At 33.9% G+C, this 144,179-nt stretch overlaps 13 protein-coding genes across 28 annotated transcripts; 8 read left to right on the top strand and 5 right to left on the bottom strand.

The window, feature by feature from the left end:
* Positions 1-2,799: 2,799 nt before the first annotated feature.
* On the bottom strand, positions 2,800-21,867 carry LOC119632792 (E3 ubiquitin-protein ligase Ufd4). 5 transcript variants are annotated; one of them, XM_038025889.1, is made up of 11 exons: positions 21,681-21,867; positions 19,781-19,861; positions 18,880-19,019; positions 17,095-18,814; positions 16,821-16,943; positions 14,981-15,245; positions 14,699-14,920; positions 14,125-14,160; positions 4,676-9,339; positions 3,627-4,600; positions 2,800-3,552 (listed from the first exon to the last, which is right to left on the bottom strand). In XM_038025889.1, exons 3-11 carry the CDS (start codon positions 19,017-19,019, stop codon positions 3,270-3,272), a joined length of 8,427 nt encoding a protein of 2,808 aa, XP_037881817.1. In that variant the 5' UTR covers positions 19,781-19,861; positions 21,681-21,867; the 3' UTR covers positions 2,800-3,269. The 5 variants fall into 5 exon arrangements, with proteins under 5 accessions (XP_037881817.1, XP_037881820.1, XP_037881819.1 ...); XM_038025890.1 differs by having other exon boundaries at positions 3,270-3,552; positions 21,775-21,793; XM_038025892.1 differs by lacking the exon at positions 16,821-16,943 and having other exon boundaries at positions 21,681-21,866.
* Positions 21,868-22,869: 1,002 nt separating this feature from the next.
* On the top strand, positions 22,870-24,035 carry LOC119633229 (WD repeat-containing protein 82). The gene has a single exon (XM_038026661.1). The coding sequence runs from the start codon at positions 22,983-22,985 to the stop codon at positions 23,934-23,936; it is 954 nt and encodes a 317-aa protein (XP_037882589.1). The 5' UTR covers positions 22,870-22,982; the 3' UTR covers positions 23,937-24,035.
* On the bottom strand, positions 24,003-24,809 carry LOC119632888 (mitochondrial ribosome-associated GTPase 2). Its single transcript, XM_038026042.1, has one exon. It carries the CDS (start codon positions 24,807-24,809, stop codon positions 24,003-24,005), a length of 807 nt encoding a protein of 268 aa, XP_037881970.1.
* A 751-nt stretch (positions 24,810-25,560) lies between these two features.
* Positions 25,561-26,878, top strand: LOC119633628. Of its 2 annotated transcripts, XM_038027258.1 has the most exons (2): positions 25,561-26,182; positions 26,276-26,878. In XM_038027258.1, exons 1-2 carry the CDS (start codon positions 25,795-25,797, stop codon positions 26,704-26,706), a joined length of 819 nt encoding a protein of 272 aa, XP_037883186.1. In that variant the 5' UTR covers positions 25,561-25,794; the 3' UTR covers positions 26,707-26,878. The 2 variants fall into 2 exon arrangements, with proteins under 2 accessions (XP_037883186.1, XP_037883185.1); XM_038027257.1 differs by having other exon boundaries at positions 25,561-26,876.
* A 7,695-nt stretch (positions 26,879-34,573) lies between these two features.
* LOC119633046 (mitogen-activated protein kinase ERK-A) lies at positions 34,574-41,005 on the bottom strand. Of its 4 annotated transcripts, none has more exons than XM_038026247.1 (8): positions 40,841-41,005; positions 39,102-39,370; positions 35,968-36,094; positions 35,796-35,906; positions 35,570-35,704; positions 35,222-35,506; positions 34,949-35,137; positions 34,574-34,880 (listed from the first exon to the last, which is right to left on the bottom strand). In XM_038026247.1, the coding sequence occupies exons 2-8, from the start codon at positions 39,302-39,304 to the stop codon at positions 34,755-34,757; spliced, it is 1,176 nt and encodes a 391-aa protein (XP_037882175.1). In that variant the 5' UTR covers positions 39,305-39,370; positions 40,841-41,005; the 3' UTR covers positions 34,574-34,754. The 4 variants fall into 4 exon arrangements, with proteins under 4 accessions (XP_037882175.1, XP_037882174.1, XP_037882172.1 ...); XM_038026246.1 differs by having other exon boundaries at positions 39,102-39,421; XM_038026244.1 differs by having other exon boundaries at positions 39,102-39,513.
* A 1,608-nt stretch (positions 41,006-42,613) lies between these two features.
* Positions 42,614-49,189, top strand: LOC119633045 (epidermal growth factor receptor kinase substrate 8-like protein 2). 3 transcript variants are annotated; one of them, XM_038026241.1, is made up of 6 exons: positions 42,614-42,782; positions 45,422-45,782; positions 45,843-45,986; positions 46,054-47,553; positions 48,636-48,827; positions 48,895-49,187. In XM_038026241.1, exons 2-6 carry the CDS (start codon positions 45,423-45,425, stop codon positions 49,000-49,002), a joined length of 2,304 nt encoding a protein of 767 aa, XP_037882169.1. In that variant the 5' UTR covers positions 42,614-42,782; position 45,422; the 3' UTR covers positions 49,003-49,187. The 3 variants fall into 3 exon arrangements, with proteins under 3 accessions (XP_037882169.1, XP_037882168.1, XP_037882171.1); XM_038026240.1 differs by lacking the exon at positions 42,614-42,782 and adding an exon at positions 43,014-43,154 and having other exon boundaries at positions 48,895-49,189; XM_038026243.1 differs by lacking the exon at positions 42,614-42,782 and adding an exon at positions 43,259-43,462.
* Positions 49,190-52,582: 3,393 nt separating this feature from the next.
* On the top strand, positions 52,583-53,252 carry LOC119632889 (augmin complex subunit dgt4). The gene has a single exon (XM_038026044.1). It carries the CDS (start codon positions 52,641-52,643, stop codon positions 53,250-53,252), a length of 612 nt encoding a protein of 203 aa, XP_037881972.1. The 5' UTR covers positions 52,583-52,640.
* Positions 53,253-54,272: 1,020 nt separating this feature from the next.
* LOC119633835 (ubiquitin carboxyl-terminal hydrolase CYLD) lies at positions 54,273-62,199 on the top strand. Of its 3 annotated transcripts, none has more exons than XM_038027611.1 (11): positions 54,273-54,430; positions 55,545-56,038; positions 56,278-57,070; positions 58,831-59,062; positions 59,133-59,344; positions 60,037-60,191; positions 60,651-60,869; positions 61,039-61,273; positions 61,357-61,498; positions 61,576-61,772; positions 61,857-62,050. In XM_038027611.1, the coding sequence occupies exons 2-11, from the start codon at positions 55,547-55,549 to the stop codon at positions 62,048-62,050; spliced, it is 2,871 nt and encodes a 956-aa protein (XP_037883539.1). In that variant the 5' UTR covers positions 54,273-54,430; positions 55,545-55,546. The 3 variants fall into 3 exon arrangements, with proteins under 3 accessions (XP_037883539.1, XP_037883538.1, XP_037883541.1); XM_038027610.1 differs by lacking the exon at positions 54,273-54,430 and adding an exon at positions 54,686-54,733 and having other exon boundaries at positions 61,857-62,199; XM_038027613.1 differs by lacking the exon at positions 54,273-54,430 and adding an exon at positions 54,686-54,733 and having other exon boundaries at positions 58,855-59,062.
* A 7,579-nt stretch (positions 62,200-69,778) lies between these two features.
* Positions 69,779-116,346, top strand: LOC119634256 (inactive dipeptidyl peptidase 10). Of its 3 annotated transcripts, none has more exons than XM_038028330.1 (13): positions 69,779-70,059; positions 105,203-106,090; positions 106,168-106,441; positions 106,527-106,794; positions 106,868-107,162; positions 107,252-107,384; positions 107,449-107,637; positions 107,699-107,823; positions 107,902-108,288; positions 108,354-108,539; positions 108,607-108,764; positions 110,099-110,304; positions 111,556-111,699. In XM_038028330.1, the coding sequence occupies exons 2-13, from the start codon at positions 105,882-105,884 to the stop codon at positions 111,697-111,699; spliced, it is 2,574 nt and encodes an 857-aa protein (XP_037884258.1). In that variant the 5' UTR covers positions 69,779-70,059; positions 105,203-105,881. The 3 variants fall into 3 exon arrangements, with proteins under 3 accessions (XP_037884258.1, XP_037884259.1, XP_037884260.1); XM_038028331.1 differs by lacking the exon at positions 69,779-70,059 and adding an exon at positions 94,289-94,441; XM_038028332.1 differs by lacking the exon at positions 69,779-70,059 and having other exon boundaries at positions 105,882-106,090; positions 111,556-116,346.
* A 7,922-nt stretch (positions 116,347-124,268) lies between these two features.
* On the bottom strand, positions 124,269-125,483 carry LOC119633253 (phenoloxidase-activating factor 2-like). The gene has a single exon (XM_038026700.1). It carries the CDS (start codon positions 125,447-125,449, stop codon positions 124,460-124,462), a length of 990 nt encoding a protein of 329 aa, XP_037882628.1. The 5' UTR covers positions 125,450-125,483; the 3' UTR covers positions 124,269-124,459.
* Positions 125,484-128,763: 3,280 nt separating this feature from the next.
* LOC119633705 (phenoloxidase-activating factor 2-like) lies at positions 128,764-134,428 on the bottom strand. Of its 2 annotated transcripts, none has more exons than XM_038027391.1 (3): positions 131,670-131,747; positions 129,970-130,386; positions 128,764-129,903 (listed from the first exon to the last, which is right to left on the bottom strand). In XM_038027391.1, exons 1-3 carry the CDS (start codon positions 131,730-131,732, stop codon positions 129,025-129,027), a joined length of 1,359 nt encoding a protein of 452 aa, XP_037883319.1. In that variant the 5' UTR covers positions 131,733-131,747; the 3' UTR covers positions 128,764-129,024. The 2 variants fall into 2 exon arrangements, with proteins under 2 accessions (XP_037883319.1, XP_037883323.1); XM_038027395.1 differs by lacking the exon at positions 131,670-131,747 and adding an exon at positions 134,349-134,428 and having other exon boundaries at positions 128,779-129,903; positions 129,970-130,369.
* A 3,610-nt stretch (positions 134,429-138,038) lies between these two features.
* LOC119633238 (neutral and basic amino acid transport protein rBAT-like) lies at positions 138,039-140,798 on the top strand. Its single transcript, XM_038026678.1, has 3 exons — positions 138,039-139,017; positions 139,078-139,259; positions 139,321-140,798. The coding sequence occupies exons 1-3, from the start codon at positions 138,646-138,648 to the stop codon at positions 140,678-140,680; spliced, it is 1,914 nt and encodes a 637-aa protein (XP_037882606.1). The 5' UTR covers positions 138,039-138,645; the 3' UTR covers positions 140,681-140,798.
* A 2,287-nt stretch (positions 140,799-143,085) lies between these two features.
* Positions 143,086-143,739, top strand: LOC119634088. The gene has a single exon (XM_038028026.1). The coding sequence runs from the start codon at positions 143,276-143,278 to the stop codon at positions 143,672-143,674; it is 399 nt and encodes a 132-aa protein (XP_037883954.1). The 5' UTR covers positions 143,086-143,275; the 3' UTR covers positions 143,675-143,739.
* The last annotated feature ends 440 nt before the right edge of the window (positions 143,740-144,179 follow it).

The raw sequence follows: 144,179 nt of genomic DNA on the forward strand, positions 1-144,179 counted from the left end.
ATACGTAATATAAACTTTCCTTATAAATTACATCAAATTTGCTTCTGTTGCGAAGTAAAATTTTCAAACTTTACATATGACATCGCACCATCGATAGCGTTCACGGCAAGCCTCGTCCTTCTAACACACAATAAGGTCGATTTTTAGATAATACCACTATTAAAACGAAATAAGTCAAAATTTCATGACATTTCGACCGTTCATCTGTATGTCATGCCTACGAACTTATTTGAGTTCCGCATAGAATCTTACGTATACATGTCACCTAAAAGTGCTTGTGGAATGCAAGAACATCCTTCGATGGAGTGTATAAAAAAACGTCAACTCAACTTCGTACCCTGTAACTGCTTTGTTAATATTCTTCAAAAAATATTTCTTTTAATACTTAAATGTAACTTTCCCGAATATTATTGTCCTCACACCTTCTCTCGCACCCAAAAAATTTTATTTTTTAAAGCGCCTACAATGTTTTGCCGTCCTTGAGGATGAAAATTGTGAATCGAAAAAATCTAACTTACTTTGCGCAAATATCTTATGGAGAATCAAATACCTTAAGGCCGTCTTGTACAACAAATTTTAATTAAAGATGAGAATACTGAAAAAATCTGCATTCTTAAATGTTTGAAAGCAGTCAACATATAAGTAAGACAGTATTAACCTATTTTCAGATTATTCAACTCAATTTTCGAACTTTTTTAATATCTCTATAATTACCTTACGAAAAATGTGAAAATTTCTTGGAACATTCGAATTTTGTACTAGAATTTCTAGAGCTCATTACTTGACTCCCATAAATTCAGTTGATTACTCGATGATTCTGCATTACCTGCAGTCAGTTTTGATGAAGAAATCAAAAAGTTTCATTGAAACCACCACGAAACAATAATGGGAAATTTTCCCTGAAATTGCACAACTTTGTATTACACAACCGAATATAATGTAATAGCTTTGAACTTACTTTTCAATACGTGGAAATGATTGACTAGAACAGCTTCTCCCATTTAGTTGTTTTAGATGCACAATGTCCAATATACTCCTTGCCGTTCGAAATGGGAATCTTTAAGGAATTTCTTCACCAACATGTCCATACAGATATTCTTCAGAATGGCCTTCGTAATAAAACCATACCATTCACCTTTTCCAAGTCTCGAGAAGAAAGTCCAAAGAATGTGTAGCCGAGTAAAAAGAATCAAAGGCAGGCAATAAAGATGATGAAACTTGGATATCAAGTTATCAATGAACAAGTTCAAAGGTTATTCGCTTTAAGAAAGAAAAGGCACCAAGTCTTACTTCTTGGCGGGAGTTTGAGCGCACGGTTACTAAACCGACATATCGCAATTAATCAAAGAAAGTGCTAAAGTGCTCGAACGTATTCTTAAGAAGGCGCTTGCAAGTACCACCACAAGCGGCTCTCTACGTCCGATAGCATTGTCTCTCAATTCCGGTTCGTCAAAGCTGATTTTTCAAATTATTTGCCTGCAAAATTATAAATACGATATGCCGCAATCGCATCCACATCCTATGACCGTGTTTTGATCGAAAAAAAGCGCTCAAGCCAGCCAGCCACGCATAAATGAAATCGCCTTCAATTCCATCTATGAAAACTATCTGAGCCAAGGCTTTGGCTCTATACATTAACGTAAAGGAAGATGGTAATAATCAATCGGACAGGGGATAAAATCGATATAAGAGAAATTCTTAATAAATTTTGTGATGTAAAAGAGAATTATTTGACACATTTAGCAAAAGATTATTAGATATTTGATAAGATTTATTTGATTTCATGTTGAATCAACACTTAGAAAGATAAGACTTAAAAACTAATTCATTGATTAAATATATATAACGTGATGGATAAGTTCAGGGGGAAATATAGTAGTAATTTGCAAAAATTATGTTAAAAATATCAGTATCAACTAATTTAAATTTCTGGAGTCGAGATTTAAAAACATGTCCGCCGTATTCATTTTCTTTTTTTTTTTTTTTTCTTTTTTTTTTCTCAAAATCACAATATATTTTTTATGGGATCGTATGATGAGTTTCTTTTCTTATCTAATTTAATCATAAGAAATTGGCTGCCACCGACTGTGATGAAATTCAAGCTATGATGAGATAGATATCTAATGCACTTAAAAAAGAAAACCTAAAAAAGAGGAACTAATACTACTAATAAAATATTCATGTACATATGAAAATTGTTCCTAATCATCATTTAATCAAAACATTTGATAATAAGCCTCGTCGTCCTCCTCCTCCTCCTGCTCATCTTGAGCTCTTCTATTCTCCTTAGATTCTCGAATTCTGCGAAGAAATATTGATGAAGTTCCGTTTATTTGTTTTATTAAGAAAATATTTTTTGTATATATGTATAGTACGCAATGTCTACATTTATTACGTGTTTAGTTTTCGAATTTAAGTTCTTTCCATGAAACGCAATTGACTTCTAATCAAACCGATACTAATTACATAAAAATTTCGTATTTAAGAAACATTTCAATTTTATAGAATTTCAAATTCATTAAAAAACGTTTCGTAACCTATATAAATGTCAGTGTGTTGCTAAGTATATGTAAATGATTTTAAATTGAAAATTATTCATGACAATTTGGATTTCTTTGTTCCCCTTTTTATGTTTCATATCACGAATGACGTTCACACGTAGAGAAATAAAGTTTTCGCATTAAAATCGATCCAATGCCGTTTAAATGAGCGAAAAATAGTGAAATAAGATAGTATTTAAGAAAATTGTTTTCTAAATATAATTTGTTTTTGTAAAAAAATTTTATAGTACCTAAAAAAAAAAAAAAAAAAAAAAAAGAGAAAACCCGAAATCAATAATAAAAAAAATTCAAAATGCAGAGTAGAAGTAGAATAGCGAAAAATGTGTCAATTCACACATGCACATATTCTCGCATACATAAACACACATACATATATAAAGACAATAGTATAAAGTGAAATGAATAGATAAGAAAGTGTAAAATAGAAATTCAAACTAAAATAGTTAAACGCTTTCTTTTGCGATGCTTTGATTTGAGGGCGTAAAATTTTCAAATTTCTTGCCTAATGAAAGTTCCCTAAGTAAATTTTTTCGCACTTCCTTTATCCCATACACTCTATATGATTTAAAGATTGGGTGAGAATGAATATTAGTGTCCTCTTTTTGATCTGTTGCAGCTTAAGGTGAGAGTAAAAAAAAAAAAAAAAAAAAAAAAAAGAAAGGAAAATAGAGGATGAGGAAATTAACTGAATCGAAATCTAAATTCAATTTAATTCAAATGGAATCCCTTTTCTTTAGTTGCAGTCAACAGACGTTCTTTCATAATATCTTCCGTTTGATAATCTGGCAATTTCAGATAATGGACGCATGTGTTGACCGATGGGTAACTGCCATCACCGGCATCTACTTTACGCACAACTGTTAAACGGGGATGTAGATTTGCCAAACCGCCCGGAGGCAGACTACTACAACCAGTTGTAAATTGTAGGAATGCTTTTCGTTCAGGACCCGTCATGCTCATCAGTACGTTAACGAAACGCAAGAAACCAGGACTGTGCAAAGAGAGAATATGAATTTTTTTTTGTTTGTTTAGACTTGTATCTAAATTAAAATTGATTGCAATTACCTATCCTTGGAATAACCTAACTTAGGTTCAGTATAATTAATGAGATCTTCTCGAGTCCATTGTGGATGCTGCTCACCACAAATCATCATACGAGCTTCAGTCGGGCTAAACGCAGCTAACTTTTTTAGTGGGAACACTTCACAAAAGCCCCGATGAAATGCATCCAATTGCTTTGCAAGGCCATCTTGCAGAGAGAAGTTAATTAACGCCTCACAATATTCTTCAAGATTGTCAATAGTAACGTCAATGTTTACGCCGTTCGGTATTAATTCAGCATATTCGTATCCATAAATGGATGAACTCGGCAAATAGATAAATGTTAGGGCTAGATCTTCAAGTTTAACTTCGGCTCCGTTCTTAATTTGAAGTTTAAGATCATCAATCGCAACCTGCCGTTTCTCATTCGAAATATTCATATCAGTTTCAAGAGCTTGTTTGCGGCTCAACAAGTCTTGCAATTCCTTAATGAACTCATAACGTATAGGATCAATTTCGGCTAAGTTTTCATATGACAATATACCATCGTACCACTTAATGTCAGGGCGTCCTAATAACTTTGAGCAAGAATCGGCTAATTCTGAATCTTCCGATATTATCGACGAAGCCATCAGATCATCCGAACCGACTGTTTTTGCTCGCAATTGACCGATCGATGAGGAAAGCATTTTATTGTGGCATAACAATTGCAGGAAAGAGTCCGAAAGCGGCAAGTCCACCAGACGCATATCTTGTAAAACTTTTGCGATGAAAACGCCTAAAAACCAAAAATACTTAGAAGCCCGATCGGAAACTTCCGAGTCCTGTGGCAGTGGCGCTGGGAAAAGTCCACTTTCGCGACGATTCACATAATAACCGATTGGTTTCGCATCGTCCTTATTTAATGTATGTTCCTCATTTTCGTAAAGTTCATTTTGCATGTGTTCATCATCACACAACCACATACATAAATCGGAACGTTGAAGTTCCGCTGCTACCTGTAAGGGGGAAAAGCGTAAATTTCATGCATATATAGAAATTCAGAAACAAAAAAGCTGTTATGCAATGCTTACTAGTGCGTAAAATTCTAAGGTCGGTCCCAAGCCGGTACCCTCTTCACCTAAAAATTCCACTTCGAGAACAGACTTGCGATTACAATGCACCTTCATCACCTGCATTGCCCATTCTAATAAGTTTTCATTGCGTGGAACTTTAACGCGTTCATGCTTAAGACGACCTACTCTGAATTCATGCTGATCATCGCGGCGTGGGCTCAAACCCGGCATCCGTTGACGCTCCAAAGTTACGTCTCGCTGCGACTGAAGACAAACAATACTACGAGAGGCCCCAAACGCTGTGCAATTGAAATATAGTTGTCGCGTTTCAAAAGGGAACAAGAAGGGACAAGATTGATTGAGATCCTCACACCAGGTAGGTAAAGAATTACTCGACAATACTAGAGGATCTTGAATTTGTTGCTGCAATTTATTTGTAATTTTTTTGCTCATAAAGAGTTCTGACGGAAGATAATTACTAGTGCTGTCATTAATATCAACTGCATCATAGGCAGCCTGATTAAGCGTGTTCACCTGATTCAGCAACTGTAGGACATCTTCTACGGAACAGTTGACATTCTCAGACGTAATAAAATCACCACGAATTGGCGAATTTGGTGACAAAGTCGAAGCGCCGCTCTTTGAGGAAACAACCGGCGTGTTTGGTCCCTCATCAGTTTCTATTCCTTCGTGCATGATGTTGGGTTGAATTTCTCTGTAAACAATAGTGTAGGTGGGTTCCCAAGTTTTACGAAACTTGTCTGCTTTACTAAGCTGTGAAGCTTGTAACAATTCCTGCACTGCTCTAAAGATAGTCCAATCGTTGTTAACTAATTCTATTTGGACGTCGGCAACTCCTCCTATACTCGGCCCTCGCAAGGATAAAGCTAAAACGGGTTGTTGCATGGGCTCTTGTTCATTTGATTTTACCGAATCGGAGCTAGTCCCTGGTGCGGGTATCTCCAAATCGGAGGTCTGGTTTACATTGGTTCGACCTGGTCTAGGATCGAAGGCTGGTATTAAAGCTGAAAACTGCCTCTTCAATACGAACTCATCATCCCAAGATTTACGTTTCGCGACGCCAGCTAAACGATTTTCCAAGGTTTCATCATCCATAAATGTTAACAAGTTTCTCGACACCATTACTTGCAACAACGTATTACCGACTTCCTCATACTCGTCTTCGTTCTCTTCGTCGTCATTATCTTCTTCCATTTCGTCATCATCATCCATATCTCCTAGCAAAGCGGGTGCTCGGCAACTTTCCAAAAAATCTTCCAATGACACCTGTTCACTATCACTTGAAGTCGAAGTGAGACTCATTGTTAGTGCCGGATTTATGGACGCTTGCGTCTGTTGACCATTCGATGCATTACCAGTGCCAGAACTTATGTTTGTGTTTGCGGTATTAGCTGCATTGTTTGACGATAAACTGGGATAACTTTGAGCCGTACTTAATAAACCCGAATGAAAATTTGATGAAAGGGCTAGCTTAACTAAGCTTGTAACAGAATTAGGTCCTCGCGGAAAGAACGAGTTAGCTCCACTTGAATTTTGATTATTGCGCTCGTTCGAGTTAGAATTTGATGAATTTATCATTTGATTATTTTGCAAGTTTGTGCCTTGTGAAGTTCGTCGTCTAGCCATAGCCGCGAACGTTTCTAAAAGTCCAGTATGTGCCGAAGTTTCTGACTGGGATTGAGCTTCTGACACCGATGTGGTAGTTAAGTTTGGTACACTGACACTCATTTGATTCGATACCGAAACGGAAACTACTGCTTCATTTACGTCTGCGTTTTGAACATTTTGTGATGATTGCTGACCATTAATCGATACATTAACGCTGCTAGACTGATCGCCATAAGATACAGCAAGTAATTTAGGATCGTCGCCGCAAGATTCGCTTTGCAAAACTGTGTCGACATTATTTGTCATATTTGTATTGATGTGCACATTCGGAGAGCATTCAACATTAGATGTAATCTCGCCTGCATCCACTCTTGCTGCTGACTTTATCCCGGTTTGTGACAACAAATTGGCTGCAGGTAACGACAAAATGTCAGATGATAATATATTATTCGTGTTATTTCGTAACATGTCAACGCCTTCGCGCATTTTATCAATCATTTCAAGAGCTTCGGATGAAAATTGCGATACGCGTTGACTGGCTGAGCTACTTGATCGAAGATTTACCAATAGATTCTTACTTAAACCAGGCCCCGCCGAATTATTTGCATTCATCTTATTATTGACTTCACATGATGTTCCCGAGGAGGAGCTTGAAGCAAATATAGAAGCCAAATTATTTTTATTGCCAGTATTCGTATTGTTTCCCAACTCGCCGGGCTGATTATCGTTCAATGCCAAATTCTCTGTTATTGTCGCGAGATCGGATGCTACATTCGCATTAATAGCTTGCATAGAATTGTTTATAGTTGATAAGTCGGTTATATTATCGCGCTCTCGCAGTAGTGTTGAAGTAGGAGCTGTCGATATGCCCACATTCGGTCCAGAGGCCGTACCTTTGCACGGCACCAACTGATTTTCATCTCCACCACTTCCGGCACCTGAACCCGCAGCCAGCATCTGCGATTTTGCTGAAGAGAAAACGTCTTCAGTGATAACTTCAACAGTTTGCTTCCAAGCTAAATTGTCGGCAGATGCTGCTTGGTCCGGTGGACCCTCAGAATTTCTATTAATTTCTGTGGCTTCCGGTAGAGAAGGAGTAGAGCTGGATTTTCGTGAGTTCAGTGAGATTCCTTTGTCAAATTTTTTCCCTGTATTTACAGTTGATGGCGCTACCGATGTACCACCTTCAAACATGGATAGATTTTCACTATTCGCTAGCTTTAGATCATATTTGCCCTCAGCGCCCATGCGATACGAATTTCTAACGCCATGATCCCATTTAACGTCAATCCAACCATTATGTATTTCACCAGTGACGGTGCCTTCACAGCATCCATCTTGGTCGTCCCAGCGCCAATCTACACCTCTCACTACACGAGCTCCAGTTGTAATATGTTTTAGTTGAGCTCTAATTTGACGACGTTCACGCCGCATTTTAGCTTCGGCTTCTTTAGCTCCCTTGCCGATGTCTTCGCATACACTTACTACTCGTCCATATATCTCAAAACCGCTTAAACTGAGATAATGTGTCTGACCAGAAGCATTCCGACCATTTTGTTGTACGCGAACGTGACGAAAACCTTGATTCTCATCCGGTGCGCACACTATAGGCCAAGTTGAAGTGCTGCCTGGTTCAACAAGACTTTTGTCGTCCGTATGAGTGACCAGGGTGATCCAATTCACGCCATCTTTGGACCCTTGTAACATCCAATTACGCAACGCGGAACGACCATAACCGCGAGCGTGTCGGAGAGTGTAAGCATTGGGAATTATATAAACGCCAAGATCTATAGCAAACCAAGCTTTTTTATTATCCTTCGTGTGACAATTGACAGAAATACTATCTCTCGATAGGATATCTTCCAATTTACCGTAAGGTAATGTTTTCCCTTCAGAACTTGTTACTTGCACTAACCCGTATTGAGCTGGGTTGACCCATTCGCATGTCTTCCCATTTGAACCGATGTAATAGATGAGACCTTCCTCATCGAAATCGTAATGGTGCTTGAAGACCATACCCTGTTTGTGTTCCTTTAATTTCTTCAAATATAAGAAAGTCCCTCGATCCATATCGTACCACTGCTTAGCTACCATTTTTAACAAATATTTGGCCAATTGACCCACAGTTGCTAGCGGCTCCATTTTCAAATTTCGGCCAGTGCGATCAAAAAGAGTTGTCTCACAAGCTGCTCGCTCTAAACGAAAACGTAAGCGTTTAGTGAGTATCTGCAGACCATAACCCGATCCCGGTGCATCATATAAATACACGGGCAACTTTTCAGTACTTTCAAGAACTGCTACTAATTTTTGGACTAATATGGAGGCTGTATTATTGCCTTTTGTTGAATCCTCGTTATTGAGAATGCATTGCTTGAAAATGGCAACTCGTTGCTTTTGCATTTTATTCATTTTGCTGCGCGACAAGCCGTTATCCCAGTAATTCTTTGAGAGTACCGCAACTAAAGCCTGCACCAATCCCGATGAATGCATCTCGTAAGCGCTTACAACACCATCTTCCTGCAATAATTGTGATAAATCATTCAAAGCCTCACATAGTTTATGCTGCCACTTGGTTTGACCGGGCATCCGTTGCTCCTCCAAAGCTATTTCAATTCTCTTTACAATGTTTGTCAATTTGGCTACGGCACCCCGAGGTATCGCTTGGGCAGCCTTGAAATACTTATTATAGATGTCTCGGGCCATGTTTTTAACTTGCGTTTTTTGAACTTCTGTTTTGGTTTTAATTTTCTTTTTCTTATTCGTTGACCAACCAGTAGCAAAATCGGGACCTAATGTAGTCTCCGCCGTGAAAGTATGTTTCGTGCCTCGATTGCTTTCGAATATGAAACCAGGCAAATCGTCCTGCAAAATGGTTACCTGGTGTCCTTCAGTATTGTGCACTTGCAATTGATTGGGTTTCTGTGACTGTAATACCCAATTTCCTACCACTAGGCGCAAAACACTAACAGAGGGCAAGATCGGCTGAGAAGGCATGCCAGTTCGGACGGCGGAACGTGCGCGAAGCAATTTCTCCAGAAATTCACCGCGGTTTTCTACAAATGGATTTAAATTAACTGCATATTTTGATAATTTAATTCGTGAAATCAAAAAAAAAAAAATAATAATATTTCGAAAAGAATTTATTTCTTTGCTTCTGCAGTTTTAAAAATAATCAAATGATCGATATGCAAAATCGTAACGGAATATATATAGCAATTTTTATTATATTCTAAATCATTTCTAAAAGTATGCTTGTAAAGTTCTAAATACTCAAATGCATGAATGAGAGAACAAATGCTGACAATTTTAGGCAACGATAGGATATTAAATTTTGAATTTATATATGAATTTCATTCAAGAATATATAAAACGTTACTTAATCAATTTTAGTTTGCGTTAGATTTCCCTAAGAATTTTTCGCAATTTAAAAGAAAGTCACCTGAGTGACATCCTTTTTAAACAATGCAAATAAAAATTGAAATGGAAACTTAGCACCCTAGTCACAATGCATGACAATCTTAGTTTACATGAGAAATCTTAGTTCAGCGCCATTCGTAAAGCAAGGGATGGATATCAATAACTAAAAGTTCCATTTAGAATTTCTAAAAGTAATAAAAAACTCTTTTCTTATTTATTGATTTATCTTATACTATACTTATAGGCGTATGTTAAATTTGTACGGACATATTAAATGACCAGAATAACTTGAGATAGGCAAACCTTTTGATTATACCGACGAAACAAAAACGATTCAAAATAATTTTCTGAACTTACATAAGACTGTTCCTCTATCTGTCTATCTAATCTCGGCCTATATGTTCAAGCTATAGATTGCCGCTTTCGAAATAATTTGATAGTCTAGTCAGCTGACCACGCTTTGACACGCAAGCTGAACCCAAGCAGTATATTTTGGATCGGGCCAATTCTATGAACACTTCGCATGCTGGCACATAGTCTCGCAAAAGGAAGGTTTTCTTTAGCAATATTATGCAATTTCCAGTGTATCTATTTATTTTACTACACTAATAGACAACTAGTGTCCTCTAGTGAAAGATAAGAGTGTATTATGGTCACAAGTTTTAACTTTTAAGATCAAGATAGCTGGAGAATAGTGCTAGGAGAAGTGCTACGTAGAATATTTAATGTTCGGCTTTGTCCAACGGTTTCGCTTTTCTTTTTTGGTATTTTGTGCGGAAGTTTTCAGCAAATTTCGTTGTCGATGTTCCAAGACTGAAACGTTTTAACTTCTCTTAATTAGCGTTAAGCGTTTCCATTAAACTATTTCGTACTATAGTAATTATCTCGGAAAATCTTGAGAAAGAATAGATGTGTAACCTTGAAAACGCTGCCGTGCCAAAAGTGCAACGACTGCAGACAATGCTATGACAACACTTTGGCTTTTTGATGACATTCGAAACTATGGTCGATTGTGAAGAACTGAGCATCCCGGCATTTTGTCTTTGATGCATAACAGGTACAAAAGTGCCTTAAGTCGCACGTAGGATTTCACTTTGCTACATATTTAACGGTACAAATAAGTACTTTGTTAAATTTGTTGAGGCTTCGAGCTCACGTACAAAACGATTCCGGCCAAAGCCGAATATATATATTTGGTTGCTTTTCAACGCATTCTACAAATTTTTTCTCAGTTTAACTGATCACTTTTGGAAAAAAAGCTAATGACAATAATTTGTGGATAAATCATAAACAACCAGAATCGGATGTTATCATGTACTGCTGCTACAGCGAACATCTGATATAGTTTCTAAAGAAATTTCCTTTACAACCCAAAACAAAGGAGAAAGCAGTTAGATGGAAGGAAAGTGTTAGGTCCAAAACATATATGTATGTATGTTGTGAAATCAAATGTTTATTAAAATGTTCTTCTACTCTATTAAGCGTTTAAAGTGTGACACAGAGTTGAGTGTTCTGATTACAGTCTGCTTGTTTTGCTTCTTTATTTTAAAGTTTTATTATCTGAGATTAAGATAAGTTAACGTTTTCGAGAAAGCATAGCTAAAATAAATGATTTCTCGCAAATCAAATATAGTTCGATATGAGTGTAGAGTATCTTCGTTCAAATTAATTGGATTAAGTTTGGAAAGGGATAGTTCATCGTTATCGAATTCATAAATTGTAAATGGCATCATGTTACTAGTGGATTAATATTATAAATAACAATTTGTTAGACATGCTTAGCTAATTATCTAATTAATATTATTAATAAACTTTACAAGATTTAGTTAATATATCGCAAATCATTTTGATAAATGAAATGAAAAGGATGTTTGATATAAATTTTAATATCCATCATCAAGCATAAATTATAAAACATTCATCTTTCATACGTATGAACCCATTTTAGACGTGGACTTTTGTGATCTTAATTCAATATAGTTACTTTTCTGTCAAAAATTACTCCTTCTTGCCACGTGAAGACTGACTTACTTTTCATGAGAACCCTTTTAGGAGAGGATGTCGTCCATAAATTAAGCCAATACAGTCCACACCTGGCATATTTTTTGCATTTGTATGTCAAGTGTTTTTTCTTTTTATGGAATATCAAAAATTAGACTTTGTTGTTGTTATATAAACGTTATCGATAATCGTTTCTAAGTATTTTCATTAAAAAATGCATATTAAAAAATTAGTCCCGTCCATTCCATTACACTGAAATTGTAATTTTTTACAGTTTATCGCTAAGAATTATTAAAAATGGTAATTTTTTTCATGTAACGACTTTTTTCATGGCACGGCATTACACGAAAAGTGCTCGTAAAATTTACCCGATCTAATTATTTTTCATAGCTAAACAATTCATTCTAAAACAAAAATCAATCAGCGAAACAAATTCGTTTAAAATGTCTCAAAAATTACGGTCTGCCGGTTGAATATAAAAATGCATGGGTAACAGAAGACCGAGTTAATTCTTAATCGACTGATATATAATCTGAACATGTTCTAGAACTTAATAGATAATTATTATTAAGTCGTACAAGAAGAGCAAAACAGAAGAAAGACATATGCACTTTGCATAATCTAGAAAATAAATGTCAAACAACATAATGGCCGACTGTCTACTAATTTATACGTGTGTAAACACGAAATTATATCATTATATCTTACACCACTTTTGACATATGGCATTTTGTTTGTGCAAATGCATGTAACATCCAGACGACTCACTCTCCATCATGCGGAATCAGTATGAAATGATTTCTGCGACGTCTAATATTTGTCCATATATTTAATTTAAATCGGACTATTCCTTCTCCTTACGCAATTCTTTCATTTGTAGAAGTCGTTGTAGTTATTTCCAGCCAACAGTATGATTAGATTATAGTGTAATGGCAAAGCAGCGATAGACTTATTTTGATGATTTTTTTTTTTTTAATTTTGTTTTTTTTTTTTTACTTTTTAATAAGTTTTTTATTTTTTATATTTTTCCTTTACTTTTATCTTTTTATACTTTCTTATACTTTTATCTTTCTTGTACATATTTTCTTCTTATTTTATACTTTTATTCATTTTATTTCGTAAAGAAATTTATAAATGTGTCTACGGTCGTTGATGCACTAATATCTCATGTTCATTGATAACCGACAAAGCAATAATGATTAAAACGAGTTTGGAAGGAAGGAGGAAACTATGTATTGACTTTAGATTAAGATTTATTTTTATGGAACGTACTGCGTAAGTGCTTTAATCGCTGTTGTCTGCTGCTTTACTTTAAACCCGTTCTCTAAAAAATTCCCTTTACGCTAAATAGCGATCTATCTTGTCCCTTCTAAGTCCCATTTTTCCTTGGAAGTATATGTTGACATTTAATAGTTACATATTAATTGACATAAAACCTTCCTATCCTTTTGGTTACATCTTCTCCTCTCACTTACAAGGTATTACTTACTTAGGCTGTAGAAAATGCTGGAACGATGGACTTTGGATGCACAGCAATTTCATAGCCTTAAAACAAGTAAGTACAATATAGCGGGCCGCAGCCCATCCTTAATTACCCCACTTGCCACTTCGCCTAATACGGTTATTCATATAGTGACGTTTCAAAATAAACTATTATATTGGAAGTGTTCGAAGATTCATTTTTAGTAGAATTCGCCCTTGGGGTCACAAAACAAGTGAGTGTAACAAATTTCATTAATATATATCTCGGAAATTTGCGGCCTGAAGTTTGAACCCAGGAAAACAACATAGACTGCCACAGAAGGATAGACACACTTAAATAGAATCAGAAAGTCATTCTGAATCTGTCGGTATATTAAAATTTCTCCTGGAAATTGCATGTATTGCCCTTGTACCTCAAGTAAACATTTTTAATAAAGAGGATTTTGGAAATCATTAATTGTTGCCATTCTGCACAAAGTTTATTTGAAAGAATGGTAGTAAACGCTTTCCTCGCATTTTACTACAACTACCTCTAACCGCTTTGGGTCGTGCTAATTAGTTTTGCAATGTAGTAATAATTCCAGATGAGTATTTAACTTTATATACCTGAGTAAATTTAATAATTTGCGTTTGCTTGATGATGAACTTACGCGTACATATATCGATTAACCCATCCAGATTTAGAAATAAAAAGCCTGCACAGCCTACGCTTTAGATAAATGTACAACATATAATTTAGTTTGTTTTTTAATCAAGTTCCCGAAAATTAGTAAAACGAAAATTTGGAAATGTTATTCTGTTACTTTCATTAGATATAAACGCAAACGATGGATGTTAAATAAAGTTAAAAAAAACAAAAATATATATATATAAATAAAAGACAAAAAAACACACATTACGTTACAAAGAAAAAAATTAACCAAATTTAATATTCTCACCTTCACTATTTGACGAATCCATGCCACGTCCCCTCCCTAAGACATAAAGATAGGTTTCGTAAAGTTTTTTTTTTTTGGTCAAATTAAAATCAATCAAAAAGAAATCATTAGAAAGTAACAACAAATACAGTAACAACAACAACAACGACAACGACAACAGAAAACCGAATAGAATGAAACAAAGCCCAAAATAACCCGAAACTAGAATATTAAAATAAAACGAAAAAAAAAAAAAAAAAAAAAAAAAAAAACATTACAATTTAACTTACATTACGGAAATACTAATTTAGTTATAAAAGTAAAATATAGTAAAATCCACATACACACATATTAATGAATTAATCAAAAAAAAATTAGAGTTGAGTTTTCAAAGTTCAAGGAGAAACGAGAAAGAGATCTTGTTGATCTTCGCAACAATATACAGAGAAGCCGTATTTACATTTAATATGTGGTATAATTCTAATTAAACTGAATTTTGAATGAATGTGTGAAACGTCTAAATATTATTGTAATGTTTATATAAGAAAAAGAAAAACGCATATTTTTGAAGTTAAGTATGAGTAAAACTACTTACCAGAACTGTCATTGCCATTCTCTGGGCTGCCACTTGAGTACATGGTGGCCAATTTACCGTCGAGTATGAAACGAAACCATCCATTAGATCCATTCGATAATTCCAAGGCGGCAAAATCTGACCAAACATATAAACAATCACGACCACGGCAGACACTCCACTCATGCCAATGATAGGCTTTTCCTTGAAGTATTTCTTTAGCATCTTCTATAGCATCTTCCCCTTAATATGCATTATAAGATATTTACGCAAAATAAAATAAACGCAAATTGAATCTTATACCTGGCTGTGATTGTTGCTGCTGCTGCTGCTGCTGTTGTTGTTGTTGTTGTTGTACATTAGTAGCCACCACATTCTGTTCATCAGGCGTCGCTGTTATTGTATTATTAGTGGCCGGAATTGCATCGCTCTCAATTTCGGGTTCTATTAAAGCATGCACTTTGGAGAACACTCCTAATCTAGCGAAATGATCGAGAAATTCATCTTGAGTTTTACTCATAAGCTCTTCGATTACAGTAAGTACAACTAAGTGACCATCATCGTCGTCCTGCAAAAAGTTAATGAGTTAGACAGGAAATTAAATTTTATTATATGCTCTTAGAGAATTCAAGTCAAGGGAAAATCAAAAACACATTCCATTTTTTTAATAAGAAATTAATACAACAATCAAAGCTTTAACACCCGTTTATTTCCAAGCAATAAAACTCAAAATCACAATTTTGGGAATCTAATGTTCGTCTTAACGACGAACTTATAATTTATCTACTTTGGATGGTGTCTAGTAAGCGGTCAACATACTTCTTAATCAACAAAACTATTCATTTGGATACAATTAGCTTTATTTATAGCAAGAGCTTACTGCTCTGTCTTTTCACCTATCAAAACTAATTAAGGCATTCTTTTAAGGGATTGACAATCTTATGTTGTTGTCCGCCCCTTTTCTTAATTCTTTAATAAACTAAACTAAGAGTAGCACAAACAATAAAAATACTACGTTTATGCACACAAAACCGCATTGAAAATTGAATGAATCGGGTGAATAACAAATATCCAACAGGATAAAACGTCAAAAGTCAAGCATGGCTAGTGTTTTACATACTTTTCGCCTGATGCATTTCTTCGTTCAAACTTACAACAGTCATTGTCACTGTATGTCATCGTAACTATTTTGCGCTAATAAAGGTATTTTATTATGATTCCATCTCATCGAAATTGTCCATAATCAATTGCTATGCAATGATTTTTTCGTATTTTAAAGTATGGCTGGCGGACTAGTGTAGAAACTTGTTCGTAGAATTAATTCGACATAGACTAACGCAAAAATATATGAAAGAAAACCATGATAGGAACATAGTAATAATTTTAATAAGAAATGGATCTCTCTCAATGCATGCTAGGTAGCGCACGCTCACACTCAATATATTCTTATAAGTGAGGAGAATGGTGAAACAAATAGAGATTTTTCACTGGTATCTGGTATGCAAGGTGTTGAGCACCTTGATAATTAAATGTCGCTACGGATTAGTCCATAGATACAATGCAACCTTTGGGCCATATAATGTAATAAATACTTAACTCTTCGTGTTTTAATACTGTTTCTAAGAGTTATAAGATACACCTTAACCTAAATAAATGCCTTTAATCCGTACTTTATTTCGCAAGTGTTTTGCTTGTTTTGCTAGCAGCCTTATGTTAAATTCGATGTGTTCTAAATGACTGCTTCGAGTTTGTCTGAAGATATACATGATTTGCCGTCGGGAATATTAATTATACAAATGCTCTGATTTCCATACATCAAGTCGCCTAAATTTAGATTTTGGGCAGAAATGTATATTTTTCACTAAAAACTCAAATTTACTATTATTGCAAAATTAGGATAGTCACAAAAGATAATATTAGTCACTTTTTTATACCAAACAAAATAAAATTTAAGACGCTGGACGTCTTTAAGGGAATTTTCCAATAACTTCATTCAAAAATTCATTTTTTGGAAACTCAAAAAAACTTTTTCAATTCATTGATAATGATCGAATGAAGGTGGAGTGGAAAGCGACAAAAATGAAGGTTAGAATATGATAAAAGGTGTCAGACACTCAAGCAACCCAAAGGAAAGATCGGTTACCCCATTATACGATTTTGATTCCATTGGCAGAATGAAACGAGGATCCGCTCGTGCTGGTTTTGCGCAGAAGGACATCAACAAGCCGTTATCATTCGCTCTGAAAGGTGGCCAACTATAGCTGATCTATTGTGAATGTCATCAACATTTTTTTTTTTTTAAGGATATGATTATAAAATAAATGTGAAAAAATATCGATTAATTCAATGTTTTTGATTTTCCGCCTTACATTCTTTTGCGTATATGTGAATTAAATTGGAGGGTTTGTGGTACTTACCTCATTATCAAGCACGCTAGCTACAACTTCAACCAGCAATGTTCCCAAATTGTTTGCAGTATTCCCAGTAGGGAAAGTCGAAGCGCTGCTTTCCAAGTGTTGCGGTTCACAAAGACCTCTTAGGACTGTTGGTTGAGCATATTGAACCATCTTCTTGATTAATCCCAAACTGGCTCTTCGTACACTGCTTAACATGGTGCCTTGAAAAGTGCGGCAGAACATTGGTAAACATAATTTTAAGTAGATAGGAGCCATTTCGGGGTCCCCACGTGGTTCTTTGCTCGAATTTTCGTCACTGCCATCCTTGTTACCTAATCCGTGACCGGCAGCCATCCATTCGCCCGGCGATTGTAGTATAGAAGCTACCTCACGGTGTCCATTGTCAGAACGTTCGCGAGCTTTATCCAGGGGCGTTTTACCGTCCTCATCACGCAAATCGGGGTAAGCGCCGTATTTGAGAAGAACTTTTGCAATTCCTGGCCGACCAAAACAAGCTGCATAATGAAGTGAAGAGCTTCGTTGACCCTTATTAACATCGGCACCCTTCTCGCACAAATACTCGACCATTTCCAACGTACCAAAGGCCGAAGCCCAGTTAAGCAGCGTTTGACCAACATCATCCATACAATTTACATCAATACCGCCAGATTCTATAGCCTCTTGAAGGGCTTCTGTATCTTTTGAACGTATACAGTCGATTAGCTGCCGATGAGTGCGTTCCACAGTTGAATCACTGCGACGAGTTCGTGAAACTAATTGCCCTTGCCCTCCTGCATTTCCTACCCGATTCAATGCCTGCCGACCCTCAAACAATAAAAGTAATAATAAATCTGCCAACCGCATACAATCTAGCACGCAGCGTTCATCGCCTTTAAGAGCACGTTCGATAGCGTCCGGCAATTGAGAACGCAGGACATCGTGAGTAATGGATGGTGAGCCACGACATAATGTGGACAGTAATGATATTGTCGTCGATATGGATTGTGAAGAACGATTAGGCTCTGCCGATTGATTTTTCTGAATTGTATTGGGCACGTTGGCAGTCAAGTTTTCGTTTTGCAAACCAGAAGTAGAGGGGCCACCTGCAGTTGGCGTCGTACCACCTGCTGTTGGGGCAGAGTTGGGTCCAGCAGCATTGCTCAACCGTTTCAACAACTCATTTACTAAACCATACTCAGCAAGCGGTGCTGGATCCACCCACTTACGAGTAAAACGATCGGCCACTGATGCAAAACACTTGAGAGCACCATCAGCGACCATGGGGTCTTCATGTTGTAGCAAAGTGCTTAGACTTTCTACACAATTTTGAATGCAAGGAGAATTTGGCTCAACTTTTGTACAGAGGCGAGACACTACAGACATGGCAGAATGCAAAGTGTCCTTGTGAACTTGTGATCCGCAATCTCGTATAAATGACAAAACGCAATTAAGACCACCACCTTCAAAAACAGCGCCTGCTTCGCGTGTACATATCAATTCCAATACTTTAATGCATTGTTCTGCCAGATCGCGTGAAGTACGCGAGGACAAATCGGCGACAACTAGACGATTGCAAATTGCCTTGATCGCACCGTCAATAGCAACGATGCGTCGTGTACACTCGGCCGACACGTCTAAATAATAGGTAATAGCACGGGCAGTTACTTCCAGTACATTCTCCGGTGCCAATTCATCCAAAAATATTTTGCACAAAGCCGGTAAGAAAGTGCGCGGTGGGCAACTGCGAAACGTAAAAAAATTATTCGTAAAGTGAAAAAGGCATACGAAATCCAGAATTAATATCACCTTTCAAAACATCGGTCCACATTATCTGACATCAACAAAAGCATACAGAGCTGTTCCAATGCAATCAATTGCATATCGCGCTCATCTCCCTGGCCCATAGACAGCCATTCTAAGAGTGTCTCTGGATCCACGTCCCCCATCTGCAATTGATCGGAGAACTGATAAATGTCAATTCGAAATACAATTTTGTTGAAAGTGAAAGCTTTTTTAAAAAAAAAAAATTGAAAATTTTGAATTATAAGCTAAAACTCTTTAATTTTTTATCTTTTATTATACACAAAAAATGTTCTTAATTTTTAGAGTCGGCAATGAATTTGTAAAATAAGAACACTACGCAGATGTCAATATAATTTAGTGACAAGGATAACGAAATATGTAAACAAAGCAAGACCGATTTATTGGACGCCCCGATGATAACATCTGTGCGTTGACAAATCCCATCAGTCATTTAGTGTACTATTATAACAAATACACCTCAGATTTGACATATATACCCTTATATGATTTCCATAGTTCGACAATTCGTATTGTCTATGTAAAAGCTAGTTCACAATAAATAAAAAAAAGTAAACTCAAAAATGTGAACATTATTAATTTTCTTAAACGTCCAATGAACATATCAAATAATTTTCCAATCTTTGTTGATTTTGTAGAAAAACGTGACTAATGATCAATCCATGATTAGTAAGCGCGTAATTTATGTTTAAGTGCCTTGAAGTACATCTTGAATTTCCGCCAACTTAAGTGAACATCGAACAATGTTTGTATGATGTTACGATGAAATTCCGTATAGCATGTGATATAAACATTATTTGAGCCTTAATAATAATATTTCACAGGCACACATTTATAGCAGTTGATAGGTGCGTACCAGACTTTTTTTCCATAATAGAAAACATACCTTTTTGATTAAGTTGCGCCCTTTAAGTTGACTTCAAAAAGAACTTTGTCTTCAAATTGAACTAAGAATGTATGTAAAAATCTGAAACAAATGAAGAATTATTATACATAAATGGGTATTACATCTTTTATTGTCTTATATATAAAAAATATAAAGTCTAATCAAGAAAGTGTTTGAAATGAAGGAAAAGATTATAATCGTCTTATCCCACATGTATGTATCGGGATAATCATATATGTATAGATATGTAAAACAAAGCAAATCTATTTCTTTAGGGAATTTTGTTGTGTATTTTCGCCGATTGACAAGAATGCTTTGTTCTCCTTTTCACTCTTTACAACAGAGGCAATATGAAGCAAGAGAATAAAAAATTAAAGAAATATCCCCAAAAGTAAATAATTTTTGCATTTAAAAGCAGAAAAAAAGGAATGAAAGAACGACGACGAAATGATCGAAAAAGGAGAAATTTCGAAAATAGTTTGTTTTTCCAGACAAGACCTTTATGTGTTACTTGTTAGTCACAATAACAGAAATAGAGAATGATAATAAAATAATAAATTACAAAAAGGACTTAATAGGATAGAAATAAAAATCTAATCAACGGGAATTTAGTAATAAATCCAAGGAAAATCCTTTCTATAAGTGCTTTGATCTAAGAACGATTCTAAACGATATTTTCGGGAAACTAACATCTTATAGTGAACATTACTTCTTGAACATGGGTACATTAAGTTGGTGCGGAATTAAGGATTTAAGACATACCGATCGATGCAGAATCACTTTCTGAATTGATTTAAGCGTGCCGATCAGTCTTTTTTTGTCTTCAAGTAACAGGCCGCAATTTTTGAAATGTTTCGATGAATTTCGTTTCACTGAAGCGTGCTGGCCCGAGAACGAATGCTATCATAAATAGGCCGAATCGGACCCACTCCCCATATAAAGCCTTATTTTGTTACATTAATAATTGTAGGGTGGTGGAGGATACGTAGTGTTTTTATATGTTGATAACTATTTTCCTTTCAAATATTACGACCGCATGTGCAGAGATGTTTGAAGCAAAGTTTGAAGTCCACAATCGTGACGACTCAAGAAAATATATGCATGTATGTAACAAGTTTTATGCATATTTCTTTGTTACAAATATTTGACAAAAATTTGATCATAAACTTTTTTAAGATGCTTTAATTCGTATCTCTTTCATCCGCTTATTTTTTTAATGATTTATGGAAAATCTTTCGAAATCCTATAAAATCTAAACTCTTCTGGATAGGTAGCCAAAATATATTCGAATCTTTGAGACATTTGCGCAAAATTTTGCAATAAAAAAAAAAATTTTCAATTTATACGGCACTCATCTATAGACTATGAAAGCTGTAAACTCAATAAAACATTTCACCAGTAATAACGGCATTCAGCCATTTTACTAACATTTTCACAATATTTCTTTCAAACGTAATGCAATCCAGAGCACGCACATGCGACGTAAAAAACTGGCAATAAAAAACCAACAAAAAACAATATAGCAAGGGTGAGCTTATATGCAAGCTAAAGAATAATTTTATATAGATAGAAGCCTGGATGTATTCCAAATATTGTAATTAGATGAAGGTGGGATATTCGAAATGAGAACAGACTTTCAACAAACGATAAAAAAAGATATATACAAATTATGGTCAATCTAAACAGTTCTGCAAAGGCATATATTAGAATGGTGCACAAATGCAATAACAAACTTATTAAATAGCATTTCATATTTTTTTTTGGTCGCATATGCTATGTCGTAAGCCACAAACGAAAAAACGATTGATTGCAACCGAAGTCAAGGAAAATTACGAACTGAAAAAATCTTAAATTTTACAATTTCTATATTTTTTCTCACGATTATCAATATTTTACTTACCAATCTACTTGTGCTTTCCTAATACATTTCTCAACATAAAAAAATTGGGGTTCCACTAAGATCTAATTTATTTGAAAAGTATAAATTTGGTTACCATTTAGCTTATTTTTCCATATGCGTAAATGAACTTTAATAACACAGTCTGAAAAATATATGCTTTCCTCTTCGGCAAATTCTTCAATTTTTTCTCGATTTTAAAATAATTTAAGCACTCTTTTAAAGTTTTTTCAATATTTGATTTCACAATTTTCCCGTAAAGAAAAAATCACAATGAAATACACCACAATCTCTCACACATTGCTAGTGATGCCATTCGAAACTTAATGCTCTTTTTTAGGAATAAATTAATATCAAGTGGGCATATCGTAGTTGGTGGGGATTATATATACAATTGGACAATTGTAACCGTAAAAAAATTTTTTTCTTGTCGTTGTATCAGTTAAAAAGTCGATGAAATTGAGTCATGGACAAACAATGAAGTAAACAAAACAAAACCCAAGTTATCTATGTCTATAAAAAAAGTAGTACCAGTTTCTAAAGAAGCCATTATGAAAGCAAATGAGCGTATGACAAGCATGAGCTTGCAAAGACTAAAGGTAAGAAGAATAAAGGTATATAGTGAAAGAATCCAGAGCTATCGAAGAATACCAAAGAAAATTTAATACAAATTGATGAGAAATTATCAAGTTTCGATTTATTTCACACACCATGAGGGATATTCACAAAAAATCATGAAGAATGCAGTTAGCGTGGGACTTCTTTTTGCTTAGAAGTAATATTAATACAGATGGTCAAGACAGCAAAAACTATAATTATATTTGGACAAAAGATAACAAACTTCCATTCCATAAAATAAAGTATCATTTATTAGGACAAGTATCACATTTTTCTTCATAAATGATTTAAAAAATTTTTGATAAAAAAACTTAGGGTATGGGGCATTGTATACCTTCTTGTAAACACATCAGATTTTAACAATCAATTTATGAACCATTTATGCTGGCATGAGTGTACACCTAAACATAATAATATATTTTAGTTTTCTTTTTTATCACTTAAATTGTGTGCAGGAAAATGCATTGCAATTCTGGGTTATTTATGGAAACGTAACATTTATTTCATTATCGATTGAAACTGAGGTGAATTTTGGTTGTCAGTAATTTGTAACCATTCATCCCTAAATTAATAGAAACTCTCAACTTTGTTAACACTGCACTAATATTTTGTTAGAAATCGTTTCAAGTTTTTCAATTTAATGTCCAATTTTGCTAGAAACACAGGAAAAATAGAGAAGCATTCATAATGAAAATGAAACTAATCGATCCGGTAGTGCGTAGCTTTAAAGTTGCAAAAGTATTCAGAGAAAATACCGATAAAATAAACGCTATTGATTTCTCTCCGAACGGTGAGCATTTAATTTCTTGCAGTGAGGACGATCAAATAGTTATCTACGATTGTGAGAAAGGAACACAGTCACGTACCGTTAATTCAAAGAAATATGGCGTTGATCTTATACATTTTACTCATGCTAATAACACCGCCATTCACAGTTCAACTAAAGTAGATGATACTATTAGGTATTTAAGCCTTCACGATAACAAATATTTGCGATATTTTCCTGGTCATACAAAAAAAGTGATTTCGTTATGCATATCACCTGTCGAAGATACATTTCTATCTGGTTCTTTGGATAAAACTTTGCGGCTATGGGATTTACGTTCGCCTAACTGCCAGGGCCTTATGCACTTATCTGGTCGCCCAGTAGCCGCTTACGACCCAGAGGGATTAATTTTTGCAGCTGGCGTGAATTCGGAGAGTATCAAATTGTATGATTTGAGATCTTTTGACAAAGGACCATTTGTAACTTTCAAGTTGAATCAGGAGAAAGAGTGTGATTGGACTGGGCTGAAATTTTCACGTGACGGAAAAACTATACTAATTAGTACAAATGGCTCTATTATACGCTTGGTAGATGCTTTTCATGGGACACCTTTGCAAACATTTACGGGTTATCCAAATAATAAGGGCGTCGCAATAGAGGCAAGCTTCAGTCCCGATTCACAGTTTATATTTTCCGGCAGCACCGACGGCCGTGTCCACGTTTGGAATGCAGATACTGGCTATAAAGTCTGTGTTTTGAATGGAGACCACCCAGGCCCTGTGCAATGTGTTCAGTTTAACCCAAAGTACATGCTATTGGCGTCCGCTTGTACGAATATGGCTTTCTGGTTACCAGTATCTGATGAAGGACTTTAAAATCAATAAATTAAATCTTACTAGAATGTCTATTTATTGATACTATTTTGAAATAAAATTTATAAATTACCATTCTGCACTTGGCTTGCAGCTATCATAGACTTTACGCACAACTTTTAAAAGTTCATCTAAGTTTGTGCCGTGCTTGGCGCTTATCTTTATAATGGGGCTATCAATTTTGTTTTCTAATTCGAAGAGGTTATTTCGCGCTTCCATTTTATCAATTTTATTAGCGACTACAATTTTGGGATACTCCAACAATTTTTTGTTGAATTGGCCTAATTCAAACAAAAGATTTTCGTAATATAACCAGGGAGAGTCTGCGCTGGCGTCCAAAAGAAAGATCAAAATTAAACAACGTTCAACATGTTTGAGAAACTGTATGCCTAAGCCTCTGTTCCGATGGGAATCGGATATTATGCCTGGTAAGTCCGCTACCGCTATTTGCGTATGATCAGAATATTGAACCATGCCGACGTAAGGTTGTAAGGTGGTAAAAGCGTAGGGCGCTATTTTTGGACGAGCACGAGTTATTGCATTTAAAAGGGTGCTTTTGCCAGCGTTAGGAAATCCTATCAGGCCAATATCGGCCATACTTCTGAGCTCTAAAACGTAGGTTAGGTCTTCCCCTTTTTGCCCATGTTCACAAATCTTTGGAGCGGTTTCCTGATCTGTTGTAAAGAAGCGATTTCCTTTTCCGCCAGCGCCACCCCTTGCAGCAACAAACATCATATTTTCTTTATCCAAATCACCAACAATTGTCCCTCGCTGGGTGCGGACAATGGTACCTACAGGCACCTTAGCTATCATATGCTGTCCACTCCTACCATGGCATTCTTTAGATCGCCCATTTTGCCCTTCATCACCGCGCATATTTGATGGCAAATGATTTAAGCTCCTTACGGCCTTTGTAGCTTGAAAAACGATGTGACCGCCATTTCCACCGTCTCCGCCATCTGGCCCAGCTCTTTCATTGCACCATAATTGTAAGAAAGAAATCGAGCCATCTCCTCCGTTTCCACCTACCGTACGTATAACTTTTGAATCTGAGAAATGATAGGGCTACAAATTAAAGATTGGACAAGAAGATGCATGTCCTTTATCATATGAAAACTTCCAGTTAATATATACCTTCGCATTTGCAGTAGACTTTGCCTTTTTAGGTAGTAGAGCTTCTATAACTGGATTTTCGATGTAGGAATCAAAATTTCTGATAGATGAACTGCAGAAAATCCGCCTACTTTGGTTTGCAATGTATTTTAAAGCCATTATTGTAAAGACCGTAGATACGATCTGCGCTTTGCTCTCAACATATAAAACATATGTTAATGGCAGTTATGTATTTTAATGTGGATTCAAGCTTGCGTGATTGCATTTTTTTAATGCTAGCGATAATTATTGCATATATACTTAATTCACATTCCTGATGGATGTGATCACATAAAATGCACATCCGCACTCTTATTCGATCTGCAGCTTGTAAGATGTTCTATATGTTATTCAATTTACATTTGAAAAAACGAAGGTAAGCTCAGGTCCGGATTTCTGCAGTTTTTGTGGGAATAGCAAACTGGAATCAACTCTGTAATATTACAGTAAAGCAAAACAAAAGAAAAGCGATAAACTTGCAATAGAAAGAACAAATTTGTGGAACTAATCATTAAACGTATTAAGTAAAGAAAATTTTTTTGTCAAATATTTAGTCGAAATATTTACAGAAAAAGAATTTTTTCCATTCAACATACCAAAAAAAAAAGAATTTTTTCCGTTTACAAGTAAGAACATTGAAATTTGGAAAAACAAAATTTCCGAGTGCGAACATTTTGCTAAAGCACAATATACAATCGAACACAATTCAATGGCCGCTGAAGAAGAAGATTTGCCAAAAGAATTAGATAAACTACAGATTACATCTGTGCCTCAATTTCAGTTATCGAAGGATGCGCCAATAGGGATGAACCCGTTTTCGGGTAGTGAATTAAAAATCGCTCCGACAGCGTCTGACATGGTGGAGATATCTGTTCTTCGTTACTCGCTTTTGAATGGATGTGGATGTCGCTTGCGACGATCTTCGGAGAGTGTATTAGATGAATTAAAAGCCACTAAAGGAGTGCAGGTTTCAAAAAAGTCGATTACAACGCAAGCAGGATATCGCCGAACTGTTTTACGTGAACCAGTACTTAAAGCTCTTCATTTTCATTCTCAAGGACGGGCGCGTCGACGGTACTTCTCGTCGGGTTCTTCTGGTAATTCACCTAATCTATCCATTGAACATCATAATTCACATACTAATGGTGCTTTAAAATCTGGTATATCGGATTTCGGCGAACTAATTACAGAATGCTGCAATATATCGGGAGATGACGACGCTGACGGCAATCAAAAAAGCTTAGATAATCGCATTTCAAAGAATTTCACTACTATGCAACCATCTGTAAAAACAAATAAGTTGCCACGTATTAGATCATCTGTCCGAATATATACTCGATCACGTCCTAAGCATGTCTGTTATCGGAATTGGAGCACAACTAATTCATTAAGAGATCATCTACAGAATTGTACTAATCAGCCGTTGCCTAAAAGCACTGCATCTGATCCAGAAATCTCGACAAATGCTCGTCACGGCAATTCATGTTCTCAACAGGCTGCTGGCAATAGCGCAACTGCTATCTGCGATGATATAACTATAAATGAGTTGGCAAGCTATTTTGATACTCTTGTTCATATCCCAAAGAAAATGTCGCCAATGGCAGAAATGATGTATACTTAAGGTTATCTCGTTCAAACGTAAAGAGTATACATAAATTCAGCCAAAGGATATCCAGAAAATAAAACATAGAATTCACATTATTGTACACACAATTTTCCAGTTCTTATCCTTTTCTAAAAGCGCTCACATGTTTACATACGTCATTTTCAGGAACTATTCAATGTATATATTTAAGTATATATATGTATTCTCAAAAAAGAATTTAAAAAATATTTATAAAATATATATGAAGCGATATCATAAAATGTAAAGAATTTGTATCCTTTTTTGCAACGACTTAATTTCTATTATATGGGAATTTTACTGACATGGAAACTAATTCATACATGTTTATGGTGTTTATTATAAAAGGTATCCATATACATTCATATGCTATCGTATATGATATATAATTATATATGATATAATTATAATGATATATAATTATATATGATATAATTATAATGATATATATTAAGTTCGAAATAAGTATTCTTTTTCAGTATTGAGTAGCATTTGCCATAATTAAGATTCATCCAAATATTACCTAGAAATGGTCAGTCTGTATTAAAATAGAAATATAAAATAGCATAGGTGGCATTCATTTTATTATGATTATCTGGGATCTTTGACATTGATTCGAAAGTGAAGTTGAATCGTGAACATGAAGAGAAGAATAAACAATATCCAGACAGAATTAGTTGCCTACGCTCAACGGTAGTTAGGTTCCTAAGAATTTTGAATACCTAACAGAAAAATCAAAGAATCGATGGCAAAGATTTCCATTTATTAAGAAATGGTAAGTTTTTGTAAATCTTTGTTACCGGAGGAAAAAGAAGGCTACTTTTTAGTATTAAGATGTGATAAAGAGATAAAAGTTTTAGTTCTTTACTTACTATGGGCCAAACTTAAGAGAGCATATTTTAAGTAACGAATTTCGTCTATTTGCTGCCGCCATTTTCAAGTGAGATTCATCTTGAATTAAGGGCATTTCTTCTGAATTTCATTTTTTTATTTTTCAGATGTAAAGCTTCAGCCCAGATGCCTCATCAGGTAACATTAAAAAAGGCTCTATATAGACATGTACGTCCATGTATGTTCTTTTCCATTCTTGTTCTTTAACATACGATAAAAATTCTACGTCGTTCGGCTTGTTGCATACAATTCATTTTAAAAAATAAGAAAAATGATGAACAAAAAACTCTCTCATCTGTCGTTTACATCTATCTATGTTAAATGAGAAAAAGCGACAAAATTGATGCTTCCATTGATGTAGAGCCAAAGTGTATATTGATTTTTGCTTCGTATGAGGTGAGGGAAGGAAAGAAATGTGAGTTGATATATGTACATATTTCATAATTTCAGCCCTTCTGTATTCATTCGTTTTCTCAAATATCTATGTACTCTTCGCAACATTAACATATTTTCGCTTGGAATATATTTTTATGCAATAATTTCGTTTTCAAAGAAAAATACGTCGGTTGATTTCCTTTTCGGAAAGGAATGTATACCGCCATTCCAAAACTCGTTACAAGTTGTTCGATGTAGAGGGTTAACATGTCAGTAATATAAAAAAGTAAAAGAAAATAGTGTTCGGCGTCGTTCGTTATAAAATGCAGGAATTCGAGCCTTAATTGCAAATCGTTCGAAATATACATTGAAGCGAAAGGTGAAAAGACACTTTTTACCTAGTAGGAAATTGTTGTTAGGTAACGCAGCGGCGCAATGCAGAAATGCAAGGAAACGCTGAACTAGGTTTGCAAACAAAGCGTTTGTTCACAAGTAACTGGATGATCTATATGTAAAGCAAGTAACCATAATAATAGAAAGTGGTTACTTCTTCCACGTCTTTAACAAAGCCAGAGATGTTAAACTTTTCTTTATGAGAAATTTTTGTAAAAAATAATTTATCAACATTATACGAAAATATTTTTTTGGAAAATTACAAAAATCACTTCGTATGTCTTCAAACAAAAAAAAAGGTTTTCTTTGAATATCTTGCAATTTTTTAATAAGCGACGCAGAATTTTTTTTTTTCTTTTTTTGGATGATAATTGTTTTACTTCAATAGCTTGCAATATAACATATTATTTCACTACTGCTTTGCCTCTTTAACAGATTATTCAGGTATGCTTTGTTTAATTTGATAATAAAAATTATGGCGGTCTACTTTTAGGCTAACTTGTATTTTTGTATTACTATTATTATTATAAATTTAGCCAGAGAATAAATTCTTTTCTCTTAAAGCGGTAGCATCAAAAAAAACTCTACCCTACTTGAGATAAAAAATAAATTATACTTTGAAAACTTGCCGACGGCTTTTGTTAATTTGGTCCGTTAGATAATGTTATTTTACAGAGTTGGTCCGTTAGATAATGTTATTTTACAGAGTTGGTCCGTTAGCTAATGTTAATCCTAATGTTGGTCCGTTATTCTACAGACTTGAACCTTCTGATTGGCGTTAACATTTAAGTTGTTAAGTTGGGCTTTTAACCATTTATATATATTATAAGCGACTCTGTGCTTTGCCTTTCAACAGGGAATTTAGCGAGGGCGTTGTTTAAAAATTATGACGGTTTAATTCTAAGCTAACTTGTAAAATACAAGAAATTTTAAATGTTCGATATTAACCTTTGACATATTCAATTAGATAAAAATCTTCACACTTTCAAGCATGTATGACATTGAGAATCTATGACTAAGAAAATAGGATTACGATCATTTAAAGTCTCTGAAGGGCTAGTCAGCAAACATTGTACGAATATATGTGTACTAGTTATACATTTTAACTCACCTCTCTCCATAGGTATTATGCATGCACTGGCATGACATTGAGTTGAAAGTCGAAACACTTGCTTACTCGGTGACTCAGGCGGATTAAGTATAAAATCCATATTATATAATACAAAAAATAGATCAAGTAAATAAGTATGAAATACAAATTTAGGTAAATAGCTTTTCAATTTTATGAAAGTGAAAGATTATGATAAATAAATGGCCACTCAGGCGGGTAAAAAAAAGAATTGAAAATATATTTAAATTTTGCTCTTTTTTACGGGATTTTTCTCCTTTTTTCCGAAACTAGAATGTATTGATGTATATTTCAAATTTAATAAATTGATTTGCAATTTTTCGTGTTTTTCTTCTCCTATATATTGTCGTCATTGTTGCATATCGTCAATATGAACTATCGCAAGAGATGCAAACAACAAATTGACCAGCTAGTCAATTTAATCGACGCGTTATATAAATGTATTTTTCTTCTTAGCATATTTTTTAACTTATGATAAAGATATTATTACAATAATCCATAACGGTTTACCTGCCTTGTCCAGCTGGTGACTGGCGAAAAGATTAACATCATTTACAAGCATATTTTAACAAAAGTTAGGTATTGGTTGCTTGGATGTATCAACAGAACTTTTGCGAGAGATAAACTCAATCGAGTCAAGAGAGTTAAACCGTAATATTCAAACGAACAAAATCGGAAGAATCATTGTAAATATAAGTTCCAGTAAATAATGCGTGAATCGATCTGCTATGAATTGTAAATAAAACCTACGTTAACCTAAAAATGTGGCGCCAACTTAATTTCGAAAGAAGTGTAATAAGAAATGCAGCATCAAAAAAGGGCAGATTTATGTTACAGTATATTTAAAAAAGATTCGTGCTATACTAATGGAAACTATCGAAAATACTAGCAAAAGTTTGATAGTATTAGATATACTTTCAGCGTTTTCGGTTTATATGACGGTCTCATCGATCTCTTCAAATTAAAAAAATTGTGCTTATTTTGGGGAACTAACTTGCTTTATTGGAAAAGCGAATTTGTCCTTTTAACTTATGGTAACTTTTTACTTTCAGTCATCGCTTCTTTCAGTCAAATTTATCTCTAAAATAATCTTGTTTCAGCGAAACTTTCCAATTTTGTTCTTACGTCGCTATATACACCTTCACAATCTACTAATACACTTGATATATCGGCCTGAATATGCAATAGCCTTAATTTTTTCTTAATTTTACATACATATATATATATCTATTGCAAATAATCATCATAATATATTATCTGCACATTTAAGCCACATTTCTCATTGACATGATCCACTCTACATCTACACACAAAAAAAAAAAAAAAAATTATAATAATAATAATGGATAAACGCTTGCCAATTATATTATTTCTATGCTCAAAGGATGACAAATGCCATTCTTTAATTTTTATTTTACTCTAAAGAACATATAGACGCTCAAATTATTTTATCCGACGATTAAGGCTTTCATGTTATCAGAAATGGTTTAACTCTACACGCATTCTAACGAAAAGAAAGTCTATATAACATAGACGAAAAAGTACTTTTCTGATAATTTTATTTAAATTTAAAATTTATTGAAATTAAAGTTTTATTATTATGCTTATTGTTATTCTCCTTTTGTTTTTGCTTTTTTTTAAATTTATTTTATTTTCTTTGCTGAAGTTATATACGTTGATAATAATGAAAAAATTTAACAACAATTGTAAATATTTGCATAAATATAATCATTCTCGACATTTACATTTTAAATCAGAACATATATATATATATATATAGATTGATTTACTTTTAATTCCAAAGAGGCATAATACACACACCGTTTTCCTTAAATTTCCTTCCGTGCTTGAAAAACCGAATAAATTGTAATAGCGGGAGAAAAATTGATTTTCAAGTAAAATTTGAATTCGTTTCTACATTAAATTGCTTAAGCTAATTTTATGTATGATGTGACAAAGTAATGTTACGAATTAAAAAATAAAAAAGATGCCAAAAGCTTTTACTAATTATTATTTACAATCATTTGTCGAAAAGCTTGTTTTTCATTAAGCCTTTTGGGATTAAGGTAATATTATGTTTTATATAACTTTTAGCAGAAATTTAAGGTAAATATACATACATATGACGTAAACATATAATAATAATAATAATAATAATAATAATAATACATACATTACATAGATATATAAATATTATGAATATAAGTAAAAGAAATGCCTTTTGTGTATATTAATTATAAATAAAATTAGTATTTTTTTTTTTCTCAGATTTCCTTTTTGTTAAACATCGTTTCAATTATTTCGTTTGTCAAAGATGACTAAAGAAGCCACCATGCTGGTTTATTTATTATTAGCGCCGGTCAGTTGGCTGTATGCGTGAATGCTTAACAGTATAATTTTCAATAATCATCTCAAAACAATATCGGAGAATTAAGATAATTCTTTCAGTTTATAGGATACGGCTAGGTAGGATAGAGGTTATAGTTCATTTTCTTTCCTATTCTTTTATTATCAAATATTATGTCCTCAACGGTCTTTCATAAATTTTTAAACTATAATTATATATTTTTTTTCAGATTTCCTGAGTATCTAATTTTTACTAGAGTTGGCAAAAATTAGCCAATTTAACCTAATCTAGATTATCCTAGTGAGCTCCACTTTAACCAGTTAAATGTACATGTATACGTAATGGTCGGTCCATGCGTTTTTATCGGATTTTCTTATAAAATTTTATGTTATTGTGATTGTGTAATTGCCATAGTGATGTATTTTAGAAAATATTTTTGCCATTTCATTACAACCTAATTTCGTATTACACATACTTTCTGTTTGATAAATATATATATCGCGAGTATATCGCTAAAGTGGGATAGGCATAATTAACTGGTTAAAAGCTTTGCTTTACTACGTAATGTTCTTTTCGTTCACCTACATTTTCTACGTCTCGACTAATTTTGTATTATTTATACCTTTTGAAGTACAACAAAAGCAAATAGCATAGATAGATAGCCTTTCTATTGTCGGGATTGTTGCAAGTTCAGGAGTTACAAAAAAAAATAAAAAATAAAAAATTTAATAAAGTTTTGAAATTATTATTGCTATTAGAATGATTTTGCAAAGTTATCGTCAGTTCTATTTTTCGCGAAAATGAACGAAGGCTGCCGAAGAAATTGATAGAATGGAGGAAAGTTACTATAAGATAAGATAAACTTTGGCTTTATTGGGATATATGCATAGACTTCAACATTAATTTAATTGACACAACCGATGCACTGAATTGCACTGAAATACGATATCGATTTGCCGAAAGTATGACATCGTGATTTTGCAGTATGATGACGTATGACTCCTTATAATAAAACTCGTCGAAGTGGATTCTTGCTTGCTATGTCGTTTCAAAACTTTTTAACAAGTGGGAAAATGTGTCGATGAAGCTTTATTCTTCAAAACTAAATTGTTTTTTTTAGCCCGATATTCAGAAAATGCCAGAACGGCGGCCAATATGTAGAATCAAATGTCTCTCACAGTTTTCTTCAATTCAACGAAAAAAAATCTATATGCTTCTATATATATAATTTTATATTTTTAAAAGATGTAACATAGTTCTACACCGTAAGAAAGTTCCAGAATACAAATCATTTCAGAAAGGACGATTAGAAAAATGAGCGACTATGGTGTAATATGTGTGTAAATAAAAATTTGCAACATAGTCGGAAAATCAACAATAAAAACCTATGAATCTTTATAATCAATTTTGAAAAGTGAAATCGAGATAACACTTTACTTTTATTTAACTTTTAACTGATCTTGCTAAGAATGAATTGCAAAATTTCAGGAATCTAGTATACTCGCTAGCTTACGCCATGATGTTTAATTTTTTCCGGAATACAATTATGTTGGAGCTCTTAAAAATGCGAAGAGAATTTTGCCTTTCTTTTAAAGTCTCGAAGAACCAAAAATATAATTCTCGGAAATTTATAAACACCAAACTGACACAATAAAGTACATGGTTTTAAGATATTCCGATATAGTATCATTAAGAGATAACGCATCAAAATGTTTTTTTTTAAATGGAAAATTTACTCTCGCAATGGTACGAGTGATACGATATGTGAAATCGTCGAGAATCGCGACTGTCTAATAAGAGCGTTTCAAGAATCATTCAAAATGAAATAAAGTTCCATAGATTTTCCATTCTTTCGATCGAAATAATGACTCAAGGTAACGGAGAATGAAATTTTAGATGCTACAGCTTCTTCGGGAGCTTAATAGGTATCATTAAGTGAAGTTCGCCAGAGAGAAGGCTGATTTGGGGGGCCAGATATGAAACGCAAAAGTCACATATATCCCGCAGTTATTATTCAACTTTAAGAAGATGGGGAGGACGACTAACATGATATACGCCTGGCTTAAATGATGACAAACATGACGGTAAGTCTGAGTTAATAAATTTTTTTTTTACCTTGTAAAATGAGTTTTTAATAATTTTTATACAATTTGTATAATTTGATTCAAACTTTACACTTCAAATACGTATGTTTTAGATTAATTCACAAATATATTCATCGAGAAAATGTCTTTACCCAAAAGAATTCTTAAAACAATTAAATTTAGAATTAATTTAACGCGATTAAAATTAAAAAAAAGCAATTTTCATCTATTTTTAATACAAACTTGAGTGAAAGAAGTAAGAATGGTTGCACCAAATCTCAACTCTATACCGTATAGTTGCTGTGCAAAAGTGTTAAACATAATCATCAATGTCAGAAAAATATGCGACGTGTGTATATAAAAAAGTCGTTATGTCTAACGTAATTATAAAATACCTAAAATGCAAATAAAAATGTTTTAAAAAAGTATTTTAAAAATAATAAGACTACTTTTATGAAAATACTTTGCAAAAGTCATTGGTAGTTAATTATAATAATGAAAATAAGGGAGCACGAAATACTACACCTTGAAAAGTGCAATTGATGTAAGAAGATGTACAAAGGAGAAGAGAAGATCATAAAGATTCGTGTGTAGCACTCAATAGCCGTATCGATAAGGTGCAAATGCGCAGTGGTATTACTATGATTTTTTTTTTTTTTTTTTTACTTAATGATTGGATCGACGATTGTGACGAAACAATGACAATAAAGCGTAATAGTCATAATGTCGCCTTTTAAGTTTGCAATAATCATCTTTAAAATCCGAAAGATTTATGCTTTATTACTTAATGTCTTGCATGGCTTGAAATATTGGATATTTGGCAACTTTACACGGCCTGATCAGCTTGTCGTTCCTTAAATTTTAATGTCTCTTCAAATATGAGCGCTTTTAATGTTTCCCGTGGAAGATCATCTAGTTCCATACCGATACGAAATGGTACTTCAGCTACAGGCTAAAAGTTTTTAATATTTTTATAGATGCAATGTTATGTGTCGCTTCACTTGTTAAAATAAGCATTACCTCATCTTCTGGTTCGTAATACTGTTTCAAATAAGGATGCGCTAAAGCTGCTTCAACCAGTATTCTGTTATGCGGGTTAAAAGTTAGCATTTTATCGAGTAAATCGAGCGCCAAAGGATCAGCGTTGGGAAACAATCGCGACCACGGCACTTTGGGTTTAAAAGGTAATGACTCCAGATAATTACGAGCCTTTAAAATAAAGATATAACGATCTCATGTTAATAGATTTAAAAAAAAAAAAAAAAAAAAAACTTTTTAATTGCCAGCATTTACTTTTTCGTTGATAATACATTCTAGATCTTCTTTCGAAGGCGATCCCAATACACTTAAAATGTGATTCAATTGATCTAGATAATGTTTGCCGGGGAATATTGGCCTATTACTGAGCATTTCGGCTAAAATGCAACCTACGGACCAGATGTCTATTGATTTGGTGTAACCTTTGGAGTTTAACATAATCTCTGGCGCCCGATACCAACGCGTTGCTACATATTCGGTTAAAAAACCAGTATGATCATGTTCGGGATCGGCTACCCGAGCTAAACCAAAATCGCAAATCTATTACGAGTAATAACAAAAGTAATTAATTAAAACCGCCTAAGACGATTTGTTGTTTGTTACCTTTAAATCACATGACGTATTCAACAATAGATTACTGGGTTTCAAATCTCTATGCAAAACATTCGCTGAGTGTATATATTTTAGACCACGCAAGATTTGATATAGAAAATAGCATATGTGATCATTGCTTAGCCTCTATAATATATATATAAAAAAAAATAAAAAATAAAAAAAAATTTAAAAATATTTATTACATTATCATATCGTATTAACGGACCGGACTCACCTGTGTTTTAAGTAATTTATATAGATCAGTCTCCATTAAACACTGCACAATATATACATCACGCATTTGCTCTATGCTATCCACACGCAAAATATCCCTTATATCAATAATCTGTATGTTAGAACTTATTATATAGAATTCATATTTAGCGTTATTTATATATCATATTTACATTTTCATGCCTAAAACGTGTTAAAATCTTGATTTCGCGCAGCGTACGCTGACAATATGTTTGATGTTCGAACGGTGAAATCTTCTTAATCGCCACTTTTGTACTTGTCAGCGTATCCAAAGCAGAGCTAAAAAATAATTAAAAAAAAAAACAACTTGATTTAAGAGATAAATATGAAAAAGCCAAATATCGATTTGATGTTATATTTAGCAACAGGAATATTTATAGGGAACAACTAGTTCTTTGATAATGATTCAATATAATGAGGACCATCTGATCGCTTGGAGCTTCCAGATGGACATACTTTAAACTCGGCACGAGTACTAAATGACTTATAGATTATTGCTGATTTTGCTAAAAGGCAGTATGCCTTTCTGCGATATGGTTTTTCAATGAGAAAGTATTTAGTAAGATCTCGGTTGAAAATGGCATTGAGCAAGTCAAGATTCAAGAATCTAAGACCACAGCAGCTGTGATAAAGAAATGTTGTATACAATGTATAGAGAAAATCGGGTGGCAGCACCGACCGTGCCGATTTACGCAATATTTTCTGTATGCGTTCTCCCTGATTATCATCGCTAATAGACGGAAGGGGAGGGAAGCATCACAATTGTCTAATTTTAAAAAATTAATGCATTTTAGTCAAGAGTATCATCCAAACAAGTTGAACCTACGACATTCAAGTTTGTCTAATTATTAGCGCCGGTTGATTTATTTGCAACAAAACCGTATATGGTAGCTTGTGCTGTTCATAAGTTAAACACCTAATTCGCCTAAAACGCCTTTCTTCAAATTGTCTTGTCATGTTTACACTTTTGTTTAGCGATACCTTTTCTGAACGAATCCAATAGGATCACAACCATTGAAAAGTCATCATAAAGTGGATTTACCGTTTAGAAATTATATAAGATTGTTACTTAAATTATTTTAATGAATCTTTAAAGCTTGCATGCTTTTCTTTTTTTTTTTTTCTTATTTATTTGACCATGATACGTGTGTTGTTATATTGTTACCAATGGGGCGGGGGGACAATAACCTTTGCTGCTTTTGCTAGATTTTAAATTAAATATGTAATAAAAATAAAAAAAAAATAAAAAAATAAAAATCAATTTCCTTTTGTTTCTATTTTTGGACGAATTAACTGCCAACAATTTATTTGATTCGGTTGTTCGGAAAGTCATTTCGTTTTTTCGCAACATTGGATTTAATTATACTCTTTTACAGCAAAGTTCACATTTAAGGTGCAGTGTCTTCTTATATTTGACAGCTGGTACCGCTGTATGCTTGTAAGGGGGAAATTTTGTTTGATTCTGCGGAAAGTTTTCGTTCAGTATTATTCGGCGAAAAGATAAAAGTGAAATTCAAACAAAAAAAAGAAAACATCGTTTACATGCGTACGAAGGCAATGAGAAATTTGCAAATCTCCTTTTCAGCGCTTTTGCATCACGTTCTGAATGGCCGATAGGAGCTGCGGCCAACCGCCTTATGACTGCTCGTGAAAAAACTGACAGTTTAATGCTGTTGAATTTTCCTATTGTTGATAAAGTATTTACATATTATAGAGAAAGTGACTTGTGTTTTGGCCAAGAAAACGAAATATCTCTCCTAACGACCTATTGAATTGGAAATGGATTTTCAATATTAAAGTCATAAAAAATATTTCTTGGTTCCATTTAAGACACCAATATAAAGATCGTTTGTGATTATATTCACAAATTCACGTCGGTTGTAGACTATGTTACACTTCTCAATGTTTTCTCTTTTTCGCTTCAGGATTTGAATGCGATAACTAAAATTTTTTAAGTATTGGGCAAAAGTGCTGATGCGAATTTGAATTGAAAGAGTATGCCGACTTTATTTAAATTTTATGATGGAGCTTTAAGTGAGAGATGCAGTATAATAACTTTCCTTACGACGCCAAACAACCGCGGGTCCTTTCGTGCAAGTTTTCTACTAGTGACGAGCAATTGCTGTTTTTTCCCTTAGAATTCTATGTAGATTGTATAGATGCAGGGTGTATTTGAAATATTTTCTTGCATATACAAATCAGTTGTTATAAAAAATTAAATTAAAATACGAAGAATTGGTGCTTTTCACTTGAGGATTCAAAGCATTTTTGTGCCGTGAAAGGTGACGATAAGCTAATATTGACGACGACTGTGAAATTAAAAACGATTTGTTACATTTCAGGTGCTTAAAATTCGAAACAATAAGTTACAGCATCAGTTCTGAACCGACAAAGTGATAAGAGCTGCCTAAAGCAACGTTAGATAGGAAAATTGATGAGAAGAAACCTAGGCAAGGAATTAACTTAATTTTCGCGTCACAAAGGCGTTATATGGACAGACCTCACCAGATTGGTTTTTACTGATTGCCAAATATTAAAAAAATTTATACGCAGTAAAAGCTTTCAACTAAAGTAACATGGATATTTTCAAAACCTCGCAAAAATTGCGCTAAAGATTAAGGTAAAGAATTTGTCGCTAACCTCCAAATTGTATTAACTCTACGGAGATATCTCAGAAAAAGAGTGAATAAATAATATATAATTTTTAATTGCAAGTTCTTTTAATCGCTTTTTCGCTATTTTTAAATGGCCTTTACCTTTCTACGCATAATTCGAAATGCGATTTATAATCTGAAAGAAAAGCTTACGCTTCTACCATTATGAAATTATTTCTCACTTCTATTACTGTTCGACGCAACTACCACGAATTATTTTCTATACTATATGAAATTATTTCTCACTTCTATAACATTTGATACCTTATATATGAACTATATACCCCGTACTTTCGGTTTTTATGGCCCTTGTTGTGGGTAAAAAAAAGTTACTTTCGCTTTAGGATGAAACAAGTTTTAATTTGCCAAGAAAAGTCCGAGATAAATAATATGACTCAAAATGTAAACGCAATAAATGCGGAGCCGTTAAGCACACAAAACATTCAGATATGTGATAAGTTAACAAATATTGTTACTCATGCTCAACCTTTACCAAGAAACACATTCTAAACTCAAATACATATGTACAAGTACATATACAATAATATAATAATACAATACAATACAATAAGATAGTGCACGTTTACAGACACAGCCACGCATATACATTTATTTTAATATTTTATACTCACACGACCATCCCATAAGCTCCTTCACCGATATAAGCTAAATTGCGATATCGTGGACCAACCTCGAATACTTGACCGCGTATTACTTCTGCATTGGGATTTGTAGTAGTAGCTGCGGCAACAGGAGTTGTTACCACATTCGTTGCATTATTGCTATTATTTTGTTGAGAACCACCTGCTGTTGGTGCACTTGCCGCTTCAGCCATTGCCACTATTTACTTAAAATTTTTAACGCCAAACACGTAAAGTTAAACTATTTAGAAGTGTCCAATCTTTTCAAAAGAAATTTTGTAGGAAACGCCTAACAGACCAACAACAGGTATCTGCGTTACGAGTAGTGGTAGATATATTTTTAATCTTACTAAAACGCAACACTACTCGAGCACTACTCGCTCTACTTTCCACAAAATACTATCTTCAGAGGGTTGAGAAAAGTTTTTAACGGCAGAAAATATATGTATGCATGAATATATACATATGTATTTATATATACATATATATATATATCAAAAGTCATCAACGATGACGGTAACGCATAAAATATATATATAGTTGTTCTTAAAGTCTGTACCCGACAATAGCGGCAACACCCTCACTAAATAAATGAAGCCTTAAAATTTTGTCGCTTCTTCTTATTTGCTTGCTATTATTTCAAGAGAGTATTACAAATGAATACTCCAAAAATACACAAACGACGTCACAGCGAAATGTTTTCCTTCTTTTTTTTTTATAACCCGCTGCTGACTAGTTTATCAAGTTAACGATAATAAATACGGTGTTTTCTTTTGTTAATCGTAAACTCGAACTTTACAAAATTTTTAATTTACGTTCTATACACGAACTTGGCGTTACTTCTTTATTTTAATTATTTCTTTTTGGCTAATTTTACTATTGAATACTTTATAAGGGTTAAAAATATTTTGATACTGAATAAATTCCTGGTCTGCTGCGTCGGCTCATGTAATGTATACTATTCCGATATACGATATGATTATAACCAGAGATAACTAAATGACAAGACGTCCCAACATTCTGTTCAAAATTGGAAACAGTGAAATCTAACATACTTTTGGCGAATATCAAACTTCTATTTCTTAAATATGAATTAAACCATGAATAAAAAAAAGTTACGTTGGTAGATACAGTTTGTCTTTTTTTTCGTAAATACATGCTCACATATGTATGGCAAAGCGCATATTCGTTTAAAAATACACAAACCTTGACGCTTTTGTATTGCAAAGCTTCGTAATGTAGCAGTTTAGAAGAATTTTTATCAATATAAATAATAAAAACGAAAGGCCAGACAAAGTCGCTGGTAATTGACAACGCTACTGCTGTTATTGGTATCAAAATTGACAAAAGTCCTTGAGAATTTACTACTTCCAATTTTGAACAAAATGTTTGGACATCTTTTCATGTTGTTATCTCTAATAATAACAATGTCAGCTGAAATAAACAATTGTCTATACATTAGCAGCACGGTATTTGCGGCTATGTGAATAACACCTGCGTATTTCGAGCTACTTGAAGAAACATTAAACACACACGATATTATTAATTTTTTGTTTAAATACAATCTTTTGCATAAAATATCGTAAAGCACTCATAATAATAGCAATAATAATAACAAACACTACTAAATTATGCAGCTCTGTTGATATGGCTTATTTTGATTTAATGGTCATTTTTAGATTATACATAACATTTGCAAGTAACAATATCGTTTGTTATCATTTCCTTACTTTCATTTCCTAAGAAAGTAAATTTCTAGATTTTAAAGCGACTAAATAATAAATTAAAAATTCTTCAGTCATAATTTCAAATTAGCTATTAGGTTAAATTTTTCTAAACTTCGTAAATTAAAAACAGGAAGAAAACTTATTTTTCTTTTCTTTATTTTCACTACTTTTTGAAAATTCGCACACGACGAGAGCCGAAAAAGTAATAAATTTTAGTGATGGGTAGATATCGTATGGGGTTATAGAGTTACCAACACTTAAAGTGTTCGATAGCAACTATTACCCAATAAATAAAATCGACAAAATTTATCTGATGCGTTTAAAATGTCATATATTTTTAAGGCAGGCAACTCAAAAATCATTATTTATATATTATGCTTACATCATACATTCTTATCTGCCGAAAATCACATTATCCACATAAAAATTTGCTAGACGACCCCAAAACACTTTTCCGGTTTCGAATTAACATCCTCATTCGATTATTGAGATTAAAATTTAGGTACAGGAATGTCGCAAAGCCGTTTTCGCAGCTATTTTTGTTTATGAAGTCCATTAGCGAAGGTTTTTGTGCATTCCAAAAAGAAAAGGTATAATGTATTGAAAACAAATATCTTCCCTCTTTATTCGAAATAAATGTGAAATCCCGACAAGCGCTTTCTTAAAATGTGTGTATTAAAAATACGTTTTTATTGCAGTATATTTTAGAATAACCCTGGTAGTGTTTAGTTTCTTTTACATACTTACAAGCAAAAAAATTCTTTAACACAATCAACCGCCAAACTAATTATTCCGTATCATTTATTCTATATACCCTCTATTTAAAGTGAATTTTTGCTTGTGTGTGTATAGTTATCATGCCTGCATGTGTATATAATACATTTGTATTTACAGCGATATGTATCCGCAAACATTCATTTATTCGCAAAACGTCAACGTAACCTTTTTACCGCTGGATCTAGCGACTTTTCGTCTTAAATAATTACATGTAAAACAATCCTTTTAGTATATCAAGAAACGAATATCATGACTATAAACTCAAAATTTTAACCCGAAAAGAAAACTTAGTCTTGAAGTTTTTTTTTTGCTGCCCCATCACTTAATTATGAACTATAGATTTTAATGGCAAGCTGTTTCATGATTGGGTGTAACTTTTTATTATGCTTTTGTTTACAAAACAAAAAAAAAAACACAATTACAATAAAAAAAAGAAACTAGTTTGCACCAGCAGAATGGACTTCCCTGAACGAACATCAGTCAATAGAAAAGATTAGGGGGTCTCAACAGACTATTCATTTAGGTCTGCTAACCTGCTTCTCATTAACTAATCCATCAATAATAAATTTCAAATAGACCAGCCAACTTGAGTACAATGGATTAGCTCGTCTCACAATATAAGAGTAGCCGAACTGGATATAATTATATAATTCTTTTTTATCTATTGGTAAATTTCTCAAAGCTTCAACAACTAATCTAATTGAATGCTATAGAAAAATGTTTAAACATGGGTACAGTAATCAAAAAATCAAAAGATGAAGAAAATACAAAAATTATTTTCTTTCAGTAAACTTTTGACAATTGCTTGTTAAAAAGTTTATTTAAATAGCTTTTTTAGAAAAATGGTGAGAGTTGGCAACAGTGATGTTTTAACTGATATTTTGATTGTTGTTGTGCTTTTAGTGTTTTTACTAACTAACTAGTGTTAGTATAGTGTAGACGTGTTGGTTTTAATTCTTCTTTTTTTTTTTTAGTTTTGTTGTTGTTGTTGTTGTTTTATATTGGAATTTTTTAAAAATAACTTGTTATATATGTTGTTGTTGGTATTGTTTCCAGTTTTAACATATATTTTGCAGCGAAAATAGTGAAAAGCAACGTTGCGAGTTACGAATTCATTACTGTTATTATTATAATATTTGTTGTAATAAAATAATCATAACGGATTAAGGTAAATAAAATGTTGAAACATTTAAACATACAGACAAGAAAGGACTATAATAATAAACACGGAAAAGAACACTAGTTAATGCTGTCTTTTAAAACACGTATGCAACACATCGTATACATATATAATAACGTAATTACAATGGAATTTCAGGCCGAGTTTAGAAAAGTCATTTGGAATTCTTAGCATAAAATTGTGTTGAAATGGTTGTGGAGATAAATCACCGCGAAATACATCTATTTCTATAAATTAAAATAAAAAACAGATAGTACGGCAAAAGAACAAAAAAATCGTCCTTTCTGGTGCTCTTCCTATGCAGATCTATTTTAGTCAAAATATTGATAACGCAAAACATTCGCTTACTGCTACTGCTCTGTGAGTTTGCTTTCGTTACGCTATCTTCAGACTAGAATTATAAATTCTAACAACATTAATAGAAAAATGAAGATGTTCGTGTGGGTTAAGTAAGACAGTGTATTAGTGCCTGCATTATTTAGTTGATTCATATTAAGGTTGGGCAGGTAAAGCCAATAAAATTTTCATAAATAAATAAGCATTGTATTCGTTTTGGGACAGATGTTTTCTGATTATCATTACTAGATGGTAAAATGGGAAAATTTTTTTAAAAAGCCAAAAAAAAATCAATTGTGGCTAAATAAATCGTAAGATATTTGGATTGTAAGGTAAGATCGACAGAAGTTTGACATTTCTAAATAAAATTTTTATACGACATTGCACATCATACAATAAAGACGGATTCGTACAGATGATCGTAATTACGTATAAGCTAAAAGCCATACGGAAAAGAATACAATTCATTGAATCGATTCACTGATTTTCAAGCTAGATAAGGGTTGGTTGAGTTTCTTAAAAAAAAAAAAAAACAAGTAAGAAAGTTATATACGGCGGTGGCCGAATCTCGCACACCCACCACTATGCTTTTCGCATTCCACTCTCCAAGTTCCTTTATTTGATATTTATATCGCTGGTATCATTAAGAAAAATGTCATCGCGGTGTCTACCATATTCCTTCTTGAATTAACTCATGTTTACGCAGATAATATATCTTCATTTAAGAAGTGAACGAAATAATTTTAAACATTCTGCTTTGTTTGCCTTATGATAAATAAGCATAAAACCTCAAAAACGTGAAAAAAATAAAATTTAATCAATTGTAACTTTGTGTGTGCATGGCCGATTTTGTACATTTTTACATGCAAAGAGTAGAGTGTTTCGTCAAGTGAATGTGGAAAATTGCAGCCTTCTAACTTTTATCACTTCTAAGTAACGAGCAAAAACACACAAATTTTTTTTAAGAAAAAAAGAGTTGCGTTCAGTTTATACTCGAGTCCGGGCTTCTGCTTCGAACAATTTCGCCTATTTTCAATACCAAACTGCGGGCAAACGCTTCTAATGTGTTTACCAAATTTAAAGTGGATATATACTCTTTTTTTTGCGACCAGGAGATTGCCAAAAACAAACAGCACACAAATATACAGACGGGCAGAAATAGATAGATCAATTCAGAATTTAACGGTGATCAGGAATACATATAGTTTATTGCGTCTCTGAAACTTCCTTTTTGGATGTTATGTACATTATTTAAAAAAACAAAATCAGTATACCCTATATGTATATAAACTTACGGTGATCGGTATAATAAAAGATAAAAAAGATTATGTTCATCAATCTATAAAAACAAAAGTAGTTTAGGAAAAGTTTTACTTTAATTGCACACACTCAGAATGGATGTAATCTGACAATATAATATGAAGAAGAAGTTGTTTATTAATTATTCTTCTGTAGCTGAGGTCTTGAGGTCGCAGTCAGGGATCGGAAGAAAAACCGTTGCGCTCAAAACTAGATTAACATAAGCGGGTTTTTATGCTTTAAAGCGGATATTTTTAATGTCATTGCTCAGTTGCCTATAAAATCTAAATTTAACTGTAATTTAGACGTTGCACGTTCAGAGATAGAGAGATGCGTGGATTTTTATCCTTTAACTTAATTCTTATATGTACCTGAACTAAAGCATTAATTTCGTGAAATGTTTGTAAACCATGTAAATATTTAATCGATGATGTTTCATATAAATATGTATGTTCTTCAGCAATGCGAACAGCGTTAAAATTGAGTCTTGTTCTCAATTTGATCTCAAGAAATTGCAAAATTTTTAGTTATCGTTAGTAGTCGCAATTTGATAATCCCTTAAATTGGCCCATGGAACCGCCCATAGTTAGCAAGGAAATGAGAGGTTTCTCTTTTTTCTTGGATCTCTTCAAAACTTTGTTGCATTAAGGTTATGTAACGACATACTTTCTCTTTTCTTTGGACTATTCAAAGCCTAACATTTTATTCTTTTTTTTATTTTATTTGTATATATTTTATTTTATTTATTAATAGATAATAAAATGTGCAAAACATAAAAATTTTTTCAAGCAGGATAGGGAGAAATGCTAAAAACAACTCAACATTTTAGGTTGATCAAGAACATTTATTTAATTCTAAGTTCAAATTTCTGCATAGCGCGCCTAAATCAGAATTGAGATAAACATCGTCACTGTTGTTTTGTTAGAAAAATTTTGAACTAAGCGAAATGTTTTTATATAATATATGGAGAATATTGAATTTTTATTTCTAAGCATGTCGTATCATCATCATTTAAATGGAGGTGCCAGCAGTATTGGGGTGGATTCCGGTACGCAAAGAAGTGGGGGCAGCGGTCCGCCCTTGCACGGCGAATATTCTGGTGATGAGCGAGAATCCAGAAGCGGCGGTGGTGACGACCGCAACGATAACAGTGAAATAATAATTCATAACAAGCCGACTTATCTGTTGGAGCACTTGGCCACTTTTACTGTTAACAAAGATTCCGGCATTGTTTACCCGGCTGATGGGATGCGACGTCTACTGCAGTTGGAGAAAACAACAGGAATATGGTCGCAGAAAATGCAACTTTGTCTCGATCATCGCTGGGTTCTAATTATGGACTACGAGACGGGAGTAAGCTTGTTTTGTAAATATAAACCTAAAGATGTATTTCACATATGCACATGATTATAGAATATTATCGAGAAATTTCCGGCTTCACTTATACAAGAGCCAACCGCTTTCACATCTACTGATGCTATGGAACTATACAATAATATCTTAGTATTTATCGTTTCTGGAGGAAATGGAGCACGCTCCGAAATGCATATATTCCAGGTAATTGTACAATATCTCGTTATTGTTGCTGCCCGAATTTTTATTTTCATTTCATGTGTTCTTGTAGTCCCAAAGTGTATCAGCCGTGCATCTGGTGGAGGATTTAAAAAACTTACAGCGCGGTAATTTCGTTATGCCACAAACAGAATCGATTTCGCATAATGCCCATCAAGGTTACAAGCAGACGAATAATAACAACTATGCCGATGCTGCTGGTGTCAACAAGCCTATGCACTCTCGATCCTCAGATCATAACACACGTGGACATCACTATTCACAAACTTTGGAAAAAGAGCACGCGTACGGTGGACGTAATGCTGCGGCTATCGATAGTGATCTAGCTGGCGGAGTCGGTGGCGACACGGACTCGGATCATGCTGGTGTGGGCATTAGCTTGAATGATGAAACAAGTTCAGTTTCAAGTGACAAATATGAGCGGGATGTTAATGTTCTGAACCATTGTTTCGATGATATTGAAAAGTTTATAGCTCGCTTACAACACGCAGCTGCAGCATCCCGAGAATTAGAGCGCAGACGTCGTAATCGTAAGTCGAAGAAAAAGGATCCGGGTGAAGGTCTATTAACTTTGCGCACGCGACCCCCTCATGAAAAGGAATTCATCGATATTTTTGCGAAATTTAAATTATCTTTTAATCTGTTGGCTAAACTAAAATCTCATATACATGACCCCAATGCCCCCGAATTGGTCCATTTCTTGTTTACGCCATTAGTTTTGATTGTGGAAGCAGCCAATGATACTTATTATGAGTCGCAGCTACCGACGAGAGTAACTAATCCTCTTTTAACACGAGAAGCAGTAAATTTATTAATTAACTGCGTCACAAGCAAGGAAACTGAATTGTGGAGGTCTTTGGGCGATGCCTGGACGGTTCCACGTGATCAATGGAAAGAAGATGTAGGATCCTATCATCCGGTCTTTCTTGACGGTTGGTCACCTGACTATTTAATTGTTGATGAGCATGAACCTACCACTCCACCAACGCTGCCAATCGGAGTGGGTAATGCACGTAGTGCAGACAGTGGTCGTGAGTCCACAACTGTTGTGCCGGATTCTAATAACTCAACATCTCTAATACACGATGCTGGTGGATATGACGATTATGATGGGGGCAGCGATAAATACATTTCTAGCCATCCTGCTGAAAATATACGTCGTAGTCCTGGAGTTAATACAGGCGATTATTTGGCGCGTAGTGAACTCAATATCGAATCTATAGAACGGCCAAGTGGTCTAATTGAACATCAACATCAGCGTAATGTTAACCATCAAAACCAAATTGGTCCGAATAATCAAGTCCAACTTATTACTGCTGGTATGCAGAATTTGTACACACGTAATCAACAACAACGTCTCGCCACTTCCACAAAACAAACTCAAGCAACAACTACGGAAATAATGAATAGTTCAACAACTGGCGATGATCAAAAAGTGGAACAGTGGCTGGATGAGCTGCAAGCTAACGGCTCGAAAATCGTTTTGGTAACATACCCAAGAACAGCTAACAATGACAAAGAATTAAGCGTTGTCCATGGTGAATATTTAGAGGTGAGTTACAAAAGCCTATCGATATACTTCCGATCTGATCCGGTTTTATATCGCATTCGCTGCAGGGCTTTTAAAAGACAGTTAGTTCGACGGGCAAAAGTTCGTATATAGAAGTAATAACTTTAAAGTAATTTCAAAGCAGCGTAAATATATAACGGAGACATGTTATGTTGTAAAAATATTACACTTTAAAATGCGATGGTGTTTCCTGTCTGTCAAAAGTGGAAAACTTTCAATAAAGGTTAAATTTGTCTTAAATTTTTACAGCCATTAACGAAGGACTGAGTATATAGAGATAGGTTGTTTTCGTTATAATTTAAATCTAATTACTGTTAGATCGCGATTTCCAATTTGTCCGTCACATCCGTCTGTCATCTACTATTAGAAAGTTCACCGTGACAGAAATTAAGCGAGATAGTTATAAGTTTGTTTAACTCGATTTCGATTAGAGCTGAGAGATCAAATTTGATGAGAAGCCTAATTCGTTGACAAGGTTGCCTGCAATAGTCAAACTATCAGAAGATATTATTATTATTATTATTATAAATTTAGCCAGAGAATAAATTCTAAGACTAAAGTCTTAAAGCACTAGCATCGAAAACTTTCGGCTTTATATTAAAAATTCTACCGCATTTGCGATTTGAACCAACGACCATTGAGTTCCTAGTCGAGACCCTTGCCTACTCGACCACTCAGGCGGATACCAGAAGATAACAAACAAGCACGCGCCCCTGTTCCTCTGATATTAAAGCTTTTTCTTTTTTAAATAATGAATAATTAGCAATAATTCCCCATAGCTTTTTCCATCAACATTTTGGAATATTATTTTAATAAAATAAATAAATAGATAAAAATCCTAAATTAACAATTTTTTTTTTTACAATTTTTACATTCTAAGGGTAATATGATTTTTTTATTAGTTTTTTTCCAAAAGCATTTTTTTAATTCCGCATAAGCCGGGGGTGACGATTATCATTTCAATTCAACACAATTGTAGCATCTTAGTATTTTTAAAAACTAGTTGCTTTAATTTCAGTCCTTCTAACATTATATTTACCGTTATTTTTTATTGTATGAACAAGATACTTGATGATTCACGAAAATGGTGGAAGGCTCGTAACATTCATGGACAGATTGCTCATGTGCCTCATACAATAGTTACACCTTTCAATTATGGCGACAACGATGCAAATCGCGTTGAACCTTTTTATAACCGCCATCAAACAAACTCGAATTATACATCGCTAAAAACAGGCAATAATACCCATAGGCTGGTGAGTTAAAAAACGTATTCCATTGCAACTTGTATTTCGCATTTGGTTAACATGTAATCATTTATAGGAAAATGTCGAAACACCGCCGCCATCAGGACGGCCAACGTCAAACGATAATACGGAATGGATACGTAGCAAACAAATGGGAAAGAAGGGGGAATTTCGATATTTTTGACCTAAATCGAATTAATTGCGTCTCATTGTCGTAACATAATTTATAATTACTTTTTTTTAAGATAAACAAAAAACTCGAAAATTTACATATGTACTTATATTGCATATTATAAACATACTTTTATATATGAGAAAAAAAACAAACGAATTTTATTAAGTTTCGGAAAATGATCAAAATTATAATTTTATTTTAATTTATTTAACTTTTTCTATTTTACGTTTTTAGATGCATTGGTTTATACTTACCATCTTCAGTCGCTATAATAATATCATTATTCCATTTGTAACAGATTTATAAAATGTACTTATTTTCGCTATTATTATTAGATTCAAACTCGATTTAATAATAAAATTTTACAAAATGATATTCGAATAATAAGGCAATAAAATATGAATAATACATAGTGTACTTCAATATTTAGTTTTAATTTAAAATTTCGTGAAAACTTTTCACGAATCCTATTCACAGTCGTTGTATATGTAAGTAAGAAGCTTAATATATACATGCATGCAGTAACTTTATATATAACGTAATTTATAAGATATATATATATATTAGTTTGGGGAAAAAGAAATCCATTATTTTTATATGAACTTCAGGACTTTATTTAACTTGCTTCGGATTGTCCGATTTGGGTCAAATATGCACCGTTTGGTTGTATGATTTGTTGCCATTTTAAAGGTAACTTCAAAATGCCTCTCTCATAGAAGTCCTGGTCTCTATTTGCAAAAAACTCTAGTAGTCGATTTTCACAATCCTCCCTAGATTTCAATTTTTTATCATTAAAGAAATTTTGCAATGCAAGAAAAAGATGATAATCGCTTGGTGCCAAGTCCGGACTGTATGGCGGATGCATTAAAACTTCCCAACCAAGCTCCCGAAGTTTCTGGCGAGTCACTGTAGATGTGTGTGGCCTAGCGTTGTCCTGGTGGAACACGACACCTCTCCTGTTGGCCAATTCTGGCCGTTTCTGGTCAATCGCTATCTTCAAACGGTTCAGTTCACAGTAGAGATCAGAATTTAGCGTTTGGCCATATGGAAGCAACTCATAATAAATAATCTCCTTCCAGTCCCACCAAATGCATAGCAAAACCTTCCTGGCCGTTAGTCCTGGTTTGACCACCGTTTGAGGTGCTTCACCGCTCTTTGACCACGATCATTTTCGCACAGGGTTATCGTATGTGATCCATTTCTCATCTCCAGTCACCATCCGTTTAAGAAATGGGTCTACCTCATTCCGCTTGACCAAGGCTTCGCAGATGGAAATTCGATCCATCATGTTTTTTTTCTGTTAATTGGTGTGGCACCCAAACATCGAGCTTCTTTTTGAATTCAGCTTTGTGTAAATGGTTTAAAACTGTTTTATGGTCGATTTTTAGCTCCTGGGCGATGTTACGACTGCTAACATGCCGGTCAACTTCGATCATTTCTCCGATTTTATCGACATTTTCGACGACCGGCCTACCTGTGCGCGGTGCATCATTAACATCAAAAATTCCTGAACGGAATCTACGAAACCAAAATTGCACATAATTGGCTGTTACAGTATCGGAACCATAAACACCATTCACAATTTTAGCCGCCTGGCTTGCATTTTCGCCTTTGTCAAAGGAAAACTGTAAAATGTGCCGAATTTTCTCTATGTTCACTTCCATTTTTAACACGCTGTAACTCACAACTGAATGCACCAAACAAAAAACAGCAAAAGAATTTTTTTTACTGCGAAATGTCACCTTTCCAACGAGCATAAGCCTGAAATTGTTTGATCGATACTTTACGAGAAATCTATCAGTGCAGCCATCTACCGAAAAAATAATGGATTTCTTTTTCCCCAAACTAACACATTTTTACATAGCTTTTTTACTAAACTTTAACGCTGGGTTTACAGGAACTTCCTTAATTTGATGGGTAAATTTTGTGAATCGTCATTATCGCAAAAATGAGAATAGGCAGCTGGAACTTAGCATAAAGATTTCTTCATTAATTAGTAATACGAGATTAGAAAACGGCCGTGCTTCCCTTACAGCACGTCTACCAGCTAGACGAAGATAAAACAATTTCAGCAAAATACCGACAATTTTTTCGTATGTTCATGTATAAATTTCGATTCCATAATTTCAAAAAACTTTGACACAGATGTCCACTAAGATCATTTTCATGTTCATTCGAAAAATGTGATACGTTACAATAAATGGGAAATATGGGTGAACGTACTAGTGAGCCGAACGGGATAATTTTTACGCAGAACATACACGTGGTTTTAATGAATATTTTTCAGCAATATATTCACTGAATTAAATTATATAAATGGGGAAATAAAAATATTGTCGGCGCTTTCGTAGGTTATTTTAATTTATTCTGCAATGTTATCGTGTCTGATCGCGCCCACTTTTTAGCCTCATATCCTTAGTGGACCAAGAATTGCTTATTGATTTAATTAAAAATGTTGCTAAACTTATTTAATGTATATGTATATGCAATTCATAATTTCTTGAAGGTTTTTATATAAAATCAGGTAGACAACTTGCAAACATATTAAAACCAAGTTGCTTTGAAAACTTCTTATATATACGACAAATTGTGCTTTTTTTTTGCTTAATAAAAGGTGTAATCGATCAGCGTTCACAAATTTTACGCAATCTAAAATAACTTTAAATGTACTTAACTGTTAAATTCCAGCTTATTTACTAAGAACGCTTTTCAAATCAGTCAGTTATTGCTGGATTTGGAGATGACAATGGGGTAGTACTCATCAACACTTTATCACCTTTCTCTGATTTGAAAAATCAATGAGTGATTATATTATAGTGCCTTTCCAAGTCGTGACAAGCAATATATTTAAGTGCCTTTCCAAGTCATCACAAGTAATACACATATTAACTTCCTTTAAACTTATTGAAAGCGTCTACTATTTGACTACTGAAAATGAAACCCATGTAGAAAATACCAATTAATGTTAACGTCATCAATAAGGATATGATTAGCAAAATGAGAAAACGTAGAAGATTGCTTACATTCTTTTTTTATTATAGTTTAAGTCATAAGCCTACAAATAGTCTTTTTTGTGCTAAGCCCTCTCTGCAGAACCAATAATCGAAAAAGTTTCTACTAAAATTTTGCTTCAAATATAAAATTTTTTTAGTATATAACGTTATTAGATGCGTTGGAAGTGGGACTTAGTAGAAAATCATTTACTTCACAATGGCTGTACTGAATAAAAAATTTATAAAAATTGTTTTAAAAGTATATTAATTGATTTTCTTAATAGGTGGTTAAAAAAAATAATTTTAGACTTCGAAGATAATATTATTTATTGGCCTTTGAAAGAAAAGTATGAGACTTTATACTTTATACGTCTTTTATAAAATATATGTAAATATTTTTTTACTTTACTAACTTTACTTGTAGTCTTTTATAAAATACATATAATTATTTCATTTAACAATATCGAAAAATAAAATTTGTTTATCGCACATCCCTGTTTTTATGAAGCATTTTGAACAGATGCTTTGCTGTTTTAAATAATATAAAATATCATAACTAATAAAAAATACCGCGGATTATTTAAAGTGATTTGGGGATCTCAGACGTTTAGATTACGATTTCCTTCTGAAAAAATTCCAAAAAAAGAAAAAAGAATGTCAGCTAAATCTAAACCATTTAATAAGAAAGGCAAATCAAGCGCTAATCAAACTATCGATTCCAATTCCAGCCCGCACAATAGTAGCAATACATCAAGTCAACAGCATAATCTTGATGATATAAAATGGCTGATGTATTTGGAAGCACATAAACGTGTTAAAGATAATGAGGCCAACATTAAGCGTCAGGTTGAGTTGGCTAACAAAAACCTGGAGGAAAATATGCTGAATTATAACATTTTGTATGCAAAGTTTGCCTCTCTTTTAAAACTTTCTGCTTTGCATGAAATTCTACAACGTGATACCGAGATAGAACTACCGTTGGAAGAGACTGAAAAGGCTGTAGAGAACATAAAAAGCAAATTAAATTCTAATACTGCTACCGGATTAATTAACATCACGGAATTGGAGAAATTTAAGAAGCTACTCGATGGAGCAGAAGATCACGAAAACATAAGTGTTCACCGCTCTCAAGTGGAGGATTTAAAAAATACTTATGAAAGCATACAGTTAACAGCGGAATCCATTAAAGCGTCATTAGATGTCTCTATCACTCAAGGTATAGACTATTTCGTTGAACAAATAAACCTACCAAATGCAAAAAATTGATTTGAAACAAATAAAAGATCTGAATTGTTAGTGTTTTTAATTCTTTTTTTATTATACACATCTTTAATAGCATTAATCAAACTTGGCTTCATTAGAAACTTTTGGTTCGAAAAAATCCAAAAATATTTTTAAACGTAATTTGGCGTATTTCGGAAATGTAACCACCGATTCAACCGCAATGAGCAAAAAGCAATCAAAGCCATATTTCCGCCATTGGTATTCAAATGTATAAAAATTGCTTGATTGAGTGTGCTCGATTTATTCTCAATAATTTGTATAAAAATTGCCTACACCTGAGAATAATCGTCCACATTTGTTTACGCTTCTCAATAATTGAAAATGTGTATAAAAATTGCTAACATCTGAGAGTAGCTGCAGAAATTCGATTTTCGCAACTTTAGAAAGTAAGTAAAGAGCGACCACTTGTTAGAATGTAAACATAGGAAATATTTATTCTTCTTTCTCCACATCACATAAAAATATATAAAAACACATAAAAATACGTAAAAATACATAAAAATACATGTGCGTAAAACATCTGGAACCCGAATTTGGACACCCTAAAGCAATTGAAGCCATGACGAAAATTTTATGTGGAAATAAAATCCATTTGAAGTTGGATTTATCTAATATTTAATCCTATCCAATTATATTCTTACATTATAAACAGCTATGAATTCTTATTATGTCACAACAAGCATTTAGTTAGGAAGCTGATTTGCTGATTTTCCCATGATTACTAGAAATACTTCATTAAAAATATATTTTAACGATCATCTTTTTGTTTTTCAACAATATAACTTTGTTTCTTCTCCAAAACTCAACTACAGTTTTCCTGAAATTAAGATTTTTATTGCTCAACAACTCTTTATGTTATCCAACAATGTAACGGTTGCATAATGAGTAGTAAAACCTTGAATTTATTATTCAATGCCAAATTTACACGAACAGCTGATTTTGTAATGAAATTAATTCAAAAGAAAAAGGAAAAACACAAAATGCAAATATAAAATTTCAGTGCAAATATCGTTTTTGTAAAAAATAAATGAGTAATTATTTAAAAGGGGAACTACCGATTAATTCAGACAAAGCATAAACTCTAGATTGAAAAAAAATTTATCGTAAAAATTACTAGGAATTAACTACAGTCGAATAAAGTGGCAAAAAGTGAAATAAAAGTAAGTTGACGACGTATTTAGCACTATAAAACTATAGGTGTACACAATACAATAATTAACAAATGTATATGAAGGCATGAATGTGACATTTAGAATTTAAAAAAATAAGCTCAAATGTATATCACTGACTTTTGAAGCAAAGTTATTCTCAGAAACACAGAAAATTCAAAAAGCCATAGACAAAACTGGGTAAGAACGTCATGAATCTATATGGTTACATATCAAAGATGTTTCCATACATTCATCGTCTAGCCATGTATTTTTTGAACAGATTTGTGAGCAAAATCCAAAATATGCCTACTGGTAAGGTCCAATGTGTACATATTTTTTTCTGCTTATATTTCTCTGTAAAATGTAGAATATTTAAATTAGTTTTGTGTATTTATTTTGTGTTCATTACGTTTTCTCTTACTGATTTCAAGAAGGCACGCAATGCTTTAGCCAGATTATCATGCAGTGATTTGAATAATAGCCGGCGTGGAGGTTGCTCTTGAGAAATTTACCAATGTGTGGTAGGGAATTATTATTCCGTAAAATGACTTATCGTAAAGTCTCATTTCGTCATTTTTCAGTTTTCAAAAACGCCTGGTAATTATACATCAACCAAATCGTTATTAGAATACTTTTGTAGAGATTCCCATCAAAATCGTTACTCAAGAGTTCTTCCGAAAAGTTTTGCGTACCACTTTATCAACTTAGAAGGTTTGCGGTTTCAATATTCTTCCGGAAATTGATGCGTTTTACAATATTATGCCATTCTTCGATTGTTTTTATTCTTCCTTTATGCTGTTTGCAATTAATCAAGAGATATAAGTAGTACTTAATACTCGATAGCGTTTTGTGGTGGCGAATCAAGAATTAGAATGGCTTGAAGTAATACGTTCTGAAAGTCGCAAAAAATATAACCTCCATGACCGCTCCTTAATAATATGAAACAAGCAAACAATTTGAAATAAATATAAATTAAAATTAATGTGAAAGAAAAAGAAGGGACTAATTTCAAGTACGCCTAACGTAACAACTGCCCACATTTATTCCGTAATTTATTTCGTTGAGTGGTTCCAGATGATTTTATTTTATGTTCTGAGATCACCTTTTTTCAATTTCTTTTTAGAAATGGAAAAAGAAACTGAAAGCAAATTAGCACTACTCAATCGCAAGACGGATTTGTCTCTCCATCAAACTGAAGAGTTTTCGTCTGACGCAGACGAAAAGGAAAGCATTAGTGTTGAAAAGGGCACTCCAGTTAAGATATTTCAATTGAAAAGTGCAAAGAATAAAAGTGTGAGCATCGTACAGGTTCTCGATTTTGTGAATAAGATTCCTATTTACGAAAATTTGTACGAATGCCCAACATGCAACTTAAGCAGAGTTGATAAATATTTGTGGCCATTTATAATTGCCATTGTGGAGCCTGAACACCGAATGTGTTTGTTAAAAGAGGAGCAGCACGGTAAATGGCTAACTTCGCTAAAGGCGAAAGACTTTGTAACTGTACCTGGGCAATTGTTTAATAAGTCAAATAAGCGATATGAGTGCATTGTTCGCTATATTGGTCCTGTTCCGGAATTATATCCAGTTGGCTACTTCTTTGGATTAGAAGTACTGGTATGTTACCGAAATAAATATTATAAATTAAGTAAAAGAAAAATTATCGCGAATTTCTTATATCCGTTCCTTAACTTTAAAATATACGTTAAGAATTTTTGTATTGATACGGATTGTAAAGATTTAATTAGAGTTTTCTTTCCACCTTCCTAGAAAGCATTTGATCAGTGAAACATATCATACGTATTTCATCTAATCTACGGTTGCAGACTCATTATTCCCCTTTTTTTAAATTTTAGAATGAAAATACTTCGCCTCAAGCAGAGAAAATACCATTTTCTAAAACCTACATGCACGTTGAACCAAAATATGCTATAATTACTACAGCGAATTGGATTCATCCAACCTCGAGTGATTTAAGAAAAAAATATCCTGATTTTATTGCAGAAACAATTGGCAAAGTAAAATCGGTCATTGAAAATAACACCAATGTATCGTCGTTAAAAAGAGAAAAAAAGACGAAACAGAAAGAGCCAACTGCTCTGTTTTATGATACAACCGATAGCTATACTAATGCCAATAGCAACGAGAGAGAGCGAAAAAATAATGAATTTGAACTAATAAACGATAATGGAGAGTACAGAGAGGTAAATATGCAAAATGAAAAAAAGTCTGAGCGTCGTAGGAGTTCGGTTCAAACACAAACCAAACACCCATCGAGTATACTAAAGAATAAGAGAAGTAATTCAGCGATCCGCAAGGAGCAGAATACGAAATCAACCTCGCATATGGATTTAGATGAACCCGAACTTTTCTATATTGATGGATATAATAAACAAGACCCTGTTATTGTTCTTGATAAGAATGAAATTGACTTTACCGATTTATTGGGTACTTCTTGGCCAAAACATGCAGGTGGTTTAGGCTCGATATTAGATCGATCTACTGCCCGACTCTTACGTGGAGGGCAGGAGAAGCGGTATTCAAATGAAGCAATTAGAAGTGCATCTGCCAAGAACGCTATAGAAAAAGACAACGAAAATAAGCTAACAACAGTTGCAACAATCAAGGAGAATGACTCGAAAAATCAAAGTAAGTTTTTATTAGCTTCGCTTTAAAAGCATATTAGCGTTTATGCTTAAATTTATCTTGAGTTAAGAAAACTACCGAAGTTTACATTAAGCAAATGAGTTTTTTATTTACTTAGAATTATGGAAAAACATGAAAATGTAGTCTAAACAAGTGAATCCTTAATTAAACAATACAAAAACTAAATTTAAGAATCTATCGTTTTTTTCGAGATTGTAAGCTGCTCTTGATTCAATAGAAGCCAATTAAATTATTAAAACACAATTATTACACCTAGTACCGTAAATAAATTTGATTTGAATAAGCGATTTAATTGGAGTTGTCCTTAAACATAAGTAATATATGATATATATATATATAGGCATTACCAAGACATGAGACAGGAACTTAGTTTTCGGGTAAAAAGTAGAAGATTTGCGAATTATTCCCTGCATTAGATGGGAATACATTTTAATCTGAATGCAACAAGTATTGCGTACAGGCACAGCTAGTTCAGAGACATCAGTGTGGTTCTAAATATGACACTTTTGGCATTTTGTGGGAAGTAAACAAAGTTGCTAGAATTCCAGCCAAAACTGATTACAGAATGAAAAGTTAGTATTTATTTTCTATAAATTATAACATAACTATATGACTGTTAACTATATTTAATATATAAGTAATTGGTTTAAAAAATTATGTTACAATTCTTGTTAAATATAAAAGGCTAAAAGATTTGCTCTTTCACCTTAATATCGTTATCGACTCACATTGCAGTGATTGCCGTAACGAATGGAAACACATTCCAGGAAAAATTTTTCGTATCTTCTTTCATGTAAAGGGCATTTTTTAATACATTTCTTGAACATGTAAGAACCATCGCGTCACTTCTGTGATGACACAGTTTAATAAGTTTTCTTATAGCAAAATTTAAAAAATAATTTTAAATTGATTATATTAGCAAAAGCTATGATGCAGAGATATTTATGATAAACTTATGAAATTTTTGCAAGCATTACCTATCTATTTTCTAACTCACCTCGGCCTGCTGTAATTTTGCGTACCAAAGCAACCGCAATACTTGCTAATCTTAAACTTTTCCATTAGTTTGATAAAAGAAAAAAAAAAAAAAAACTTTGAAAAAATAAAATGTGTTTTTAAGAGTATAGGGCGACAAGCAAAATAATCCAACGCTACGCTCATGGTCGAAGAGTACAAAATGTATATTTTTAGAAATTTTTACTATTTATGTGTCTACACCACGATATAATGAAGAGAAGTTAATCTTTCTTCTATTCAAGTCATATAGTCTGTAAACGATTGCCTTCCCTTTACATATGAGATGAGCAGAATAAATTGATTGTTTTCAATAAATTTCAATTTCTCATTCGATTTCGACTGACAATAAAATTGTGAATTTACCGGCAACCGTATTATAGAAAAATTGATTGAGTATAATAATAAGACCAGCGTACGTTACGGTGAATCGCACTGGCAAAATGGAAACTGATCGAGCCTCTACACTCTCCCCAAACGAGCCATCTCTGTACGATTACATACCTCTGACGGTTTTAGAGTTATTTACATCAATTCCCGTGGATTTTAGTTGTAATTCAAATCATTCAGGTTATTATTATTTTGTCTGGGATCGTTTTAAAATTATTTTCTATCCTTCTTCTTTTTGTTTTTTTTCTATATTTTGTAGATACACACTTGTTTAGTTTACGTAGCATTTGGTTTAAATACTTTCATTAATTTATATATATTTTTATCATTATTAACAGATTTTTGCTATTCCAATGTTGAAGGTCAAAATCCTCCGTCAATGGAAATGGTGCCTGGAACAACTTTGACTATTGGTTCGTTGGTCACAGTAGATACGCCGACCGCTAACGAGTACGGTGTAATACGTTGGATCGGCATTCCACCTGGGAAGACATCTATTAAAGTGGGCGTCGAAATGGAAGAAGAAAATGAGGATAATAATTTTCAAGATCATGATATCGCCTGCGATACGTAATTGCACGCATTTTATCTTTCATATTATTGTAATTATTAATATATTGACATTTTTCCATTGCTTCAGATTATTTAAAAGTTTTGAGGGCCGAGGGCGTTTTGTTAGTCCAGAACGATGCAAAATTGATCCCCGTTACAGTAATGCGGATACTTGTAATATAGTCGCAAAAGATACCACCAGTAGTGATATCGAAATAGAGAATGGAGCGCAAGTTGAAAACGCTGCAATGTTCGGGCAAAAGAATAGTCCGGTTATACCGGGAGCGGTGGCGCCTATAAGTAAGTTAAACGTTTATTATTGATAGGAAAATGCTTAGAATGAATGTCGACACCGTGAAAAGTAAAAGGGGACATACTTTACACTTTCCTTTTATATTTTTCTAACTCCGTCTTTCCGTTTCTAATATCCAAAAATGAACATCAGAGTCGCGCTGACAACCGCAATTATATGTATGTCCGATCTTCCGATTGTTTTTCGTTAAAACGCTTGTGCTAAAATGGAAATAAGAAGTTAAAACCTCTCATATATACATCCTTATTCGCTCGGTTTGATGTGCCGCCAGGATATAGTCTAAGGGCTCCTTACAATTTCAATGGAAGAACGACTGCAGTTTGTTTGTAAATGTAACCACAAAGGGCAAAAAATTAAACTAACCTATAAGGAATATTTACATAAAACTGTACCGAATATTTCGTAAAGGTTATCTATAAGATCGTAGCAACAACTGACGAGCAATTCTTCGGTTCGGCCAAAATAGGATGAGACATTCATAATGAAAAAATTATTACACAAGTATATATATTCGATGAGTGTTATACGGACTTGCCTTAGCACAAACGCAAAATTTCTTAAGTAAATGTGTAGAGTGCTGCATGCAATTGCATACAAATATAATTTCAAATATCGCATACTATATAATGTTCTTTTATGTTCCGTTTTCATTTTTACATTGCGATACGTTCTGGCTTAGAGTGTTTAAGCCTGGATTGCTTGGATGGATTTTGCGGTAAATTTAAAGGTATCCAAGGACATCACAATTCCTGTTATTTGGATGTAACACTTTTCTCAATGTTTGCGTTTACATCAGTCTTTGACGCTATACTCTTCCGTGCGCGCGAGTCACAAGTTTGTACATATTTAAATTGAAATTTTGAATTAAGAATTACCAAGAACTAATCAATTAAACGAATCGAACTAAATAACCGAAAATCGTCGCCCTTCATCTTAGGCAATGTCTTATCAAAGTGATTATGTTAAATGGATCCAAAATTGATAACATTTTTTTTATACACCTATAATAAAAATATAGAGCAGAGAAGTCGATTTTTAAAATTTTCTCTGCTGAGAGAAGTTTATTGTCCGGATGCATTGAAAATATCGCGGAAGTCTTGGCTAAGCTTACAAAAATGATTTTGAATTTATTGAGTGTATACGTTATATGTACATTTAGCAAAGTTCCGTTTATAGCCTATCGCGTGGATCTTAGTTGATTAATTCCGAATATTTTTTGTTTGTATATGATATTTTGTTTATGATATTTTTTTTTTTTTTTTATTATATGAGATCTTCTTTTGTCAACCGTAGGATATTAAAAGCTATACTGAAGTCCAAACAGTCTTGCGAGAAGAAATTGTAAATCCTCTGCGTAAATACATGTTTGTGCGTGCTGATCGTGTCATGAAATTGCGAAAATTGTTAGAGAAACTTAGTTCAGTAAGCGGCTTAACCAGTGAGGAGAAAGATCCCGAAGAATTTTTGAATTGTTTATTAGCTCAAATTATGAGAGCAGAACCCTTTCTGAAGGTAAGGAGAAAGATGACAAAAAAAAAAAAAAAAAAAAACGAAAAGCGGAGAAATGCAAGCCCGATTGAGCTTTAAAAATAACTTTTTTTATGTTAATATATAGTGTTATGTATTCCCGTTTGGTTGAAAGAAGGTTCTATAATTTGCTCTTCTTTTTTTCTTTTTCTAGCTGAATTCTGGTCAGGAGACGTATTATTATCAGTTGTTTGTTGAGAAGGACGAGCATTTATCGTTTCCGAGTGTTCAACAATTATTTGAACAAAGCTTTTGGGCGTCCGATATCAAATTGAACGATGTTCCCTCTTGCTTGATTATCCAAATGCCACGATTTGGAAAAAATTATAAAATGTATTCACGTATATTACCCTCACAAGTGTTAGATGTTACAGACATTATTGCAAATTGTAAGTGGACTTCTACGTTGAATATATGCTTAACATGAGGGCGCGTGTTGAAAAACGTCAAATTGTTTATGATGCAATTACAGCTCCGCGACAATGTACGGTATGTGGCAAATTGGCGGAGCACGAGTGCCGCGACTGTTTTGGCGTAATACAAAGAGGTTCTGGCTTAGAATCTACTGCGTTTTGCTCTCTGTGCCTTAAAACTGTTCATTCGCATGTTAAAAGGTTAATAAATCTAAATTTCTCACTAGTTTTCATATTTTTTCTTTTTCGTTACTTTTATCATATATACATATATACAGATCTAGTCATACTTCTCGGGCGTTAGAAATCCCGCAAGATTTTCGTCTTATGGCCGATAATACGACAATACCTCGTCTTTATATGGAACTTTTTGCTGTAGTATGCATCGAAACATCACATTATGTGACATTTGTAAAGTCTGGCTCTGGACCGGATGCTCCTTGGTGTTTCTTCGATTCAATGGCGGATAGAAATGGTTTTAGCATTTTGTTTTTTTTTTTTGTTTCTATTTATATGATCACTTTTTTTTTCATATATTCTGTATTATTCGTTATTTTAGGTGAACAGAATGGTTATAATATACCTGAAATGGTAACTGTACCGGATATGCCGCAATGGTTGTCCGAAGACGGAGCGCTTTTTGTACATGAGAGCTCGTCCACCGACAAAATGTTACCCGAACATGCGAAACGCTTATTTTGTGACGCGTACATGTGCATGTATCAGAGCCCAGACGTCATGATGTATCGTTAGCGCTGGCTTTCATTTTCTTCAAACAACTACTTAGTTTCGTTTTACGTTACACTTTTTGTTTTGCGATTTTAATAAGATGATGCCAATGTTTTTTTTTTTTTTTTTATTAGCAATAATTTAATCAATAAATGACATATATTTATACATGTAATTATGGAAATGGAAAAAAATTTATAGATAATATAATGGTTTTTCCTTTTTACGTCTGATCTCTGCCATGACATCGAATGAAAGAAAATTAAGTAATAAAACAATATTCCCTTGATTCGGGCCGTGGCAAGCGTCCAATAAAATTAATCTGTAATAAGCAAGAAAACTAGACTGCAGGCTACGTCTCCTCTCAATCATATCTTGGGGATTGTATTCAATTCCTTTTGAAATTAAGTTCGTACAACTGAATTGTGGATTTTAAAATAATATAAGTCTTATTTACAAGTCTCAGGAGATCTATTTACAAATCCAAGAACTTTCGTGTGCAACGCTTCAATTCTCTTGGTTGGTCTTGTCCCTCCGAAGATCACAATTCCGAAAAGCTTAGCTTATATATCCTTTTAAAGCATGTCACTATTATCTAAATTCTTCACGACATTCTTAATCCAGTTGCATGACGCAAATGCGCTATGAATGTGTGCTTGGTTTTCCTTTCCCCTTTAGAAGTTGAATCGACCAATTTTCATGAACCGTCAAGTTATCAATCGTGGCATTTTCGTAACAATATATTATTTCTGATAATAGAAAAACAAAACTGTTAGCGAAAGCAGGCAATGCAAACGTTATTATTGCTCCATATTCTCCGGTGTAATACTCCTTTAAGCTTCGGTCTAAAGTGTTTGAAAAATAGGTGAACGTTTTTTATTTCTATAAAAAATGCCAACAAATGGAAACATATAAGTTCATAAACGAATATGTATGTTTATGTACATGTACATGCTTTCAAGTTCGAGATAAAAAGAAGTCAAGGAGGAAGTGGCCGCCTTTCAGAAAATACTAAAATGATCGTATAAAGGTTGAATTAGAAACCTTCGTTGGCGTGTATACGGGCAATGGTGTCGTTAAGTTAATCCGATGCGAGATATGAAAATGACAACAGAAGACAGAGAAAACAGTCACGACTTTCAGCTAAACAATACCACGACCATGTATGCTCGTGTCAGCTTGGATTTATTTCAAGATCTACGCAAAATACGAACGCTCTGTAGTTTATTTGTTTGCGTATTCTTTCCTTACATCTATATTTATATATAAGTTTTGAGTAATTGTTTACAATGTTCCATGAGCGCAGAGTATATAGAAGGTGAAAGCAATGTTGCTAGCTACGATGACGATTTATGAATTACTAATCGCTTTTTAGATCTAACAGTCTATAGTTTATGCTTAAAAGAACTAGAAATATTATGGTGTCCGAACCATTTTCATTTAGATCAAAATTAATCAAAACATCGCAAAAATTGCTGCCTGTAGGCTGAATACGCATCGCATAAGAAAAGCTTGGTCTCTTACAAGTTTTTCTGGGTGCTGCATACAACCGCCGCATCAACTTAATAGATCCGTGTATCCACCACCATTCTCATTTTATCGGACTTTATTTCCGTTTTCCGCTATAATAAATTAGACAAATTTTTTCTATCTGCCATCGTGAATCATTGATTTGCTGTTTTCTAGAAGAAGAAGAAGAGAGTGGAAGAATTGAATTGAAACAATTTGCACATACAGGGACTTTTCAGCCCATAAAGACGAGGTGTTGGGAACAAAGTTGAACGAGAAGTGCCGAATATTCGAAAAGTGCACATACCCTATTTCAGCCTCTCGATTCTTCCTTTTGTATTAGCCCACTGGTACTTAACAGCTATGAAAAAGCATTATATCTTTTCAGTTCTGCAAGAGAAATGCTCGTCGATCACAGTGGATCCGAACTACTACTACTACTACTACTACTACTACTACTACTGCTATTAGTAGCTCAGAGTATATCTCTTGTCGTCGGTGATGGATATCGTCAGCATCTAACTTTTGGTGAACTTATGCTTCGTAGAACACTTACAAGTGCAAGTTGAATGCCAAACGCATGTGGAAGGGTCAAAGAGATAAATATTGCCGAGTTATTTTCATATAAAAATTAATAAAAGTCTTCCCTGTTCAAATGTACAACGGTCATGCCGAAGATTCCAGTAACCCAAGGCTCAATTTCTTAAGATAAAATAGACAGTGATTTGTTTTTCTCCACTGTCAGGCGGCGGCTGACCGCGAATATAACATTCAGCCGTGTATTCGTCCAAAATGGATTCAAGGTAGAACTGCATTTCAATACAATAGTTTACGGAACTGTTCATTCTCGAGTAAATTTCACGATTTTGTGCAGACATTCACTTACGAGCTCCTGTAAAAAATGATACAAAGACAGCTCTTTGTGAAAATCCACTGTTCAAATTTCTTTTTTTTGCTAGGACCGCGATATAAGACAAGATTTTTGAGTGTAGCATGGGTAGATATAATATATATGTGATACGCTGTAGTAATTTTGGAATGTCTATGATATGCAAAAGTCGTATCCAAGTCCAGCTGGATTTTTGCTGAATCGTCTTCAAGGCATAATTCGCATCTGGCCTTAAAGAGGAACAAATGTGTCGACCAGTGATGAACAACATTTTGAATAATCAATTTTTAGTTTTACCAAAAATCGCCACAAATTAAGGCATGTTCGCAATATGTAAAATTACAAATTTATGTATGTTTAGGTATTGGCCTATATGCCTATATGTGATCCCATTGCTTTGCTAATAATTTTCGCTTACTTTGGTTTGAATGTCTATCGACATAAAATATTTCGTCCTATTTACTTACAATTTTTGCACATTTATATACATTGACCTCTAGGTGCATATAAACTCGAATATATTCATGCTGCGCTTTGGCATTTTCACCGCCTCTGACGGTTTATGCATGAGTATATGCCATCGTAAGGTATGCTAACTTTATTATCGTAATTAAAATTTTTAGAATGATCTATAGAAAATCGATGATAATGGTCTTCAGTGCCTTTGGAACGACTGAGATGCAAGATAGCCCTTTATTATTTAAGCTTTCTTACAAAAGCCATAGGTATGTTATTTTATTGTATTTCATACATATTTACCGCCTCTTATATAAGTACCCCTCTGCGCGGTTAGTCAACACGTCCCTGATGCACCAGATGAAAAGCCGAATTAAAATATTAATAAATAAATGAAAAAATAATTCATACAATTTTAGTGTCCTACTGATGGTCGCTACACCACTGAGGTAGGTACTGCTAGTATTATTGATACATATCTTCTAATATTCTTTATGAAAGCAAAATTCGACGGACAACTAAACGACTTATGTTGGTTGGTATTCGCGATTCGTCGCTCACTTATCTATTTACGTTTTCTTGTACATATATATATATATTCTTCTAAATATATATATATGTATGTATAAGCATACAAACAAGCATACCATGCATTTATGCGCGTAGAAGACCGTATCTTTAATTTGTGCATATGTAGACACTCTGACGCTTGAAATTCGGTTTTGTCCTATTGTTTAAAAAAAAAAAACTTTTTTGGAACATTATCAAGTCATTTATTCGCATAGTTGGTCGCAATGTTCTCTTTGTTGCCTAGTCGCTTTAACGGCTCCCCCTCTATGTTCAGCCATCATGTTGCTTTTTCCTTCCTGCCTGCAATTCTATCCTGTGTTTTACTTTAAATTGATTTTTTGTTTTTATTGTTTTACATCTATCATCCATCCATTTATAATTTCATGGGTCAGCCTAAATATTTGCCTGAGCGTTTTATTTTTATGAAAACGTGACTATTATTTTTAACGGCATGACTAATTTTGTAATAAATTAAAAGAAAAGAAAAAAAATTAAAATGTAGTCCAAACTCCTTTTTATAGTTCGACAAAGAGATCCTCTCAAGCCAAGTGCTTGATATATAATAGATATCAATAGGGTAGTAATGTAAAAACCCTGCTTAAGATGTAAATGAAAATTTTCTTGAAAAATTTCTCTTACATCCTAGGCCTTATGTGTCTAATTTTTAAAATGAAACATTGTAAATAGTTAGTAATCTCCAGTGCGGTGAAGATGTAAGTGAAATTGAGAAATTTCCCTTACACGGCAAACCTTATATTCGTAATCTTAATCTTAAATTGTGGGCTTTGTAGCCAATTAAAGTTAATCTATAGAAAACAATTGCGCGACGTAAGTATCAGTTATGATAAAAAGGTTAAGTACTCCCCAACACAGCGAAGATATAAGTTAGTAGGCCTTATGTACCTGATCTTTAAGTTAAATTTTCGACCTTAAGGAGCCAGTTAAAGCTAATCGATTGGAAGTACAAGTATCACGTAGACACAGATGTAAGTTCGTAAGACTTGTGTGCCTGATGTTTAAGTTAACTTTTTTGACCTTACGGAGCCAATTAAAGCTAATTCATAGGAAACAAGTATCACATAAGTATCAATTATGATAAAAAGCTTAAGTACTCCCTAGCACAGCAAAGATATAAGTTCGTAAGCCTTATGTGCCTGATCTTTAAGTTAACTTTTCGACCTTATGGGGCCAGTTAACGCTAATCTATAGAAATCAAATGTGCGATGTAAGTATCAATTATGAAACATTCTAATTAGCTTGTAACCTTTAGTGCACCTTATATTACTGATCTTAAACCTAATCTCACTTAGCCAGTTAAAGTTAATCTACAGTCTTTGTTCCTAGGCAAAGGTGAAAATTAAAAATACAATTTTCGAAACATTCTTATTGCAAAAGACGCACTTATAAAAGCTTGAAAATGACACAACATTTTAAAATTTTAATCTTTTAAGTCGTAGGCATTGTCAAGGATAATCACATATGTCTTAGCATTAGTTAACTTTTGCCATTTGTTTAATACGTAACGCAGGCCGTATTATTCATGTTTACTTACTTCTTTGCCAGTATACATAAAATCATGTGTCTTACATAACGAATACTTTGATGCAAAATGGAGAACATGTAGATAATATAGAAATTATATATAGAGCATATGTATGGAATAAGCCCAGAAAATATAGTGGATTTCGTGATTATAAATACATATAAATTCGCTTTTCTAACGTAACCCCTAGATCGATTACAAGTAGAGTATATTTAGGTAATACAGAGAATGCGTAGAGAATAAGTAGAGAAAATATAGAGGGTCTTGTGTTTCGCTTCCAATCACCATAAATATTGGGCTTTGTCTGAAATTGTTTTTCAATTTTGATTAAGTTGAAGGGTTCATTCACCATGGATAATATGACCACCAGTTCCATTCTCTTATTATTATTCACTTAGCCAGAGAAAAAAATTCCAAGTTCTAAAGTTTTAAAGCCCTAATCTATGTAAGGCTATCGGCTTTACTCTACCGCACAAGAGATTTGAACACACGACTTTTGAATTGTTAGTCGAGATTCTTTGCCCTCTTGGTCACTCAAGCGAATGGTTCCATACCATTGGATGTGGCTGTTATATATAGCACCAAAGTCTATTCATTTTGTCTAATTTTTTGCAATCACTAGCAGGAAGCTTCAGATTTTCCATAAAATATTTGTATATATTTTTGATGATTCCGTCTGCCAGTCCCTGTGAACTAGTAGTTATTGCCGGCAGGTTGCCATTAAAATGGAAACCGATTAAAGGATTCATCCGTTGTACAGCTGTTCCTAAAACCAATTTTTGCTCATTACTCGCATCCTACAACAGCTATAGTGATACAAATTTTCATGTATATTCTGTGAATGATCCTCCAATGCTTATACAAAAATGCGGAAAAGCAGGACGCTCTCACCCAATACAATAACGAAATTAAATTTTTTTTTTTTTTTTTTTTTTTAAATGCTTTGGGCGAAAAATATTTGCCCACAACTGAATAAAATTTTTTTCTTTGTCATAATTATGACTTTAATAAGAATTTTTATTTTTTCATTAGTGTTTCTTTTTAGGTTTTTTTTCATTTGTTCATTAAGGCATCCGTTTCTTCTTTGTCCGTCCATTCATTCGTCTATTCATCTATACGTTCTTTATATCATTCGTTCTTTTAAACTATCACTTTCCGAATTATACGTCCCCTTATTTCTTCCTCAGTACATCCTTTCGTTGATCCTTGTTTTTATTTCCTTGTTTGTTCGCATGTAGTCACAGTCTCTCTCTGCCCGTTCTCTTTTGTATTCATTTGAACATTTATCCATTTCATCACCTATTTATCAGTATGTCGTTTTCTTCATATTCATTAATGCGTTCATTTTTCCACTCCTCGATACGTCCCTCTGTAACGTTCTTTTCCGCTTTTGTTCATTTATTTTTCCATTTGCTTGTCGTGCATCTGTACGTCTTTCCACATGTCTATCTCTAGTTCGGGCACTCATGCGTTTCAGGCCATTCATCCATCCATCGCATCTACTCATGTGTCCGTCCATTTTAAGTTTTATTCATCTAAAGTTTATCTATCTTTATACTAGTTCATCCGTCTCTCTGCCCCTGTCATATTTGTACATTTATTCACATATATGCTTTAACCAGTTCGTCCATCGAGCCGTACCTCCTTACTTTGTCTCTAGTCTAAGTACTACCTTTCCGTCCCTGCGTCTATTTCTTACTGCATCTTATTTTTATGCTCGACTTGACCATGATATGCGCCCGTTTCTATTGACACTTGTCTATTCGTAATCTCCTCCAATGTCCATCTGTCCGTTTCATATAAAAAATTACAAACAAAAAAAATAGAGAAATAAAATTCGTCACAAATTGTTAACTAATTATGAAATTCTCCGTCCCTTGATGATAACTTTATCACTCATTGAATTAACGAGAAGTAATATACAAGTTAACGAGTTGCAATCAAATGCGAAAGCCTATACAATACTAAGATAGCACAGTGGACGGTGCATGGTAAAATCATGCACAATAATTTCATACAATGAAAAGTTTTTATTTAAATTCATAACTAAGGCGCACTCTCTTTTTTATTTACTCTCCAATATTCTCTCTCTCTCTTTGATTCTCTTCTATAAATGTATTTGAATAAAGAGATTTTTCTGTTGCTCCTGATGCTTTTCGCAAAGCGGTAATCATCCGGAGCTTTCAGTCCCGGATTGGCTGTTGCTAGTTAATGGTGTTCAATACGAAATAAACATTTCATGGCAAGATTACTGAATGCCATAACACGGTGGTTGGCTAATTGAATTTGTTTTCCTCAATATACAAAAGCGGTTGTGAAACATTCTTACGATTAATCTAAAAAGGAGAAAATTATAACAAAAAAAAAAAAAAAAAAAAAAAAAAAAAAAGAAAGTTAATTGAATTGTTAAGCTGTACATATATGTTGGTGTATACGTGTACATGAGCGTATATTAGTGTGTATGTGTTGTCAAAAAAAAAAAAAAAAAGTTCATTTATAACGAAAACCACTAAATGGATTTTCAATTTTTTTCCGTTTTACTTGTCTTTAGAGCTGTGACATTGATGAAAGAATTTGTTGTGAGAAAAATGAATTTTTTTTTTTTTTCTTTCTTTTTTTATAGTTAATCATAAATGTATTATTAATTTACTTTAAGTGGAAGTAGTAATGTTTATTTTTATGAACATTTATATTAATATAAAAGCAGAGAATTTCATTTATAAAATTTCATTCATTTTACAAAAGAATACAAATTAAAAATGATGATGAAAAGCAGAAGAAGAAGTGAGATAATTTGAATATTACATAAAGTCCAAGTATATAAAATGAAATGTGCGTTTGTGTATACATATACACACATGTTACAGCGTGTAAGTGAGAATGTGTGTAAGTGTCTGTTGATTTGAAAGCAGGCATAACGAACGGCCGTTGCCAAAAGAAAAACAAAAAAAAAAAAAAAAAAAAAAATTGTGGGTTTATGAGCTACTATGCCACATAATGAGTTGCATTGAAGTTTTGTCCTGGAAGTATAGGTCTTCACGGGTGATAAGGAATTAAGCTATACAGGTTCGCAAAAATATATATATATTTTTTCAAATAATTATATTTTTTTAAAGCAAAGTATCCTTTTTCTTTTAAATATTATCATTAGTAAGAATATTGGGTTAATATCCTCTCATCTCTGATGCTCCACTTATAATTGTTTTCATTATTTGCGGTCTATATAAATTTATAAAGAGCATCGTGTGTAGAGCATCCTTGTAAGTTATTATTTATTTATTTTTTGATGTCTTTTTCGAAGTAAAATATATATATATATAAGTATGTAAGTACGCAACAACGTGTGCTGTGCTCTTGTCCAAAAGCCACCAAGAGATAGCGCGTGCTCTTACATTCAACCATACTTTGGATGGTAAATTAAGAGATTAAACGTTACTATACTTTGTATTCTAAGGTTTGAATGCTTATTCTTATCTGTCTAAGTACGTTTGTGTGTTGGTTGCGCATTTTGATTAATTCGAGAAGTCAGGCAAAACTCAGAAACCTTGCTAGCGAAACATTAATATTACATTCGTATATGTGTTATAGTTAATATGCAGAAGAGAGAACGTCTGTGCGTGTGTGCAAGTTTTATAATACACACTCTTTTCCTCTGATACGGATCTGTTAGTGTTATCAGTAACATGCGAATAGTACTAAGCGAAAAAGAAACAAAAAAAAAAAAAAAATGAAAAAGAAGAAGAAAAAAGAAGACAAAAACAGGAAAATTATAAAGTAGTGAATTCATGCATACTTATATATATAAGCACGTGTGTAACGAAAGAAAACAAACTGTTAATATTCGGGCGCCAATCTGTGCTATGTTATTTTTGTTTACATTTTGTTATTTTTATTTAATCAGAGTGTTGCAAAAAATTTCACTCGCTTCAAAATAAAATAATGATCTGTGGATATAATTGTTATTGGAAACTTTGCTTAAAAAATGGAAAAATATTACTTTTTTTTTTTAATTGAATAACTTCAGGTTTATCCTTTAAAAAAACTTCATATTTTACTTACATTTGAATTAAATAATAAATACATTTTAATTGAATGAAATTTTTCAATAAATGTCTTTTCGTTTATTTATGTCATTTAATAAAATAAAATGTCGAGAACAATAATTTAATATTAAATTCTTTTAGATCTTTTCGCTTAATTTAATCAGTTTTCCTCTTTACCTGTGTGTTTGTGCCTGTGTGCGAATATCCGTTTAGTTTAACTAAACCATATTTATTAATAATCATTGAACCATTTCTAATGGAGTATGATTGCTTTGTATTTATGCTTAAATTTCTCTTTGATTTTTAATGCATAGAAGCAAAAATCCATGTGTGTGAAGCTTTACGTTACGTATGACAAAAATTTCATATAAAAATATATATTTGAATAAGTTCTTCATACGTCATGTAAAGCAATATTACTATTGTTTGCGCTCGCTGGTGCATGCGAGCATAACTAACTGCATATGAAGAGAAATGCATTATAAGTAAGTATGCTAGAACTACGCTACGTGTATGTATGTGTCTGTATATATGTGTATGCGTACGTAGCTTCTGTGCATACAACAGATGTTTGCCATTGTGCCGCCTTTGTATGTTCACGTGTGGATCTGTATGCAAATGTCTAACATTAGAATTCAACAATGAGGGTATGTATGTGTGAATGTGTTTACATCGAGACAATAAGCTTTCCATATGAAAAAATCTAATCTTCGCACCAAAAAGGATTAATCGTGCTGGCAAACAAATCAACAAGAAAAAAAACAACAAAAGTTAAAAAGTAAAACAGATTGAGAAAGAAAACGTGTTCAGGCCATCAAACGTAAGTGAGTTCCTTTACCACGCTTTCTACTTTACCCTGCTGTCCTGGCTGTTATGATACTATTATGGTATACAATAAGTTATTGTAAAACTATTGTGGCTATCGAGCACGTAATTTTTTTAAGCTCAAGGTTCGTTCATTAATAAGACAAAGAGTTTTTCTGTATTTTTCTTAAATTTTTTGTGTTGTATGTAGAAAAGTCAGACTTGTTTGGGAAGCATAGAACTATGAAAAATGGAAGAAATTAGTATCACAGACTTTATTAAACATAAATTGAATATCAAGTATGCCTCCACCTGAAAAAAATTCAGTTAAGGAACCACCTTCTTGAGCAGATGTGTTTACTTCTTTTGTGTTTTTGTGTAGTAGATGCCGGCATCAAATTGAAATGAATTGATCCATAAAAATTCCATCTTATAACTCAGTAAACTAGTAGTAAAGTAGGTTTCATTAGATTGTTGATCGCAGTACTATCTTCAAATGGTATCGTTATTTTTTCTAAAACGGTACAGAAAGCATCAAATCCGTCTGGTCCGTGATTAACGAAAGCTATCACTGACTGCCTGGTTAAGAATACCACATCGCATCACTTTTCCGTTTTCCACTAAACTCAGGGAGTCAAAAAGCAGGTTGCATACTAACATGTGCACTGGTTCAGAGAGGATTGGCCAAAGTGGCTAACAAATTTGTTGTCTGGCGAGCAACAGAGTTTAGAATGTTCGATCAATTTTAATTACGTGCGGCGCGGAGGGAATAATATATTGGGCCATCTTCAGCTAACTGATGAGATGAGAACCTTTTCTTTTACGAAACAACATAGAGCTGAAATTTAGCTCTCGACTGTTGATTCACTGATCAACTGTGATTTAATAGGCGCCAAATGACCTCCAATGATCCTATGGCTGCCGTAATCGAGAATAAAAGTAGAATTCTATGTATTGGTATGTACTCCCTATGTATTGATATGCACTCCCCGAAGACCTGCACCCAGCAGTCAGGACTTCCTACCATAATTGCAACTTTGCATCCCTAAGAACTTTCTCGACGTAGAGATAGGTAGCTAGTCGGCTTCCGATCCCCATACAGGTTAAAGTTATACTATAAAAACTTTAGCATTAGTTTATACGGCTGTAGTCACTTTTGCCTTTGGACCATTCGTATAGTCCCGGTTGGTCAACACCAACCTATCCTCTCTTAAGATATATTTGCTGAGATGCTGCTTTAGGCACTCGGCTATTTTATCGGGTACAATTACCAACTACAATATAATAGCAGTTGAATTGTATTTTCCTCATACCAATAGTCTATGACGAACGAATTGCTTAAAGTAAAGCTTCTTCCAGCGTACGCCTAACCTATTTATGGGAAAACCCTGTCGCCAAAGTCCGCAGCCTTAAATCCTTCTTCGCCGGTCAAAGACCGTTACCACGAGGATCACCACGTGGAGGCGAAAGTCTCGTCACATCTATGCTCTCACAAAAGTGTAGTTTATCACCACATAGTAGAAGACGTGCTGGAACAATACACATGTAAATATAAATGTAAAGAAAAGCTAATCGTTTGATGCATGCACAAGCACTTGTCATTCAAATTGGATATCTGCATTTTGATCAGCGTTGAACATGAGCCAATTTTGCTATGTTCATCGTTTTGTTTGCCTATTCAGCGAAACGTTTCCTCAAGTTTTTCAAGCAAATAATTGCAGACAAGTTTGAAAATTCTGTTGAAAGTTTGTAGCAAACCTGTGTGTAGCAAATATGTGCGCTATAAGGGTATGCATGCATGTAACATCCAGAAGGCCTTAAGACAGATCGACGGTTCATTATTTCAATCAATTCAAAATCCAAGCTTGCCTGTCTGTCCGTCCGCCTAGTCGTCTGATATCTGTTCACGTGCCTTTTTATACAAGCCACAAATCGCATTTTTGAAGATACTTTCGTGAACTTGGGTACACCAACGAGTTTTGGTTCAAGGACGAACGCTATTGAAAATGGTTCGGATTACATCATTTATCGACCAGGTTCCTAATTGCAATTTTCAAAATTCTATGAGAAAAATGGTTTCCATTCTAAATTGACTTAAATATTTTGGATCAAATGCGGGAATTTTTCGGGCTTAATTTGGATCACGTCAGTTGGCGTTTTGGGCGTCCTCTAATACGAGATTTTCTATGAAAAGCATTTCTTCACAAGTATGTTTTTTTTGAAGAGACGGAGGGAATGAAATGATCATTCCATGTAGGTGACTATGATGTTTTTTCTTGTTTTTACTTTTCTTCTTAAGTAGTTTTATTTCCATTCTGAAGATAGTAAAGGCTTTACATAGGATTAAAAACTGAAAACGTACCATAAGTTGCTTAGCAAGATATGCAAACCAATTGATAAGGCGAAGCAAATTTAGGAACTTTGTATTTGTTTTGGTTTTTAGTTTATAGTTATCTAGAGGGCACAGTCACAGTGAGGTAGGTCCCAATTATATAAACTTTTTGGCACGTCAAACCAACTGGTAGAACGGAAGAATGTCTGACTTTTTTACTTCTTCCTTATTTTTAGCTCAGAGTTATTTGATCCATAGCCCGCGTACGGTTATATAAAAATGTAAGGATGCGAAATCGCTTAATCTACCTCTTAACAAGTAAAACAGCTATAGTACGCCACGTGCCACTATTAAATATCCTGCATCACCCTATAGTTGAACGACTTTTTAAAGTAAGGCTTGTATGTTAAGTGGTTGAACGATTCGCAATAGAATTCGTGCTTGGACTAAAACCTGTTGGTGTACTAAATTTGATCAAAATAACTGAAAAATAACAACCTACGGGTAAAACGTAAGATAGCAGAACAGACGGAAGGACAGACAATCTTACATCTATGCGAAAAGCGATTGGTATAATCAAAGGTGCGTCCATCGCAAGTTTTACTGAGCGCTGCACACATCCTCAAAGCTTAATAAAGCCTTGTACCGCAAGTGGTGTAAAGTATAACAATTTTCGATAACTGGATGGACGTGGCTGATTTTTTGCTTTTGTACAGGTATAAACAAACGCCCTATGTTAGAATATACGCGGAAAAGTCATTGTTCTATCAGAATTTATCTATCCGATATCATAATTTTTGCGGAAAGTAAATCCACATTAAAGCTAAACCATTTCATATAAACTATAAATAAACTGACAGGCACTGTCAACTCTGGAGTATTTCTCTGCTTTGCTTTTCTGTTTTCAATTTTATAAAGAGTGTTAGAGAATTTCCATACCGGAGAAAGCAACTCTGTTCCGAAGAACCTTCACAGACCGGCATTAACGTTGTAGCTCCTTTTTTTTTCTTGATTTTTCGCTCATAACTTGAATTTGATTGAAAATCCTCTCGATTTAATATTCACTTGTGGTTGAATGCAATTTTCCGCGAACTTCTACACGAACGTAAGATTGCGAATTCAGTTAAGCCTACATATATATACTAATAGACCAGTATGGACCATAGAATTTTCTATTTCTTTTTATTCACTACTTCATTATCATTACGTGGCTGGTTCATTTGAAATAATAACGAGATTGAGCACAAGTTATAGAAGAGACTAAAATGGTCCTTTTCACCTTTTCATTAAGTTAAGTTCATCGTAGTCATGGAGGTTATATTTTATTTTAGTTTTCAACAGAAGCCATTAACATCTCCAACAACGACTTTTCAAATAGCGTTAAGTTTATGTTAAGCTGTTTCATGACGTTTCGTCTCTCTGGGGTACCTCTAAATATATTCTAAATGTTAATTCCCGCTATGCCCTATCTTCTGAAACCGTAAGTTGATTAGAAAGCTTATGACGGCGATTCGCTATTTTCTTAACAATTTATGTATTTTTTACATATTTTAAATGCTATGTGGTATCTCCCAATGGGGACTTTTCGCTGCCCTAAAGTACCTCAAATAATTTGAATTCAATCAAATGTTTACCATTAAAGGTTACTTCGCCTTATTTTGCACAACTTTAGAAATTTCGAGTTTTGAAACGTCTGCGACGGTTACTAATGACTTCTCTTTTGCATCGTCTTTCAATAGTTTAACGAAAGTTATCGAAAGTCATTCTTGATGCTGTAATCGCCGAAACAACTTGGCGGACGAGTAATCGGCAAGTGTAAGGTAATCAAAGTCAATGCTGCCTCTCGCTTTAATATCCAGACAAAAAATGACTTAATTTTCTGGTCTTTGTTGTCGATTTTTCATTTAGCCACTGTTAGTATTTGTACTTTCTGGTCATTCTGTTCTTACGGGGACCTTCGGTTCGAAAGCAGTACTTAGGCATTTTAAAATTTCTTGCATCGTTTTATCAAAAAAAAATTAAACTACATGTATAGTAGTTGAGCTTTAGTGTCTGCAGTTTTTTCATAGATCTATTGATTTATTTATGTGATTGATCTTGATCGGTCATGCAGAACGTTACTGCATTTATTCATTTATTGAGTAAGTTTAAGAGCGCACTTATAGAAAAATAGTAGTAGTTGACTACTAAAGGGCGGATAATATTTGTGCAAATCTTTCTTGCATTTTTTAAAGCTTAACCTACACTAAAGCAAACACAAATATAAAAATAAAATATTCACAAATGACTTGAAAATTTCAAATCGTCGCCAAAAAACGTAAAAGTTATTCAAGAATGAAGAGCTTTAAGAATTGCAAATTTTGTTTTTACTTTCAAATGGAAATGAAAAATGAATAACATACGTACACACATCCAAACGTAGTAGTATGTGTATATATATATATATATGCATATCTATAATTGCATAAGAGACTATGATTTACAAAAAAAAAAAAACAACCAAAAAAAAACAAAAAAAAAAAAAAAATAAAAAAAGAAAAGAAAAAAAAATATAAAAACAAGAACAAGTACGTAAAAGAGCTCTTACCGTTACTAAAATACTTAGAACACTTTTACCATTAGAACTATTACGATGATGACGATGATCATAATGTTTGTTATAACGACAGAGATTAAGAGTCGCTTGTCATTGTCGTGTTGTTTTGGTCGGTTAGTGGCTGAAATTCATTATAAATTCAATAGGGTATGTTGTGCAGCGTTGCAAGTCTAGCGAACGGCGAGGTAAACACGCTAATGTTAATGTAATAATATAATGCTCGATGACGAACGCGGCAGTCTTGCCTTGGGAATGACAGTTGCGTTGCTAAAATGCATTCAATGTTAGGTCCAAGGTAAAATGACATAGACTTTGCCAATTTTTTGCTTCTTATTATTATTTTTGGTTTTTTTTGTTTTTTTTTTTTTTCTCTCGTTGTTTCTTTTTCATTCACTTCACTTTTAATGTAATTTAGGTAATCAACGATGAGATTTTTCTTTTCTTTTTTTTTCCCTTTTTTAATTTTCATTAGTATGGGATGTGGGTATGTTAGATTTGTAGTGTCAAATATGCATTAGTGAAACATTAAAGTACTTACACTATTAGATAATTGAAGATCGCTTTCTATTCATCCTTTATATATTCACACTCGAGCCGTGACAGGACTTAGGGAAGAAAGCTGATGATTGACAAATCGAGTTTTATTCTGATGCTCGTGGGTAAAGTTTGGCAATTTATCCACAAGCAAGCTACGATGATAGATAGATAGAAGATATCGGAGTTAAATTTCATCCTTTTTTTTTGCGAATGTCTTCCTAAACGTTTAAGAAGGTTTTCAATCAATAAAACACTTTAAGTCTCTTATGCAAATATAGGATATTAAAGAACTACTACTCTACATGGATTTTCCTTTTGTTAGAAGCTTCACCGACAAGTGAAAGAGAGAGAAGAGATTCTCACATTATTAGTAACATCCAGAAAGACGCATCAGAGACCAGACAAACTTTTTGAAAATTTGATCAACGTCCATTTAACCGTTTCCGTCCACCTTTTCTTCGACGGAAAGTTCACGACCCTAGAAATGAAGATAGAAAACTTTAAACCTACCGCAGGTGGAAAAACCAAAACAATTAACAAAATATTCTAGAATTTTGATGTAAATAATGAATATATATATAAATAATCGAAAAATTATTGAAAAATGTTGGCGCAGCTGGAGAACGGGGCTTGTCGTTTCGTTTGTGAAAGCCAGCATTATGCATCGCCTGACCGAGTTTGCATATTTTCTTTGATTAGCGCAAGTTTTGAACTCGATTTAATCTTAATCATGTGCTCGGCTTTCTGCCCTTTATAGGGGGCTCAACATCCTATAATAGATTAAAGGAGAAACAAGAAATTTGTCATGTACTCTTAGTTGAATCGTTCTGAACATGTCTGTCCGTCTGACTGTCCACTTTGTATGCGCCCATGAGAAGGTGCAGTTTTTAAGATATTTCGTTGACATTCAACAAACATGGGTATGTGTTGGGCCACCCATGAATTCCATAGCAAACGGATTAGATTGATTCATTTCTACGACGTCTCTTTTTATTGAAAAAGTCGTCACATTTTCAATATTTCTTCCGAGAAATTGTGCAAAGAGAGTATCCCGATAATGATTAAATGAATGTGAAAAGTTTTACGCCGTGTGAGACTATTTTTTGAACTTCTCTCATGCCTACAGATTTCATAACAAATAAGCTTCTATTTAGCAATAATTTCCCATTTCCAGTCTTTTATAATGAAAGACAGCTCAAAATAGTGATTTCCTATAAAAATATAAATCCCTCGCGTGTAAGAATTTTCAGAAGAGTAAGTCTTTATATGATAAGAAAGTCTAATGCAAACCTTCCTCGCTTGACACGCCACTTGTAAGGGACGGTATAAAATTTGCGAACATTATGACACAGGGGTTGAAAGAAGACAATTTCAAAAAACCGGTTCTATATTTTTTTCGACTGATTTTTGCTGAAAACTAATTTTGCGATCGTCCACACTATTTTTTGAAAATATATTTTTAACTTTTAAATTTCATCATATAATGTGTTTAACTAAATATTTTATTTATTTATTTTGTTTTTTAAAAACACTTGAAGTTATCTGACTTTTTCGTTAGCAGCAAACATATGAAATAAAGTTTAAAAATTGGGTGGGGAGGGAGGAAGAAGAAAGCTTTACAATTCAAGATTTGGTTTCGATAAAACACAGTACACATTGCGTTGATTTACATTATTTCAAGGCATCGCATAACACGATTCCGCAACAGCACGAGTAATTTTTCGATACAATGGTATATGGCCGGTATATGACGTTTTAGTTTAAATGGAAAATTGAAAAAAAACGTTTCGTAGAAACGATTCGCTACATAGCATAGTGCGAATTAACTATGTTAAGCTTGGTACGCTTTTATTTGCTATTTTTTTTTTTTTTTTTTGATGCAAACAGATGAAGAACAATAAGTTCTTTTCATTATACAAGCGCACTTATAAGTTTCTTATAAAATTCTCATGATTTTACAAAATCCTTTATTTCCACTAAATTCTTAACATTTGATTTTAGTAAGCGAAATGCTGTTTAAGAGAATTTTATAGGTTTTTAAAAAAATCTCGGGCACACGGGCATTATCATGAAGAATTTTATGACACTTTACTCGATTAGTTTTGTTAGAAACAAGTTTGCCGTTTCAGCAAATGATGCATCAAAAAAAATTGTTCCAGTATATGCTCAAAGAAACAAAAAGAAAGTGTATTAAAGAATGGCTTAAAAAGGCAGAATTGTAATAACTTTGTTCATATGAAAACTGCTTCGTGGCATGGTTTACTAACTTTAAATGCAGTTGTTAAAGCATTGAATTGAAAATTCCACGATACTCCTGCGGACGATCGTAAATTGAAAAGAAATCGATAGAAGGACTGCGAATGTGTGTGCGTGTAAAGAACATTTTATTTATACATTTGCATATGAAAGGCAAATGGATATAGTTTTCGTTAACAACAATCGAACGAAAACGAGAAACGTGTCTTGACTGTAAAGCCAGTTTGCAGTTTACAGTGTGCAGTTTTTTCATTGAAAATTGATATTAATGTTGTGCCACTTCCAGATAATGAATCAAACACGGCTCCATCGTCCGTAATACCCTTAAGCCTAATAAGTGAATCGAAAAGCAATTACGATAAAAAAAAGGTTATACGGCATCTTTGGTGGTGCAACTTGTTTTTGGATGCGCATGAAATGCTTTATTCATCATGATTACGATGAATGGAGAAAATTATGCATATTGATGAACGTTTTCTTTAATATAAAAAAAAAAAAAAACAAAACAATATCGACTTAAAAATCCATGAAGCTGATTGAAAGTTGTATGAAATTAAAAAAGAAAAAAAAAAAAGAAAAGAATTGCTTTGTTTTCTAATTTCCAAAGAGGAGGTGGCTGTAAGAAAAATAATTTGCGTGTAAAGAGAAAATTGAATGCGAAAGTAGAAGATTTGCAGTCCTTGGCAAATCATGCATAAAGCTTTTTAAATGCATCATTGAACCAGTGCAACGAATAAGTGCAACGCCTTTAAAGAAACTCTTCGAAATAAAATTATGCAAATAAACGCATGTATTATATATGTTGATATTGTCAAAAAAATACCGCAACCATTTCATCAAAAATTCCACGGGATTTGATTCAGGAGTGTAATCAATTCATCGATTAACGTATGCAGTTTTTTCAGCCAGATGAAGGTTTCATAAAGTCTAAGAAGCTATTTCCCGATTCATACAAAAACACTTTTGGCATATCTCGTTGATTTAACGAATATGTAGCAAAAAAACTTATAAGCAGTAGGTCTAATTTCTACACTGCCCTACACCACTTGTGCTACACGAGTATGTTAAGTTTATGCGGATGTATACAACATTCAGAAGGACTTGAGGCAGTTCCATCTTATATCATATCGATTTAAGCTTATCTGTCCGGCTGTCCGCGTTGTTTTCTTTTATTCAACATACAGATCGCAATTTTTGAGATATTTTGATGAAATTTATTACACCGACAAGTTCGGGCCCAAAAACGAACTTCATTGAAAATTGTTCTGAACGGGCTACTTTTTCGACTACTTTTCATATAACATCTTTTTTTTAAAAGTCTATATGTGTAGAATTGTATTAAGTAAAGCGGTTTATAGAGTATTTTGTGGTAGACCTATTTTCCTTTTGAAAATCCTTTTAAATGTTGTCAGTGTGTTCTACGCCCACTTGTGTCATTTTTAATAATCTGCGTGCAAGAACTTACAATCCGGAAGAACGTTTACTTGCCTCGCCGACACTGACATGGATGGCAGATGGACGAACAAACATGCTAAGCTTGATTTATAACTTTTTTTTTAAATTTTTAAAATTTTTTTCGTATGTTACAAGCACATTAACGAAATGTCTACATTTTCATTGCAATTCATGCGATTTTCACAGCACTTTGACTTTTCTATTTCACTGACATAATATATTGCCTTTAAGTTATCTGCTATCGGTTCAGGTTATTTGAAATCTTTTCAGATATAATTTAGCACGACAGTGTGGAGAGGTTTACGATTAACAAATCACCGATAAACTGTTGCGTTCGGTAGAGCAGGGCTGCCACAATTTTGTCGTTTCAAAGGCAGTAATGAACGGCATGAGATGAAATTTTATCGAGCTAGTAATATGTATTTATTGTTAGAGGCATCGCCTCTTTGTCAACCCCGGGAGCTCCAAATCACCAAAAAGTGCTGTCAAATCATACAAAAAATATTCTTCCTTTCAGGAAATCAACCTCAGTCGATCGACTGTGCTGGATAGAAAAATGCAGAAATTTTATTAGAAAAGCATATGATTGTCGGCATGACATGTCGGGTGATCACATTTTTGGCCTTCTTAGCAATCGAATATCGTACCAAGACTAGTGACGTCTTGATGTGTAAATAAGTTATGACCTATCTTTCCGTTCAAAAGAATAGTAAAATATATTATATAAATGGTACATTTTCGCCATTTTTATGATAAACTATGAGTTTCGGTACCGTAAGGACATTTGGCTTTTTAAGGTTATCTACTTGAGCAGGAATATTTCGATATCATAATAATTAGGTAGTGAGCCGTTGCTTAAGATAAGCATTAATCAGAATCAGTTATGTGCTGTTAACGTTTTCTGGATGGGATGCAATAAGAGGTCAAGCGTCATTGTTGTGTTGAAAAATCAAGTCTCCGGGTATAACACCCGCTTTGCCTACCTTTTCTCGGCGATAAATTCTTTTGGCCGATATAGATCATAACCCGTTACATTCAAATAATGTCCTTAATGAGACTGATCAGCGTACTTTACTTTACCAACGATTTTAATGATTCCCCTAAATATGGTTTTTCGTGTTTTCGCTATTGTAACGTGTTCACCTGACTTCACCCATTGACATAGAAAACTACTTTCCTTCGAATCCATTGAGAAAACTTGCTCGGGAGAGTTCGACTGTTTCAAAAGTCCCGAAACCATTTTCTGGCGGCACTTCAAATACACTAATGAAAATTTAAAGTTTAGATATCGGAATCACTGACGATCTTGTGAAAAAGCCGCTGTTTGAGAAATGCTTTCTTTGAAGAACCGGCGACAACTTACTTATACGAATATAACTTCCTTTTTTGTTTCCTAACAAACCAAAGAAAAGTTGATCGCTGTGAATGAAGAAATTCTAGAAAATATTTCGAGAACGAAACTTTCAATTATCTATATTGGTTTTATAAGTTGATATGTAACGGTAAAGTTATCTTTTGATTTGTTTAGGCGTAAAAATCAAAATTATTTGATTTGTTTTTTTTTTTTTTTTTTTTTATTTCCTATTATATGTCAACATATGCTCATAGATATATGTATGTATTGCAATTTCTCTTTGTTTACTTTAATACGTAAACGTAACGAAGTGGGAGTAGCAGTCACTAGGGCTGACACATTGACACGATGACGTCAACTAATGTGTAAAATGCATTGCGATGAACGGGAGCCGCAATAGAACAACATTTATCACGCAATCCAACAAATAAATCAAATGAACTGAGGAAACCTGTACATATCCATTACATGCACATATACGAGTACATTTAACTTCATTAAGTTATATATACACGTGTGCTTGCTTACTTATACTTAAACGTTCACTTTTTGATATGAATGCATTTTTCAAGTATAAAATAAATGCCGGAAGAAAATTTAAACGGAAACTAAGTGAAATAAAATATTTATTATATAAAATTTCGTATTATTTTTTCGATTACGCGGGCATGCATGCATGCCTATGCCAGTCAGTAAATACGAGCTAGTAAATAATATGGGGAGTTATCATAAAAATAATAACAAGGTCACTAACATAACGTGAACTAACTGTTAAAAAGATTTGCCGCGACAACCACATACTGACCTGACCTACACACGCCAACACGTCTAAAGTGCAACAGCAGTGCAGTAACAATAAAAAAACAAACAAAAAAAATTTTTTTCATGCACTTAACACGATCAACGCGATAATAGCACCCTTTGTAAGCATTATTATCATTATTATGATTATTATCATTATTATTATGGTGTTTTGTCTCGACCTGATAATTTTTGTCTGTTTTATAAAATAGAATACAATATCTTATCAGAGTTTGGGCGTGTGTATTAATTTTTAATTTTTTTTTTTTTCGCCTTGTTTCTAAAAGCCTGTCAAGAGTATTCCATAAATCATTATTTTTCAATCTCTACGTTCTGTTTGCTAAAATCATTCTCAAGGAATTATTGTTATACTAAATCCTTTCCTTTAAGTGCACATTAAATAAACGGATGTTGTTCGTTTTCGTTTCACTCCAACAAGTGCAATAAGCTAGTGCCGGCTTTTATTTTATTAAACACACATTTGCATAAACTAAGATTATTACACTATTTTTCTAAGTAAATACATTTGCGCAATATTTCGCATGTGTTCAACGATTCATCCGAATATGTAAAGGTACAGATTGCTAGACATTAAGTAGTGCCACGGAAAAAAACCATTTTTATATAAATTATTATTATTTTTTTTTTTTACTATATTACTATTATGTTATTTTAATGTTTGAAAAACTACTTAAAAATTTCATATAGAAATGAAGAAAATATTTAAAAAAAAAAAAAAAAAAAAAAACTTTAAATTTAATAAAGAACTTTACGAAGAAATCTTTTTTAAAGCAAATATTAATCTTAAGTATGCATTAGAATAAATTCGGAATATATTTAATTCGGTCTGGTTGTCATCAAAGGGAATGCTTGATAGCCGAATCAGTTATTTTCATTATGATCTTATTTACCACCTGAGACCTTATTCTTCTTCATATCAAACATCCGTACCTGTGCACACCAGCTTAGATTCAGTTACGAATTATGGAATGCATTCGTGGACAATTCCGATGTACTTTCGTTTGACCATACACTGGTTTACACCGATATTCTACGCTGGCGGCGATCTGGTCTCATTATCTATTATGCTAGCTACCAATCCTTCCGGTCAGCGAGTCTTATTTTGCGTCTATTGGTTCATGTTCCATCTCCTCGGATATCCACTATTCTATCATATCGACCGCATGTTTGTCTGCTTGCACATCTGTTCCTCTACATATTTTAACCAGTCAATGCGTGTTATACGTCCTTGTGTTATCTTCCATGATCCCAAGAATGCCGTCGCTCGATGATCTATCCCTTCACCTCTTGCCACTATTCCACTTTTCATTTCCTCTTTTCGATTCCCACCGGTCGCTATCTCTTTCTTTCACTACGCTCTTCTGTTCTGTTGTGGTTTGCTCCATTTGGTCCGATGGTCTGTGTGCTTCGTTTATATATTTCTTGCTCTATTTCCACAATTGCCTCTTAGTTTGCCCCCTTTCTCCGCTAATTTGTTTGTGCAGTCTGTGCTTCCGTATTTCATGTTCCCATCTTTTGGTTAGATCGTTGGCCATCTTCTTCATTTGTACACACCTAATCATTTAATTTTTTATTGCCTATGTGTTTTTATATTCTTGGACCATTCATCGTCCGCTTTTTTTTGGCTACGTGTCAACCTATGCTTCCAACAATGCATCTATGCATCTAGTAAGCGCATACGCCTCAGTCTTTTCGTCTCGTTAACTTAATTTTTTTATTTATTTGTTACGTTCATTTGATGGCTCAATTGAGCATTTGAGTTCAAAAATAGTTCGCCTACGAACCTGCTTACTATAGGTAGAAAACTGAGATAATTTGAAAAAGTCCCATAGATTCTTATTAATGTTCTACACAATCAACAACAGATTTAAGTTTCGAAAAGCTTTTGAATTTCAATTAGAAACGTTCAGAGCGAATGTAGTTATAATGGAAGTCCGTGAAATACGGCCTGAGGTCGCGTTATGTATGTATCTTGAAACGCCGCAACATTTTCTTTCTTTTCTCAAATCATATGAAAACACATTTCATTGTAAGCCTTCGTCTCTCACTTGACATTTATATCAAATTTATATTACGGTAACCAAATACTTATCGTAATGGCAGTAGCAAGTGTGTAATATATGTTGGTGGGAGGAATCTACATAACGTGTAAAATGGCTGACTCAGATTACATTACGATCAGTTGCGAATAATAAATATGAATAGATGGGTATGTTGCATTTATATAATTGCGAACATGCATGAAAAGGAAGCAACGAAACGAATTCGTATATAATACGCTTACATACATATGTATAATGTGCATATAATAATATATTTTTAAATGTGAACTCAAATCCAAGGCATGCTCAAGTGCCTTAAAACGAGCCTTTTACTAAACCTTCAGTTGTAATACACAATAATCATCTCAAACAGTACAAGAACAAGTAAAGGTTACGTTCAATGCACATTCGAAAAAAAAAAAATTCATACATGCAACTATACACCTACATGCACATATACATATCTATGTATATGCGCTATATACGCGTGTATGCGGTTATAGAATTAATCGCCATAGGAGTCTTTAACTTTACAGTTTTTAAGCCAAGTACGCTTGTAGATGCGTGCAGTTGCACGACCATCATCGCGGGGTCATTTTATCCATTACATAAAGAAATTATTTTATCGTTTTCTTGATCAACTGGGTGTGCTTTATATTCCTTGCTTGCCTATTTAAAGGACAAATATCAGGATAACTTTGCGTAACTCTCCGTAAAACTATAGCGAATTTGCATAAGTAAAATTTTAATTAAGCAAAAACTTGTACCCTGCTTCAAGTGTAATAATTAGTACTCACCATTAGCTTTCTTACGATACTTTTTTTTTTTTTTTTTGATTAGTATTCTACTCTCTTTTATATGGATGTCGTATTGCTAGCGTAAGTTGGTAGCATCTTCCCTGTAATGGTGCAAAGTGTATCGACCTATTTACATATCAGCCGCTGGCCAGAATTATTTAAAAAAAAAAATAAACATAATGATTATAGGCATCTGTACACTATTTACAATTAAACCAAGTCCGAAGAAGGGAGTTTTGGCATTAACGGTATTGCAAATATGTTTATTTCACGCAAGTCCATCTTTTTAACTTGACATTCACCCAATAGATGCGAAACGTTACAGGAAGACACTGATTTGTCTGTAAACAACCCGGAAAATATTTTGCATTCTCCTTTGATTCACCTAAGCTACCAGTATCACAATTGCACATTAGAAGCTGGATATGCAGTGATCAAATTAATGATCGCATTAATACGAAAGTTTCGAACGAAATCATATCATTTAAAGGGTCATACGAAGTAGTATCTTGCTCTTTGAAACACTTCCAGACCATGACACTTGCCTAAATAGATGCATAACTTTGGCCTTAAGGCAATTGAAAATTGTTCAGTGCAGCTATAATAAAATAAATATCATTGATCAAAAATGTACATTATCAGGATATTAATTCTTACCATCCGTCTGAGTGATCGAAGGCCAGAAATCTCGAACAGCAACTCAATGATCGTGGGTTCGAATATCAAGTGCGGTAGAGTTTTTAATAAAAGCCGATACCCATAGATGCTTTAAGAGTTTAGTCTGACAATTTATTTCTCTGCCGAAATTAATAATAATAATAATAATAATAATAATAATAATTCTTACCAATCAGAGTCGATCCGGAAAGCCAATTTCTTTTATATCCCCCTTATTGAACGAACTGTTTTTCAATTTATTTAATTCAAATAACATGCAATAAAAAAAAAAGTGAACTTGCTTCACTTTCAAAGTAAAGGCCACGTATACGTACCTCAACGTTAAGAAAAAATGTAGGATCCAAGTGAAAGCTATAAAACTACATAGACAAGAATTTCAAAATCATCAAAGCCGAGTAATCATCAGTCTTTTGATAATTATGATTGAATCCATAGACATGATCTAAGGTCGTATTTTCTGTATATCACATATCTTGTGCAATTTAAGATACATTTTTACATGACATGTCACAGCTTGACCGGTAATTAAAACCCATTTTCGAAAATTCTACTTCATTTGTCTACGTGTTTTTAACAATTGTATGTTTGTAAGGTAAAAATTTTGAAATCAACTTCAAGTTCTAAATTAAATTTTTTACAATTTGGGGCAAAACAAATAAAAATTAATTTTTTTTGTAATTCTATTCGCAGCCATTAAGCGAAATAACTGATTTTCAAATTTAATTTGATGAGGCTAATAAGGAAGCATTCCAAAGTCAAGTTTGTTTTTCTATGCAGAGATTCTGTTGCGTAATGGGCATTTCAAGGCACCAAGAGATAGGCCGGGGCACGACAGATGAACAGGCAGAAAGAAAGAAAGAATGACAGACAGATAGACAGAGAGAGAGACACCTCCATTGTATTTCAAAATATCCGAGTACTCTTCATGGACGCAAAGAGTTTCTCAATCTAATACCTATTACCCTTTGTGATGGATACGAAATTATGAAAAGAGACTAACATGCGGAAATTGTCTCGGAATCTAAAGGAGATGCACAATTTGTTATACTCTCGAATGTATGTAGGAATCTTTATTGCATTCGTTAAGAAAAATCGAATAAATTTACATTTAACTTAATGTTATTGTATATATCGCAGCGTAGCGCAGCACAAACGTACATTGAAAAATACATCATTGATATGTAAATAAAAATAATTGAAAATTGTTTTCAATATTTTCTATACCCATCACATATCATACACGGTATATATTGGATTTTCACACGATTATGACATAAAGCAGCAGCCTTGAGTGATAGTAAAAAATATACATTTCCATTGCCATCGTGAATAAGCTCACCTCTATCTGCCTAGTATAATATATATATATAACTGCGGCTCGAACCCTTTGTCTAGAAGAAAACATTTTACTTTCGATTGTTAGATTAAATTCCAAGTTCAGCCAAATAAATCCGTACGTCAAGACTTCTCTTAATTACATATATATAAGTCGAGTGAACTTAGCGAAAGGTTCCCGCCAAACGTCATTCATAGTCTGGATCGTAAAAGACACAAATTATATTCGGTTTGCAAGTTTGAATCAAAATTCTGCATATCACCGTAGGGTGGTTTGTTTTGAAACGAGAAATAGGTTCCAATATCTTCTATGGCGGATATAATAACAACATAGCGGCTATTTCAGATTTCTATAAATTTGTTTGAAAGCAGTGGGCGTCTCTATAATAAACGCCCATTCAAGCCGAATCGTATAACATGGCGAAAAGATTTCAGCCTGTTCGTATAGCAAATTAAAAGAATGAGACAGAAAATACACACAGTTAGTTTTTTACACATTTTCATCCCTCGCTCTTGTAAGCATTTCTTATTCAATGGCCATAAAAATTATTGTCTTAAGCCTGATCGTTAAATCAAGTTATGCCAAAGTATTTTTAATATAACAAGTAAGCTATTAACTTCGGGCTGCGACCGCCTCAGGTATTTCTGTAATCTAAGCGACTCGTACAACTCGGATTCATATAAAAGGGAACGAGACATTGTGTTATGGAGACATTGTGTTATGTCTGTTGTATACTATCGTGCACTTTTCTTAGCATAGTACACAGACTTCGCCTTGCCTTGATCTTATTTAATGTTTCCTTTAACATAATCTACAAATGAAATGTTAGCGGAATACATTCAACTCCTTTCGGTCTTTTTATACCCTACACCACTTGTGGTCAAAGGGTATGTTAAAAGTTTGCGGATAGATGCAATACGAGGAAAGACTTGAGATCGTCCTGCTTCCTATTATACCGATGATTTTCTGAATCGATTTAAGCTTCAGCTGTCAGCCTATCTTTTTTGCTTTCTCCGCAATTTTTGAGATATTTATACTGAATTTTGGTCCAAGGAAGAACATTATTGGAAATGGTTCGGATCAGGAACCCTTTGAAGACTACTTCTTTTGAAAAGTCGTTATATGGATAAACATAGGATGGTGTAGGGTATTTAATGGCGGACCGTAGCCGGCTATAGTGTTTTTACTTATTTCTCAGTCAATGCGTTTCATATTCAACATCGTAGACGTATGCATTGATGGTACGATGTTATACTGTAACGCTTATAAAAGGTGAAGACATATAAACTTGACTATCGTGGCATTTACGGCGATATACCGCCGTTGTCTCTGCTGCCTGCGCTAAGCTTGAGACAACTTATTGGCGTTAGACATATCTTCGATCAAGTTTTAAAAGTAGATGTAATTCTCCTACTAATTTGAGCTGTGAGATGTTAACTTGGAAATTTCAAACCACTGCCCGCAGTAGCGCTTCCATAAGGATGGCAGATGAGTAACCACAAAGGGGATTTCTTTTATGCATGTAAGAACTGTGGGAACTAGGAAGGCGGAAGATGCAGGTGAAAGGAAGAAAAAAAAGAGATAGCAGCGTTGGTACATCTTCAAGTGAAATGTAGAAACTTTAGGAATGCTGAGAGAGACTTCCGCAAATAAAATATTTCAGGGGCAGGCAGGACGATTAACTAAGGGCAATTTTCGATAAGTCCCGGTACGATATATGAACGATTTTACGGCAAATGGGTTAAAGCACATCAGTCTATTAAGCAACTACTTAGATCGCTCGCTGTAGCGATACCGCGAACAGCATGAAGAAGGTATTTGCTTGCATTAGAAGATTGGTAAAGAATAATTTCATCTTCGAGCTTTTTAAAGAATAAATGCCGATATTCTCAAGTATGCAAATTAAATGTTTGACATGGGTACTTGTCGGTCGCGCTTACCTTTGTTAGACATAAGCATACTTTGTTTTATTGTCTTGATTATTATGCGACGATTGCAGCAGACATCCATCCCATTTTCGTGTAAATTATTGAAAAGCAAAAAAAAAAAAAAAATTTTCATATTTTCCAACTAACTCTCAATCATTTAATTGTTTTTGACACATTCTATACAAAAACGTCTAAAAAACTCGTCATCATTCTCATGTAAAGTATGCTCGGTATGTGTGGGTAGCCATTAATACAACCGTCTATACATAGAATATTCATTTACGTTTGCTAAATTATGAGTGAGTGGGATTTTCTCTTTAGATGAATAATTATTAAATTTTCATCTGAAACTTTTCTACTGTGAAAACACTCACATGCACTCACATGTAGCGCATAGTTGATGGTGATTTAAATACGTTATCGAAAATTTGTTTTAGAGCGATTCTCGGCTGCATATTATATAAAATAAATATTCCAATGCCGTTTTTAAATAAATTTTGTTTGTTTTCGAATGATAGAGAAGGCAAATGCATTAATTAGTCGATCTAATAAGTAATCGAAACATTTTTGTCAAACTTTAATTGATAAATATGTAGATTAAGGGCAAATCATTTTCACACACACACACATACTCTCTCTCTCTCTCTCTCTCTCTCTCTCTCTCTCTCTCTCTCTTTATCAGTCCCTAAGCGGGTAAGGTAGCAATTTTGCATAGAAGCATTGCCAGCTTCTTATCATCGTTACAATTGGGATATCGTGGCTACGCAAATTTGTTATTCACAATGACGCCCGTAGATGATCAGTAATGATTCAATTAATTTGGAGTAGCTTCGTGATTCTTGCAACTAGTATTGCGAACATTACAGTTACAATTGGTCTACACTTTTGTTATCTTCTTCTTTATTCTTTTAAGCGCATAATATTCTTCTTCATATCTCTAGATGGAAGATTTAATCCTGACTTAGAAACTGATATCGATTTGAGTGTTAAGAATATTGCTTTTTGTAAACGTAATTTGATTGAGTGAACGATAACCGAGATTATGTGTATGTTAGTTCGAATTTATTATGATGGAAATATTAACTTGACTACATGCAGAGTAGGGGATGCAAAGGCCGTTAAATATTGTACAATTTACTTATGTTGAGAGATGTGACGCTGCGACGCATATTCTTGTTTATTAATTTGTTTTTTTTTTTTTAATTTTTTTTCTCAACCAAGAAAGTGGCCACCATAATAATCCGCTAATTTTGTTTATTTTTCTGAAAGTCATTAAAAATATTTGTAAATTTTTGCTGGCCATCACTGTGTTATTAAAATTAAATTTAAGACTTTGCTATAAATCTTTAACCCCATAAAAAAAAAAAAAACATTTAAACAAATAAAAATCTCTCTCGTCTGTCGCATTTTTTTGTATTTTATTTCTTTATTATATATATATATATATATATCGAATCTAATATTATGTTCTTTTGTATATAAATACGCATGTGTATGAATGAGTGTAAAAAATGTTCAATATCTGTTGACAATGCAATCTCCAAAATGTTGAAGAAGCAATAATTTTTAATACTTCACCCAGCCGACGTCGCAAACTAAAGGCGCATTATATAGCTGAGGGTTAAAAAACAAAATAAAAAAAGATGCCCTGTTAATAAATAAAAAGAATAATTCGAGTGTAAGAAGACTAACGAAAAAAGAAAATTCGAACAAAATGTTTTATACGTATTTGTAATCGGTTTTGATGGTTGCTAAGCAAAGTAATTGCTCAGAACTCGGGGAGGTCAAGCGAGGGAATATTCGAAGACAGAAGTCGATCGAGTGCTTTTTTGATGTGCATTCGCTCGAGTAAAGTGTTGGAAAAATTATAAATCTCCAGTGACTGTGAATAAGTTCCTTTAACGAATAACGTGACTGTTACACGTTAAGATGGAAAATACTACCGTGGACCACGGCCCAGCAGGAAATATTCTATATTCCAAAGAGTCACTTGTACAATGACTTTTCAAATTAAATGGAGATCTTACATTGGAGATGATCGAAAAAGTGGTCCGATCGGAGCCATCATCGGGCCAAAACATGTGGTTGTATAAAATTTCGTCAAAATATTTCGAAAATTGCGATCTGTAGCACACAAGAAAACAAGACGGGCAGTTGGGCAGAGGGCAATCAAGATCGATTTTGAATTGGTCGGCATAACAGCAGATGCGTCTATCTCAAGTTCTTCTACGTATTACATACATCCGCACTAACTTAATGTACCTTTTGCTGCATCTGTCAAAGACACTTTACGTATTGCGGAACGATGAAATAAACGGCAAAAAAATATAGTATTCAATAGCCGAATTCATAATTTATTACAATTCTATACCATAGCAATAATACTTCCTAAATCGCTCTCTGCCTCTCTGCTTCATCTTCGACGTCCGTACCATCTTGATGGAGCTACTACACAATTATGCTTTTGCTTGGAAATAAACGCTTTCTAAAGCAATCTGTCGGCATATTTGGGGTCTTTAAAATCAATAGACAGGATATTAGGTTGCAACCTTCAAACAGGGCTTCATTTGACTCAAGCAACTAGTTCTGGGCAAATCAAGAAAAAGAACGAAATTTCAAGCACAAAAATTTCTGTAAATTAATAAAATTTGGGTCAAAGCTTGCTAGGATGCCCAAAGCGTCTATTGCGCTAATAAAAAATTCTTTTTTTCTGCAAAATTTACAGTGGGATACTTAAACATTGCAAATAGTTTTTTTTATCAATGCAATTTTACAGTGTTCAATAACTAACGGTACGCACTTAAATTCGAGAGCTTGAATTTGAATTTCACGTAACAATAGAATAATATATTCACTCAAAATTCGAATAAATATTCCCTTTCAACTTTATTCAAAATCATACAAAACAAAGTTGGATGACAATCTTTATTATTTTATATATATGTGGCACGCATTTGAGCCGCGAATGTGGGATACTGAGATAATTTATTTATAGCATGCGGTGCGTTCGCCTACCCATTTACGCCGTGGGAAATTACACACATACCTTGCAAAAAAAAAAAAAATTTATCACTTCCCCTTGAACAACATAAACAGCAGATTGGTCTTTTGTACTGACAATTTTGCAAACCGCAAATCACCGCATGCACACATGTTAGCAGGCAACATAATTTTAAATATCTCAATAATAACGTAACAAAGAGTCAAAAAAAAAAAAAAAAAAAAAAAATAAATTCAAATTATAAATGAATTACGAAAATGTGCGGAAAAACTCAAATCAACACTTTTGCAACAAAAAAGAGAAAAGGAAATTAATTATATTTTGTGACCGCCATTCAAGTTTATGGTCCATGAGATTACATGTGCTGGTGCGTGTACTATATCGCTTAATTTATTTAATTAATTCAATTTGCAAACTTTCAAAATTATACCGTGAAAGTACCTCATAACGATTGATTTCAAAATTCTCATCATTACTAATACCAACAATAGAAACTAACAATGTTTGACGTCATTATCGTACCACTAATGCGTAAAATTTGTAAAAAGTTCGCAGGTTTTCTATCGCCCTACACCTATTGTAAGCTTTTACTTCATCCTTGAAAGGGCTTAAGCAAAAGGTTATTTTGAAAATTAAAGATGGATTTTTTGCTTTACTGCGTTAAATCATTCCCTCATACCGGAAAAGAAACAAAAAGGGTATGAAGTGACTGCCAAGTTAGCATTACTTACTGCCGGTATCTTTGACAATATATTGAATCCCATTAAATTTAATCAAATTATATATCATTGTCTAGTGTTAGGCCTATTCCTTATCGAGCATCAGTACACTCAAAGAGTCCGTCCGTCCGTAGTCGTCTCGAAAAAGTCTCTTATGAACGAATTTTACATGTGCTTAATGAAAGTTTGTACTTGGGCGCACTTCGGCTATTTTCATCAATCTTGTTCTTTATATCCAATCTCTTATAATAAACAAACAAGCGAACGGATAACATAGCCTCTCGTGTAATAAAGAATGGAACAATACGTTGGCAAACGTCGCCAAATCAACTTTCGATTTAGCTTTGATTAGAGGTCTCTAAAGTGCAGTTCAGTATATTCTGTTTCTATTTTTCCACAAGTGACTTTTTCCGGATAAATTCTTTATTATTCATTCTATATGAGGCATTGTTACTAGTTTGCAGAACGTAAAGATTGTTGATCAAGCGAAGAATCCTTGATGATGTTTTAAATACATATGCCTACATCTTGATGCAACTACAAAAAATTATTAATTTTAGTAATTTTCCATTTAAGATTATCTCCGGCCAAAGAGAAATCGAAAGGTTCTAAGGAGAGATGCACCTTTTCTCTCTGCAGTCATGAAGATTTCCTAGATTGGCGAAATAACAGCTTGTTGGGTTGAGACCATGACAGCACGACATCTGCTATGCAACTAAACACTTGCTGATGTATTTATAATTGAAAGGTAATTGGAGCAGCGTCTGATGTATGGTCTAATACCCGTCATACGTAATGTGGAAGAAAGTGTGGAGTTCAATTCTAAACATTTATACAAAACATGATGAACACAACTGTAACCATATCTCAACAATTTTTTAGCTTGATCTATGGAATCGAACCGTCTATGTACTTTCGAAGCTTTCTATCTCATCGTAAAACAAACGTAGTTTTGTTTATTATCATTAGAACAGTCAGGTGCCACATTACTACAGCTTTAAAAATAAAGATAGATAGTTGAAGGTTCGCTCGTTCATTACTTGTATCTTGACAGCGTATCAAACTCGCGTGACGTCGATCATGAAGTACGCTACGTCATTGCTTTCGTCGTAGAATACTTTTTATTGTCTTTCATGGGAATCTTTATATGGATGGATGTTCGAAAAATGACCTCTTAAAATGCTACAAAATAAACACACACTGCCACATTTTTTATAAGAAAGCTTATTCGAAGGAGATTTCAAAATATAGCAACATTTCAAGGAAAGTTTTTTATATCTTATCTCTTGTGGTACGTATGCCTAGAACGACTTGAACGACGATAGGCCCACCTTTTGTTAAGTCAATCAATGCAAAATCTCTTTGTCTATTTGATATCGGTTCATGTAACCTTGTGCTCAAACTGTAGGTGACAATTTTCGGTACCTTGATATGTTTTGACAGGACGAACATCGTTGAGAGTGAAATTGGATCGATTTTTAATGCTTCTCAGCAAAAAATAATAACAAAACAGTATTTTGCCTGACCACTTTTTCTTACTAAACAATTTCTCGTCTTACAAAGACGGGGTATAGCAACAAGGTCGAATTTTTTCATTTTTTACTGAAATTCGCCCAAAATACGGGGTTAGGGATTAGGGATTTCAAAAAATACTTGCTAAGCGTTCGATTGCCGGACTAAATGAAACTCGCAATAAGAGTTTTTATGAAAAGAAATCCCCGGTATGGGAAAAATATCTTATCTTGCTTTTCTATAATGAAAAGAAGCAAAGTGGTGTAAGTCATATAATGGTTAAACTTGTTTAAGTTTAGTAATTTTTTGATTTTATATTTTTATGAATTTTGAGGGAAATCACTAAAAAGCTTATTTGACACGTCGTAACATCTTTTCGACGTCGTTTGACAAAAAATGATGATATTTTTTGTAATAACGTTATAGAGAATAAATTTTTTTTAAAAACACGATTGACAATGCCTTTTTGCGTATGTGTGTAAGTGCTCACATACGTACACTGATTACTCGTTTTGCATTGCGTTTGATTGGCGCAATTTGGATTTGCAAGCTTTTAGATCGAAAGCAACGTCGTTTTGCCCATTTGTGTATTAAGCTGAAAATATATCCCTCAGACTAGTTAACGAACGAATCGAACAGAATCGTCAAAAAACAAAGATAAGATCTACATTGGTGGATTTAATCGGAAAGCGAATGTTTGAATTTTTACAGCCATAAAAGGATTAGAGGACTAATTGCATCAATCATTTTTCAAGTAATCATTTTGATGAGCGTTACTCATTATTGCTTTCGATTGCGAGGGAAATGAGTAGCGTTTTCATATGTTCGCTTTCGAGTTGTTGTTGTGAAATAAGCAACGGTTAATATAATGATTCAGGGTTGGTTTCCCCAACAGTTTGTGATTTGGCTTTTAGGTGTCAGAAAAAGGAGAAGGATTTATGGTGACGACAACGTTTCGACGGTGGCAAATGCTGCTCATTGACTCATAAAACACGACTCGCAGATCAGTTTGAAAGGAAATCGTGTAATTTGCACTGTTAACCCAACAATGGTTAAATACGCAATACTTTGAAAGACCTCAGGTAGTCCCATCTTTTATCAATTCAGAATCATTTTCTGATCCCATCTAAGCATAATCTAAGCACGTCTGTTTGTTTGCAAGTCTACATAACAATTCGCGAGATTTTTTAATGAACTTTGTCATACTTATATTGCTGGCCGATCATATTGAAAATGGATCTTATCGGACCGCTCTCGCTGTTACACACATAATACTTTTTTTTGATAAATTCTTTATATATGGAAAAGGTTTGCAATTTTAATATATATTTACCGCTACAGCGTAGCCGAGTGGTTAGGGAGCGCGACCGTCAACACTTCTCCATCCCTATTGCGGTAGACCGACCATACTTTAATTACGATTGCTATGCTGACTACACACATAGTGATCACTTGGTCGGCTGCCCGTTCAGGCGCATGCCTTCCTCTCTGTTCCGACTTCCTTCGCACCATCATCGTATTGCACCGCTAGCGGACATTCCCCGAGCGTATGGTCATTAAAAAAAAAAAAAAAACGAAAACATTTCTGTACAAAAATCAATGAAAAATAGTGTTATGGCGCATACTAAGCGAATGTGAAAAGTTCGGATGAATTGGAACCCCTTCTTTTGTTCTTACAAAATACAAGCATTTTTATAACAGTAAAGCCTCAATTTATTGTAAATTATTACAAGGATTGAGTCAAAATAGTGACTTGATATGTGAATATAGTGTGAGTTAAATTTAGACCGCATCGATCTATTTTTCAGATCCCTCTTTTAGATGAGCTTCCAAGAAAAGCAGAAGGGCAACAATAAACTTGGCAAATATTTTTACCTCTTTGGTACGAAAAGATAAAATTTGGACCAGATTCGTCCATTCTAAACAACAGTTTTTAAGAGACTAATTTCTGCTTCAAACGCTTACTTTTCGGCTGAAGTAGACGAGGTGGTGTAAGTTAAAGGTCTTCTGAAGTTTTAACATCTTTTGAGGAAAGGTTTAGGTCAGGCGAAAAAAGGATTCTTATAAATGAATACTGACTGAATTGAATGAAAAATGAATGTTTACTACAATGTCAGCCTTATCTCATTTTATACGATTTTAGTTAACATCGATTGTGCTTGTGGTTTCCTTTGCAACAGTGATATGTGATATAGGGGTTATTTTAAAGACTTTGCTACTCTTATAAAACTAGTTTAGGTAGATGTATAAATAAGTTCTTACTGGTTTTTTATTTTTTTTTTTTGTTTGTAAAAATATTTTGTTCAAATAATTGTTTATTGCTATTTATATTGTTGGAACATTCTTTCAAAGTTTAACGTGTAAACCAATGGATAAATGTATTTTTTACACCAGATGTTAAAACAGGTCGCACTCTTTACTGCTTTATGTAAATGCTTTGTGCCCTATTGAATCTTATGATTTATAAAAGTCACAAAAACATTGAATTGCTATACAATATGAATAATCGTCTCCTATGTCAGCATCAATAAAAGCGATAATAGAAAAATGTATTAATAACATGGCGTAAGCGATACTTTTATGATAGCGTTATTATATTTTCTAAATGTATGCGATATAAATGAGCCGATGGTGTCACTGGGTTATCCATTCGATGAATAGATGAATAGATGCCATAAAATCAGATCAACATCATCATTATTATATGTTACTACAACATGCTCATGTATGCGCACGTAGTATAGAGTAGATAGGAGTAGAGGAGATGTTCATTTAAATTGAGAAAAGCATTGTGCTGGCGACGGCAACGTGCCAGTTCGTATCCATAATCTATGCGTCATTAATGATTAAAATTAAGTTGTGATGTTATCAAAGTGCAAATAGCGTAAATATTACTCATGTGTATCGTGAATTAGGAAGAAAAAATTGACTAAAAGTGTCGATACATGGGGTATTGAGCATTATTGCAACTGTATGCTATACAAAATTCATTTAAGTGAAACTCACGTAAGTGTGCATAGGATAATAAGTAAATTGTATGATATTTTTGGCGAATTGTTGTTTCTCTATAAAAAGTAGCTCACAGTAACTCACATTCTCCCCGATGCAATCCGTTAGGTGAAAAAGCAATTTTTATTTTACAGGTTGCAATTTATTTCTCAAGGGCCTTTGTGCGATTTCACTTCCGTCCTGCATATTACTGTTAAAGTGTCTTTCTAGCGTGTGTGCAAACAATTTTCAACGCGCCACCAATAAAGTTCAAATTCTTTGCAATAGTAATTCTTATACATTCTTCTTACTTACTTATTTTCAGGTGTTTATCCGTACGTACATGTTTCTATTTAACGACCTTCAGCATTGTTTTATCATATCGCAGAATTTCTTTTCACTTTATTTCATTTTATTTTTCATTTTAATTACTTAAGTCGAAATTGCCTTAAGGTATTCTACCGAAAATTCAAAACATAATTTCGTACATATAAGTTATCCTGGGCGAATTTTTGAATTGGTTTTAAAAAAATGATGTCAAGATTAAATATCACACTGTCAAGTTCAAACTTTAAGTAGCATTCATCTCATTTTGATGAATCCATCAAAAGAGGGAAAGTGAGGTTTGCTTAATTAATTCGCTTTAGAATTCTATATCAATGAAATCTATACAGACAGATATTTTAAGATGCACTCTTCAGTTTATCTCGAACCGAAAGACAAAGTTGTTATACTTTCAACTTTTGTTAATGGATATAACATTGGGAAGAAATTATATTCGATTTGGACTGAAGTTATAGACGACTAATTGACTGCAAGATATGCATTCAAGCGATCGTACATCGTACATCGCATAGTAAGCTTCTTATACTCGTGTACCAAATCTGGGTTAAAGTTTTTATGTTTATGATTAGAGTAATTACGTCCGAACTCTTGGTCTTATATAGCTAATAATCGACTACGGCGTAAAGATCTTATTAACGCAAGCTTAGCGTTCCTTGTGATTTCTGGCTGCATTCGTCATCTAATTTCTCTGACTATAGAATTTGTTAGATAGTAATTTAAGTAATGAAATTTTGTTTTTTTTTTTCACGTATACCGAGCCGTAGCAGTGTCGCGCAAGGTGTGTCTTGAGTTAGAATTTTGAGCAGTCAGAATTCATTGCTTCATAGATGTCAATATGACGCATGCTTTTCCGAAAAATGGATGTTCTTTGGAATCAACTGAAATTTCATTCATTCGTTTGAGGCAAAGACATCTTTGAAAAGGGTTGCATTGATGCACATGAAATGTTCACGGCATCAACGACATTTTAAATTGTCATTAAATGTTTGATTCACTTCACATGAGTTTCTTCGATAGATGTTAGCGGTCGTCCGGGGCGTTGTTCGTCTTGAACTTGCGTTCCGCCTCTTTTGTATGCATTTTTTTGCAATATGATCTCATCACCTAAGTCATTCTATAACACTTTCAACTTTTGCGCAGCAGAATGTCCACTCCTCACTACAAATCGAGAAATTTATTTTATTTTTTTGTCAAAAACACTTGTATCTCTGTAGCAGTTGAATATATTAATGCAAAACTCAAAGGTGTTATTACGAACCCACAAAACCAAAAAACACTTCAGATCATTAATTATTCTCGCATAGTGTAAATGAAAAATTCACTCTGTCTTTTAATCACAATATCATAATTTAAAATCTGCTTAGGTAGATGCCATCGCATTAGCATGCACTGACGCAACAGAACTCTACGAAGCCAAACAAAGATAGTTTCTAACTTAAAAATAGTTGATAAAGATCAACTAAAGCACATTTTAGCAATGCAAGCTGATTGTAATAATGAAACTGCTGAAGCTACCTGCCATGACCATTATATACTAAGGAAATACTATATGGTGAATTAAAGAGTCATATCTACATTTTAAAATTAAACCGTTTATGGGTGTCGCACTCGGCTTAGATCTATCAGTCCGAAAATACTATAGAGCTGTTTAGAGTATGAAAACGCTACACGTTACTGCGGGAGTGATAGCTTTGTTCTTCTATATGTTCAGCGCTCGATCTCAAATGAACTTCATACTCAGCTGTACAGTACAGTGCATCAAAAAAAAAAAAAAAAGAAAGGATTTTGAAAAAGCGAATTGCACAACAATATCAATCATTACATGGCAGTTATTTCCGTGGCTGATGCACTACATTCAGTATCTAAGGCAGTTCGAATAAATACACATAAGAACCTACGGATGTTGTTAATCACTTTCTGAGATATTTAAGTAAAATATTGTTGTTTGAACTCCACTTTAAACGAGCGGAAAGCCAATATATATATAAGTCTCCTAGATTCAGCTTGAGTAGGCGATTCTGCTTTTTGATAAAATCGCACTTTCGAATCAATCAGCGCTGTACTGAAGTATGACGCTGTGACTGTTTACACAACAGGGAAAAATTAACAGTTTTTACAGAAAAACTGGAAATTGGTTTTTTTATTGCAGATGATATGCCAACTCTTTTTCGTGATAATTTAAGAGCTTAACACCTGCATGCCATTCTCGTAACAACCACACAGGCAGATAAAATATCATCATCAGGTGCAAGTACTTATAGAATATAATATAATTTGCTTGACGTATATGCCAACGAATGAAATGATGGCGGATATAATGACAAAGAGCGTAAAGTAAAAGTAAAGCATGTTTTGTATTTACGAAAATGCTTGGATTATATAAACGCAATATAATTAATAAGTTGTTAACAAATTTTACAGAGGAGTATTTTAAATCTAGGGGAACGTCTGCTCTGCTATAAAGCATTTTTTATGTAAATTGGGCAGTTTTTGTTCATACTTGGTATTGGCTCCTCCTCTGTTTTTCCCAATAAAATATACACAAATCTTGAATTTCACCAAAAATTCTCTATTCACAGTTCTTCAGTATATTGCGGATGTGATTTAGGAGAAAAAAGAATGTTACCAGTTTTATGATAATTAGGGGCAAATCTAAAGTTAAATCTTTGTTAATAATCGTATTTGACGAAAATGATAATAAAAATTTGAGAACAAGTTTATTTTTTTTCTAATACGAGCAATCACTCAAAGCATATCGCCTGCATGGGTATCACAGTGACGATCAGAAGGAGAACAGGGGGGAGCTTTGTAACTAAATGTTATGCATTTATCGATTGACCACCACTCACTATAGGTGCAATCGAAAATGGTCTAACCGCATAACGCTGAGATTTGCACCGCTTTGGTAGCCGCGACACTTATCTACGCGGCTTTGCGGCATCCAAATTTAGTTTATAACAAATGATCGGTTCGCAATTCAGTCATTTCAACAGACGATGAAATGGCGAATAGACAGATCTGGTAAACTCAATTTCCCTTCTGAGTTTAATCGGTATATGACAATATATTGTAAAGTCTCCGATGCAAGTGTTCTTTGACATCGCAAACATTTCTTAAATTTAATAAGTCCTCTGCGTGCGATATAAAAACGTCAAGATAATCGATTGCAAATTTTATTTTCAAAGAATTCAGAAAATTAAACACTGGCGGTAATAAAATTTATCAAGACGTGATATGCAAGTGAAGCACGCAACAAAGAGGCAAACAAGTCAGCAAAATGATGGCAAATTGATCAGCTCGTGGGTTGAGAAGAGCAGTGTTTGCTTTAATGAAATTAACATGTATTTATAGTGAAAAATAATTTGAAAGAAGAGAGAAGGCTTCGGAAGGAAAATAGCAATGAATATTGCTTGAAAAAGCAAACTTGTCGTATGCGAGAGGAAATAAAAGTTTTTTTTTAACAAAATCATATTACCATAAAAAAAGAAATATTTCTTGGTCGCATCAGTTAAATAAAGTTTCAGAAAACATTGCTTTTGCTGGAATCAAACAGCAAGCCAAGCAAGGCTAAAGAAACCCAGTGAAAATCCTGGTTGAACTGACAAATCATACCATTACTGGAAAAATCTCCCTTTGACTCCATCATTAACAAAAAAAAAAAAAAAGGAAAAAATTATTAATAATAGCCTTTAGTTGACTCCGTTAATGGGCTGGCAAGTAGACGACACTGTGTTAAATTCGCCAATGTCGCGAGCAGATTGTGAATAACTGGCTTTTAAGCAAAAAAGTAGCACTTAAAAGGCCAAAAACAAAGAAAAAACACAAAAAAATAAAAACATAGAGAGAAGTTCTTTGAATCAATAAATGACCAAGTGATTGTTTTGGTATTCTCTGGTAGACGATAACATTTTTTAATTTGCAAAGAATTCACCGTCAAAATATTTACTATCTAGTTGGAAAAAATAATTTATTTCTTCCATGTGCATTATTTACCCTTTAACGTTCATTCTTCATTCTGTTCATATATGCATGTGGACTCGACAAAAAACAAAGGGCAACAATCAACGGCAGTTGGCCTCAATAAGCCAGTGTCTTGCGTTCCAATTTACATGTTTACATTCAATTTCGAGGAGCAATTGCAAACAGACACTGCTTTGCTTATTTACCATTGGCCCGCCTATTCAACCTGCCTGCCTTGTGTAAAACAAATTGATATGGTTTTATGAGTTTTTAAAGTTCATGCAAGTTATTTGCAAAACTTTAACGGCTTGTACTGATGCTTATCCGTCATTATAAAGAACAGAGCTTACCAAACGGTTTCACTAGGTAGTACAAAAAGAAAAGCAAAAGGACGTTTCGTTAAAGACGAAACTTTAACGGATTGTATTGATGCCTACGCATCATTATAAAGAGCAGAGCTTACCAAACGGTTTCACTAGGTAGTACAAAAAGAAAAGCAAAAGGACGTTTCATTAAAGACTTTTAATCGGTATTACCTTTTTTCTTGTTTTTTATCATTAATCATCAATTTGCAAAATTCTTCTAAATAACTTATCATTTATTGCTGCTGAAAGAAAGAAGAAATATTTGGGCTTGCGGCGTTACCGTGAACAAACCGAAATGATCTACCTGGGAGTGATAGGAAGGTTTGTCCTTAAGTAACGAATAGCTCTTCATTTTTTTAGATTTAAGCTAAAGGAGGAAAGGGTGGCGGGAGGTAAGCGGGCAACTGTAGCCATAATTATCATTTTCTTTGTTTTTTTTTTTTTTTTTTAGGATACACTTGATTGTCGCCAACTTTCACCGTTTAGCCAAAAAACGATTTCTTTAAGCTGTTGTCTAACGTTGCTTAACATTTTGACATCAAAAGGATAAAATATTGAAGGAGATGAATATTTTATATAATAAATTTTCTGTCGCTCTTTTTTTTTGATTCTGCGATTTGTTGAGAACGTTCGTCTCTTTGTTATCACTTGAAATCATATTACGACAAATCATGCTTTACTTGCTTGTCATCCATCAAGCGCGATAACATCTCTGGAATGTTTTCAAATACGCAAAAAAAAACAAAAAAAACAAAAATTTAGAAAAAGCCTATGTAGCAAACGATTGCCAATAACTGGTAAATTTCAGCTAATATGGTCCGGCTGCAACTAACAAAAAATTTTTTGGCGATTTTTTAATACTTGCTTGAGATTTGGTATGCGGTTCCTACGCAATAATTACCACAAAGCAAATATAAGTTTATTTACCGATCAACATTTGTCGAGAAGATTCGGGTGAAAATTCAAAGGGCTTGCCTTATGATTGTTGTTATTATTATATTATCGGATAAAGTATGTTTTAATGGTTTCGATCGAAACTCAAAAACATTCTTTTGGATCTTAATAAAATCAAATATATACTGGAAAAATTGCGGTCCCAAGCCTTTTCCGAAGTAAGTTTTATACCATTAGGAGAATTACGCAGAGAACAAAACTCGGACTCGGACAAATCTGTGCTACATGTTTAGTACATTGAAGGCTCTCAGAGAGTTTTGCGGAGAGGAAGAAATATTAGCTGGACGTGGAAAGATCCGGATGGATCAACGCCTCTCAGTTAAGTTTTTTTCAATTTTTAACGCGTCATTAAGGTTGTTTGCGATCTGGCATGGTCGTGATGTAAGACAGCGCCTTGTCTCTTAATCAATTCTCGAAATTTTACTTCAATTGCGCCCTTTAGTGACCTTAGCCGGCTTAGCCAATAGAGACGGGAGGCAATGTTCTGGCTCGTTTAACGCAGCCCAAGATGCTCGATTTCTCTCGAACGCCAAAAAAAGTAAAGTAGTAACGAAAGTGGCGCTAATCTGGACAACACTACCGCTTGATGAAGAAAATTTTTTCCATTTTTTTAAGGATCTTTTTGATTTTAAACACAATACATTTTTTCACATCCCTGTGAAGGGAGGTCGCTTTTACCAAAATAGTATTGTAAGAGCTAAAGAGTTTTCTCAGAAAGCATTTACTTTCGAGGTAATTAATAAATATTACAATTTTGTTTAATCAACTATCGACTATCATCTCTCATATACGCTAAGGCATGGCTTAATGGGGCTAATATTGTGAAAACTATGTGGTTGTAAAGCGATTTATTGAAAAAAAAAAACCTCCTGACATTTACCTCCAACTATTGTTGCATTACATTTGTTACGTATTGGCACTCAGCAAGAGTGAATAGTAGTTCTACCGCAACGGGAATTGAACTTAGTTGTTCCGAGAAAGATCATCTTATTATTATTATTATATACAGAGAATAAATTCTAAGACTAAAGTCTTGAAGCACTCACTAGCATCTAAGGCTTTTGGCTTTTATTAAAAACTCTACCGTACTTGAGATTTGAACTCATGACCATTGAGTTGCTAATCGAGACTCTTGCCTACTCGGCCACTCAGACGGATCAAGATCATCTTATTATATCACTTTCTTATTAATATTATTATTATTACTAAAACTATTATTATTATTATTATTATTATTATTTTAATATTTTATTTTCATATTATTACTATTATTATTATAATCATTATTATTATATTTATTTCCTTCCCTTTACATTAGGTTCATTTTATTTCAAGATGAAAGCTTTCATTGCATTTCTCTTTATCTTTTATATATTGCTCAATAGAATAGAACTGCCAATGCGGCACTATTATTGTTGCGTAATATCGTAGATGATGACGTCGATGAATTGGAATAAAAACTATGTGCATAAAGCCTCTATTCGCATTCTTTTTAAATGCGGTATGTAAATCACCGCCATCGCCATAAGTGCTGATACATTTGTCTAAGTGATGTTGCAACATCAACGCTATCATTACCACAGTCATCATAATCATCATCAACAGCATCAGTATCGACATCGGCATCGTCAACATAAACACAATAGGCCTTCAAATCAAGGTAGCTAAGCATCGACACACAATGCGAAAGCAATTCAAAGATTTCCTCTGCAATGTCCAATTGTATAATGCATAAAATATCAGTCCCGCTGCTGCCCACTCCAACGAATGGAATAAATGAATGAGCAAGCGGATAAGAACATCGTCGTCGTAGTCATTTATTGACGTAAAGTTGGCGTTGTGTAATCAATAGCACGAACGTATGTATTCGACGATTGAATGATAGGGAGAATGTATACTATTATGCTGAACAAACTGATGCGGTAGTAATTGCGGGTGTAATTACATGATACCTGCAATCGTGTAACTAACACATCAACGACAAATCCTGCCAATTACAATAATAAGAATAACGGAAAAAACTAAAACAACAACAAATAAAATAAATAAAAGTCTTTCAACTCAATGCACGCGAACGTGACATCAGATAAAGCTGGTGGTGGCGGCGGATCATGGCGTCTACCACCGGATGAAACTCTGCAAGTGCAAGATCCAAAACAAAAAGATGAAGACTTGGACTTGGATGAGGGTCACAATTGGAGAAGTATCATATTTTCATTGTTAGTGATAAGTTTCGTAATTGCCGGCATTATTACCGCCATTTATCTCTTAGGGTAAGTGGGCGAACACCGTCACGAAACCATACCAATAAACTCATCTTCGCTAATGGTTTTGCATCTATATTTTGTAGTTACGTAGATGAATTGTTGTATTGGTCGGGGAGACGAATGATATTAGATGAATATCTTCAGGGTGATTTGACACCGACGCGATTAGAACCGTCTTGGATTACCACCAAGAAATATGTTTTTCAATCGGATGATGGCGGCTTGTCGGTATTGGACACAACTACCAACACAGTCAGCACTTTGGCTACTAATCACACTCTTCGCCAATTAAATGTTCAGGGTTATCATTGCTCGAACGATTTGCGATATGTACTTTTCAGGCATAACGTTAAAAAGGTGAACACTGAAATTCCTTATAATATATTATGCAATATTTATCGTATATATATATCGTATGCATTGTAATCTTGGCTTTTTTAAGATTTTTCAAAGATCATTTACGGCGTTCTATACAATATACGATGTTGAAAATGATCATCACATGCCGGTAAAACTGAAGGATTCTCCCAAAGTGCAGAGAACACGACTGCAATACGCTGCTTGGCTGGGCAACACGACTTCACTTCTCATTGTAGCCGATAATGACATATATTTGAGGCAATCACCGGCCGATGAAGAAGATGTGCGTCTAACGTACACCGGCTACGCGAATTTAATATACAATGGAATACCTGATTGGCTTTATCAAGGTCAGTGAAAAATATTTGCATTTGTCGCACGATATAAGTGGCGCTAACAATGCATTTACTTTCTTGTTGGTAGAGGAAATATTTGACAGGCCCGAAGCCATTTGGTCATCCGCAGATGGCACGCATTTCATGTATGCCACATTTAATGACACCAATGTAGGTATGATGACGTATCCTTGGTTAGCATCTGGTGCTGTGATAACCGGTAGTGGCATGTCTGCTGGCAGTTCGTTTCCAGAAACAAAAAATGTTCGCTACCCAACGCCTGGTACAATTAACCCTACGGTGCAACTATGGATTGTGAACTTAACGAATTTCAGCGAAAGAGAGCAACTGCTGTTGAAACCACCGCCTTCTTTGGACGGCCAGTGCGTCATTATTATTTTTTTATTCACTGTTGAAAATTAATGAAGTTTAGTAAACTAACCGATCATCTTGTCGTTTTATATCGTTATAGGGATTATTATCTTACATCCGCCGGTTGGGTAACAGATAGCAATTATCAGGTGTCTGTAGTGTATATGATGAGATCTCAAAACTACAGCATAGTGACCACATGCTTCGGTGACAAAAATTGGGAATGTACTGAGGTAAGTCTTTAGTGTATATGAAAAGGGTTTTTTAGATATTTAATAAAAATTTTAATATGAATAGATACATTCGGAGCGCGCCCCGGAAGATGAATGGCTCGACATACTGCCACATCCAGTCTTTTCACCAGACGGTAATAGTTTTCTTTTATTAGCCAGTGTTCAGGAATCGGGTACCGAGCATTTTACTCATATAAAACATGTAACAATAAGTCAACAAAGAATCGCGGTCATCTCCCACGGCAGATATGAGGTAAGATGAAACCAATCGTCATTAAATACGTGTACGTAGCTGATATTGCGTATATCTGAAGGTATTGAAAATACTTTGCTGGGATACCGCTAATCATTTGGTATATTATCTGGGTACAAAAGATAAAAAACCCGGTCAACGGCATTTGTATACTGTTAGAGATCCTGTGAACGAAGATAATCGCAAGTAGGTTTTAAAAATAAAAAATTAATCAATTTAAATTTTACTTTCTTTTTGCTTTTTTTTTTTTTTTTTTTTTTAAAGAACGGAGCCAACTTGTATAACATGTGATTTGGGTGAAGCTCTGTGGAGCAGTCGTTACTATTATGTGAATTGTTCTCACTTTGATGCCTTTATAATGCCGACGTCTTCCATTGCCACCCAGTCCGGAATCTCATTTTACATACTTGAATGCTTAGGTCCCGGTTTGCCAGTATCGGGCGTTCATTCACACAAAACCCATAGCTTAGTGAAAATATTATTCGACACACGTCCCTACTTTAGCGAACGTTTACAAAAGCTTGCCTTACCCACCCAGAGATCATTCGAAATACCACTGCCCCACGGCAGTAGGGCCCAAGTGCAATTATTACTGCCACCTAGTTGGCGAGAAGAGCTTAGGGATGCTGCCTTTCCCGTAGTAGTGGAAGTGTAAGTTTTTTTTAAACATTTACGCACAAATAATTTTATTTTGAAATTTTGTTGAAATTTTTCAGAAATGGAAGACCAGGTTCGGAATCGGTATCCGAGAAATTTCGTATCGATTGGGGCACCTATATGTCTTCACGAAACGATGTCATCTACATTCGTTTGGATGTAAGAGGAGCCAAAGGGCAAAGTAAAAAGTCTTTATTTCGCCGTTTAGGCGGCGTAGAGGTGCAAGATCAAATTTCAGTGTTAAAGTAAGAGAAAGGATAATGTTTGCATTATATATAAAATTGTATTAACTGTATTTTTGTCTGATCACAGATACCTGCTAGATACAATTAGTTTTTTAGACGAAACACGTGTTGGGATTTGGGGCTGGGGCTATGGCGGTTATGTAACTTCGATGGTATTGGGGACGCAACAAGATGTCTTCAAATGCGGCATAGCAATATCGCCCATTGCTGATTGGCTATACTACAGTAAATATTGACTAATATGATTGCTTTTTTATTACTTTATGGCTATGGCATTAGCAATTATGTTGTCGAGGTACTTGGACAATTTTCGTTAAAATTCGTAGAGTTTGTTTCTTTAATTGTGGTGGATTTGTCAGTGGGTTGTCATTTCTAATAAATATTCCTGTTGAATCTTAGGTTAATACTTTAAGTAGACATCTTACCTTACCTTAGGTAAAATTATTGGTTATTGGAAGCACAAAAGACGCCTCCCGCCGTTTTTCAAAACCTCATTTCTGCAGTCGGCATTAAGATCTTCGGAAATGTCTCGCTCCTCGAAACGCCATTCAATCGAATAAATTAGATCATCACACATTTTGCTTGCGAAACTTTATCTAAGCGTAGAGCGCGGTACACATTTACCTAATTTCGTATTATCACTTATCCAAACGATTATCATCATTTTAATAGAGCGTTCGCTTATGTAAGTACGCCTGTTCTGTTTAAACATAAACGCTTTCTACGTGTACTTTCGAAAGCTTCTAATTGAATTGCGTAATAATGAATACCGCGATATCCGTCTGATCAATTGAATAAAAGTTTGATTGAATGGGTATAGAGTATTTTGAGCTGCTTATACGCAACGCATGCTGGGTCCATCATTAAAAAAAAAAGTTTTGCGCAAATATAGAATGGCATTACATTATAAATTCGTGTAGAAACTCCTAATAGCAACGCACTAGAATGTGCTACCATTCTCACTGTATTCACTCCACGGCTTGTAGGGTGCTCATGCACTGCTTCTGTACTTATGACATATAATGTAGAGTTAATCGTTTGGAAAGGCACCTTCTTCCGCTTTTGACAATACTTTGGAAATTAATTTTTCATCATTCGCCCGTAATGTAAGCTTCTTTCATAACAAAACCGTTCATGACATATTTTTATATACGGTAGTAGGGGATTAACATTCAAATGAAGTTTTTACTTTGCAAAACTCAGAAGAAAGCTTGAGAGATCCAAATGCTTTGTCTTAAACTTCCTGCATACAGATTGGCATGGAGATGGACTAAATCGGTCCACGTTACTGTACCAAATTTCATTAAAATATCTCAAAAATTGCGGCTTGTAGCTCGAACTCAAGTTTACACGGACAGGCATCAGAGGACAGACAGGTTTAGATCTATTCAGTGTATCACAAGCGGCTTAGAGTTTTGTGTGGTTTTTTACTACAAAGAGAAATAAATGTTTGCATATTCTGCTTTAACATGAAGGTGCGGGATACAAAAGATTCGGGTATAGCCCAGAAAGATCACCTAGGAAGAAAGTAATAAACCGTTTTTAATAATATTTTCCAGATACAGCATTTACAGAACGCATATTGGGCTTGCCAGCGGAGAATTACAAAGGTTACGTAGAAGCTGATGCTACGCAAAGGGCACGTCTCATTAAATCGCATTCGTTTTTTCTTATACACGGCTTAGCTGATTCAACCGCCCCATATATTCACGGTGTGCAATTGGCGAAATCTCTAACGGACGCCAATATTCTGTACAGATATCAGGTATGAAGGGAGATATAGATTTAATGTTTTTCTTACATTCTTCAAACATTTTTAACATAAAGGATCAGCGATCTTAAATTTATATGTATTTTTTATTATCTTGAATCGATTAAAACGCATCTGCTTAATCCTTGCGGGGTGTCCATTTAAGTGCTTGTGGTGTGACAAGTACGATTGGAATTTATTTTCTTTTTATGCCCATCACGGAACGATGAGGGATATATTCGTTTTTTTAAAACATTTGCAACGGCCGGGAAAAAGCTTGAGAGGCCATGCAAAGCGTTTACATGTGTTACGGTCCGCATACCCGGTTGCCCGTGTTGCTCTTGCACTCATATTGATAATGAAAATCGGTGCAAGCGCACGCCTGCGGAATCTCGTAAACTGAGAACACCACCGTTTTGCAAAACGAAGAAAAATCATTGTCCGGTGATGAATGTTATAAATTCAAAAATCAATTGCATCAGTTCATCGGTTTGCCCATAAGTATAAGGCAAAATTTAAAAGACCTTGAAAGTTGTATAAATGATGTTAATTGATTTTTTAATTATATTGCATTAGCCGCTTAACTTTCGACTGTGTAACGTACAAGATTTAGGGATACATTCCTCGAAATTAGGCAGAAAAATTGCGGGCAGAACTCGTCTCTTTTATAAGTTATGCTGCGTACCCTTTAATGGCACAAATTCTTCTATTGCGTGAATCCTAAACTGGATAGTTTCTTATGGAGAAATGCGTTTAGACAAATAGTTACAGACTAATTAAAGCCGCCAATGACTTCTTTTGTACACTTAGTGAAATATGAGAAACTGAATTAAAGACAAGTTCAGTCATTCGATCAGGCTAACGATCAATTCAGCTTTCAACGCATATTGAGAATGCTTTTGCGTCCAGTCTTATGAAAACAATTTAAAATTTGTTTTTAATCAGTATTTAGTTCCGCAACGACCAGGGCTTGTTTCTAACATCGAAGTTTTCAGAGTGGAAAGAACCGAACCGTTTGCGTGTTTTTGATTTTGATAAATTCTCATCACCGTAGATAACATGCCTAGCAAGTCTCCAAATGTTATTAATCTACATTGATTGGTAACGTTTAAAGATCCTGGGCTTCGTAAAAATTGTGTTACTAAATTTACGCAACTTTAAAGACGCAGTACGCGTAATATTTACAATATTTAGAAACAGCGCGTAATGAACGTTGAAAAATATATTTTTATTTTGGTTTACGGATTGTTTTCCTTTTTTTTCTAGACTTACGCCGATGAAGGGCACGAGTTGGTCGGTGTTCTTGAACATGTCTATTCTTCCATGGAACATTATTTTGCTGATTGCCTCAGTCTCGATCCTGATGATACCAAACCAAATTTAGATCAAACCATTGTTCCAGCCGAATAATGGCAGAATCACAAACTGATTGACGAACAATACGACCCTAAATCAAATGTACATTTTATCATTTACGTGATATTAACTGCAATAATAGAGCAAACAAAAACAGCAACAAATAAATCAAAGTAACTTACAACTTGTACGCGTTGTATATAACTTTTAAGCATATGTACGAAACTATACAAACTATACTTTAAGTGCATCTATCAACTAATTAGAGATTTAAAGCAAATACATTCATGCATCGTTGTTTACACTTAAATTGTATTCATACATATGTATCATTTAAATATTATCTAATTAAAATTCGTACATACATACATATTAATAGGGTAATTAATTTAGAAGACAAAAAAAATCTTTAGATAAACAATGAATCAATTTATAACCACAAACAACACTTGTAGATACAACATCTGTAGATACAGTCGTAGATAACGTTCTCACTTTTATTATCAATCTCATCTTAAGTAACGTCAGTGAATTAAGTCAATCGGAGTGACAACCAACTGCAAAGCACACATGAATGCATACCTAAAACATATAAGTATTAATTCCACACACACACATACATGCAATGAAAGTGGTAGGCAATTACAATAGAAGATATCAAATTAGCGAATATATGTTATGTACATTTATTTCAAAAACACAAATCATTACTCTTCCTTAAACATAAGAAGCTTTTCCAAAATTATTTTGCATTCGTGTGTTTAAAATAATGGCAGTAGTTCTCTCATATTAAAATTGAATAACTGTTATCCTAATACGGAGGATAGGGGTGTGTTCATTTTGTCGAAATGTTTACAATACCCAGGCGTAAGCTGCAGACACCCACATATATATCGTTAATTGGCATCAAATTTTGAATTAATTTAAATATGTCTACCTGCCCGTCTGCTTGTCTATCTGTGCAACGTCGGGGGTTACCATTCTCCCGTGCGCAAAAAAGAAGATATCGGCCTCAAGTATTGCAAAAAAAAAAATTTGAAAATGTCTCTAACTGGTTACAGGACAGGCCTAGAATATAAAACAGACTAAGTGCACATTTTCTTTTCGTGCATTTTGCTCATACGATATAAATTTCCATTTGTTTTCTACAAAAATAGATAAAACCAGCCACTCCCACTCCATCCAATGTGATAGAATTTGAAGATTTAGTTTTTCCCTTTTATTTAATGTATTCTAGTGCGAGGGTGACGGATGTATCGGTCATAGTCGAATACAATTTTCTTGTTTATATATTTTTTTTATTTAACTTTTCCATGTATTACAGCCCTTGTGGTACAAGTTTTATCAAGTATCTACAGAGGTAGGTACTACCCAGAGCACTTTAAGATAGACATTTTTACTATACCGATCGACTCAGAAGACAATTCTGATTCTAAGTCTGCCTATCTCTTCGTTTGGCTGTTAGCCTGTTTTGGCCCAAGCTCCAATATTATTGAAAATGATTCGGATCGTACCTCATTTTGGACCATATCATGTATGGCAACTTGTTTTGAAAAGTCGTTACATGAAAAACCGTGAAGCGATGTAGGATAGGTAATGACATGCCGTGCTTTTAATTAATTATACAATTTTTTAAAGTTTAGTAAAAAATAAACATTTATTTAGGAATACCTTATCGTTTGACTTATTGGAACCTAGAGAGAGTGACGGAAAATTCATTCGTTTACACTAAGTGCCCGCACAGTGCAGAAGATGTCAGATCTGTAAAATCTAAAAGAACAAAATTAGCAAGAAAATCTTCTTTCACAACGTTTTGAAGCAATTTGACATTTACCCCAAATCGTTACTCACTACCTCTAAACCTTTTACTTCTTCATTTCTTACGTTTATTAGAATTTAATCCAGAAACATATATATAGTATGAGGAGACTGTTCAGTTAACATATGCATGCATATAAGAGCACTGTTATTATTTTGAACACAATGAAGCAGTACAACGTGTTTTGATCAAAAACTAACGAGAATTTTCGGTTTTCTTTCTTTCAATTATGTAAACTTCAATGGTAATCTTTTTCAAAGTTAAGTTTGGCTAGAAATGCCAAATGTGTCTGCTTGTAAGCGGGTATGAATTATACATAGAGTAGGCACAGAGTAGAAACCGCGTGAATTTGACTCAGATTTCAGAAGACTGAGAACAGTGGAAAAGAATTGCTTTAGAAATAGTCAACGCGCAGTTAAAAAGCCAAAAGTTTCGATAATGTGTTGTCCGGTATACAGGCAACTAAACGATATGAGGAAAAGCCGACCCGGTCCTGTTAAATCATTTGATTGGATAGATTTCTTTTCTATCTCTGGAGAAAACCTACCATAACAATAAGCATAAATTGACGCTCAATGGTGTCGTCTTCTCCGACCATTTGACTTTTTCCTGCACACGGTAGCTATGTTTCGACAAATACAAACTAAGTGTTCGATTTGACAGCCAATTTTTAAATACATTGTTTAAGTCTTTAGCTATACAGATTTTTGATCAAACCGCGTCTCACTTGCATCTTCTATTTAGGTAAAATCGTATTTTATATATAGGTATGAAAAATGAATTGGATGTAATTTTTTTATTTAGATAAAAATATTAAGTAACTGTGAACGAAACAACGCCATTATGAAACGATCACTTAAATTAACGATACTTCACTAAAAAAGAAACGAATTGCACTTTACTTGCAACAACACAAGAATACAAGGCAAGGTTTTTTGTTTTTTTACAACTATAATGACTTAGCTTTGTTTTTATTGTAAATATTATAGCATTTTAATATTTATAATTAAGTACGTTTTTAACACATTTATACACACATCTCTCGATGACATCGATTCATTCATTTGTTCAATTATCATTAATCATTCACAAGACATGAAGAAAAACTAAAACAAAACAAAATATTACATAGATGCAATTTAAGAGCAACATTGTGAAAGCAAATTAAACAAACAACATTTTTATCCATAACTTATGACCTTACGGGTTATACATCCGTATAAAATTTGTTTTGTATATATAATGCTTTTGATAAGGATTGCAAAAATTTCACAAGTTCGGATGGACATTTTAAAAGAACTTTTTGTGTTTCCTTCAGAGTGAGATTAAGTTAGTGTAGGCATATTTTTCGTGGTGAATCCAGGTCATGTTCGCTTTCTGTTTATCCAATCACACGAGAAAATAATAGCATTCTTTTCCACCCTGTTTTGATGAAAACTGAATCTTCTTCTTCTAGCAGGTAATGGTGGCATTTTAGTAAGAGGGCCCCCTATAAAGCATAGTCTTCAAGAATTCGATTCTTTTGTAAGTAGTTTGGCACGTCGTACCGTTTCCTTTTTTCTTTTTTTTTAAAAGTCAACGATTGGTTTTTCTTCTTTTAAAAAATTTATTACAAACAGTTCGTGGAATAGCACGCACCTGACAGTCATCGACATATTTGGACTATCGCTGTAACGCTTTTGAAGTCTATACTGCCGAAGATAGAGTAGATTTTCCTCTTTCACTTAATAAAATGGTTTACGTACATCCGGGATGTTAACGTACGTTGTAAACGCCACTCGTTCCATTTTTATTAACGCGACTCATTCGTACTGATTTAGATCCGAGATTTATTCTAAGACTTCGTTTTTAACAAAGCAATTTTTTTATAAACCATGAGAGCTGTTGTGTTCCTTTTTTTATCCTGGTTCACTTGTGATACGAGGGCAACCGGGAAAAATCTACCTTTATTTTACAGTTTGATTCCAGACCAATTTCCGAATTGATTTAAGCTTGTCTGCCCATCTGTCGATTTGTCTGTCTTGCTTTCTTTCTTTCAATAGGCCGCATATTTTTAAAATATTTTGACAAAAATTGGTATACGCGGACATACTTTGTCCCAGGGACGGACGCTATTGAAGGTGGTACGGATCGGAACACTTTTTCGACCATATAACGGCGTATTTCGAAAAGTGCTTATATGAATATCTTGTATTAAGCAAATTCGTATAGGGTATTTAATGGTAGACCGTGGCCTACTATAGATTTATTATCATAAAAACGGCAAGAACATTTAACTCTTGTAAAATTACATCGCGAGCATATTGTAAGAAAGCCCAGCTGTCTAAGAGGAATATTTTTTTTATTAACGACACTAAAGGCTTTAAGCCCTAAGCAATTCTCTCATATAAATACTCTTAACGATTACGCAATGTTATATTTGATAAGTATATCCATTTTTACACATCTCTCATAATACTGAATATACATATATTACCTCTTAAACTTTTTACCGCTAATAGTTATTGACTTTATTACGTAAAGGCTTTCGGATGTTCAAGTGCTTGTTAAGCGTTCTTTCTCATCTCGTATTAAACATGTATAAGGCGTGCGCGGTTTTAGATGCGTATTAACATATATTTGAAAAAAATTGGGGTTTTGTGAATTTTAGTACCTTATCATTCATTCATTATTGTCGTTGTTCTATTTCTTTATTTTTTTATTTATTTTTTTTTTTTTTTTTTGCAAACAATTATTATTGATCGTTTGTAAAATGTTTAAAGTCATATATGGTTGTGATGTTCGCAATTAGAGCTTAGCTTTAGATGAAGAAATATGTTAATAAAAGAAAAGGGAAGAAATATTTAAAATAACGGTAATTACATTAAAATTGAAATTAAAATCAAAATCTAAAAATATAACGAGAACAACAAAAAAAAAGAAAAAATTAAATATGGAATCGCTATGACGGGAATAATAAAAAAAAGTCATAAAATATATTTAACAGAAATATCATGCGTATAATAGGTGTTAAAATAATTGCAAGTTTTATTAGAAGCGCAAATTTTTCGTGCCGTCTCTTTTGAAGTCGAAGTGATTTAGATAATTTTTTCAAGTGCTCTTGAACTTTTGCCGACAATAATAATTAAATCAAAGATTTAATTTCAACTCTAATCTTACCATGTGTCTTTCTATAACACACTATACACACTATATGCTATGTGACTCTCAGTCCCCCATATGCAATGTAAAATAATCAAACAACTGTATGTTCAAAGTCACAAATATGACTCAAGGCAAGAGTATTGCGTGGTAAGATTAGGGTTAAGTGATTTAAATCTAATTAACACAAATTAATAGTTAACTGCTTTTTAAATCTAAATACTTGTTGTATTTGTTGTAGTTAAAGTAAATACCTCTCGCTAGGTATTTTTGCGAGAATTTTTCTCGCTCTCTGCTTCGTAAGCTCCCCGCAACGTATTAATTCGTTAGTATTCGGTCGAGGGAACTGCTTGAGCTTTTGCACTAAATGTAATAATTATGGCTGCACTGGCATTTTTACGTACGGAATGGGATTATGCAGAGTAATGTATTGTCCAGCAAGGGTCTCTCTTCTGCGTCTTCCATCACTGGCTATTCTAATAGACTATTTTTTGCTGTTCCTTTTGCATCACGATATTAAGAAGAAATGGAATTATCGTCATGGTTGGGATATACTGTATAGAGCATACATTTTTCGTGACATTAATCAATTTATTAAAGTTTGGGCCATTAACTGTATCCGAGAACTTCTTAAGTGCACTCGTCAGCTGTTTTGCCTCAATGGTCATCAATGACTATTAGTTAATAATGACTTTCTAGGAGGTTCTCTTAATAATGCCCCAGATGTTTACTCTTGTTCCGTTAACCTTGTTGTCGTGTGTTTATAGTGTTTCTAACTATTTGAAGTAGAGTGTTATTTAGTTACATAACGACGATACATAACCTTACAGAGTATTCATATTCTTAATTAGTAAGCCCTAACTCTATCCCTTTCCTAACACAGCACGCTTTTAGATGGAGATTTTAAGATATTTTAATGGCTTTTTCTTTTAAGCTTTTTCTAAGATGCAGCTAGCGCGTAGGAGAATCGATGACAACCGAGTATTATTTGCTTGCTCGTTTTTATAATGAAACAATAGAAAGATAAAGGGATCGATCATAATCGAATAAATACTTTCTTACCAAATTTCATAACAGTGGGTATTAAAAATATTTTTCTAGGGTTCTTCTCGTTTGGAAATGTGTAATCTCATATAGATTGATACTATTCATTAAGATTTTTGCAATTTGCTTAAAAAGCAAGCCTTACTTGAAGCGATACATTTATGGGAAAGGAATGTTTATGCTGTACTATGATTCGCTGGCTTTGCTTTCTATCCAAAAATAATATTGCATTCGATACATTACACATATTCAACGAAATGCCAATGTGTGTGTAAATGTTTACTGTTTAGGTGCAAAGCCCATTTCGCAAAATGGTTTACCGTAGATGAATCAATCAAAGATGCTAAGCTTGATTCGTTACTTTGCTGTGCGATGCACGTGAATAATTTATGATTGTGTTTGTTGTGAAGAATAATTCACGTCTCATTTTTCAAAACATTGAAAATATTTAATACACACTAATACATTTGTGCCCGTTTTGAATGATTTTGTGGACCACTTTATAATTGTGTATTTGGGCTGTCGAACAAGGATTAGATAAGAGGCGCAACTAACGAATAGGTATTCGCGGGTTCAAATCTTAATGCAGTTACGGTATATAGAGTCTGTTCAATCCATTTACCGAGTGTGCGGACATAAACTAGTCCACGGCCACCCTCTATCTCTTTCTCGACTTCCTTCTGATATTGATAGAGCTAAAGCGAACAACCCTTGACTGATTAATCACATTAACAAGAAAAACTCACTCTTGATCAGCGTAAATACTAGATTCGCCTTGTATGTGTCTATTTGCCTACCTACTTTTTTTATCAATTTCCTTTTTTCTTTTTTATTGTAATTCCAGTCACTCTAATATAACTTGTCAACTGTTTTCATAAACAAGTAAAATCGAGTTAGGGATCTTAGACAATAGGTAGCCCTTTTAGTTTCTAAAAGTGATTGTCTAACTTCTAACTATAAAAGAACCCATTAAAGTCAACTCTTATCGATAATAATTTTATTGTAAAACAGTTTGACGGAAGAACCCAAGGCACACAAAGCGAAAACTTTCAAAAGCAATTGAAAAGTTTTAGAAATTTTCTTGGAATTTCCTTCATTGATATACCTATGTAGACAAACACATCCTTTAATTTTCTCATACATAATAATAATGGGTTCGTTCGTGTTCGGAATTTTTTTTTTTTTCTCTCGAAGAAACATTTGACATTTACGTTCATTAGAAAGCACCACAAACGCCAGAGAGAAACCAAAATGAAAAAAATCGACATTTCACAAGCGGCTAAAGATATTTTGTGTCAGTGTTTTCTTTATTGCATTCCCACTTGATCTAGAATGAACTTGTTCTTCCTAAAAAAAAAAAAACTTGCTTATATTAATCTCAGTTTTACATTCGTTCATTCGTTGGGATGGCCGTATACGAAATTTGCGTTGGTTGAGAATTTATGCAGTTGATGCTTAATTACTTACTACGAAGATAGTTTGGGGGCAGTGGTACTTCCTTCTCTGCTTAAGGCAGAAAGGTTGGGAGTTTTATTCATCCGCCAATTAATTATTGCATTTTTTGCGCCATCTTTTTTGTATTAACATACATATGCTTGCTTAGCATTAGTGAATTCCGAACGACAAAATCGACAACCTTCCTTTAGAAAGAAGTCAGCTTTTTTGTGGACTTGGACTATTACTAGATTCAGCTAGACTTCGCTACGTAGGGTTGAAACTATTTCTTCCAAGCGCTCTTCGTATAGCGTATCTTCGGCAAAGGGGTCAATAAAAATTGGATGTTTCGTAGGTGGTCTGATTGTTCGGGCCAAGCCATACGATTGCAGCTTGATTAATGTTAGTTCAAGTTCAATTACGCTCATCGAAATGAATATTTCGCAAAATTTCTGCTTTTTCTTGATTCATCATTCGTTGTATTAATCGAAAAAGAATTCCCTTTTACTTTGGATAGCAACTGGGAATCCATAAAATATATAAATCATATGTTCTATAAATAGCTTCGAACGTAACAAGAAGAAAAAAAAAAAAAAAAAAGAAAAGAATATCTACTTATGTCAAATTGCAAGAGAAGAAAGAATAAACAAATAATTGAATTAATTATTAAAATAAGAAAATTAAATTCGCCTTAAGGTGAATTATGAATACTCACCACCTTTTCAAGTTTGAAAGCAGTTACTGCGTATTTTGCAGAGTACAGTGAAGTTAATAGGAAAATATGAAATATTTTATTATTAACAAACGAAGAATGGGAAGAAAGACAGAATAGTTGAATTGTGGTGCCACGATTTAAACTATTTCCTTTCACGGCTATTCATTCAACCAAAAGGCTAAGAAACTTTCGGGGACTCCCCACTTATTCATCTGTTGATATTCACCTATTGCAAATTTTGCTGTGCGGAAACACTAAATACTTATTCACAAAAAATGGGCCAGAGAAAATAGTGCATCGAGCTAAGGGGAGAAGATTGAAAACGATCACAAAAATTAACGGAATCGTGGATACTTTGCATCTATGCAGCTATTCATGCATATACCTTGCAGTCCACCTAATTAATATCTAAATACAGTGTTATGTTAATTGGGATACCGCCAGGCTCGTTAAGCTTATTTCCATATATGTAACGTTTTATTAAAAATTGGTGCCAAATTTTTGTGTCAATATCTGTTATATCATAATTCACAAGTTATTGGTTTTAATATTTGTTGTTTTGGTTTTGTTTTTCCGGTCCTCAGAGAATGAAGCCTTAAGCCTATACAACAAATGAAACCATAATGGTGTTGCAGTTATTTGTTGCTTTTTGCTTTAAATTTGCTTCGGTAAGAGTTCTAGGAATAGTGAACACAATAAATAAAATTCAAGCAGCTGCATATATGTAGGCATGGAGCCGTTAGAGGGTTTGTGTTTTAATGTTATCCTTCGAATGGTAAACTAGGTGTGCACTTAACTTGTGTTGGTGGTGGGCGTAAAACGAGTTGAAATGATGCAACATTTTATATCAATCAAATATTGCCTTGTTAGTTAGTTAGTTAAAATATTAAGTGTATTTTTAAAATAATAATAATAATAATAATTTACATATATATATATATATATATATATATATAAATATATATATACATAAATATTTAAATGTTTAAGTATAGATAATGTAACATTAATTGAATAATTATATATACATGTACATAGATAATTATTTTAACTTAAAACATAGACGAAAGCTGTCAGGAAAAGTGATGATCGTGCAAAAGTGTATAATGATTAACGCAAATATATTTATAATCCCTTCCTTCGTAGAAAACCAGTGTTGTAATAATAGGCGTACATAAATGTTTTTTATAGGGAATAACCATTTTATATTCTTCCCTGAAAATATACTAAGTTTCTCGTATATTTCCAACGTCTAAAAGTATGCAATGGCGACTTATTCTTGTTCAGAGTGAATAACAAAAGCAAAAAACTAAATCTCCTTATAACCCACTCGTCTTTGTCGTACGGATTATACTAAGTTTGATGGAAAAAACACCTAGAGAAGGACTTGAAATGGATGCACCTTTTATTATACCAATCAATTCAGAATCATTTTATGAGTCAGGGTAGAACTCTAAGTCGATTGCGAGTGTCTAAGCCGTTTCGAACATGTTTGCCCACTTGTACGCGTTTGTGATAATAATTTAAAATTTCGGTATGTGGCGATGAAAATTGCTCCAAAAAATTGATTTGAGAAAAAATTGACTGAACTAAAGTAAAATCATATTGAACGCTATTTTAACCCTTCCAGGTAACTGTCTAAGAATTTTCATGAAAAGATCTGGCTTATAAGACAAAATTGTCTAATATTTGGTATTGAGGAAACTAATGGATCAGAATCTTTAGTGGGCGGCCTTGTCGGATTGCAATATAAAAGTCACATATGTAAGAATGGTAATATTCAAACAACATGTGATGATCAATTGACCTGGCTTTCCACCCTGACCAAGAATGTATATATAAAAAACATGCTTATAAAAGTGTCTCATGAAAAGCTTTGGAGACAAACGAAATGAAAAATTCTTTTGTTAATGATTATGAAAATTTTCTAATCTAGCGATAAACTGTGCTTCCATAATACATAATACAGTGATCAATAACTATACTTATAGTTTTTATCTATTAATCTTCACTTTTATATTTTCTATGAAATATTGCTTCCGGTACCTTTTGGTATTCTCCTTAGATACCTTTAATCAATGCCAACAATTACTGAAGCGTATAGATTTCGAAAAAACTTCCGTGCAGATTTTATACAATCGAAAAAAGTACCAAAATATTTTTGCAAATATTTTTTAGTTCCCTGCACCTTTTTCCTAAAAATAATGCAAAAAGATAAACAAAGAACTCAAACAAATCTGTAGAAAATACCAAAAAGTAATAATAAACAATCAAACCTTTTTATTAATTAATTATTGTGCGCCTCTGGTCTGCTTACAGCTTCCGAGTAATTCTCAAAGAAAACCTTTCAATTTAAAACTTAAAATTTAATAGCACCCTATATGAGCTCTTGCTCTATTGCAACTGACAGCCGTATTAATTAAACCGATGATATTAACATGACGATGCATAGTTTAGGAAACACTGTATTGTAAATGTTTAATCTATAAATGCATAATAGGTACATAGTCAGTCATCCATAATCGTATTTAAAATATTTATTAAATTTTATGTCTTATTTTTTAAAAATTTATTGTACAAAACGAAAACAAAAACAAATAATAATAAAGTGAGTTAAATTAGAATAAAGAGAATATGATAAGAAAAAGATTGTTTGCCAGATCACTTATTATAAACATTTTTCCAAGGGAATTTTGAATTCATTTAATAAGATTTTCAATATTAAATGTTAATAAAAAAGGAATTGTAATTTTTAAGCGTAAGTTATAATTGCAAAATGATATAGAGGAAAGGAAGAAGAAAAAAAAAAACTAATTAAAACACCAACTAGTTTTAAGAGGAAAACAATTTAAAGTTTCTGAATAAATTTAATAAACAATAAATAAAATAAAGTGAAAAGCTTTTGAAATTCTTTAGAATTAACATTTTATTTGCTTTGATTATAACAAATATAACATATAATGTAATGGGTGCGCTGCATATTTCCGCTGCAAATTATTCCTGGGGAACGAATTGAGCAAAGCTTTAAAGAAAAAAAGTTCGCGATAGGATGGATCTCTATGGTGTTTAATGTAGGCGTTTGCTTATAAACGCTTGATGTCATGGTGCCATGGGATGACATGTTGCCTTACCCTACTAATTCTAAAGTGCCGAAAGTGGACGCATGTTTATGAACCATGGCTTCTGGGGACCCCTATTTAATATCCCAAATATCCCAAATATTTAATGCGCTCACGAATTTGCCGAAAACCTCCGCTAAGCCCGTGCCGTTAAGAAAGAACTGGAGCTCCTTGAGAATTTTACAAACTCTCTCTCACTACCACACCCTATAGATTGTCAATGTTTATTGAAAACCCACGGCACCATAGCTCATTCTTATAAGTAGGCGAATAGCTACGAATCGCGGTTCTCAGGATCAATGAAGTAAAGTGAAAGTGTAACATTTGCTGACTTAGTCATGTGTGACACAAGTAGGAGACACGCCTTGATGGATTGGTCATACTGAAAAAGAAAAAAAAAAGACAGCGCTGTAAGCCGGCCTTGTACTATTTTGTATGACAAAAATGCACTTAGCAAAGGGTAGTAATTAGCATGACTTCTATAGTGAACTCACTATAACGGGAAGGGGCCGTCTTTTAAAAGAAACAAAAACGTCATCCTTTATCTTCCTTTGGCTTTCTAGTGCAGCAGCTAAGTAGTGAAAACCATATTCCAGCCAATTTGCAAGCAAGCTATATAAGGAAAAATTAGAGGATAAGATGAACTGCTTCATTCGCTGTATTCACCAAATATGGTTTTTCTTACTGAATAATCGGTAGAAACTTACACATTACACACTTAACAGTTTATTTTTATAGATTATATTGGTGAAGACTAGGGTGAAGCGGGTATACGCGCGAGTGAAGGTAGAGAGACAGGGAACAGTTACTGACGGACTTGGTGAGACAAGCTTTAATGTCCCTAACCGCTTCTCTAGGCACTTTATTTTTATTAAACTTAGTCAATGTAAACACAATTATGAGCTGTTTAGCTCTCTCAGAGTTGTTTGCAGGAACCTAAGTGATATCTATCACTTATTCTCATTATCGGATTCTTTAAAGTCTATTAAAGCAACTTCGTTTAACAAGCGCGTTTTACTTATGTCGTACTTACACTAACTTGCGTTCTTAAATTTTCATTTTTTTTTTTTTCATTTCGACAACTAAATGTCGTTGTTAACGTTGTCGGTTGCCAAGCTTATGCATGTTTGCAATGGTTTAGGGGTTCGCCTGCAACCTTGATCTGTTCTCGTTGTGGGTGCACTACTGTGCTAGCTGTGTATATGCTTTTCTTTTTCTTTTTCTTTCTTATTTATTTATAGATGAATTATTATTTTAATTTACTTTGTTTTTATTATTCCTGTTTCCCATTTCTTCCATTAGTATAAGATTTACTATTGAGATTTATTTGATTTCAAATGTTAATTTGTCTTAATTGAATTTCATGTATATAAGTAAGTAAATAAATAAACAAATAAAAAAAAGTTAAATTATAAAAGGCAACGTTGCAAGCGCTGCATGAATGAATTACGTGTACAATCTCTTTCTACAGAATATGCTGTGCATTCCGAGTTTCTTTTAATATACATTTTTTCATATTATTTACAAAAACTTCTGCTTAATTTATGGGGTAAAGTCGGAAAAATTCGCACCTCTTGTTAAGAGCTGATCGGAAATCCATTGACGAGCTTGCGGAATGCTGGTGTACACACCCGGCACGTTTTGTGCACCGCAACCAATGCCCCAAGATACGATACCCGCCTGATAATAACGACCTTCGACACCAGGTATTGGACAAACCAAAGGAGAACCTGCATCGCCTTTGCAAGTGTCTTTCCCAATCTCGCCGCCAGCACATAAGAAGCTCTTGTGTAAGTTAAAATGAACGCCAAGGCCAGCTTGTCTTAATTGATTCTCGCAGGTAGAATGGGGAACTACCTGCAATGCGATACTTTTCAGGATAACTTGATATCTGCCTTCTCTGCCTTGTTTATCCTTACCCCAACCGCTAGCCAAGCATTTTGAACCATCGAAGTTAATGTTTGGCTCTGGCAAGCATATCGGACGAATATTTTCTTCCCAATGCAAAGATTCTTCCAATATCAGCAATGCTACATCGTTGTGGAGTGTATTACGATCGTAGTTTTCGTGTACAATTATCTCTTTAACCTGCTTATCGACGTGCGGTAAAATTTCATTCGTACTCTGTGTATCCCATTCACCGGCTCGTACCATTAATTTTTGCGCCTCATGATTAACAACACAATTAGCTGCTGTTAACACAATGTTGGAACCGACTAAAGACCCACCACAAGCATACAAATATATCTTATCGTTATCGTTAATTCCTTCGGCACTTAGAATAGCTACCATCCAGGGAAATTCACCGAATTCAGCCTCATTTGAGGATGAAAGGTCTAAACCACTTTGATATTGCCAACCACAACCCTTATGTGACGCAGTAGATTCGGATATGAGTACTTGTGTACTTTCATTGAAGTCTGTTTGTTTTTGTGAGGTGACAATTACATCCAATAGACTATCGAATGGTACCTGGCCATGCACTTGAATAATTAACACACACGTTACGAGTAAAATTAATTTTGCTGCCATTCTTTGCCTTAGACTAGAATAAAATGAAAAATAATCGTGAAATTAAATCTAAAGAACTAAGAAATCATATAGAAACTACGCTTTATATAGCATATGAAAAAGTTCGAACGGGTTATCGGTAGAACTTTTGTTGAAACCCGTGGGAAATTCACTAAACGTTAAGCGTAAGAGCACCAATATAAAAATTTCCTTACTGATTAGTTTGTTTTACTATTATAACAATTATTAACGGTATATTAAATTTGTCGATTCGCAAATAACGTAATTAAAACCTAATAGAGATTAATTGAAGTATACTTAAGAATTTATTTACCTAGGGAGTCTAACTGAACCGGTTCCCTAGGTAAGATACATATGCTGCGGCTATTTAAGTGTATTGAATTTATTTATACTCTGTACTCCATTAAGTGCAACGGGTGCACAATTAATACTGGAGATGCTTTCGTTGTGTTGGATCAAAGCTTCAAAAACTATGTTATGCGCATAGCCAATAATGGGCCTAATCTTATGCTTTTCCTATGCCTTCTAAGCAATGGTTTTGGGAACAGTTCATAGAACAATGCAATCACATAATTTTCTCCAAAGAATTTTCCTTCGCGTTTGATACTTTTCGGTGTAGAGCTTGACTTATTCAAAACTTCCCACGACTACCACGTTTTGTAGACGACAACATATTCTGTTGCGTAAGCTTTAAATATTACATTTTCACAGGGAGCGGTAAGAGTTTAACAAGTTCAGCAGAGACAGACTAGTGCGAAATGGATACGATAATGGAGTTAGGCAGAAAATGCCTGCTTGCATTGAAAATTACTATGCTACTGCTTTCAATACAGTTTCCGCTGTTCACAAGAATCTCATTTTCCCCATCCTTTAGATTATCAACGGCATATAAGGATGGAGAATTGCACGTCAAGGATAGACTTTTAACAATTCGTTTCACCTGCCAATTGAGTTTAATTAATAACAATGGCATATGGATTTTTTTGAATTGTGGATTATCAAAAAATAAAGGAGGATAGAAACACCGCTGCCTCTAGATTGCGAACGACCAGTTTAGAAGATGAAAGGGCATTGTTTTCCCATTAAATTTCCGTGTGATTTTTAAATTTGATAGACGGAACATTCTGGGTTTTACCCAAGACATGAAAAATTTAATACAATCACTGTAAACAACTAATTTATATATATATTTTTTACTTTGTATATTAATTTAATTTTTATTTACCAGTAGTGGTTTTATTTCTATGTTTAATGTTCCTAAAATAAACATAGCTTAGTATACTAATGAAAACGTAACGACAGACTAGTTGAGATAACTAAGAAACCTACATAATCAATATGCAAAAATAAGTATTAAACATAGTAAAATTATGAATTGGAAAAGAATAATAATAAAAATAATAATAAATAGTAATAAAAAACCTAATACTGCTATCAAACATCAAGTATATCGAATATCGTTGTCGCCAAGTTTTACATCATAAACGTCATTAGTGTTTCAGCTGCGCTTGGTTTTTGTATGACACGAAGGGTTTTTTTAGTTACATTAAGCTTTGTTTGCGAAACGAAATGTCTTGTGCAAAAATGTGTAGGAGCTTGCAGAAAGCCTTTGCCGACTTTGTCGGAATGAAATGTTCAGAAGTGGTATATGCAGTTCGAACAAGGCCGAGAAGAGATTGGAAACGAAGAGCGTCCCGCATGACAATCAAAATCCAGCGATTAAAATCACGTCCTCAATCCCCCTTTCAATCTTTTTATTTTCTGACTTTTTTCTAACTGTTACCGTATTACACAAATAGGGGATATTCCCTGCGTGATTGGTCATATTAAAAAGGAAAGGAAAAAAAAACTTGATAATATGATGGCTTACTCAGGAATTGTGTTTTTTATTTAATGTGGCCTTGTTACTTTTAAAACACCGGAATGACGGTATGCGGATGAAACGAGTATTTTAGCGAAGGTACAACATTCAATGGGCTCGTTACTATAGCGTTGGCACAAACGATTTGAGCACATGATAATCCCCTCCTCGCTATCGTATCTCGTAGATGTCCAATGTTCGTCAAAAAATACCTACCCACCACAGCTGTCAGCCCGTCTACAACTTTCTAGACCCAAAGCACAGATAGAAAGGGACAGTAACTAACAAGACTTTTAGAATAAGGCGACTATAGAAAACGAAGCGCTCTATCAAAAGAAAAACCTTAAAACTTTATTAGGGGGAAGATGCTGCGGGTAATGAAGTCTGTTCAGGAAACGTTATATGCTGAGCCGTCTTCACCAAACAGGCCGCCTTCTGCTTATCATATGTTTCGATCAGGATTTGTTTGTGCAGGTTTTTGTTTTTGAAATAACGTGGACAGTTTCAAAATATGAGTTGTCCCTCCAACGTGAATTTTATATATAGCCATAAAGGTGGAAAAAATACATTCCAACTCGTTAAACTCCTGGACACTTTAAATTGACTATAATAAGAGGTCGTTCAGTAAGTATGACACCTTTTAAATTTAAGAGAAAAAAAAAACAACTAAAAGTATCAAAACAAATTGTGCTTTATTTTGAAGCGAAGACATTGCTCTTACATCCTGAACAAAATAGCGTTCAAAAGTCCACCAAGGCGTTGAATATACCTGACGCACACGATGACTTCAATTGTTAGTCACTTTTTTCAACATTAGCGTTGCGAATGTTCGCCGCTAAGTCTCACAAAGCATAGAATTTGTCAGCATAGAGTTAGGCTTTAATGTGATCACAAAGAAAAAAATTCCATCGGTGTTAAATCAAACCGAGCGTAGCATCAGCTGTGCTACACGTACCATCATCCTGCTGAAGCCATATCCTTTCCATAGCTGTGATCTCAAGTGATGGCTACAGACATTGGCGTAACATTTATCTGTAGCGATTGCCTTTCTTCTCTCGTCATCTCGAAAAAAGGAAGATTTGGTGACGCTACGCCATAAACAATGTCAAATAGCGAGTTTTTTGAATACAACAACGCGTCATAAAATACTTTTCCGTTCTTCTCAACAATTTTCTGTATTAACGAAGTCACTAAGACAAAAATTAGCCTCATTTGGGGGGATTGCATTGATATGTAGCCACAATTGTGATAAAATGTTTAATGATATCAGGAATCGTGAGAAGCTGTGTGATGCACACACAAAAATGTGCTTGAAGCTGAAAATTATAATTTAAAAAATATCACTTTTCATGAAGGACATTTTATAATGCTTAACACTTTTTGCGAATTGACAGCTAGCACGAATAGTATTAACCCGATTTTTTTTTATGTGACTTTTGGCAAATTGTTCTGGAAATCTTTTTTCAAATGTTTACCTACTTTTTCAGGCCGACAAAACGTACTAATGTTTGGGTTTTAATCGACTTTAACAATAAGAATTAAACAAAACCGTTCGAAAAAAAAAAATGTATAGAACTTTCTCAGCAATAGTAAAACGATCGACAAAACATTAAAGCATTGCGTACAATGTCATTCTGCAGAATAAATACTGCAAAGTTAATTCTTTTAAATGTAAATTTTTTTTGTAGTATTTACATAAGAACGTCCACTTGGTTTACGGTGTAAAATCGGAGAAATTCACATCCCTTGCTGCAAGCTTCTCCGAAATCCATTGACGAGCATAGGGAACGCTATCGTAAACGCCAGGCACGTTCGGATCATTGCAACCGATGCCCCAAGCTACGATACCCGCCTGATAATAACGATCTTTAAAACCAGGTATTGGACAAACCAGTGGAGAACCTCCATCACCTTTGCAAGTGTCTTTGCCAAGCTCACCGCCAGCACACAAAAAAGTTTTGTGCAAGTTAAAATAGAGACCAAGGCGAGTCTGTCTTAATTGATTCTCACAGGTGGAGTGAGGAACTACCGGCAATTCAATTTTTTTCAGAATTACTTGATATTTTCCTTCCCTACCAAATGTGTCTTTACCCCAGCCGGTAGCAAAACATCTCAAACCATCGAAGTTAGTGTTCGGCTCTGGCAAGCAAACCGGACGAATATTTTCTTCCCAACGGTAAGGTTCTTCCAATATCAGCAATGCTACATCATTGTAAAGCGTACCACGACTATATTTTTCGTGTACAATTTTCTCTTTAACCTGTTTATCGACGTGTGGTAATATTTCATTCGTATTCTGTGTGTCCCATTCGCCAGCTCGTACAATTAATTGTCGGGCTTCACGATTGATAACACAATGAGCGGCTGTTAAAGCGACGTTAGGAGCAATTAGAGACCCACCGCATTCATACAAAAATATCACATCGTTATCGCCATTCTCTTCGACACGTAAAATGGCTAGCATCCATGGAAATTCACCGAATTCAGCCTCGTCTTGTTTAATTGAGATTTTAAAGCCTACACCGTTTTGATTTCGCCAACCGCAACCATCATGGGGTTCGGGCGGTAGAGCAGGAATAACTGACTTTGTTCTCTATCGTGAACGAAACATTTTGTTTGTAAAGATAGAAATGTACCCTTTAAACAAAAAATACCGTACCTTATTTGGTAAATCGCAACAGGCCTCATTGTAGATGCAAACGTCACCATCAATGCGTATATCAATGAAATTTTCGCCTGTAGTACTAATTGTCCCATCTACGCACAAATGCCTAGGTACGCATTCCTTATTTAAACCGCATGATTTGTATTTACCAAACTGACCCGTTCGATTGCCATCCGGATTTGAAGTTGGAGCTGGAGTTGGAGCTGGCGTTGGATCAGGATTTGGCATAGGTGCTGTGCGAATAGTTACTGTAGGTGGTGGGTCGACATCTGTTGTTTTTTTTGTAGTAAAAATTCCTTTAATTAGTTCATCGAGTGTTACTTGACTATGCACTTGAGCAACTAATGCACAGGACACGAGTAAAATTAATTTCGCTGCCATTCTTTGCCTAAGACTGAAACGAAATGAAAACTAATCGCAAAATTACACTCAAAGAACTAGCAAAGCAAATAGAAATTTTGGTTAATAGTATATAAAAAGTTCGGGCGGGTTATCAGCACAAATGTTATTGAAAGTCGTTGAGAATTCAGCATTAAACATAAGAGTAGTACTGTAAACATTTGCTTATGATTGATTTGCTATATATTTTATAACAACTATTAACGGCATATTAAATTTGTCAACTCGCTAATGACGTTAACAAAAACTAATAAAGATTAGTTGAAGTATACTAAAAAAATTTGCCTAAGGTATCTAATTAAGCCCGTTTGCTACATAATCTTTAAATAAGTGTGCACTCTGCACTCCGCTGAGTGCACTGCTTGCATAACAAGTGTAATTCTATGCTTTTCTTAGGATCGCCTAGTCATTGTTCTTTTGTTTTAAAACGGTTCATAAGTATCCATCTTCTGAAATAGAATTTTCCTTTGCATTAATTAGGAAAAGCGACGCATTCCTGCGTTTTATATTTTTCGATACAAAACTAGACTTATGCAAAGGTCTTAAAAACTATATTGTTTATGCTTCACCAGCAAGGTAATTTTTTCTGCTGCGTAAGCTTTAAAATTAACAGTGTCACAAAAGAGATGTCATGGCTTAACAAGCTCTCAGACAAAACAACAACATCTCTTTGAAAACCCTTCACAATTTTCGTATGCACGTGTTCTTACATATAGCACTGAGTGTTGGCAGACTATTGAGAAAACTGGAATGTGGAGTAAAGCAGAGATAGTGATCTGCTGCTTACATTAAAGATGACTAGGCTACAGCTTTTATTATAGCGTTAGATTTGGGCAAGTTCGCTCCCCCCAAACAATATATACTTTTCGCCTTCTCGTTTGTAACATCCTGCAATGTGTTCCAAAGAACTTGTAGAGTAAGCATTGATTGTCTTGATTATCTTAGGGGTTTAAGATTAATTACCTAATTCTTACTCTCTTACTGTTCTTTCATTTGTCCTACAACTTATTAGCCAATACTTTATTTTAGTCTTCTATAAGTTCGTAATATCTTCTGTTTCGCCTTCCATTAGGTAGTGGCGCCGTACATTTGTAAGCATTTTGTTTCCTCCTTCCATTTAGTCTGAGACGGGTAGCGCACGTCACGGTCGAACATTTAGGAACTAGTTTTATTGGCTATTTGAGCTTTGCTAAGAAATATGGATTCTCCAAGTCATACAACGTAGAGACTACTCGATAGTGATTACGATGATGCGGAAGGGCAGTTTATAAGATTAAATGTCATTACTTCCTTACCAAGTTTCCAAGCAATTCTAATAAATTTGACGGACGGAAGTCTCTGGGCTTTACCCAGCCCATGAAAAATTTAATAGCTTAACTGCCAAGCAATGGTTTCTATATTTATAATTTTATACTTATTTATACTAATTAATTTTTTATATACTAGTAGCTTAGTAATATTTGTATGGTTCGTGTACATATATAATTTGTATATATTCTTAAAACAATATTCTCACTACACTACACAGTTTACTATACTAATATAAACATAATGATAAGAAAGATGATTAAGAAGCCTTACAAATCAATATACTAAAAACAACCCAAAAATAATCATAAAATAGAGTTAAATTATAAATTGAAAAAGTAAAAAATAATAGAAAAGGTATATATAAAAATCGTAGTAGTTCACCTTATTTTGATAGTACGTTTTTAAATCCTACACCACTTGTGCTACAAGAGTATATTAAGTTAGTGCAAATGCTTACAATACTCAGAAGAACAGCAGATATAGCCACTTCTTATTAGACCGATCGATATAAAAAGTGATTTTGGATTCGATCGAAGCTTGTGTTTGTCTGTTTCTCTTATTTCCTTACTTCAACCTATAGGATGCAATTTCTGAAAGATTTCAATGAAATTTGGTACACTGACATGTTTTGACTCAAGGGCGAATGCTATTGAAAATTTCCACTTTTTCGGCCACTCCCCATATAGCGCTATATTTTGAAAAGTAGTTCTATGAACGCCATTTTAAAAATTTCTGAACAAAAGTGCCTAAGTAATAATATTTCACCATTCTAAATTGGTGCGGAAGCTTTGAAATGGCTCGGGCCATATTGTGAACCACTCTCATGTAACGACGAAAACTAAAATTCATATGACAAAACGGTCAGGCTTTTCAATGCTTTATTATGAAAGTCAGATTATGATAATAAAATTAAGATAAAAAAAGGTTAAGTGTACAAAATTTGGTTTATCTCGGCCTCTTTCTTAGATTATGCCCTCTTTTGCTGCTCTTTTTCTTTTTTGGGACAGAAAAGTTGAAATTGTAATATGTTATGATGAAAACTAATCCACAATAGCAATTTCATATAATAATTAATTGTGCTCAATTTTTAACATGTACCTCAATTTCTGAAACTCTTAGTCACCACAATTTTTACGAAAGATAAGCGTTTATAAAAACCAGGTGCAATTTTTGTGTTCTATGGTAAAAAAATTAGAATTGTATTAGACAATGTGGTATAGGGTATTCAACGGTCGACTTAGCCCGACTATAATGTTTTTAATTGTTTTCACATTGTTTCACATATTATCACCCATTTCTCTCTTTTAAGATGAACGGATCTCGATTTATCTCAGCAGCGATGCGATAAATTTTTTACAGCTAGTTCCTGCGGTACCCAAATATCAAATTAGTTTTTCTGTTCAGCCGTACACAAGCTATTTAAAACAGGGGAGTAATCACGTATAAATCGTGCAGTTGATCAATTAGCTTAGCTTCGTAGTAATATCGTATGACGTAATGTATCTGGTATCTTTCTACATTTCAGAGAACTTCATCGACCTTGTTAATAATTGATCAACAATTTCGCCATAAGTTTAAAGCAAATATCGTATTTGGACTTGTAATAAACACCAATGTTCACATAAATATGGTGTGCGACTAAATATTTCACTGCGCTTGGGTCAAATATACTTTTTGTAATATTTTTCAATAAGTCAGTTATTGTAATACTGTGAGGACGTTACAAATGCGGAATTGTGTCCATTTGACTTACGTTCAATACTATAACTTTTAAGGCACATATATCATAATATAAGATAATAAATTGCCTCCTGAGCAAAAATTTATAAATGTCCAGTGAAAACATTTTTCACATAATTTATGTGCACCCGTGTAGAAGAATACAGCACAGCACCGTAATATCTATTAAACAAATGCCATAAATTATACAAATTAATTATTTGAATTTGCTTAGCACACATTCAGCGCTCGCTCAAAGGCAAAAAATTTCCCTTAATGCACGCATCAAAAGAGACTTAATCCGGGAATATCCAATTAATAAATTAATTAATATTCCAAGTGAACCGCTGCAAAACAATAGGAACAAAGAATTTCAAATCGATGCAGTTCTATTTCTCGATCTGCTAGCAGCACTTGTTCGTTCCCACCATTTTATCAAATGCTAAACAATTCAAAATTGATGAATTAAGAAATTACTGACGACTGGAAGTGGTTTTAGAATCGAAAAGGCATATCAACGATGCGTTTTACTTCGCTGTGATTTCAAAGCAATATGACGCTTGAAAATTTATAGAAAGCAACTATACTGGACAACAAAAAACAAACATAAACATTTGGATAGCTTCGTTAGGTTTCAATAAATGATTTTTTCTTATGTATATACATGTATTTCTTTCACTAAAATCCCCTTTAAAATTTTGAAGTATTTTTTTTAGTTACTTTAAATCGTGTTATCAGAATAATAGATTTAAAATAAAAAATCGCAGTTAATCAAATGCTATAAACTGGTTTTTGCCTAATTAAACTTGACTTTAACCAATAGGTGCAGTTAAACTTGTAAACAATTCACGCTTCATTGCAGAAACAAGTAACGTTGTTATGACTCAAAAATTATTTACGTTTTTTTTTTTTTTTTTTTTTATATACAATTGCCTTTCACTCACAATTAGTTGAAATGTAACTTTTAATTTCCCGCTACAAGCTTTGATCGTCACAACGATCTGAGAAGAACTGCTTGAAAGTTGACAATTCATATTTATCTGAGGAGGATGACACCAAAGAGCAAATAAGCAAATGAGTTAATTTTGAAAAATTCGAGTTTTTGAAGTCCCTTTTTACATAGACAATAGCAATCTTTTATATATCAACGTATGCTCCAGAGACTTCCTAACGTATTATTTGCAATAGTACTCAGCATTGCAATCTCCATTGGTTTAGCCATATCCACTTGCATAAACGCATATGGTAGTAACTGTTTGACTGCTGAGTAAAAGTTTTTTTAAAAGTACCGAGAAAGAAAATATATTCTTAATTTTGTAAAATTAATTTTTGACTTTACTGTAAAGCCAGAAAGCATCCGATACATCTTCGTACGTGATAGTAACCTTAGTTATAGCGTTGCAAGCATTACAAGACCTTCTTCATCGAATTCACTTCAAGACTTTAAAAACATTTCTAAAAACCAATACTGTTCCAATAATTATTAAAAAAAAATAATAATAATAACAAAAAATTTCGTTAAATTATCTTTTTTAGTTCGTAAAAAAAAAGAAGAAAAGAAAAACACATTTTTTTTACTTATCAAACATTAAAAGAAAGGATCTGATTTGATTTGAATGATTCTTCCTAACCGCCTATCCTTTCGTTGTTAATCTCCTTTTGAAAATTGAGATCGACGTTTGAACCTTACCATAAATATTTATAGTTAACGATTACAAAGCATTATAGTATACTACAGATCAAATTTGGGTAAAGAATATAATTTATATAGATCGCTTCAAATTGCAAAGAATTATGAGAAAAATTCTTTGAGTTTGTTTTTATCGATAATCTTTAGTGCAACTCTTCGAGCATTTAAAACAAAAAAAAATTGATTACAAACTCACAAATGCAAATTAGCCGAAAAATTTATTTTAATCTTTGATTTTGCCTATAATTTCAAATCAAATTAATTAATTATTAAATGGCCAATCAGAGCAACTTCATGTTCGTTTACTTCGATCTCTTGCAATAATGGCTTTTATAAGATCTACTTGCAACTCGTTAAAACTGATTCTATTATCTTCGACAAAATTCGACGCGATCTTCGGGATGAGGTCATTGTGACAAGATTTTGTACCTTGGAAAAGAAATAACAAACTATATATACAAAAAGCTTTACAAAAATATTGTTTTCTTAACGCGTTTATGATTTTTTAATTACCAATATTGACCATTCACAATGGTTAGCGAAGAGGGAATAAAGCTTTCTTGCTTTTTCCTTCTCTTTTGTTTAAAGTATTTTCAAAGCTCATTTAACATCATAAGCAATTTCTTTTTTGAAATTCAAGCTAATTGATCGCTACTTATATCCAGAGGAAACCGAAAATTTCATCTATATTAACTGGAAGTATTCAAGCGAAGAAAAAGCACAGCATTTATGAATCGTAAGTAAAAGAGTGTGCGATGTATCTTGAGCGAAAGTTTTTGTTAACCTTGGACGCGTCATTCTCCCGATTGCAGTCACATACGCTCGTGCACTTAATTGCAGACCAATATATTCTTTAACAGATTTGTTAGCACCAATACTTGCGACTTTTTCGTTTTTTTACTTTCTATTCGCAATACCTAGATGTTTCGTCAAAATGTTTCCCACTTTCACCATTAGAACCAATGAATCGTTCTAGGCTTGTCCGTCTTTCTATATGTCTTTGTAAATGTTTGCGGGAAACATTAACTAGATAGCAACTATTAAGACGCCGGCTTTAAATTTGGCGAAAACATTGAAAGTTCTTCTGTGTGGATTCTTATTGAAAATGAGCACAAATAGACCAAAGGATATGTTTATAATACGTACCCAACAACAAACACACATGTTTTCAGTAGGAAAAAATTGGACTTTTTGCTCCTTACTCGCAAACTATTCTATGAGTGATCCTATAGGACCCTTACAAAAATCCACTTTTTTTGTCAGTTATGCCAGATGTATGTAGAATATCAAAAAATCACAAATTATTCGTACTTTTGGATTTTTGCGTTTTTATATCCTAAACCACTTGTAGTACAAGGGTATATTAAGTTTTTGCGGATGTATACAATACCCAGAAGAGCTCGAGATAAAGTGACTCTTGTCTGTTCCTCTCTCTCTCTCTTTCTCTCTCTCTCTCTCTCTTGTTTTCTAACGCTATTGAAAACGGTTCAGATCGTACCCCCTTTTCGATTACTTTCAATACAGGGCCTCACTTTCAAAAGTCATTATATGAATAAGGGAACCGAGAAAGTTTCTACACAAATTTAAAGAGATTTAGTCGGAACAGATATCAATTCTTGAAATATTTCCTTCTTTTTTAATAAACCCTACACCACTTGGGGTACAGGGTATAGTATGTAACATACAGAAAAGCTTAAGATAGACCCGCCTTTTATTGTACCGTTAGAATGGGAATCATAATCTGAAATGATCTAAGCCTATCTGCCCGTTTGTCCATCTGATGTCTGTCCATGTAAATTTGTGTTCAGGCTGTACGTCTCAATTTTTGAGATATTTCGATGAAATTTGGTGCAGTGACGTGTTTGGACTCAAGGAAGAACGCTGTCGGATCGGTCCATCGTTTCGATCACCCCCCATATAACACCCTATTCTGAGATGTCGTCACTGTCGCTCACTGAATCTTTGGACCGTTTAGGGCAATTTTCGAACCTCTCCCCATGCAACGAAAACTGAACTTCACACGACAAAAAGGTATAATTTTCAATTCTTCATGAAGAAAAATATATCGTAATAGTAATTTAACATAAAAAAAATTAAATGTACCAAATTTAGACCTTCTCGACCTATTTTTTGGATCGTATCCTAATAAGGATTTTCACAAAAATTGACCCTTTGTAAAGCAGAAAAGTCTAAGTTTTAATATGTGGTGATGGAAATTTTTTATTATTTTATCAAGTTCTTAAATATTTTTAGACGATGAACCACTTATGGGACAAGCGTGTACTAAGTTTGTGAGTACGTACACAAACCCCATTGATTCTCAATTCTGTTGTGCATAGATCTAAGCTTATCTGTCCGTCTGTCCGTCTTTTATTCTTGTGGTCAACCCACAGGTCGCAATTTTCAAGGTATTTTGATGAAATTTAGTACACCGACATGGTTCGGCCCAAGTATGAGAACCATCGAAAATGGTTTGAAGTGGGTTATTGGTGGGTCATGGCACACTGTATCGTTTGTTTATTATTACTACTATTGTTACTTCTATACATAGTATATATTGCACGTTAATAACTCAAGTCTCTATCGTTTTCAATTCCATTCGAAGTATTGTAAGTTGCTTGGTAGACGATCATCCTCGCCTTTGTACACGCTTTGTAATTTCTTTCTTTTTTTTGTGTATATTGTCAGATAAGTAACATGAACCGGAATATATTCATTCCATCTCTCGTATTGAGAACTAAGGAAGTCTTCTTCAAATTTTTAATATCGAGCTATAGGGATTACTGTGCAGCTCAAAATTAAAACTTTTTCGATACAAAAAATCATTTATAAATTGCAGATAGTGATAACAATTATTTGAAAATTTATGAGAACATATGTCCTACCACCCAGCCGTCTTTCCGTCGCTTCACACCGTCCACTCATCACATTCATAAACATTATGTGGATTTTTATTAAATGTAGATACAATGAAAGAGCGCATACGCAAGGCAAGAACAAGTGTATGAATGAAATTTGGTCTAAAAATGTTCTTCAGTTGTGACAATTCACTCGCAGACGTCAAACGATTCATTGCAATTAGTGTTGAAACAAAATACAAACAATTTGTTGAACAGAAAATCAACATATATATATATAATCAACACCAATTTATACAAATTGGATATAAAAGCGTGCAATTATTATTTAATTGAAAATCAATTCGATGTCTTAAACATAAAAAAATTATGAAAAACAGTTTAAAATAGCACACCTCATACTTACACTTTATGTATACGTTCTTATATATAAATATCTATGCTATTCTGCGTACTTACTAACGGGTATTATTGCTGACATAACGATAAAAATAAACGCAGAAGAGTAGTCAACTTTTCTTGGAGAGATAAACAGTGCGTTCAACGACACAGCATTTCAATGTGCTTGCAGTGTGGAAAATATAGAATTAGATATATATGTTGCTATCGGCCTAGTGAATTTTGAAGAGATCAGAAAAGGTGAATTGTATAAATAAAGTTCATGGTCAAGGTCCAGATTTAGTTTAATTTGATATGAACACAATGGGTATTTCAACCGATCCAGCTTTACTCCAAGTAGAATTATCGCAAAATTTAATAGAATCGCCATCGGTATCCACGTTCATGCCAGAGGAGGAAGCTTCTATCTATCCATTACTCTCATCGAATACGAATGGCACCATAACACCGTTAACTTTCTCCCATCCCCTAACGCCTTGCATTGATAATGATAATGACAGCAACATGTCGACGAATCTATGTAACGAAGATGGTAAAGTTGAAACTAGCTCGTCATCGGGTAGCAGCTCGGGTATTGGTATAAGTGTACCTAGTGATATTGATGCTTCCACCACTCTGTTTAATAAGCATTCGTATAAGCATTTGCCGAATAATAATGTAATTCAGGTAAGAATTCAGAGGACAACGCCACATATATCAAACACTAAAGCTTAATGCATTTTGCAGGATACGAACGGTCACGGGCCTAATGGGAATATTCCTCTACCAAAAGATACGCCTTCGTTTGTGTCATGGAATTGGCCTTTGATACGCAAATGTACATTTTTCGTTTTTATGTCCAGTCTACTGGCTATGTGTGCCATCGTTGTGGCTATGATAGTAACGCTACCTAACGTCTGTAATCCCAAGTAAGTGAAAAATTTAAAAGTTAACTCGATCGCCATTATTCTTCTTTGTTTCACTCTGCAGAACGGTTTGGTATCGCGGTAATGTATTCTATGAGATCTTCCCAGCCAGTTTTCAAGATTCAGACAACGATGGCGTAGGAGATTTACGAGGCATAGCGAAGCGTATCGATTATTTGAAAGCATTAGGGGTAACAGCTATTCGCCTTAACTCCGTGTTTAATTCACCTCACTATCCAGAAGACTTCGAAAACGTTACATCACTAAAGATCATCGCACCTTACTTGGGTGATTTAGATGATATGCGTCAATTGACCCGCATGCTTCATAGCAATAACATCTCGATTATTTTAGATGTACCTTTGCATCCATTTATAAAAGAACTGGGCGAATCAAGTGGAGGCCTGTTTAATAATAATTCGATTAACGAGAACGCTGACGATGACCAGTATGAGATTACCACACAGCGTCAAATCGTTGTCACTAAGAATCTTATTACCGAATGTTTGCAATATTGGCTTGAGATGGGTATAGACGGCTTTTACGTCAAAGGTTTAGAACATGTTGAGGATATAGAAAATTTACCTTATCATTTAATTGAATGGAAGAACCTTTTAGGTATGGATAAGGTTCTTATAATTGAAGTTGGAGTTCTTTCGAAATTATCACTCAGCCAAAGGCAATTAGCTCTCATGCATGTTGATCTAATCGATGTTCACTTGGATGTTTTTGCGGGAACTAGCCAACTGGAGAAAAAATTAAATACGCTAATGCAGTCTGAAATGCGGCCCTCAAAAAGTGGTGTATGGATACATTGGTCTCTAGGAGGCGTAGATAAGATACGTCTTACCCGAAATCAAAGTAGTGTCGATTTTACACTGGCCGCCACTCTTATGCAACTAATGCTACCTGGCACATGCAACATTTTCTATGGCGATGAAATTGCTTTACAAGCGGCTTATGACACACTTAACGAGCACATAGAAACTAAACATCTGCACCACTTGGCGGTAATGCGGTGGTCGTTTAATGACAGCCTACAATTCACCAATCGAGAAACACTTCCCTGGTTGCCAAAATCGCCAGATGTAGACTTCCATCATTTACAATATATCAAAAAAATGATAGCTTTACGTAATCGATCCCCCTCCATATATAAAAATGCCATTTGTAAAACAGATGCGATCCTACAAAATATGGCTATCAGGCGTAGTCATGACGATATATTAGTTATTGAACGTGTTTATCCTCGTCGCAATTCGTTTGTGTCAATTTCAAATTTCGGTCGAAAGGGTGTGACTATGGACATGACAGCTTTATACTACAGTGGAATTGTGATGTTAAACAATTCCGATCAAAAAATATATTTTAGCAATTTTAAAATCAATGCTCAAGAGACCATTATTGTGCGCCTAGATAAGTAATATCAGCTCGTTTCAATTTGTAACAAATCTTACTAAAGAATGAATCTTCCCTTAAACCCTTTTTTTTTTTAAATATTTACAATAAATAATGTAAACAAAGTAAATAAAAGCAAACAAAGGAATAGTGTTTGCTTTAAAACAATTATCCCAAGTATTTCCCAAGTTCCAAGTGGAATAATTAAAAAAGGTAATCAAATGCATAAATAATAAGAAAAAGCAACAGATGTCTTTTAAAATAAACGAGGAACGTGTCAAAAGTAAAGTTGCACTCATCATTAAAAAAAAAATTGCAAAATGTTGTGTTAGACTGAGATCGTTTTTCAAATTAGCCCAACAGTGTTATTTTGCGGTGATCCCTGACAGAGGTTCATTGTACACATTATTTACAAATTTTATAGCGTCGGCAAATATTATTCCGTGTTACGTTGGTTTTATTGCAGCTTGCAGGGGTGGGCAACTTTCTACCTCGAATGGGCCGAAATTTTAATTTTCATATCACGGTGGGGACCAGAACAAGGCCCAACTATTATTAAAAATGCAGCATTCGGCATCAATTTGCATTCTCTTTAAATCGCTCATTCTATGGCCTAATGAACACAAAGAATACATTTAAGCAAGTATCACAATTGATAGCTACACAACTGAGCCGGTAGTGAGGACAAGTACAATCCATTTGCAGCATTGCTATATACAAACAAAGCGAATTATTTAAAATCGTAAGTGTAGCGGGCTGGAGTCGACGACATCACGACCTCGTTGTGTCCGCGGGCCGGCTGTTGCCCATCACTGCTGTAATGTGTACCTTTTTAGTAAAAATGTTTTTGCCCAAATTATACGCCCACTTCTTATCCAAGTCGGTGGTCTTTGATGTAGAGTGCATACCTTGTATGTCACCTTTCTAACGCATTGTTTGCATTAAGGAGGGTTACAATGACATCTAACGAACACACGAACGGACCAATAGAGAGCATTTATTAAACTTAATTTCGTTGAGATCAGCGTTAATAGTCATCTGAGGTAGTGATTTTCAATTCGTCAAAAACTCGCCTGAAAATGCATACAAATCTCTGTAAAGATTTATGTTATAAATTTCTCATTATTTACATATCATTCTTGTGTGTTACTTAAACAAGGGTTTCAAGATATTACTGCATAGCACATTAAACACAAACTACCAGTGTTACTTTGTTCACAAGGTACCAAATATGCCTACTGTTACATGCAATGAGTAGCGCGTGCCGCTGTTTAAAAACTTTCTCTCTTCGTTCTTTATTTTTGAAGTTTTTCTTGCAAAGTAAACAAATAAATCGTTCTCTTTGTGCTTTTCAATCCAAAGCAGTGCTGCCGTGTTACTGTAAATTGTACTTAGATACTGCAAAATTGCAAATAATCTGAAAATATCAGTAAATATATATATATATTTATATTTATGTATGTATGTGATTATAGTAAGAAAGAAAACGAAATAAAGTAGAAATTATATATAGGTTGCCCTACCTACATATATATAGTTTGGTCTCTTACGACTTTTTCCTATACCCAAATCTGAAAACACCCATGAAAAAACGGAATTTTGCCACGATTAACAAGGTAAAGACCGTCTCGCCGACAGAGCTGAAAGCCATACAAAAAGCAGGTATCAAAAGTGCTTCGATAAGTGCGAAAGCTATGTCACAAGTGTATTATATCTAAGAGGGATTAAAGGAGACAACATAGATATTGATGAATATATAAATATTTTTCGATAAAAATAAAAAGGGCGCTTTTTTCTTGAACAAACCTCAGATATTCAAGGATATCTTAGATCAACTGAGAAATCGCAATCTCGATTTATTTTAAAGAAATTAAGTAGGTTGACATGTATTGTTCCGCGAAGGGATCTTATTACATTTCTACAACTACTCCTTATATAAAGCCGCGTTTTGAGAAAATTGTTTACTATGTAATGCAATGTATTTAATGGTCCAACTATAACGTTTGAACTTATTTTTTGATTTTTTTTTTAATGCTTAACGACCTTATAGACCGACCTAAACAGGTTTTTGATTTGCGCTAATGGTAACGGAAGGAGAAATAGGTTGAGTTCAAGTTTTTAAACAATTTGGATAGGAAAACAAATCCCGCATTTGTGCTGATCAAGAATATTTGCACTTCACTGAATCTTGAACACTTACTACGATCATCTTCGGTTTAGTGAAGTAAAGGTGAAATGAATCGCGTTTTACTTACTGCAGATTACTGCCTTGTTCTAATTTCAGGTATTTTCCTGAATTGTTTCTTTATGGCAACGCTCTGGCTTATGATCACGATAGGTAAACAAAAGCCGTTAAGTTATTTTACATATTAATTAGTATGCTTCAATCGCATTAATATTCAGTTCTTTTATTTAAGAGAAACGATTTGGTCGATTATCGCGCGTGAATGGTGGACATAAATCCCATTCTTTTGGCAATTAATTTAGACGTGTCTCAGTGCACGCATGTTTTTGTTTAATTGATCAGTGAACTAAGTGTTTATTAAAGTAATTACGCTTAAAGACAATATTTTATCTGTGAAATTATTAACGAAACACTTATATATAACCTTTTCACAACAATGCCTCAAGAGTTAGTAGTTGTGCATAGTGTTGTGATTTTATTGTTAGTCTTATGTATGTCTGTTACATGCAAAGTTGTTGTTGTAAATTCAAAAGCACAGCATCTACCAGTCTTAGCGGAAATGAGTAAAAATAGACAGTTATCGTTCATTTCTGCCGCTACTAAAGAAACTAACACAGCCGACTTTATACGACTTGTGGTGATGCGTTTCATTTATGGCCTGGCATCTACGATGGGAGTTGAAGAAAGATTGGAGGGCGTTTTTAACGGAGCCTTTGTACCACCCAATGCCGATAATGATTTGTTCGATTTCGGTGGTCTTACCGATTACGGAGACGGCGATGATGATTACGGTGACGAATCTGCGTTAGAGAATGTGATTGCGGCTGATCTTTAAAATAAGTTCTTTTCTATTATTTTCTTAAGAATATATTTATTTACGTTTATTTATTTATTTACTTAAAAAAACTCTATCGAAACGTTTATTTAATATACTTCTCTGCATTTAAGATAAAAAGAAATGAATTAATTCTTTTTTTGCATTCGTATATGTAAATTATTGGATTTCTTTCCCGTTTAAATAAATGCAGTAATAATTATGTAAAATATGTGATTATTTATTTCAACCACACTAACACAACCTCACGTACTTTCTTGGCTTGAGTTCGTCATCTCACTTTCTTTTCTACGCGTGTCTTTACGCGCACATACGTATTCTCTTTTATAACGATGTTTAAAAGAATGCGGTGTGTTAACATTGTCAAGGCACTGGTAGTCAATTAAAATGCCTACATATCGATCAAGTTTCGAAAGTTGTTTAACAGAAAGTCTCCTTTAATGAATTTATCTAAACAGTATATCAAAGGGGTTGGGTTCAATTAGATGCTCTTAAAAACGATTCA

The sequence above is a fragment of the Glossina fuscipes genome, unplaced genomic scaffold, assembly GCF_014805625.2.
Source record: "Glossina fuscipes isolate IAEA_lab_2018 unplaced genomic scaffold, Yale_Gfus_2 2, whole genome shotgun sequence".
NCBI classification, from domain to species: Eukaryota; Metazoa; Arthropoda; class Insecta; order Diptera; family Glossinidae; genus Glossina; species Glossina fuscipes.

Bases quoted from the DNA above. Each gene is read 5' to 3' on its own strand.
- LOC119634256 (XM_038028330.1), top strand. From the start codon at position 105,882: ATGCACGCGAACGTGACATCAGATAAAGCTGGTGGTGGCGGCGGATCA. The intron at 107,385-107,448 runs GTAAGTCTTTAG...TAATATGAATAG, and splicing joins AAAATTGGGAATGTACTGAG to ATACATTCGGAGCGCGCCCC. The intron at 110,305-111,555 runs GTATGAAGGGAG...TTTTTTTTCTAG, and splicing joins ATATTCTGTACAGATATCAG to ACTTACGCCGATGAAGGGCA.
- LOC119633229 (XM_038026661.1), top strand. From the start codon at position 22,983: ATGAAAATGAAACTAATCGATCCGGTAGTGCGTAGCTTTAAAGTTGCA.
- LOC119633628 (XM_038027257.1), top strand. From the start codon at position 25,795: ATGGCCGCTGAAGAAGAAGATTTGCCAAAAGAATTAGATAAACTACAG.
- LOC119633253 (XM_038026700.1), bottom strand. From the start codon at position 125,449: ATGGCAGCAAAATTAATTTTACTCGTAACGTGTGTGTTAATTATTCAA.
- LOC119633835 (XM_038027610.1), top strand. The intron at 56,039-56,277 runs GTATGTTACCGA...TTTAAATTTTAG, and splicing joins TCTTTGGATTAGAAGTACTG to AATGAAAATACTTCGCCTCA. The intron at 60,192-60,650 runs GTTTGTACATAT...TGTCAACCGTAG, and splicing joins TCCGTGCGCGCGAGTCACAA to GATATTAAAAGCTATACTGA.
- LOC119632792 (XM_038025889.1), bottom strand. From the start codon at position 19,019: ATGGGGGACGTGGATCCAGAGACACTCTTAGAATGGCTGTCTATGGGC. The intron at 16,944-17,094 runs GTAAGTACCACA...CATTCACAATAG, and splicing joins CTAGCGTGCTTGATAATGAG to ATCAGCTATAGTTGGCCACC. The intron at 15,246-16,820 runs GTAACCGATCTT...AACTTTTTGCAG, and splicing joins AATCAAAATCGTATAATGGG to GACGACGATGATGGTCACTT.
- LOC119632888 (XM_038026042.1), bottom strand. From the start codon at position 24,809: ATGCGCGGTGATGAAGGGCAAAATGGGCGATCTAAAGAATGCCATGGT.
- LOC119632889 (XM_038026044.1), top strand. From the start codon at position 52,641: ATGTCAGCTAAATCTAAACCATTTAATAAGAAAGGCAAATCAAGCGCT.
- LOC119633045 (XM_038026240.1), top strand. From the start codon at position 43,093: ATGCAGATCTATTTTAGTCAAAATATTGATAACGCAAAACATTCGCTT. The intron at 43,155-45,421 runs GTGAGTTTGCTT...TTTATTTCTAAG, and splicing joins TCGCTTACTGCTACTGCTCT to CATGTCGTATCATCATCATT. The intron at 47,554-48,635 runs GTGAGTTACAAA...TGTATGAACAAG, and splicing joins TCCATGGTGAATATTTAGAG to ATACTTGATGATTCACGAAA.
- LOC119633705 (XM_038027391.1), bottom strand. From the start codon at position 131,732: ATGGGCTGGGTAAAGCCCAGAGACTTCCGTCCGTCAAATTTATTAGAA. The intron at 130,387-131,669 runs GTAAGGAAGTAA...TTTTGCGATTAG, and splicing joins TAGAATTGCTTGGAAACTTG to TTTTCATTTCGTTTCAGTCT. The intron at 129,904-129,969 runs GTACGGTATTTT...CGTTCACGATAG, and splicing joins GTTGCGATTTACCAAATAAG to AGAACAAAGTCAGTTATTCC.
- LOC119633238 (XM_038026678.1), top strand. From the start codon at position 138,646: ATGAACACAATGGGTATTTCAACCGATCCAGCTTTACTCCAAGTAGAA. The intron at 139,018-139,077 runs GTAAGAATTCAG...TGCATTTTGCAG, and splicing joins CGAATAATAATGTAATTCAG to GATACGAACGGTCACGGGCC. The intron at 139,260-139,320 runs GTAAGTGAAAAA...TTCACTCTGCAG, and splicing joins CCTAACGTCTGTAATCCCAA to AACGGTTTGGTATCGCGGTA.
- LOC119634088 (XM_038028026.1), top strand. From the start codon at position 143,276: ATGCCTCAAGAGTTAGTAGTTGTGCATAGTGTTGTGATTTTATTGTTA.
- LOC119633046 (XM_038026247.1), bottom strand. From the start codon at position 39,304: ATGGCTGAAGCGGCAAGTGCACCAACAGCAGGTGGTTCTCAACAAAAT. The intron at 35,907-35,967 runs GTAAATATGATA...TCTAACATACAG, and splicing joins CACGTTTTAGGCATGAAAAT to ATTATTGATATAAGGGATAT. The intron at 34,881-34,948 runs GTAATGCTTATT...AAAAACTTTTAG, and splicing joins ATTACGAACCAGAAGATGAG to CCTGTAGCTGAAGTACCATT.